The 144,179-nt window shown below is 37.6% G+C and overlaps 3 protein-coding genes across 8 annotated transcripts; 2 read left to right on the top strand and 1 right to left on the bottom strand.

Moving 5' to 3' along the window:
* Nucleotides 1-57,845: 57,845 nt before the first annotated feature.
* NMBR (neuromedin B receptor) lies at nt 57,846-72,584 on the bottom strand. Of its 2 annotated transcripts, none has more exons than XM_057407154.1 (3): nt 71,966-72,584; nt 61,127-61,475; nt 57,846-58,732 (listed from the first exon to the last, which is right to left on the bottom strand). In XM_057407154.1, the coding sequence occupies exons 1-3, from the start codon at nt 72,379-72,381 to the stop codon at nt 58,331-58,333; spliced, it is 1,167 nt and encodes a 388-aa protein (XP_057263137.1). In that variant the 5' UTR covers nt 72,382-72,584; the 3' UTR covers nt 57,846-58,330. The 2 variants fall into 2 exon arrangements, with proteins under 2 accessions (XP_057263137.1, XP_057263147.1); XM_057407164.1 differs by lacking the exon at nt 71,966-72,584 and adding an exon at nt 66,499-66,616.
* A 2,672-nt stretch (nt 72,585-75,256) lies between these two features.
* GJE1 (gap junction protein epsilon 1) lies at nt 75,257-81,645 on the top strand. Its single transcript, XM_057405249.1, is given in 7 exon segments — nt 75,257-75,378; nt 79,375-79,501; nt 80,354-80,481; nt 80,483-80,534; nt 80,913-80,978; nt 80,980-81,099; nt 81,102-81,645. Coding segments are annotated over 7 exon segments (981 nt in total). The 3' UTR covers nt 81,468-81,645.
* A 4,118-nt stretch (nt 81,646-85,763) lies between these two features.
* Nucleotides 85,764-122,263, top strand: VTA1 (vesicle trafficking 1). Of its 5 annotated transcripts, XM_057407196.1 has the most exons (9): nt 85,764-85,990; nt 98,962-99,056; nt 102,198-102,325; nt 102,878-102,953; nt 105,353-105,464; nt 112,284-112,457; nt 114,549-114,629; nt 121,308-121,387; nt 121,670-121,805. In XM_057407196.1, the coding sequence occupies exons 1-8, from the start codon at nt 85,882-85,884 to the stop codon at nt 121,340-121,342; spliced, it is 810 nt and encodes a 269-aa protein (XP_057263179.1). In that variant the 5' UTR covers nt 85,764-85,881; the 3' UTR covers nt 121,343-121,387; nt 121,670-121,805. The 5 variants fall into 5 exon arrangements, with proteins under 5 accessions (XP_057263179.1, XP_057263158.1, XP_057263161.1 ...); XM_057407175.1 differs by lacking the exon at nt 121,308-121,387 and having other exon boundaries at nt 85,765-85,990; nt 121,670-122,263; XM_057407178.1 differs by lacking the exons at nt 85,764-85,990; nt 121,308-121,387 and adding an exon at nt 86,154-86,203 and having other exon boundaries at nt 121,670-122,263.
* Nucleotides 122,264-144,179: the final 21,916 nt, after the last annotated feature.

Genomic DNA, 144,179 nt, shown 5'->3' with positions numbered 1-144,179 from the left:
TTCCCCCCTTCTCCTGTCACTACATGCCCTTGTTAAAAGTCCCTCTTCAGCTTTCTTCTAGGCTTCCTTCTTTGGAAAGCTGCTATAAAGTGTACCTGGAGACTTCTGTCTTTCTTGGTTGGTTAATGTGTGCTGGCTTGAACATCCCTGAAAAGTCTGCTAAATCTTGCAATCGCACTACTGATGGCTTCCCATGTTGCATGTTGTATTACATAGTATGCTTCTTTAATCTTTGGAATTGAGTTTTGTCTGCAAGTTAGAAAACTCTAGTAGAGAATATCTATCAAACTGAAAATAGTAATCAATTTTTTCTTTAACATTTCCTTTAGCTACAAAAATTCAAGTTCATTCAGTTATGTAATACACACTTGTGGTCTCAAAGTCTTTAAATATTTTGTCCTAGATCTTCAGTACTTTATAAAAAGTGTTCCAGGCCAGGTTGGACGAGGCCTTGGGTGATATGATTTAGTGCAAGGTGTCCCTGCCCACGGCAGGGGGGTTGGAACTAGATGATCTTAAGGTCCTTTCCAACCCTAACGATTCTATGATTCTATGATTCTATAAGTATTGCTTATTAGATGTTTAATGTGATGCTTTCATTATTCTTATAAGAAATAGAATCATTTAAGTTGGAAAAGACCTTTAAGATCTTCAAGGTAAATTGTTAACCAAGCACTGCCAAGTCCACCACAAAACCGTGTCCCTAAGCACCACATCTTTAAGTCTTTTAAATAGCTCTAGGGATGGTCACTCAATCACTTCTCTGGGCAGCCTGTCATCACACTGTAGCCCATTGTCCTTCTTCCCTCTCTTCTCCACTTTGGTATTTGAATTCCATCTCTCAATGCCTTTTAGTTAAAGTCATCCTCACAAGATTGCTAAGTCTGCTGGAGAAGATGCTAAGTTAAATAGTTGTCCATGTAACTGAATTTTGAATATTACATACTCTTCTCATATTTTCACATAAACTATATTGTAAGTTATCTCTTGACTTTAATTTTGTTTAGTAAATTAAGTCCTTATAAATGGACTCCTCATAATGTTATCCTAAGGCTGCAAACAGATTTCCTTTTCATCCATGGTATTTTTTATGTGTTAAAACCTAGCACTGCGACCAACTTCAGCTGTTTGCCTAAGTTTGGTGTCCCAGATTCTCTGTCATAGCCCTGCAACTACGTAGGATGGACCCAAAACACTGTTGAGTTAGAGCTCTTCATTCAAATCAATGGGGAATGAACAAACAGAAAACAAAATAATTAGATTTTCTGGATTTAGAACCAAAAGGTAAAAAGGTAATCTCAATAAATCATTTCATTTCCTAATTACATTCTAGAATGGATTTTCATTAAACATGCAGTTTATTTGATCACTCATGCTCATTTAACAAACAGTTTTTTGAGTTTCCTAGTGCTAGCCTTTGCAAGTCATTTCGGAAATGTAATGAGTCACAGTATTTGTTTACTCCTCTTTTTTAGGGAGAAGAAAATACCTGCAGGACCTCTAATGGTTGAGAAATGCCAGCAATTTCACTTCCCTTCACTTCTAAAGCAATATAATCAAACGTCTGCTTACTTTGCAATTATGGTAGCAATCTCTGTGTGCGGTGTATTATTTCTTTAATTCCATAGTAATTTAGTGAATGTTTTATTTAAGAACAGACTAATTACATGCCTTTTCAATAACTAACTAAACTTTGGTTTTAATGTGTCACTTCATAACCCAGAAAACAGGAACAAGAAACTCAATTTTAATTGCTATACTTCTTTTAAACTTCTACAAAGGTGGAATTCTACAGAAGTATGGATTACATTTCTTACTGTTGTAATCAACCATTTCTAATATGATACGCCAACTTACAGATTCAAAAGTAAAATTGTTGGGAAAAATGTTCAAACCATCTCAGAAACCAGACAAAGCTGGCTGTCTTCTAACCAGCAGGTTTTATTGATTGCTGTTTTGCGAATTACTCAACTAACACTTAGTAATAAGTCACTGGACTTGCACAAGCTGAATAATTAGTGTAAATCTTTCAGAACACACTGCAGGTAGGTATGTTTGTATGCAATACTGGGGAGGGAGTCAACAAAACTCTTCAGTCAGCAATTAATTTTGGATCTTTCTATGACACTCTCTGCGTGTCCTACAGAAGTATTGTGGACCATGTGCTGACAATGGACATTCTTCTCTGATTTTTCCATGTCTATGTTTACTTTCAGCATGCTTGACCTCCTAAGTCACAAGGACTGGTATCTTTTTCTTTTTACTTGATCTCTGTTTTTTTTGACATGAACAGTCTCTGGTGAAATCCTTTGGGTCTACATTTCTCATGGAGGTGTGAGAAGAAAAAGAATAGCAGGAAATGAACAGAGGTGAGACCCTTCACATAACTTCAACAATTAATGGAATTAATAAAGCAACACATGCTGGATCTAGGCCTGGGGGATAGCTATGTCAGTTCCAGAGAAGAAGAAAAACAGATTTCAAAGCTTCGTATATAAAACAGATTTCTTGATAATTTGTTTTAAACAAGATTCAGCATCAGTGGATCTAAAGTTACATTTTTTATATGCAGCTACCACTAGCCCTTGAAGCTTGTTGAAAAGGTTTCAGAAATCTACTAAAAGGTAACTCACTCAGAGTTAAAAGCCAGTCAGCTCAGTTTGAGTATTTGTTAAATTGGAGGTAGCTCTGAAAGTCTAAATCACTTTCTTTAATATAAGACATATATCTGAATGGATGCCTGCAATATCAATCTATAATGTTCATGCATTTAACTATGACACTATTTTAGCCATGAAGCTACCATCCCAAGGCACTTTAAGATCTGTTTCAGATTTGAAGCTGTAAATACAACATGATGTTTACTTCTGGTACAGGTACCATAGCACTGATGATAAGTTACCTGTACTGCTGAGTTGACCTCTTATGGTTTTTCACTGCCCTTCTTTTGTCAGCCTTCTCATTTTGCGTTATCCCAACAGTTATTACCACTGGAATAATATCCATCTTCTCAGTTATTCTCAGTTCAATCTCACTTTTTTCAGAAGCAGTACAAAATAACCTCAGCCTTAAGTCTCCCAGGGTAGTCCCCTACCCATCTGAAATAATTTTTGTTTTGCATTTTTCACTTCCACATTAATACTTTGAAGGTGAAAAACAGAAGGTGAAAAAGAAACAATGACAAAATTTGCACTGGCCTTATTCAAGGTTATAATTATCAGTAGCAATGTTTGGAGGGAAGGTGGTGGGAGGGCAGACCACTTTACAGAGGTGGCTTCTGTGAGAAGCTGCTAGAAGCTTCCCCTGTGTCCAAGGGAGCCAATGCCAGCTGGCTCCAAGACAGACCCACTGCTGGCCAAGGCTGAGCCCATCAGTGACAGTGGTCGCACTTCTGGGATAACACGTTTAAGAAGGAGGGGAAGGATGGACTGCACAACTGCAGCTGGAGGGAGGAGTGAGAATATGTGAGAGCAACAGCTCTGCAGACACCAAAGTCAGTGCAGAAGGAATGGAGAAGGTGCTGAAGGCACCACAGCCTAAAATCATTAATAGCATAATATATTTATATAAGACCTTTCTTCTTCAAATGGCAATATTTTAACTGTCTTTAGGAATATTCATGCAAATTTGTCTAATAAGCAAGGTAGGGTGTCAGAGCCCTGAATATGAGAACGGAAATCATTCTGAATGTACTAAATAACGATCCACTCACTTCCCTCCTTCCTGGGAAGGGAGGGAATACTACACTGAAATCCCTGACACATAGATTTTATCTAGAGTTAAACCTATAACAACTTTCAAAACTTTATTCAGATCACAAATACCCAAAGTAGCAGCTAACTAGAGACTTCAAGACTTTGCCCTAGAAGGGAGGATTGAGAATGGATGCATTATACAAATAACTATGTTATGTTCAGATATACATAGTTAATACTATTTATTGGAGTGCAATCTCCAATACAGAATTCTGGATGAGAAAAGGCTCAAGGTCAGCAGTCCCTGAAACTGAAACCTCTCTGAACAAATTGTTTACACTGCTATGCCTGTGAATACTTACCTGCAGAGTTCTTTGAAGAGTTTTCCCATCCTACAGCTTACTTAAGTGCAGCGATGTAAACATTTGCAAGTGATTGATTTTATCCGAAGACAAAGCTCAGCCAGCTTACAGAAGTCTTGCTGGACCTGGGCTCAGAAAAGGCAGAGGTGATTCTTAGCTACCAGTGTGATATAAATCGAGAGGAATAGCAGACAAGTTCTTGAATATTTAATTTCTTACCCTTTTGATTCTGAAAACAACATTTTAATACATATTCCCTCTTTCAATTAGATTACTTTTACTGCCTACTTGTACTTTGTTTTCTTTCTAAAGAAAGCCTAAGATCACCCATCTTATTCCCTACCTTCTCCAACCTCTAGTTATCCTTTCTTAATCAGAAAGTTGCAAATATAAGGTAAAAATCTGTCAGCCATATCAAAGACTAAAGGTCACACATTTCCCTAACAGCTTTGTTATCTCAAAACATATGCTACAGAAAAACATTTGTGCTGCTTTAATCTATATTACCGTAATTCCACTCTTAAAAGAAATTGTGAAGATATCTGTCATGTTTCATTTTTCAGCTTTTGACATGCACTTAATTAGTGTAGAAGTATTTATGTTAAAAAATATATATTTGTCTGTCATTTTAATTGATGTGAATGGGGACACGGTATTTTAGAATAAACCTGTGCTTTCTTCTATGCAGTGATAAGATGCCTCATTACAGTCAGCTTTTCACTGTTCCTCTGTGAATCCTATGCAGTCTTATTATACTAAACTTGGATCCAGGAAGCCAAGGTGAGGAGGAACCCCATGTGCTAGGCTCATTCTACTTGCGTAGCACAGTACAATCCTTTCACTAAATATCTCAAAGGATTAAGAGAAAGCGCTGATAAAAATGAAAGAAGAAAAAAAGCATTGGTAGGTAAAGCAATATTTGAACATTCAGAGTATGGTATAGGACTGTGAGATTGAGGTTTGTCCTGCTGTTCAGACTGGGCTGGTTCAGATCACAGTGATGAATTTCACTTGAGGAGAAGGTCTGTATAGAAAAAAAAAAATGTTTATCTGTTTGTTTATTTTAATTCCACTTATTGTATGCATTAACTGGAAGAGAAGTTTAAAGGAGAAACTGTAGCTATCCTTCACACAAAGCACTGGATGGCCTGCTCTTATTGGACCTGTGTTGAGCAGGATAGGCTAGATGGCCTCTCATGGTCCCTTCCAGCCCTTCACACCACCCTGTGAATCTGTGAAAGTGTCATATTATCTGATCAGAAACTGAAAGTGTTTCTTGTAAATGTAACCTTGCCTATATTCACCTAAGTTGTATTATAATGTTCCTGATACGGAGCTGTCCTGAGGCCACGAGCATTATGAACAAATTATCAATTAAGCAGAATTAACCTGGGAATCTGGACTTATGCACCACTAATATTGTGAACCCTGCTTCTCACATGAAGAATTTACCTTAGGGATGACTATCTAAAAGGGGACAACCAGAAATACTTTGCGCTTTGCCTCTAGTCAGGTTAGATACGGATGTAGTCATGCACACTGACTGCTAGTTACACCAAGTTTAGCTCTTCTTGAACAAGAATGCTCTGTAGCTGAACAATAGCCAACAATGTCAATAAAGGTTCAGGAATGACCAAATTCAACACGCCAAAATTTGCTGTAAAGCTCATTCCTCACATCACAGTTAGACATCATCTCAGAGCAAAGCCTCAGAGACTAGCTTATATGGAACACCGTCACCCTCTTTCATGCTCGTTTTTAATGTCTTTAACTGTATTAAATCTGTCTTCTGAAGACAGAAGGCTCTGACCATAATTTATGCATAGTCACAATCAATAATGACGCTGTAAATTGTATGCATGCAATCTCTTTATTAAGAAGAGATGCTGCTAATGCTGCTATTTTCAAGCGATTACTTGTCTGAAAGTTAATAAAAGGCTATTGCCACTAACAGAAAGTTTAAGACAAAACAAGGACTAGAAATATCCACTGAGGCTATGATGTTGCACATAATATCCTCACAATGAACTGACAGATTTTAAGGTATTGCCAGAATTCCAGTGGGCATTTTTTATATTCTCTGAAAACCACTTTAAAATGTCACACAAGATTTTAGTCCCAGAGAGATGAAGTTATGCTGTGACCTCTAACACCCTTTCATGTTGTCTTTTTCTCCTAAGTTTTTCTCACTAAACAGCTGTAAGAACAAGAGCTCATGAGTGAGGTTCTCTGCTGGCAAGAAAAAATACTGAACCAAAAATGCAACAGCATCCTTAAGTGTTGTGTGCCAGGCCCTGTAGTCACCATTTTGACCACTGGGGACTATGAACAACACCTGAGTAATGTCTAAACCTGGAACCTGCACAGAACATAGGTAGTTTGCTGACTTCCCTTCCACATCCAAGCTGCATCATGGTAGTATGGTCCAAATATACTTTATTTCTCCTTGAACACTAATAGAGCTAAACGTAAACTCTCAAGGCTCCCCACGAGCCTGGTAAATGTAACATGGATTGCATTTTAAAATTACTAAAACTGTGAGTAGAAAAAAAAGCGCTTTAGGTGATTGGGTTTTAATTTCTGGCCAGATAATTGTATAAACAAATAGCACTGAACTATCATTAACACTCATGAACAGTATCTCAGATTTCCAACATCCTTTAGCCAGTCATTCACTACTATGCAATACCTTGTGTGCTAAGCCACCTAATCATATAAAAACATTAAAAAATGACAGTGAGTCACAATGTGCAATCAGATCATTGACTTCCTAAATTAGGTTTATATATATAAAGGCAAAATTATATTTGTAATACATTAATATAGTCATGTATAAATTTATATATTTATATAACATTTGTATTTTATATGAAGTTCTTATTCTTTAAATGATACATTCTAATTGCATCCTAGCAGTGGACATTTGGAAGAAAGAATCTTTTTTAGGGCTTTTTAGTCATTCCTGATTTCTGCTACAAGAACCAAGTTTATAGAGCTAAATGTGTCCCAGAACTGGGGAAGAGTCTGCTTATTACTCTGTAACAGACAATAATAGGGAGTAATAGAGTAGATCAAGCACTCTGCAAGCACAGAGCAGTTTCTGTGTAAAACAGACTACAGTCTAAATAGACTGAATAGTTCAATATTATGTGGTTATTCCTAGAAAGCCACAATACTGGAAGAAACTAGCTTTTGATTATCTACTGTAACAGATTAACTGCTGTTGATTTACATCATTCCCAAATAGATGTTATTTCTTCTTTTCTTTCAGTTAACATTTTCCGTTTTTGTTTTTTTTTTTTAATTTAATCTAGTAGACAATATCTGTGAAGCATTTACTCTTTAAGCTACCGTAGTCAGGAACTCTATTTTTACCTCTTCTTTGAAATGCTTTTGGATTTAGTTACAATGATGTCATGACCAAGTCTAGTAATGGCCTTAGCTTTAAAAAAGATAGCAGAGAGATGATAAACTTAAAGCTGAGTGAAATCATACTGCCAGGGGCCTGGACTGTAAACAAATCTTTTAATCTAAACTAGTTGACTGCTTTACAGCCATAATTAATGGCACAAGGGGTGAGGAAAGGGAACAGTACACAAATAATGTCTATCTTTACAACATAATGGATAAACTAAAGGAAATTTAACAATATGCTGCATGGTATGTAGAGAAACAACGAAGCATGCTTAGTTTAAATACGTATTTTGGAAGAAAAAGCTCTATGGAGCACTGAAGTTTTGGGGTTGTTACAGTTTATGGGGAGCTGGTGATTAAAGAGCCCTGTCTTAGACGTCTTGAATGATGTTAGTGGTCTTACTCTATGAGAGTAGACTTCAAAACAATAAATTGTTTAAGTAAGTTCCACTCCCAGATGCTTCATTCATTCATAACTGGACAGATTGAGTGCAGAGGGTGATAATAATCAATAGTTCCATCACTGGAAGGCATGATATGTTAAACAGAGGCACAATTCCCCACAGATCCCTCTCATACTTATGGGCAAATCACAGTGTATGGTTTTTCAAATATTTTCCGTTAATACTAGCATAGATTTGTTTTCTACACTTGTCTCATTTTTATGCAGCAAGAAGCTCTTGTAATAGCAGCATCATAAACTTTTTCCTGAGATCTGAACAATTGCTCAGGATACTTTGTGCAAAACTCCATCTGCCAAGGTTGCCTCCGCACTGCTCTCTCAAAATGAGAAGTTATGTACCAGAACACAATTGCTAGATGTAGCTACAAGAATGAAATATACTTCTAGTATTTTCCAAGAAAAATGTATAGGTCAGGAGTAACTGAATGTGCCTGTTAGGCATCATGAGACTGTTAGCAATTATATGTAACACTGTAGGTATCAAACAGATGCAGCATTTAGTAAATAGCATAATGAGACAATCCATTTAAGTAGAGTATACATCATCTTAAAATAAATATGCTCCACTTTCAATGAAAGAGCTGCACAGAATTTTAATTAGGCAGCTACTGCCACAGTGGGATTCATGTGGTAAGGAGCCAGTTGACAGTCTCTGGGAAGAGGCAGGGGTGTTATTAAGTAATTTTTTTACCATGATCACTGTTTTTTACTGCATCTATTGGGAGCCAAGTGAAATTTTTTACTAATACAGAAAAGAAGTCAATGAATTTATGAGTCAAAAAGATTGTGAAATTATTACTGAGAACTGTGGGGTCTGGAAAGTACATTATGCAAACTGCTTTAACTGGGGGTCTTCATACTGGGATTACTGCAGTTCTTTGGGATTTTGCATCTCTTTTTCTCTCTTCTGTTTCAAGTAGCAGAAAACACTTCATTTTTTTCAAGTTCCTTCCTTCCTTTTCAGTAGAATCCTAACATCAGGTCGGTTGGTCTGAGGATGGCTTGAACCTGAGAGGGGTCAGCTCTAAGCCTGTTCTTCCAAGCAGTCCCTGATGCCCATTTTCCCTCCATGTAACTGATTGATAGGATTTTTAATTCACTATCTCTCTGCACCCTTTTCAGCTGGGAATAGGAGAAGTTGGTAAATTAATCTTCGCTTTACTATACAGAGTTCCTGTTTCGGGGTTGTATTTTCTTTTTCTCTTAAGGTCTTCATACGACTTATACTGCTGTATATTGTTTGTATACATAAAATCTACAACTGCGCCTATTGCTTTATTTCAAGCCATAGAAAAATGATAACTTTCAAGTGCAGCTAACATTACTGGATTATAAAAATCACTGAGTCTTCTGGTCTCTACAAGAACTGGTTTGGAATTATAGAATCATAGAGTTGTTTAGGTTGGAAAAGACCTTTAAAATCATAAAGTCCAACAGTAAACCCAGCACTGTAAAGTCCACCAGTAAACCATGTCCCTATGTGACACAGCTACACATCTTTTAAATACCTCTAGGGATGGTGCCTCAACCATTTCCCTGGCCAGCCTGTTCCAATGCTTGACAGCCCTTTCAGTTAAGAAATTTTTATTAATATCCAATCTAAACCTCCCCTGGAGAAACTTTAATTGAAAAACGTTTCTGCTATTAATGTTCTCTGAAATTACTTTTGTGAAGATAAAAAAAAAATAAGCAGCATAAAAGCTTTAAAAGACAGTCTTTTACTTAATCAGTAATGGATTGGAAATACATTTTTTATTGTTACTATTAATAAAGAAAGATTAATTAAATTCATGGAACTGTTGTGAAAAAAGATTTTCACTTTAATTCGTGTGAAATGTTCTTGAGAACAATTGGGATAGGTAAGATTGTTCATGATTACTACACTAGTTTCAGGACCACAATATACTATCAAGTATTTTATCTCCTAAGAATAAATGTACTATAAAGTTCAATTAAAAGACCAGAAATATAAGTAATCGACAGTCAACAAAGAAAATGTAGTAGAGAGTTTCAAATACTTTATCTACTTTTGGTATTTCTTGGCTCCAGCAATAGAAGCATGTGACTACGTCAAGATATTTAGTATTTTTATATCAAAGTATTCACTGATGTGGAGATGTCACTGTGCTAGGCATCCAGCATGTGTCTGAGCATGCTTATATGCACATCTGCCTTCAATAAGTAACATCTGTTTGAAATCTGGCCCCAAACTCTAGTTGAGTCTGAGAAGCCCAATTCCCATTGAATTTCAATAGGATCTCAGTGCCAAATTCTTTAACTTCTTTTTCTTCTTTCCACAGCTTTACAGTGATGATAATTTTTAGTGCTTGCACTCTTGTTTCTAATCTGGTATTAAGGGGTGTTTTTTTTTCAGGGTACTTCAGTTAATAATCAGTATTCTTCTACTACATGCAACATGGAAACAAAGCTCTTTATTTTTAGGTAGTAACTGTTGCAGTGTTATGACTTGAATTCTAGCAGTTCGCAGGTGAAAAATGCTGATGAATTAACATTAGCTGGGAGTAAGTTAGATCAATGGTATCTTCACATAGGATAAAACATCAGATAGATATTATTGCTGATCGTATAGTATTATGAAATATACTTCAGGACAAACAAATTACTATTATTACCAGTTAAGCTAAGCAAGATGCAGTTCAACATACTTGAAATCACAGCAATTTTCTGTGTTTTGGAGCACCAACAATCCAATGTCCTTTTATTATGTTCTATGAGTGAAACTGAGAAATAATTCATCCTCCCAAAAAAAGAATAATACAAGGGATATGCTAACATATTTTTACAGATACTCTTAATCAAAATCTACACTCCCCTAGTGCTTCAGAAAGTTAATGAGAAGTAGAATACAATATGCAACATCCATTCACAAACTTCCTCAAAATAAGCAACAGGAATACATTGGCTCACTTTCAGGTATTCAGATTCTTACAAATAAGAAAACAGGATTTACTTTACACTGAACTTCTTCAGAACTCCTGTACTGGTATGTTCTTTAACATCAAAAACTTTGAAGATTGTTTCTCTCCAGCTTTTTAGTCTCAGCATCTCTGTTCATTTTGAGATGATATAGAAGTGCTGTAAGTATAAAGTAGCAGAAGTTCATTAGCCATGTAACATAAGCAATGCAATATAAACTGACATTCAAGTTATTTTTAGATAATACATGTTTCCATTCCTTTACAGATACCAAAAAATCAAAATAAAATTTTAAGTATTTTTACATTATTAGTGTTCTCATCCACATAATTCTAAATGTGACAACAGGCTTTCAAGGAGACTGAAACACCTCAGTTTAGTCAAAGCTCAACAAAGCCATTTGTGTTAACTTCCTTTTCCCATTTTTTGTCATTTACTCATTGCATTTTATTTCAGATTAGACTTTAATGTTTTTGGCAATGTAGCTTACAAAGCTCAGGAAACGGAAAGTGCTGGAAATAAAGCAGCTATGGCTGTGGAACAAGTTTCCTAAATAGATTAGAACATAGAATGATGTGCTGGAAGTGCTGGATGTGCATTATTTCTATGGATAAACCCCACTGTTTCATTACTTTTTAAAACTTTTGGTCAACTTTTCCAAAAGTAATATATCTAAAAAGAGGAAACAAAATGTAATATCCTTTTGTAATAACAGTGGACTCAGTGCTGCAAAAACTTAAATTCTCTGTGGTTTAACTCCTTTGACCCAATTAATTCAAACCAAGATGCCTTAAGCACCGTGGTTTCCTCCCTGCCAAGGACACTTTCCTCATTTGTTACATTTCTATGTAAATAAATGTTAAAAGAAATAAAATCATGCCCTTTATCTGAGTCAAGAGTAACACATAATGCAGAAACAGCATCTTGCTAGCTACTGAGATACAGCTGCACAAATAAACACTGCTTTTGCACAGGCTGCTCTGGGTCCATTCTCGACCCAATGGCAGACATAGGATGACCATGCAGAGTAGTTACCACAGGAAGATTTGCTCAAAAGAGACATCAGTTTGGCACCAGAACTGGTTTCTGTGCAAGTTTTTAGATCCAGCTTATAAATAAGATCCAAAAAGTATCCATGAATGCATCTTTTATCTCCCACCTGAAAGAGAAATGTATAAAATTTCCAGGGAATGAAGTTTACCATGTCTGGATACATGCTGTGAAGGAAGGACATAGAACAGGAATAACACACCTGATTCTTCTTTTCTTGCAATATGTGAGCCAGATGAAAATCAGGCTTGTTCTGTTTTGAGGAAGGAACTCTATAAAAATTAATATTCCTAATGTTTCTGGATAAAAGTGTTCACATCCATGTAGAATTAAAATTATATTTATTATTAATTATATTTTTATTACAGATTTGGAAAATAAGGTAACAATTAAAACCAGACTGATACAACAATAGACAAACATTTCAAATCTGAAGATTCCTTTTCTGTAGAGCACCACAAAAAAAAAAAAAAAAAAAGCAGCTGTTTCAGACCAGTGCCATGAATATATAGGCAAGAACTTAATTTTTAGACACCAAGAGTACACTGCAGATTTATTGCTTGAAAGGAGAAAAAAAGCCAGGATACCTGAATTGGGAAAGAATAGCCAAAACATAATTAAATATAAATATGTGAAGTGTTTAATAAATATTTCTGATTTATACTTGGAAAGAAGTTATTATATTACATATAAATGTTGAAGCACTTTTCATTATATTAATAATTAAGGAAGGCTTTAATTGCCTATGTGGATAGTAGAGAAATCATGCAAGCCAAGGAACTGCAGACAGTTTACATAGAGCAGCAAAAGTGTTGGCTGAGGAGACAGCTAGTTTGCTGATACGTATTTTCAGTAAAGTCTGCAATATTGTGCAACTTCCAGACCAAAACTACCAGCTTATTCAGTGGTTTTGATCCAGGCCAAGCCATGAATTGCTTCTGGCTGGGCCAGTGCTTTTCTCAGGAAAAGAAGGATTCCAGGCTGCCAAGCACCCATCAGGCTCCTGAGCATCTGACCAGCTCCCAGGCAGCCAGCACTCCCCAACCAACCACGTGCCAAACTGTGACAGCAACACCGTGTGCTGCTGCAGCCCAAAGGGGGCTTGGTCTGGGGGGGGTGTAAGGGTGTGACAATGGCTACTACGGGATGCTCTACTGAGAAAACCCAGATCCAGATCTTGCATCAGCTGAAGCTAGAACAGCCAATTCTTTGTTAGATCCATTCATGCATTGGTTAGTTAGTCTGTAGACCTATTGGTCTAAACATTTAGCCTGTAAAAGTATGAAGAGATTAAATTATCTCATAAAGAATTACAGAGAAAGCATATAACAAATATCAGTCACTCAGATCATGGAACAAAGATCTTGTCAAACACAATATCCTTGGATGGGATTTCACTTACAGTGGATAAAGACCTAATAGAGGCACAATATAGGCTCAATCAAGACATACATCTGAATGCTGAGCAACAGTCTGATAAAAAATTAGTAGACACAGTATCCAGGAAGCATAAATTAAATGGATTAAAATTTATACGATTAAGTGTTGACAAAAATGTCATTTTAAAGGTGGAATCACCATAAAATAAATGTATTTCTAGCATTTACAGAGCCTGGTTATAGACTGAAAGCTCTAAGTACCTCAGTGATGATAAGCACATGAAGGCAATCCAATAATATTTGCAGATGACATAAAGCTGACAAAGTGGTAAATACTGATTAGGAGAGAGCAGTCAAAGAGACTGCTTTGAATTGCTTGGCAAATGAAACTTGCTTAAGCACATTTCAGTATAGCAAATACAAAGTAATAGATCAATAATAGGATCAGTATTTTGCGTCTTAGAAATCAGCATACTGTTCGCAAGTAGCATTACTTCTGCAAAATCAGAACTTTAATGACATGACAGTAGAGTAATACATCTACTTCTGGTTTCTGTAAGTTTCAAAGGGTGGTAGAAATAAGAAAATGCTGAGAGCAGCACAGGAAAACTAATGAAGGACTGGAGAAAGTACTTAGATCTTTAAAACTTAAAAGGATGATGAAGGTATTTGTTTGCTAGGTGTGTTACCTTACAGGGAGAAACTACCAGACACAAAACAGCTCTTTAATCTAGTGAAGAAAGGCATAATAAAATCAATGACTGAAAAAATAAATTCAAACTATAAAATTAAGCGCCATTTCATTTGTCGCTGATTAAACCATGAAAATCAGTTACCAAGTGTCCTGGGTTCAGCAGTAGCAGTCATGTTTTTTCCTTTGTGTTAACTGGTGCAGTGCTGTGTTTTGACTTCTAGTTTGAGAACAGTGTTGGTGAAGCCGATGTTTTCGGTTGTTGCTAAGTGATGTTTACCCTGACCAAGGACTCTGTGAGGCTCATGCTCTGCCAGGGAGGAGGGGAGGCTGTGAGGAAGCAGAGACGGGGCGCCTGACCCGGGCTAGCCGGGGAGGTATTCCATACCACAGCACGTCATGCCCGGGGTGGGGGGTAACTGGGAGTTACCCGGAAGGACAGGGGCTTCCGGGTGGAACTCGCTTTCTTGGCCGGTGGTATTGTATTCTCTTCTCTTGTTATTTTCCCTTATCATTGTTTTAGCTGATAGTAGCGGTGGTGATTTGTTGCTGGACTGTTCTTGTCTCAACCCGTAGGAGTTGCACTCTCTCAATCCTCCTCCCCGTTCCTCCGGGAGCGGGGAAGGGGAGAGCCCCGGTGCAGGGGGGGAGGGAGACGGACACGGACCTTGATTGTTGTCAGCTCGGCACCACTCACTGGGAGTGAGTGAACAAGTTACCTGACTGGGTTTAAACCACGACAGTTCTTTTTGGCGCCCAACGTGGGGCACGAGGGGTTGAGATAAGAACAGATCTGACTGGATTGATAGTCACTCGTCACAATGCTGATTTATTGGCTCTCAAGGTTTTTCCTCTTGATCTCACAGTTTCAGTATATCATATCTTATGTCCATCCGGTATTGGCTGTATTAGTGTTTTTCAAGTGTGGGGCTTGGGCTAAGGTTTTTATCCCATTGTACTTTATGGTAATGACTTGTAATACAATAGAATCATTGATCATGAAACTGATCTGGCTTATGTTCCCAGTGTGGTCACCACCTTTATACTTTGGGAGGTATATGATGGAGGTGCTTAGCAATTACACGTCTTTTTTCTCCTTCTCAGGTGCTCAACCTGTGAAGGAGACATCCTTTTACCCTCCTAGTCGTCCCCCCAGACCATTTACATTTGAGAGTTTTGAATTTTTTGAATGGCCTTTTAATGCTGTTGAGACTTGTTTGCTGATGGTGATGGGAATCACCATGCTAACACGCATACAGAGTGTGTTTTGCCCACTACTGATTTCAAGAGTTAAGCAGATTCAGGTTTGGGTCTTGTCTGGGGTCAAACGACGATGTAGGAGGACCGAGAGATTTTCCCAGAGGCTGGACAGCCATGAGTGGCAGGGTGTGTGGGATAGTATGGGCAAGTATCTAGGTCAGTGGGCCCCTCCAGTATTTTGGAATTTCACTACCAAACAACTGCAAAATCCAGAAGAATTAGTAAAACACTTAAATGAGGTGTGTGGTCATTCTGGCCATACCAGAGATGGACAAATCACGGCAACGTGCTGGGGCTTGGCCTATGCTTACAGGGCCTTGTTCAACACTATCCAGCACCTTCAAAAGGAAAAGAATGTCGGCGGATTTGAGGGCAAAGTGACAGTCGCTACTCAAACTTTGGCTGCAATGAACTGCGCAGCTACCCCAGTGGCAAGTACAGCAGCTGCTCAAACTTCAACTGCAACAGACAGCGCGGTTACCCCAGCTCCAAGCACGGTAGCTACACCACCCCCAGCAACAAGTACAGTCGCTACTCAAACCACAGTGATAATCACTGCAGCCAAACCAGAGGACCAATTCGTACCAATATCAGTTGCCCCTGTACGCAAGAGAACAAGCAAAAAGGAGGCCAAAATGGTGAAGCGAGATGAAGAACCAATGAATTCACCACCCGGTAGAGTGCAGGCCACAGTTTGCTTTTACTTGGAGGGGTGTCCAGTTCACTTGGAACCGACTGCCCCAGGGGTCAAAACACAGCACTGCACCAGTTAACACAAAGGAAAAAACATGACTGCTACTGCTGAACCCAGGACACCAAGGGTAATACTGCCATTTCTGTCTCTTGTTGTCCTTAGACAAGACAGCACATCCTTTTAAGAAGAAAAGTTATATCTGAATGGAGTGGGATGAACTCAGCATGGGGGTAACTTCCTGAATGAGTCAGATGCATTCAAAAAAAAAAATGCATTTAAGACAATCTGTTGTCCCTTCCACAAAAGAATTAAGAACATGTTAGATCTTAATTAAGGTCATTCTGCACACTGGCTCTTTTTGCCTTTCAGTATGGAATTTTACCCTTCCTTTGCAGTAAATCTCAGCTCAGCTGCTATCCAGTGCACAAGGCATATAGTGCAGCCTTCTCTTCGGTATTGTTTAGTTTAGTTTTTAGTGCCTGGTCTGGTGCTGAAGCTTCCATCCATGACTCCATTTAGTTTACTATTGAAAGTAGAACTGGTCATTGAAAATGCCTGCACTGAAACATTTGTCCCTGTCAGGACAACCTGTTTATGTTACTGTGTGTTGAAAGCTGTTGAGCACCTGATGCAACCTACAAATGTATTTGTGCTTTTCTTACCAGTGGTCTTTTTTAGCCTGACCATTATTAAGCTGTCAACCCGTAGTTAAAAGCTCCAGCACTCATTTTTATCAGTTCTAGTGTTTTGAAGAGGTCTGCGAGTTCTCTCCTTCAAAAGTGTGCAAGCCCATCTTGATGTGGAACTGTTGCCTCCTAGAGCCCGAGAATGAATGAAGTACTAGGGACCATTCACACACTTGGCCACAGCACTGCAGTGTTGGTTTGTTAGTTGTTGTTTTTTAGCTTAAATAGACTTTTTGCCTTCTTGCACATAGGTGCAGTGAAATGATTTCTCATGGCAATCAAAAGATCTGCAAATAGAAAATAGCCTTTCAAGTCCATCAGGTAGCACCAAAAATGTGGTGTTTATTTTATCTTTCTAAATGTTCCCAGATGAGATGTACGGTTATACAGACTCCCCTCCATCCCATCATAAAATATTTCCACATGGTTTTAGCAGCTTTGAAATATGCACTCCACAATCATAGGAATATACATACTCTGGCACAACTGACTGTCGTGGTTCAAGCCCACCCGACAACCCAGAACCATGCAGCTGTGTGCTTACTCCCCCCCTTCTTCTTCACCTTCTCCAGGAGGGATTGCAAGGAGAATCAAAAGAAGGTAACCCCCATGGACTGCGATACAAACAGTCCAGTAACTAAGGTATAACACAAATCACTACTGCTACCACCAATAACAATAATGATAAGGGAAATAACAAGGGAAGAGAATACAATCGCTCTCCACCCGCTGACCAATATCCAGCCTGACCCGAGCAGCGATCTAGCCCATCCGGGTTACTGCCCCCAGTTTAATTACTGGGCATGACGTGCTGTGGTATCGAATACCTCTTTGGCTAGTTTGGGTCAGGTGTCCTGTCTCTGCTTCCTCCCGGCTTCCCCTCCTCCCTGGCAGAGCATGAGACTCACAAAGTCCTTGGTCAGAGTAAACATGACTTAGCAGCAAGTAAAACCATCGTTGTTATTAGTGTTGTTCCCAAGCTGAAAGTCAAAAGCACAGCACTGCGCTAGCTGCTAAGAAAGACAAAAATGACTGCTACTGCTGAGCCCAGGGGCACGGACCCAGAGCAATTAGGAAAGCAGCACAGAAGACATGGAAGCACGAGCACAAATCTAGAAAACCATAGAGCTGCGTTGCTGCGGAGCTGTGCCTTAAAAACCTGCAATGCTGAAGTGGAGGAGCTCAGAGCTCACTAGTTTCAGCACTGTGAAAAATCGCAGTAAGATTTGCATTATTGTGCCTTTTAAAATTTTAAAGTCTCCTGCTTGACATCAGCAAATATTCTGGCTGTGCTTGCATTAGTCAAAACCAAATCAGATGTCGCTTTCTGTACTAGGACAAAGGATTATATTCTCAGGTATGAGGCAGACACTTATCAGAGGTAGTTAACAATTTTTAAGCAGAAATGGAACTGAAACTTCTTATTTAGATAGTGGTCAAATGTTGCAGAATGACTCTAAGAGCAGGACCATAGAGTTCTGGAGGACTGTGCAAGCAAGGCAGGGGGTGGCCCCCACAGGTGGCCGGAGACCGGACCTGGGAGGAGAATGTGGAGGAAGCTGTGGGGGGCTAACCAATACTGTTGTGCCAAGAAGGAGTGGCTGAATACCACTCCTATATATGTGTGAACTGCGTCACAAATAAACTAGAAGTTGCTTATCACCCATGTTGGGTTGGCCTGTCTGCTTCTCCTCGCCGCTTACAGTCAAACAGAAAACTTGTTGGGAATGGGATGATGTACTATGTATTTATTTGAAGTTGCTATTTGAAGTAAATTGTTATATGAAAGTGAAGTTGTCTTAAAATCTATTTAAAATGAACCCAGCCAGCTAGCTACAGAACAATCCTATTCATTTAAAACTACAAAAGTTAACTGTTTCATTAAATTGTCTGGGTCACTTATGTGCATCACTTGCAATAAAATAAAAATAAATGCACTATCAGCAATTGTATCTGTGTTAATGAAAAGATTAGAGGAAGATTGTGAATCATGATGACACATGTGCAATGAAATCATTCTAGCTGCCTAAAATCTAGCCAAGTCCATTTTATGGAAGGCAGTCAAAATGAAAATAAAGAGTTCCGTAATATTCACTTAGGATTATTATTCATTCATGTAGAATTATTAAATACAGTCATTCTTTCAGAGATTTAAATAATCAATTAGAAAAACAGCAAAAACTTTGGCTCTGCTTAAAATAGCACAGACATGGGCAACCAATCTGATTCTTTCCACACACCAAATAAATGGGGATGCTGGTGTGCAGATATCTGCCTTGGTAATAACTAAACTATCTGTGGTCTGGAATCAGTTTAAATATATTTGTGTAGTATCTGCTATCCTGTTATCATGAATCTGCAAATACATAGCCTCTAGGCTGAAATATCTAAGTCTGCATAGTGCTGAAGCATGGTACACAAGAAGGGAAGAGATACAAATATACTGCCTTAGATGTTTTCTACCCAATACATCTATCTTCCTGGTACAATTTACTCTCAGGGATTCCAGATGGACACAAGAAGAAAATTTTTCACAATTAGAACAATCAGCCATTGGAATAATCTCCTCAGGGAAGTGGTGGATTCCCCAACACTGGGCATTTGTAAGATTCAGCTGGGCAGGGTGCTGGAACATCTAGTCTAGGTCATGCGTTACCAAGAAATATTGAGGTCTCTTCCAAAGTGGCATTCTGTGATTATATGATTCTGTGATTCTATGATGTTCACCATGATGCATTTCATGCCACACCATGTTCATAATTACTGTTCTTCTCACTTCCAGGAAGACCTTTTCGCTTTTCCAGATTCTTGAGGTGTCTGCAGCTCTGAAAGTTACATATCTCAGCGCCTGTTCCATCCTTTGGTGTGGGACTGCTTTATGACATAGGGGTACACCATGTACTTCTGTCCTAAAAATATGTTGTAAGGGAGGAAGCAAGAGAGAGGCAGGAAGCATAAAGATATTTAAATTGAAGTAGCGAACCAGGAATCAAGAATCCTGATTCTTAAACAGATATATGGGCCCAAATTTTCTAATTCTATCGTATGTATTTAGAGACCGAACAGCTCAGTTTCTAAAGATGTTGGTCAACTTTAGCTCTCTCTGAAATCACATTCCAAAGACAGTTTTCAAACCATCTTTTCCTAGAATTAGCACAGAAATTTAATCTTACCTAACAATATCTCACAAAACTTTAAGATGATCTATGCAATCTTAATTTATCCCTTGCGTGTATTAGGGCACAGTCTGTAATTTTATCATCACACTTAATTTCTTTGTTTCTTCAGGACTCTCAGCTACTAAAGAATTCAGTAGCATTATAAGGTCTGAAAAAGAATTATAAAGTCAGAAAATGCATTGAGTATGATCTTTGCCATCTACAGCAATTATTATGAAAATTGTATTCAGTCAGTCAGAACAGGGACCCATATTATACGCACATTACTGTCATTCAGAATTAGGAATGACAACATACAATTTGGCTTCTTTCTGGAGGCAAAGCCAGACAAAGCATACACACATATAAGGTGGATCTTAGCAAAGTTCATGGATCTGCTGTCCATTGTACAAGGATTCATTTTTCTAAAAGGCAGTTTTACCTGTGAAGTCACAATGTATATTGTTGCAAGTTATGGAACTAACTTAGGCATACTGCATTGCCAAAAACCCCTCAAAAGATGGTCAGAAAGGGATACTTTCTGTCATTATAAAAGTGACAGAATACGGATAATTTTGCAGCCATAAATAGTCATCTAGTAAAAGAGATCTCCTCAGTTAATTCCATTGTGGAAAAAAAAATACACTGATAATTTAATCTACATACCGAAAGGCAAAGAATAATGAGTTTTATAGTGATCTTCCAGCTGCTTTTAAATCCTGAGGTGAGAAGGAGCAAGCAGTATATTCCTATATCTGGATAACAGGCACAACATATACTATTAAGAGGCGTCTGAAACTGAAAGGGTTCACCCAGAGAAAGAACTCAGGGGGGAAATTTAGCAATGTAATGATAAAGAAATTGGGTAAAAATAAGAAAAACAGAGGCCTTTTTTTACCTTTTCATAAATACAGATTGTCTCCCATATCCTCCCCTTTCACTAGCAGTGGAAGTGTGCCTTTAACTTTGGAAAGGTATGAAGAGAAGTCCGGGTCACCTTAGCATAGCACTGGAATAGTCTGGCTCCTCAGGCTATTCTCTGACAGTGCTACAGTATGCCCTTTCTTTCACACAGAAAATAACTTGTCTTTCTCTGTGAAGCAGCTGTATGTTATGACAGTGTGATTCATACACTGTGGGAATGTCTCATGTCATGGATTTCTTAAAACCAGTTTGGGACAGTTAGAAAAAACACCCTGAAAACAGGAGGCCTTTACTCCTGAAAAAGCAGAAATAGCAGATTTTACTTCTCACACTTCAAAAATATTGCTGCATACTTCTTGTGCAACATAACATTACAAGAAAGGAGCAGACCTGAAGGGATTGTGAGATCAGTTGCCCAGATAGAAAACACTGCTGAGAAGTGAATTAATGTAAGGGGAGAAACCACAAAAGCCTTGCAAACAGACCACACTAAGTACATAGGCAGTAAATGGCAATAAATGGCAGTAATAAAACTCCTTACTGTGCTGGTCTGAATCTATGCAGGGATAGAAAGGCAGAGCAGTGCCTCTGTAGTCTCCCACTAGGACATTCACACTGGAGATGGCTGGAGGTGTACTTCTCCAGCTCCTTGGTATATCTCTGCAATGACTGGATCAGATCCCATGTCTGTGCCATTTACAACTGAACTACAAGGCATTCCCTCCATTCTCTCTATTGCTAGGTTTACAAATTAAGAAACAATGGGTGTTTAAACTGTTTTCAAGGGTACCATGGTTGTTTTGGTAGAGGATAAAACCTGTTGATTATAGAAAGAAATTGCCACTGATACTAAATCTCTATTTTTTGGTAAAGGAGTTCTACGGCTGTTTTGGTTTGGGTTTGGTTGTTTGTTTTGTTGTTTTTTTGGCTTGTTTGTTTGTTGTTGGGTTGTTGGGTTGGTTTTTTTTTGGTAGAAATCCTAACTAGCTGGCTTTTGGGAAAAAAAAGTGGGAGAAAGGAAACTTTTCTACAAATAGCACTGTACTGAAAGCTGCTAACAACTACAATCCACGAATCGCTTGGATCTATGAGGATTGGAGACTCAACCCAATAAAAACATCAGAACTGTGCTTTTGGCTCAGGGGATGGAGCTCTTAGGGCTCTAAACAGTAAGCATGATGAATGGTCAGGTCAGTGCGGTAATCTGCATGGTATGTCATGGATTTGTTGAGATGCAAAAATGGAAGGATAGATAGATTGAGAGGGGCAAGTGTACAAGACAGAGAGTCTGGAACAACAGCTGAAGGTCAAAACAATGCTAGAGGGAAAGAGGTTGTCTAGAGCTATCAGGGCAGGAGTGGACCTCCTTCCTCAAGCGTCCCGTTTTCATGACATGTCTGTAGGTAACAATTAAAATGTTCACACTGAGCTCATGAAGGCATGAGTGCCAGATAGCTGGTTTGTGGCAAACCGAGCTCACTTATATCTGCAGAAAAAAATCTCACTTATGTTTGTGCTTATCTGTAAATGTGTGAATGACTAGGGAGTCTAGACTTGAGACCAAGATCAAAATATGTGCTAAGTGATAAACCTGGAGTGTTCTGGGCACATAACTGAAAAATCTGGTGGCTTCTCTATTCCAAAATGAAGGTTGACTGCATTGGCAATTAGAATCCTTCTATTGTTGTTATACAATATAAACTCATTGGTTAATACATACAAATCATCTGTTGCCTTCAGTGATATACACATTTGTTATTTTGCAAGTACCACAATATCCAGTTACCATATTTTGCAGCAATATTTTGGATCACTTGTTTTATAAATGTCTTGTTTTATAAAATAAAATTAGAAGCATTGCAGCTGTATTTTATTGATCATTATCCCTTTTTTTAATCCTCATGGAACAAATCATGTAACTAATTCTATTATCTACTCTTTTATTACTCTCATAAAGTTTAGCACTTTTTCCAGTTTATTTTCCTGCTGTTTGTTACTCTTTCATGCTTTACAGCTTCTTGTATACTTGATTTTCCTCTTCTCAAGTATCAACGTAAGTTACCACATTCTTGCTTTAGTAGAACTCCCTTATAATAATTTCAGTTCTAAAGGCTCTTGTTCCAGCACTCACACAGTGCCTGGGGTAGTTCCTACCATGAACATACTCCAGTTATAAACACTAAAAACTCCTTCATATTCCTTCATATTCCATAACCATCTAATCAGTCATTCTTTAGCATTTTCGTCGTCTATCTTTAGGAACAAGAGAACATCACTGAAGTTCACCAGAACCTCTCCCTACGAACAGTCAGCCTACATCTAGTCAAATAAGAACCTTGAAACATTTCTTGTAAGAATGACAGGAAAAAAATGTGTGGTAAGGTAAAAAAGAAAATGCTAGCTAGCCCACTGCCCCCACACACATAAGTCAGTGGATCAGGCAGAGACCAGAACTCAAGGATGGACTGTACGAAATGAAAGAAAAAGATTTTGAAAAATACATGCAAGAGGAAGAATGGAAAGAGCAGTTCTGAAGGTTAATACCAACATCAGGAACAGGCAGATTTATGTGGAGAACCATAGAACCAGAGGAAGTCCAGGAAGGAAGTATTTCTGCCAGTGGCAAGAACACCCATTTTTTAAAAGAAATGAAGAATTCACTTTTCATAATAAATTTCAAGACAAATGCTCTTCCAAAGCTCCTATTTAATTAGAACAAGGCTGACTGTGCCCAGACAGAGATTCAGATTATCTTAAGCGATATTAATTAACCATTCAAGAAAGTCCTGAGAGAAGTAAGAATCAGTATTTTCATGCCTGACTGACAATGCTGACTGGAAGTCACTTGCCAAATGACTCTATGCGGAGAACATCCGTACCATCATTCCCTAAGCAAATGATGAGAGACTAGGAGAGATTACAGCTGCAGATATCCAAATGATAGATTTTTCAGGCTCCCTTGATATACCTTCTGTGTGATCTTTACCCTAAATAATGCTGACAAAAATGAATCAGATTTCTACTGGTTTTGAATTTGCACTGTGAGGAATACAAGCTCATTTTCTCTCATTTGCATCAGTCTTCCAAACATAACATAACATTCTCCCTCTTCCTCAGATAGCAGTATCCAGAAATCAAATTACATCCATTTTTTACTGATTAAATTTTTAAGCTTGGCACCCTAATATGACCATTACGCATGCTATTCTATTGGCTCTTAACTCTGCCAAAAGTAACAAGTATCAACATGAACTGTTAATTAGGCTCAGATGTGCAGCTTTAGATTTCCATTTTGAAGCTATTAGGAACATGCTAATTGTAACACAGCAGGTAAATAATAATCTGAAACTTATTTCATAGCAATTGCAAGGTAGACAAGATAAATGTGTGTTGCAAAGAGATTTAGAAAGCATAATGTGTTTAATGACTACTTATACATACTACAAATCTTGACTGTTCCTAACAAACACTTATTACTATTAGTACAAGTTGTACAATAGAAAAGTGAATATTGATAAGAAGACAGGGAGATCTGTAATCTTACTACATCTTCCAGCTCCACATATACAGGACAGGGTAAGAAATTTTCATTCTTAGTACAAGAAGATGGAAGTACTCACTCCTGATACTCTCGTTTCTCTGGTGCCAGTGTGACAAGAGCTCACAGGGGACCCATTAGAAAAAAAGCAATTGCACAAATAGGTTTGATGAGTCTGAAGACAGTTCTGGAAATGCTTTAGGAAATACCAAGACAACTCAGCTTTGTTCTTTTTAAGACTTTAATTAGTTGCAAACTGAAACCTCCTGACTTGTTTTTTTCACTTTGTCATCTTACTTCCATCCAAGCCCCCCCTTTACTTTTTCCTCAAGAGATTGTCTTAAGGGAAAGAGACATAGCTGGGATGGTATGGGTAACTGCAATAATTTAAACCTTTTATTACGCACCAGCCTTGACCTTTCTTTACAAGATAAGTTATTATCGCTACAGATGAGGACCTTTGTCCTCATCTCATGCCTGAGCAACATGTCCTGCTGGAAAAGAAAAAAAGCCAAACCTGTAATATGCAGACATTCCCTCAGCCCCATTATAAAGAGAGAATGGTAAAGGAAATATTAAAATCAATCTACCAAACATGCACCTTCCTTCTTTCACCTCCCTACCTGTCTCGCGTCTGTCCCCACCCCAAGATTAAGAAATGTTTCAAAGAGGCATTACGTGAAGTAAACATCTGCTTTTCCTGTGTCCTGGGATCTTTGGCTAGTTTGGGTCAGGTGTCCTGCCTCTGCTTCCTCCTGGCTTCCCCTCCTCCCTGGCAGAGCATGAAACTCACAACGTCCTTGGTCAGACTAAATATCTGAGCGGTAACTAAAACCATCAGTGTTATCAGCGCTGTTCCCAGGCCAAAAGTCAAAACCACAGCACTGCACCAGCTACTAAGAAGGAGAAAAATGACTGCTACTGCTGAACCCAGGACATCCTGAAGGATTATTTTTTGGCTATCTTGGACCCTATGCACTATGTTCTGATGATAGTTGACAATACAATACTTATTATTTCCTGTAGCTACCCATTTTTCATCATTCCCAGTAAATTTTATGATGTCTTTGGTGGATATAAATGTCACTGGCCAGACCATCCAGGCATGATAAGAAACAATCTCAGCACTGGACATCTTTAAATATATAGTTGGCTGGCTGCATGCTGACAGGACCACAAGAGAAACATTCGGAAAGATGTGACAAGCTCTTTGTGGGGGTGGACCTCAATATGTAACCTTATCAGGATCCACATCTCCGATATTATCCATGCCTCAAAGTCACATATCACTCAATGCAGTAAGAAGACTTTCAGAAACTGCTTTTCATTTCTGATTTCTGACCCTTGAAAGTAGAGTTAGAACGGCTTTGGGGTTGAGTTTTTTTGTTTGTTTGTTTGGGGGGGGGGGTCCCTGAAAATTTTAGAGTGTAATGTTTGCAAATGTTACACATTTACTCTTTCTCTACTCCTCTACATGAGGTCAGTGTTAACACACTTTCTCTAAATATCTATATTGAAATGTCCTTTCAAATTTCTCTGAAACTACAACTGATTATCAGTTTTCTTTGGGATGTGGATCTTCCAGAGGCAGCTCCTTTGAGTCAGTATCCCTTATATGCCTCCTACCTTGCAACCCCAGCAAAGCAAACTTTCCATCTGTACTCAAAATTTTTTCTCTGCTAATAGATACAAAGTGAAACATTCACCATATCAGTCATATTTAGTAAAGGTAATTTCTTTCTTCTGCTTAAGAAGTTTTCTCCATAAAGAATTCTAGTTCACATAACTAACAGATATACAGAACAATATACATACAGTTACATACGATTGTCATTATTGTCAAATACTGTTGACATGTTTGAACTGAAACCATATACTCCAACCTCCACCTTGACGGCTTGACACATTTTCCCATGTGTAGGCATTTAAAATGCAAGCAGAAGCCTGGCATAAAGCCTGCCCATGTCTGCTTGGTGTCACTCAGCACTCTGCATATTGGTACCTTCCATCAGGATTCCTGATTTAATTTATTCCCCATCCCATCACATTTTTGAATATCCACTCCAGGGCATCTTTGAAAGAGTAACTGGGAATGGTAAGTGGAAATACATTAAACTATCCCTCCCCCTTCCATTCTTTTGAAACAATACCAGTAGTGAGATGCAATTGTGGGTCAATGTTGCAGCTTTCCCCAGAGGATATTGTCCTCAGTCTAATCCTTTCGTTAGAAAATGCATTTGAAGATTACTTCCTGGGTTTTAAATCTGTTACTTCACTAGTAAAATTATTATGCTATTAAAAAAAAAAAAAAACCCCAACAAAAAAACTGGTTTAAGAAAAAATTGAAAAGACCCTCTTAAAATTCTTAGCAATCAAATTCTGAGAAAAATACCCTGAAACAAGTGATATGGGAGTTGTATGAATGTAATACAGCAGAGATAATGGAAGAAAGAATATTGTAAAAAGAGTCAGCTTTTTCCCTCTCTCCCCTGTAAATGGTAGAGCAACTAAAAGGAAGCAACAGAGCCTGAAAATCACAGACCAAGTATATGAAAAATGGAAACAGAGGAAATTAATAATTTCCTGCAGAACCAGAGCAATGTTTTCAAGATACACAATAGGTTTACAAATGAAAACCACAAAGGGACAAAAAATTTCTAGACAACATTCCCTTCTTGAAGTACCAAACAGTACAAATTCTCTCTATGGTCTGAAAGAAACCATTTTAAGAAAAAACTTTGCGGCTGAGGTAAATTTAGCAAATATATATTCTTGTTCTTTTTTTATACAGCTAAGTGGCTCTGAAATGTATAGAAATATTTAGCCTAAAAGATACATCATAGTAGCAGCTTCTCATGTAGATACTAAGAATAAACAACTAACATGCTTTTTGCATAAAATTATGAGTACTTCTTTATGATAGTTTTGTTATTTGCATTAAGTAGCAAGTTAAGGATACACTATATTAAATTATCTGGGACATTATTAACCATGAATAAAACATGCTTGTGGTAATTTAGAGTAAAGCAATATTTTTGGGGGGTGAAAGTCAAAATTTCATGTAGAGAAAAACACACTCTGAGGAGCATGGGCCAGCATAGACTGCTAGAGCTGTATTCACATTAGTAACACATCGAGTGATAGTTTTGAAGGAAGCACTCCCTTTTCCCATTAACAGTCACTCAGTAAAGCAGATTTGATTTAGGGTAGCGGTGTGATATCGTGCAAGACAGCTATATGTGGCCCTTTAATCTCCTGCAGCCTGCAAGCAGCTCCCACTCCAGGGCAAAGTCACACAATTAGTAATGAGATTTTCATGTCTAACCGTTGCCAAGCAATACAAAATCTCAACACTGGAAGCAGTTGAGCCAAGCACAGGCTAATGAGTCTGATTATCAGTGACTGCTTTAATGCCCAAAGGGACCTCCAAGAATGCTCTGCAGAACCCATGAAAAACATGTCCTACAATTTGCAGCTTTGATTTTACAGTCATGACAAATGGACGACACAGTATAATGGACAGAGACTAAGGTCAGTGGGACAGAGGTTCAAGGCAGACAATTTGTTCAGGTTTCAGATTTTAATTGCCTAGCAGCACTGGAAAACTGACAAAAGATCTTCCAAGACTGATAATCAAGAACTAAGCACTCAGCATCAGCTAAAATCAGTATTTTTCCTTTTTGCTAGGACTGTCAGAGAAAGGACTGCAGCTAGTGCATAAGAGGATAGGACAAGTAGGGTTGCTTTTTCTATTTCATTGTACTTCGGTACTTCTGAATGTTAAATTATTTTGATGGACACTAAAAATTTTAAAAAGTGTTGCAAATTAATTTCCTGGTCAGAGCAAAATGAAAGTTAATCCATATAGATTGTAGAACCTCTTACTCTTCCTGCTTGACAAGCAAGACATGACGACTCTCTTCTGCTCCATTTCCCCTACTATTTTGGCATGAAGTAAGGATCTGATGTGATTGCAATGTGTATGCAAGAAAAGAAGTGGAGGGGTTGAAGTTTTTCTCCTTAACTGCAAACCATAGACTGACTTAATACTGAATTTTTCTGAAGATTTTCTTTAAAAAAAAAAAAAAATTGAAAACATTCCTGGTTAAAAGGAACCAAGGACATAGAAATAAAGAACATATAGATGATAATTTTCTGCTTGGCTGGCATGTAAGCGATAACTTCTATCCCTTATACTGTAATTACACTGAGCCCTCATCTTCAAAGTACATGTTGCCCCTAAATTCACCCTGTCTGGAATACTTTATCCTAATGTGGATGTAATACTACAAGAAGTTTATAATAGGACCAAATAATCTTTCCTAAAGAACATTGTGGATTTTAAGCTAGACCACCAATCAGTCCAGGCAGCTGCCTGGTTATCTTCATAAAGATAATGCATTAGTGCTTTCCTGTAGAATACTTGAGCCACTAGAGGTTTTTACTTATGCAAGCGCAAAAAGTTTCTAGGTTTTTGCAATTTTTTTATAACTACTAACTCTGAGGACATTTGAACATTATCAGTTGTGAAAACCATTGAAAGTCAATGAGATACTTTGGGGGTTCATTAAGTTAATAATTCTATTTGGCATAATACTAACATGGAAACAAATCCTTTGCACAAACAGAGCAATGTGTAGGGATTACACATTACCAAACTGTTAGGTTTACTAATTAAATTCCCCGTTTGGCTTCTTTGCTACAAGTTTAATTTTATAAACTTATAATGCATGTCATTCCATGAGTCATACATAGAGCAGTTAGTTAAACTGATAGACTACACATAAATTTCATTTCCTGAAGGAGAACCTTACTGGGATTTTCCACTATGTTTGGGGGTTTGGCTTTGTTTGTTGAAAAATCTCTGAAACAGTGGTAGTTAATCAAATTCAAAGCCAGAACTCTTGGGGTTTGATTCAAAGGTCACTAAAATAAGTAGAAAGTTTTCATGGCTGTCATGGTTTAAGACCAAGTAACAATATGAAGGTTTGGAACTAGATGATTTTTAAGGTCCCTTCCAACACAGATTGTTCTATGGTTCTGATAACTCACCAAATATACGCAATGGTTTTAATTCCCCAGCTTTCTTGTTCAATGAGAGAGTCAGTGCCACCCGGAAGAGAAGTCAAAGAGGAGTTAGCGTCATGGACCACACCTGCCGCAAGCTGCTGAAAGGGACCAGAGCTAGGTTTTGATCCAAATTTGTTCAGGTTTAGGGTCATAAAGTGCGTAAATAGAAATATGAGTGTTACAAATCTTCTGATCTCTCTGGTGTTTTCAATAAAATATTTTTCTAGGATTGAGAACTCGAATTACAATGCTCAACCCCATTCCTGCCTTTTGTTTTAAATGCATAACTTTTAGGCTTTTCATTCTTAAATCTGAAAAAGTACATTTTGGAAACAAAGTAGTTTTCAGTCCTGTGCAGGTATGATGTATATTACACAACTGATTTTTTTAGGAACTTTTTTTTTCTCCCTCTTTTATTACTAAGTAGGTTTATAAAGACTGCAAAAAACAGTATCTTGGTGAGTGTGTCTGAACTCAATACTCCAACATTTTTATTAAGGTTCATGTATTTTTTAATAGACACAGACTCCCTAAATATTACATTCTATCTACAAATGCTTCATTATGATCTTTTGATCATGCAAACTCACTTTAGCTATGTAGTTAAGCTGTGCTCATGATGCCTGGAATTGCTGAAGAGCTGTGGTCAATCCAAGAATTTCCTTTTAATCACTTGTGTCCTGTAAAATTTTAGCTGAATATCAGACATGAAGTTTCAGATGTGCACTTGAACATGCTATGCACGACAGCTCATAAAAAACTATAACCGTAACTTATTAAATATTGTTCTGTATGAAGAAAACTCAACCTTTTATGTCATCTGAGCACACAGGTAAAATTTGAAGATATATACAGCTGCCTTACAAAATTTCGTAAATGTATATTCTGTCCGGACTTACATCTACTTCTTTACATTGACTATACGGTTACTGTAAGCAGAAAAGTGATACCATTTTTCAACCAATGTTATTCATATAAGAAAGGTAAGTATAATTTGCATGACTTCCAAGTTTGTGATGTAAAAGAGATTCTCATGATCAGTATGGAACAAATAAAAGTATTTTGTTCTATAAATTTGAAAAATTATTCTGATAAAACTGTTTTATTTGGTTAGTTTGTATAATATCTTATCTATGTAATAAAATGGAATATAAAAATTAAATTATCAATCTATATCTTCACATTCATCTTGCAGAAAATTCCTAACTACTGAATTGTAACTTGTGATCATTAATTTATACACAGGTGCTTTATGTTTAAAAAGCAAAACTGAACCAGTTACTATGTGGATCACATAGATTGTCTGAAAGCACATAATTCAAATCTCAGACACAATTTGTACAGTAGCATTAACACTCAATAAAAGTCCTGTATTACTTTCCTGAGAGTAGTCCTTTGTCTACACAGTTGTTTAAATCACATCTTTTCCTTATCTGCAATGCTACAGTCGGAAAATAAAAGTGAGAGATGTCAGAACAGAAAGGTTTGATAACTTGTTGAAGTAATTTTAATTGGGAAAAGAGCTTAATAAAGCTTAATAAAGTTGTACTTCGTGTTCTGAGTGTTCTCCTAATATCTCTTGAGTAGGAAAAAATCAAAACTATCTTTTCTTATTGTGTAACTTTAATAAGATGAAGATTCTTCAAGGAAAAGTAGAGTTCATATTGTTTCTCTTACAAAAAGTAAATATGCATCAGTCTGATAGAATCCTGATAAAAACAGGGTGCCACAATGGTGGCTCATGTTTAAGGTCTATAATATAGTCACTATTAAAAACTTCCAAGGATGAATGACTCTTTGCATACACGAAATGAAAAATTCTTTTAATTTTTTTTTTTTTTCAGTCATTTTCACTATACTTTTTGGTTAAGCACTACTGCTGCTATGAATCCACAAAAAAAAAAAAAAAGTAATTCCCTAGAATTAAGAAGTTGTAGGACACTTCATCTCACACTAAGAGCAAAGACGTGAGTCATTACAAGGGACAAGTACTACAGGACAGGGGCAAGAGGCTCAAGAAACATCATATACATACAGACATATATATATATATATGTCCTGCATTTATAACATTTGCCGTCTTGGTTTTCATTTTGGTTTGAGCATCTATGAAATGTTGATCAAAGACTTTGTAAAAGACTTGCCTCTGTATAGAATCCCTGTTTTGGGGGAATTTTATAATTTTGGGAGAGACCTTTATATTTTCATAACATGGATAAACATTCTCTTTGACAAATGAGGAACATTTGGCACAGTTTTAAAGAATAATTTTAATTTTAAAAAATAATTTTAATTAACATTATCACTGGTGATAATCTTTACTTGGCACATAAGCAAGGACTAAACTGATGTGCACTTTGAAAATGCCAAGACCAGAATAAGAGGCAGACTATCGGCATCAAAAGATTTCAAATTAAAATCACAGCCATTTTAACTGTTTCCAAGAGGCTAAAATTATGATAGCTGAATCCAGAATAATGAGCTTCTGCTTTGGCCTTCATGCTTTGGCTTCAGATCCTTTGATTTTGTAAAATTCACATAAAGCAAGGGAAAAAATAAAAAAGATTTTTTAAGATATTTCAATAATTCAAAAGCTTTCTGTGTGTTCAGATAGATGAATATATGCTTCAACCCCAAGTCTCTACGCCAAATTTCTACCAGTAGCATCTTGTTGCCATAGAGAGAACGCAAGATATGAAAAGATGGTGAACCAGGTGACAGAGTGAACTATATACATCTGTTTATCTCTGGAGACTGGATTGCCTGCATCAGCTGGGAACAAATGAAGCTGAATATAGTTATCCAATGTTAGTGCCTGCCAAAACCCAACACAATTTCGTTAATTCTTTCCTCCTGATACAATTATCTGTTTAGCTCAAGAGTTACCATATTCATTATAATTCTGAACATCTCCTCAATCTATATTAATTATATGGATAATATTATTTAAAACACAGAGCTCACAGTCACATCGCCAGCCAGAGAAGCACATTAGCCTCAGGCTAATCGTTCAAGCAAATTGTTGTGCTTCTGTATGCATCATTTAGATTCTAATTCTGTTCACAACATAAATAATGACCAACTTGGCCTAAACTATCCAAGTTCCTGTGCATGCTTAAAAGAGGGAAGTTTCTCCTGAGTGGATAAAGGTTTTACTTATCTTCGGTATCTGCAATTGCATTGCAACTCCCATTCCCACAGCAGTGCCTGTGTCTTTATCATGAGATGGAAGCATGACAAGAATGAAACAGGAAACCAGTATGCACACAGATTTAATGGGATCTTGCTTTATGAACCATTTGTAAATTTAAGCAGTAACGCATTCTGCTGCATAAAACAGGATAAATTGGAAGTGACTAGCCAGTTGCAATGCAAAAAGTGCAAAGCTATTTATATCAGCCATAATTTATAAAACAACAAGCAGAGAAAAATGTGGATACAATTAGCTGGTTTGTTTGACAATAAAAGCCACTAAGTTCGTGAATTTTAGCCTTGCAGGGAGGATTAATCTAGATGTGTTTTGCAGAGCAGACTGATAGAATGTTTTCCTTTTCACAGAAAAAAAAAAACAAACCAGCTGGTATATCTGGATACTCTAGCAAAACATAAAGCAAACAGACATAAGTAGACATATTCTGTGGTATTTTTTATTTATTTTTTCTTTTTAAGTGAATTTGATTTGGTAATGATTCCTTCCATTCCAGATGTTGAAATAAGAACCTCTGCTTAGTAAAAATTTCACATTGTTTAAGACATTGTGACTAAACCGGCTTGGCTTATCAAATGGGTCAGGAGTACAGTGAAAGTATTCTGTCTGCTTTAAAATCAGTCAGGCTGAATGGAGAGAAGTGTGGGACTCTGGAATAGTCAAATTAACATTAGCAGATTTGCTGAACTCAGATCAATGCAGATTTAATTTAGGATACATGTTCAGTGCAAAGATGTGTTACGAACACGATGTTTAGTCTTTTCTACCAATGGGGTTTTAATTTTATAAACTATTCTTGCCTCATCAGCAGGCACAAGGAGAAACAAAAAAAGTTTATGTCTTCTTAAACTACTCTCCCAAAACATGAAAAGTAATCTGCACAAATGAGCTTCTCTTCTTGAAAAATCTATGCTTTCCTATGGGGTATGACAGAGTCTGGTATTGTCTCTGCTTACATTTCACCTCCCCTTTGTTAACCAATCCTTCAGAACAGCAGAAGAGTCATTCTGAAACATTCTTGAAAACCCATTCAGGTCTCTTTGAAGTCCATAGCAGTCCTTCTGCTGACTTCAAACAGCTTGGAATTGGCTCTGTCATGCATAAACAGGGAGGAAAAATTAGGCCAGCAAGGAAAATTAGCTTACAAAATAGTATTGGTATTGATCTAAAAAGGAAAAACATATATATTACACTGCATTTGAGAAAGACAAGGTGTTCTTGTGTAAAAGCTGCATCATAAACAATACATTTAATGTGGGCATTTATGAGGGAAATTTCAGTGTAATTATCAAGATTGTAGGTGGTATATTACTGAAAATAATGCTTCAGTACAGCACTCTACTGAGGTAAAATTTTCCAGAAGGCTTTCATGCCAACTGACCACTAAGACTGTTGCGACCATAATTCAATCCACCAAAGCTAATCCTGGAAGCTGTGCTTACCAAAGACTTAGCCTTAAAAGCTAACGTGCCCTGCCTAGAAACAGCACTTCCTGACCATGGAAGGATCTGTCCTGCTACATTTGCAAGGCATTTCTGCAGCACCGCGTGAACATGCACCCAATGTTATTAGGGGCTCTCTGTCTTGGTCTCCATTTGCGCTGCGAGAATGCTCTCATGCATGCTGAGCATTAGCATTCCATGGTATCTGCTGCTTCCAAAGATGTTAAATTAATCAGGAGGCTTCATCACCACTACGCAAACATGCCGGCTATCCCTGGCTGCTCCAATCTGCTGAGACTTACCCGTTACAAAATGACTGCCATTCTCCTTGTACAAAACCTTCAGTAACTAAAAGAATTTGGTAATCTTCTACACGAAGTAACATTTTTTTGTCTAGGATTGTTTTCTAATCCTAGGCTGTTGTTTTGAAAATAATAATCTTACAGTATTGCACTTTTGCTTGTAAAACGCACCTCAAATGTTAGAAACAGAGTTACCAAGGCTAAAAGCATTGTCTGAGGGTATAAAGGCTAACTCTGCGTTGCAAGTATTTTGATTAGCAAGCCACAGTCACAGAATTCCAGTGTTATAAGCAAGGTCCTGGTGTCAGCTACAGTGTTTTTCTGACTGTCCATCTGTTTAGTTTTTAGTTCTAAAAATTACGTTTTACTACATTTTGAAGCAGAATTTAGGAACAGTGGAGTTTATTACCACTCTCCAGATAGTTTCAGATACTGCAGTAGTTTTTGAATGGATATGTGAAACAACCTTACCCAATCTCCTCCATGCTTTATGAATTTATCAGTTGAGCAGTAAAGTGCTATTGGCAGTTCAGATATAAAAGCTTTTTTCTAAGTATTATCTCCCTAGATCTTCCTTATCCTTCTAAGAGAAATCCTTCTCTATGCAAGCTCACTGTTAGAAAACCACACTGAGAGTTTCAGAGAACGAAAGGAAAGGAGATAGAAAAATATTGTAGGAGAGATACAGAAATAGATTTCCACTTCTTTATCAATTGAATCCACCCTGATTTTTCCTGTTATTATTCCCAATAATGCTGTGACTCACCAAGCAAAATAATGTCTGGCCTTCAGGATTAAAACAGCATTTGACGCTGGTGTCATGACAGGCTGTCTACAGAAGATCAAAAGATTGTTGGTCAGTGTGACATAAGCAATAACAGCCAGCACAGTAGACGATCTTTCTAATCCATTGAACCTCCAGGAACTGGCAACATTATCACCAAGCATCCTACGCACCGCACAAAGCATTGCGTTTCACAAGGCAACATTCTAGTTACTAGAATTTGGTATATCAGCAGAAATGCAATCCAGAGATTTCAAATGTACTTATCTGTGACCTTTATCCCTAAACTTGTAGGAACTCTGAATCCAAACATAAAACCTGAAGAATCATCACATCTTTGCTTACAAACTCTGAATATTGGTGATTTTGCTGTTTAATTTTGTCCCAGCCCTCTCAGTCAATTACAGCTTTCAAATGTATATGCTTACTATGCTTACCTTTGTTATGCTGAGCAAAACCCCATGAAAATAATTTGCATTTTGCTGAGAGAAATCTGTCATTTCCTTCTGCTCACCAGGAGATTATTCTTTGTGACATTTCAGTATCTTGCTGAGAAAATTGCCTTAAAATAGCAGAGAATTATGGCCTTATATGAAGTGATAATAACAGAAAATACATGCAGTTATTCTTAAAACAAACACCATTCTTTATCAAAATGCTGTGTTGAAATGCAACAGTGGTTATTTCATCAAGTTAACAACAACAAGAAAAATAAAACAAAACTCAGGACACTGTACTTACTAGTTTATAATGAAGGCTCATTAAAAATAACAACTGAAACTTAATTTTCCCTCTTTTTTTTTTTTCTTTACAGACAAAACCAAGAAGACCTGAAGTATTGGACTGTATGCAATGAAATACAGAAATTTTATGACTGATTTTATTTCAGAGTCCACTATTAGAAAAAGATCAGACAAACATCAAAACCTTCAAATAGTTTAGGTTGTCACCCCAAAATTGAGGAAAAAAAAACAAAACTAGACTATTGTTTCAATACTGATTTTGTAAGTCAACATTTTGTGTTACTGTCTGATGTACTTAATACTGAAGTAATCTAACTAAAGTGCTTATTTCATAGTCAGGGAATAACACTTGCAAAATGCCTAGAATTCCTGAATTGATTGCATTTACAGGAAAAAAAAAATAAAAATAGAACTGATCCTGTAATTTCAGAAAGCAATTTAAAATACAGCACTATTGAAAATACAGGGATATGACTTTGTTACAGAGAAATGCATCAGCCTATAATGAAAAGGTTGCACACCAAGTGTTTAAATGATGCTCACTTCCAGGATTCAGGTGAGGATGCAAAGTTATCCATATACGCTGAGGACTGTCCTGGGTTCAGCAGTAGCAGTCATTTTTCTCCTTCTTGGCAGCTGGTGTAGTGCAGTGTTTTGACTTTCAGCCTGGGAACAGAGCTGATAGTGACGTTTTGGTTTGGCCAAGGATTTTGTGAGCCTCATGCTCTGCTAGGGAGGAGGGGAAGCCAGGAGGAAGCAGAGACAGGACACCTGACCCAAACTGACCAAAGACGTATTCCATACCACAGCACGTCATGCCCAGGATGTAACTGGGAGTTAGCCGGAAGGGCTGGGAGACTGCAGGGTTGGAGGAGGTATCGGTCGGAGCTTGGTCGGGCTGGGGGACAAGTTATCGGTCGGCTGGTGGTGAGGTGTTTTATTCTCTTCCCTTGTTATTTCCTTTATCATTATTATCATTGGTGGTAGCAGTAGTGATTTGTGTTATACCTTAGTTACTAAACTGTTCTTATCTCAACCTGTTGGAGTTGCATTCTTTTCGATTCTCCTCTCCGTCCCTCTGGGAGTAGGGGGAGGGAAAGAAGGGGGGGGGGGGGGGGGGAGTGAGTGAACGAGTTGCCTGAGTGGGTTTAAACCACGACAGTTCTTTTTGGTGCCCAACGTGGGGCACGAAGGGTTGAGATAACGACAGATCTGACCGGATTCATAGTCACTCGTCACAATGCAGATTTATTGGCTCTCAGAGTTGTTCCTCTTGATCTCACAGTTTCAGAATGTAGTACTGTCCTGGGTTCAGCAGTAGCAGTCATGTTTTTTCCTTTGTGTTAACTGGTGCAGTGCTGTGTTTTGACTTCTAGTTTGAGAACAGTGTTGGTGAAGTCGATGTTGTCGGTTGTTGCTAAGTGATGTTTACCCTGACCAAGGACTCTGTGAGGCTCATGCTTTGCCAGGGAGGAGGGGAGGCTGTGAGGAAGCGGAGACTGGGCGCCTGACCCGGGCTAGCCGGGGAGGTATTCCGTACCACAGCACGTCGTGCCCGGGGTGGGGGGTAACTGGGAGTTACCCGGAAGGACAGGAGCTTCCGGGTGGAACTTGTTTTCTTGGCCGGTGGTATCGTATTCTCTTCCCTTGTTATTTTCCCTTATCATTGTTTTAGCTGATAGTAGCGGTGGTGATTTGTTGCTGGACTGTTCTTGTCTCAACCCGTAGGAGTTGCACTCTCTCGATCCTCCTCCCCGTTCCTCCGGAAGCGGGGAAGGGGAGAGCCCCGGTGCAGGGAGGGGGGGGAGACGGACACGGACCTTGATTGTTGTCAGCTCGGCACCACTCACTGGGAGTGAGTGAACAAGTTACCTGACTGGGTTTAAACCACGACAAGTACATTACTTAGAGCCGGTATTTGCTGTGTTAGTGTTTATCAAGTGTGGGGCCTGGGCTAAGGTTCTTGTCTCACTGTGTTTCGTGGCAATGACTTGTAATACGGGCGGGCTCCAGCAGCAGGGCGGGACGGACGTGGCCGTGGACTTGTACCTGGCCGTCCGGCTGCTCTTCACCGTCCTGGCCCTCGCCCTCGCCTCCGTCTTCGTGAGGCCGCGGGGAGCCGAGGGGGAGCGGCCCCGGGAGCCGGCGGCTGCTGAAGCGGCCCGGGAGAGCGGCCCCGGGGACCAAGCGGCGGCGGGAGAGGGGCCGGAGGCCGGTAGGGTGGAGGAGGTCGGGGCGGTCGAGGAGGCTGCCGGTGGAGGAGGTCGGGGCAGTCGAGGAGAGGAAGGAGGCGGCTGCCAAGCAGAGGGAGAAGGCGGCGGAGAAGCTGAGCCCCGCGGAGGAGCCGAGCCCCGCGGCCGAGCCGAGCCCCGCAGCCGAGCTCAGCTCTGCGACGGCCGAGAGCATCCCCCGGAAGCCGCCCGCCGAGCCCCAGGAGGACGCAGGAGACCACGCAGCATTTCCCAGCAAGGCAGAGGAGGAAGAGCTGGACTCAGGAAAAGAGAAGCTGGCGGTGGGAGAGCCGGCAAGCACAGCAGCTGCACCAGCCCCAGTGACAAGTACAGCAGCATCGTTTGAGAGTGCTGAAGGCTCTGAATGGCCTTTGGGTATCCTTGGGACCTGCCTGCTGACTGTGACGGGGATCAGTATGTTGGCACACACACAGACTGTGTTTTACCCGCAACCATTTTGTCTGATCTCAAAAGTTAAGCCGAGTCAGGTTTGGGTCTTGCCTGGAGTTAGACGACGATATAGGAGGACCAGGAGATTTTCCCCAAAGCTGGACAGTCATGAGTGGCAGGGTGTGTGGGACAGTATGGGCAAGCATCTAGTCCACTGAGCCCCTCCAGTGCTTTGGAAGTATCGGAGATGGAAGGCAGCTGTATGGAGTCCCCAGCAACAAGCTGCAGAAACTGCTTAAGGGGACAGTGAATTATTTTGAGCCTGGTGGGCCCTAGCACTTCAGGCCATCAGAGCAGAGATGCAACATGGAGATGGACTCATGATGGAGGGGTGGACTTAGCAATGGACACTATTGCCCAGGTTATTCATGAGTGTGAACACTGCACACAGTCTCTCCTGCTCTGGAAGACTGTTACAAGAGGTGGAGCCTGACATCATGGACCAGATGGATTTAGCAGCTTTATAGGGACTGGTCCATGCACTAAGAGTGATGGTATATTGAAAATGTGGGATCTGACCATGACGTGAATGGTATGGAATAAGGGGTGGATAATGTCCTGGGTTCAGCAGTAGCAGTCATTTTTCTCCTTCTTGGTAGCTGGTGCAGTGCAGTGTTTTGACTTTCAGCTCGGGAACAGAGCTGATAACAATGATGTTTTGATTTGGCCAAGGACTTTGTGAGCCTCATGCTCTGCCAGGGAGGAGGGGAAGCCAGGAGGAAGCAGAGACAGGACACCTGACCCAAGCTAGCCAAAGAGGTATTCCATACTACAGCACGTCATGCCCAGGATGTAACTGGGAGTTAGCTGGAAGGGATGGTATTCTGCAGGGTTGGAAGAGGTATGGGTCAGTGCTTGGTCGGGCTGGGGGACAAGTTATCGGTCGGCTGGTGCTGAGGTGATGTATTCTCTTCCCTTGTTATTTCCTTTATCATTATTATCATTGGTGGTAGCAGTAGTGATTTGTGTTATACCTTAGTTACTAAACTGTACTTATCTAAACCCGTGGGAGTTGCATTCTTTTCGATTCTCCTCTCCGTGCCTCAGGGAGTAGGGGGATGGAAAGAAGGGGGGGAGTGAGTGAACGAGTTACCTGACTGGGTTTAAACCACGACAGGACATATCATTTTTTCCTCCTCTCAGCAGACACAGAGATGACCAAATTTGGAACTGAGGCCCATGGGACACTCTGGGTTTTCTGTTTATATGGTGTCATAGTTTAACCCCAGGCAGCAGCTAAACCTGGCACAGCCACATGCTCACACCTCCCCAGTGGGATAGGGGAGAGAATTAGAAGAGTAAAAGTGAGAAAATTCATGGGTTGAGATAAAGACAGTTTAATAGGTAAAGCAAAAGCTGTGTGCAGAAGCAAAGCAGAACAAGGAATTCCCCACTTCCCTTCAGCAGGCAGGTGTTCAGCCATCCCCAGGACAGCAGGCCTCTATCATGTGTAACGGTTACTTGGAAAAACAAATGCCATCACTCCAAATGTTTTCCTTCTTCTTCCCCTAGCTGAGCATGATACCAGATGATATGGAATAGTCATTTGGTCGGTTGGGGTCAACTGTCTTGGCTGTGTCCCCTCCCAGCTTCTCGCACACTCCCAGAAAAGGCTTTGACTTTGTTTAAGCACTGCTTAGCAGTAACAGAAACATCTCTGTGTTATCAACACTGCTTCCAGCACAAATCTAAAACATAGTCCCATACAGGCTACTGTGAATAAAGTTAACTCTATCCCAGCCAAAACCAGTACATACAGCCACACAGACTGGAGTGCTGTTGCTAGCATAATTTAAGGCAATATAATATACAGACACAAAACTATGGCAAATGTCAGTGTGACATGCTAATAATTCCAGTAATGGTAGAGCTGCAAATGGGACTAAACCTCTGTCTTTGAGCTGGACCATGGTTGAGCCTCACAGTGTTATGGCTTCATTCCAGTTAATCAATGGATGTACCATTATTTACTTGTAGTAATGATCCTGTGGTTCTTTTTTTCACTTCTTTTACAGCATATGGGAACCTAGTGATAAATAACTGTGGCTATGTGTACATATTGAATAAAAGGACAGCTTCTCCTTTTTATGCCATCTAAGACAGGAGGCAGCTATAGATGTGTAGATACTCAAACATGGAAGTATAAGAATTGACTGACACTCTAAGGAGTTGCATTCACTTTTTAATGTTTAATCATATTTTGACTGTGCAAATCAATACACCTGCACTCTAGCAAATACTAGGCTTAGTTTGCAATAAGTTACTTTCAGAGGAAGAATTGTATTTGTCAAAAATACTGCAGGGAAAAAAACCTGTTAGTATGTTTGTTGCATACGCAGCTTCACTCCTGTGTTAGCCAAGAATACTGGCCCCATAAATGAGGCACATTTATGCAGCTACAGATTTCAAGACATACCTTTTGCATTCTCACTTTAATCCCTCAAATGCACTAGCACATACTGCAGTTGCATCTAAAAGCGTGAGGCTTAACAGCAGGAGGAGGAAAACATGAAATAATCAATTTATTTTGCTTTTCAAAGCAGAAAGGAAGAGATTAAATTCCCCGCCTTAATGAAACATGGTCTTTGAGATTACAGGAGCACACTTCCAGGATATCCCTCTTCCCAGCTCCTTCCTGTCCTGGGACTTGTGAAGCAAGGACCAGGTAGTCACAAGGTAAAATGTTAGCACTGTTACTGGTGCTAACGTGCCATAATGCTAGCATGCAGAGCTGCAGTTTTTGTCAGATGGGGAAAGAAAAGTTGCAGAAGAGAGTAGGCAGAATGCCACACAGATCTCCAAAAAAGGAAAGCTGTATTATGAAATGGTACTTTTTAACAACAGGGAAAAAAGAAACAAATCTGAACATAACTTGGGACATAGTGCATTCTAAAATGTTAAGAATGTTTAAAACCATTCATTATACTATCTGCCTTGTAGTTAGTGAAGCTGCTTTTTATTCCAGGTGTAACCATCAGAATATATTCAAATTCAAAATGAGAAAAACCAATAACTAAATCAGCCATGTAAGGCATTTAAATTAATTTTCGATGCAAGACTTAGGCTCATAAACCTGCAAGGCCTACAATATTAGAAAGCATTGTTAGAGTGTTTGTACCTAAGATCAATCCTCTGCTCAGACAGCAAATCAGAGAGCACATGCTCATGAGCTGAACTTTACAGAAGCATAAAGATCAAATACCCACTTTAGTTTCATGTAAAAGGCATTCTTCTTCAAAAGCTCAGTCAGGTGCCTGATCACAGCCAGCAATTATTCAAGTAGATAAGTCAAGATTTTGTCTTTAGTGGAGACAGTAATAGAACAGCATTAATTAATGTAATTAAGTGTAATCCAGCATTCAGATTTGCAGTCAGAGTTGGCATTAGGTATTATTCATGGTATTATTTTGTAAGAAACTCCACTTGATCAGTTCCTCAAATCCCACAGAAACATATTCTCTAAAAAATATTAGAATGGATTTTGCTGCTGGAGGTACTGATTCCTAGCGAGATAAAAAACATAGTTGTTTTCATTATAGAGACAATTCAAATAATTAATCTATTTGAGTAAGGAAAGTTATGGGTAGTTCTATTTTCTTTGGTGTCCCTGCCATATTCTAGTATAAGTGTCTCAGGAAGTCATAGGATGTAAGAGCAGAGAAGAAAGATCCAAATTATTTGTTCTGTCTTCATAGACCATGGTCATTTGAGCAAAGCTTGCTTTTTAAAAGATAACAAAACATGAGAACAAGAGAAGATAGATAACCCATTAATCTTTAAAAACATGGCAAATCATTTTCACTCTTTTCAATGGTAAGCAGGCAGGAATATTTCTAATTTGTTTTAATATAATTTAAGTACAAACACAGAGACCTTCCTCTGCCACCTCATCTAAGGGGCATGAGATGTGTGCTATCATGGAAGCAACTGAAAACTGTGTAGCCCGGGTTATGAGCATCATGGGATGCAGCGTTTCTCTGTGCAGTTAGTTTGGATTCTCACAGATGGTGTTTAAGTTTAGTGTGAGAAGACAAATGCATATTAAATCCATGATGTCTTCCCTTTTCCTGTCCAAGAGATGGGAAATAATGATTAATTCAGATAACTTCCTGTGCCTCAATATTCCTTTCTCCTGAACATGTAGCTCCTTAGAATCATATATCATGATCTTGTATTCATTGTGCAAATAGCCAGCAGCAGATCTGTACAAGGGGATATAAGGTTTTACAGGATGTATCTGCAACCACAGTGAAAGAAGACATGGGGAATGGAAAGACATGTAACAGGACATCCCTTTGTCAGAGCAGTAAGGTGTTTCCAGGTTAAAAATTTTTTTAGTTTGCAAAGGTATATCTCCTCTGAGAGACCTGCATGAAGCAGCAGCACAGGGTGACACTTCCCATGGCATCTAAAATGTTAAATGGCTTAGACTGTGTTTAGCAGTACTTCAGCTACTCGTAAGAGTGACTTCTCAGAAATCAATATGAAAACCACTTTGGGATCTTCCCGTATGAAAATCAAACTATATCATGACAAGATTATTTTTTTTTTTTATTTCCTCTGAACAGCCTTCTTTTTCTCAATTAAATTCAACAAGATAGAAGATGAGTCTAAGGCAAGACTTTAATGAATATAACTCAGAAGGCTAATAGTAATTTCCTAAGGGATGACAAAGGGATCAGAGGGTGGGTTTTGTGACACTTTTCTGACAATGCTTTATTGGAGAAAAAAAGGAATGAGAGACAATTCTGAAAAAGGTCATGGAAATCAGCACTTTAGAACAGGAACCAGCTATTCTAGTTACTTCAGAGGAGAAAACAAGTTACTGCCCTCTTAATATACAGAAGAAATAGAATAAACATCAGAAGGAAAGTTCAGTAATGCCAGTGTATTGAACATCAGGTAAAGGGTATTCATTGACAAGGCAGATTATGGAATTACAATGACTGGAATTATCCTTTTATTTCAAGCTAGACTTCATCTCTCTTTATCAGAGACCAAATATCAATGGTTAAACTTGATGTTACAGAGAACTGACTGAGCAGGCCTTTAAAGTTCTTTTCAATTCATGTTATTTCAGGCTTCTCCTGTACATCTCTCCTTTCACCCCAAGAGATCAACAGTATTAATTCAGCCTGGGAAAAACTCTGCATTTGAGATTTCTTGACAACACAAATAATTCCAGAAGTTAGGAAAGTTCATTAAATGTATTTAAGGAAACCATTTTTTGTTGTGATTTAAACTTAAGCCTGAATTCCCATAAAATGATTTATGTCCATCACTTGTGAAGGAGTTCTGATGAATAGATAAAACAGATATTTTTAAAACAGATTTTATTTTCCTTTCAGTATTTTATTCTCTATCGATAATTTTCCTGCTTTTCTTACCTCTTTTTCTTTTTTCTTCTCACTCATGGCTACAATAATTGTAGTAATAGAAATTCACACTTTCAAAAGACACATGGTGGCCATGTGAATAAGGTGATTCAGAAAGTGATTGCAGCACCCACTTTTGAGCATTTATTGAATAAAAGCATACCTTCTAGAAGACTGTGCTGCTAGTAATGCATATAAATGACTAGACATAATGTTGCACTAGTATGTGGAAGATAAAACAAAGAAAGGGATTAGATTAGTATTTACAGTGTGATTAGGATTGGCTTTCTTCCCAGTCAAATGCCTTTAATATTATTAAGGACTAATATTGCACTGAAAAGACAATACATTCTGTTAACTCATCGAAGTGGATCTACATATTCAAATCTAAATTAAATATATTCCATTTATAATCATCCCCTCTTTTCTCTAATTGCATATCCATTAATTTGGCTCTTTCTTACCACATTACTGAAAATGAGTTTCCCCATCTTTCTGTTATCATTTGCAAGCAATTCACTGAGGAAAAACTGCCCAAATTCTCCTGTTTGAGTTCCTGCTTCCTTGGGCCCTGAAAAAGGTTATTTTTACAGTGCGGCAGCTGAAATAGAGCAACTAATCCTAATGAAGGAAAAGCAGTCTTACAGCTCTCAAATGAGTTAGCAGATTGCAGTAGAGAATGATAAGAAACAAAGCACATACCCTGAGCTGATATCCTGGTAAGAACTATTCACATTACACCTATGTTGTTCAGTGCTTTTCAGTGGCCATCATCAACAACTGGACGTTTTGCCTTAGGCCCCAAATAAGTGTCCACCACAGTGGACAAATAAATAAATAAATAAAATAGCTAGTGTGAAAAAAAGCAAGAAAATATATTTTAGTGGAAGATAAAGTCCATCTCCCATGAAGGCAGAAAGATTTCTTTGCAAAATCATTAATAGACTTCTCGGATTAAAATTTCAAAACTGAAATAACAAAGTCTGAGATATCAGCACCAAAGCACTGGCAACTGAAGTAACTTCTTGGATCATTTTTTATCCACATTATTTTTTTGAGATTGAGAGAAGTCAATATCCCCCATGCTAGAATCAACACTCTTAATTACCTTAAGTTAATTAAGGTATCATGGGATTTGAGCACTATCTGCAGGTTTCCTCCCATCCTACTGTTTCCTTAAAGGACAAGATCTTTTCTTCAGCAACTCAGTTGTTTCCCTCTGGTCTCTTTATTTCTCTTTGACTTTTATGTTTCTGCTTTCTAACATAAAAGTTCCCCTCACTCTTTCCAGGGGTTACTTTCTAACTGCAGGCTGCTTGCCTTATCCATCCAGGCATACAGAAGATTCTATTCCATGGCATTACTCAGTTGCTTTTGGGAGAGGAAGCCTCCAGAGAGTGTTGCAGGAACCAGGCAACACCACCTAAAAATAAGCAATCTTCCTCCTCACTTCACAGCTAGACCTTTTCATGAAAAACAATATAGAGTAAATTGAAAACAAATCAAGCTGTTAACAGCAGCTGCCAGAAAAATCCCACAGGTGCTGCAGTTTTGTCACTGGGCCATCATCTGGCCTGAAGTTATGAGAGCTTTTGGCATGGCCAAAAGACATGTGACAGCAGCCTACTGACACACACACTGAGTAGCTTCAGCTTCCCCTGACCGAGCTCCCTGCGTCCCAGTTCCCTGCTGCCTCTTCACCCCATTGTACCTTATCTCCAAGCTAACTGATCTTGAGTCACTGCTTGGTCTCATCTTCCTACCACAGCCTTTCCTCTGTGTCCTCTCACATCCCTGGTACTGAATGACAGCTTCTTGGCATCTTCCTACTCTCCACAGCTAGTCTAGCACCTGCTCTACTTTAGGTAATGCTGTCGACCAAATTAATCACTTTATCCCTCTCTTTCCCCTCCAGTTTGTTCTCATTATTGACTCAAATGAAACACCATCAGAATAACAAAAAAGTTGACTTGAAGCAAATAGCTAGAGGATATATCATTTGAGAGAAATACATATTTGGATACCTATTTGGTCAGTTCCATGTATATGAATCCTTTGGAAATTGTGTACCAAACCAGATGGCATTTTCTTCAGAGCCAGAATACCTGCAAGAACTATTACAAACTAACATCTCTACTTAAAAGTATTATGTAGTAAATTTCTGAAGAAAAAAAAGGTATGAGGTTGCATATTAGGAAATAGTACTCTGGGGAAACGAACTGTCAAGTGTCTGAGGGGCCAGCCATTAGTGGATTAAGTAACTTCAAATTCCATTCAGCTGTGTCAACAAAGAGTTTAATCCACTCTTGCTTACTACCAAAATGTGAAATTCACACCCTTGGAGACAAAAGCCTTAATTAGGAAAGCTACCTCAGTATGTACTAATCAACTCTCTTCTTGGCAGTCATTACAGATATGCCAACAGCCGAGTGAACATGAGGTCTGGGAACCAAACAACTGCTGGCAGTTTTTGGAAATGCAGGGTCCACCTGGGACAAATTATTTATTGTTATGTCCTAGGTTATGAATATTGTCATTAAGGAGAGGCATATTATTAGACTAAGGCTAATATATGCAAATTTGTCATCAGGCTTCTGATTTTTCCCCTTCATTTTCACACAGTAACCACCTTTGTGCATATTGTTCCTCACCCTTTTTAACAACTGGATTAAACCATTTCAGAGAGAGAGAGAATGAGGATTCAGGCAACACAATTTTGTCAGTTTTATCAAAAATAGTTTCAAACGAGAACAAAGAGGCACTGTTCAGACCAACGTTTTTGTTCTAAGCGAGACTGTATTTATTATGCTGAGATAGGGAAAAGGAAAAAGAGGCAAATATTTATACAAGAAAATAAAAGTAATGTCTATATAAATTAATGATACATTTGTCTGCTCAATACAGGAGACAGTAAGTCTGAGTTTATTAAATGTTCTTTAAGAAATAAACCATAAGACCAGGAAAATTCAGGCTCTCAAACCTGTGTAGTTGTCCTGAATAGTAAATCACTGATAGTCACAGGGTATACAAAAAGCAAGCAGTTTATGTAACAGCATTTACAGAGAAGACTGAGTTATAAACTAGATGTTTTGAGTAGGATGTAGTAAAAATATTTGTCTAACATTGCACCCAGACTTGGGAAATAGATAACAATACACTTTCATTAATATTGGTTTCATTATGCTAATGCCTCAAACACCAATAAAGAGCGGACACCTTCAAAGGTACTGCATATACACCTATTTACAGGATAAATAGATATGCCAGTGAAAGAAGAGGAAACGAAACAGAGGACCACTTATCTTAAAACAGATCACAGCCAGGAAAAGACTACACTAGTCTGGCCGTGTTTAACGTCTTTTTCAGGCACATGGACAGTGAGACTGAGTGCGCCCTCAGCAAGTTTGCTAATGACATCAAACTGCGTGGTGTGGTCTGCACACTGGAGGGAAGGGACCTTGACACACTTGAGAGGTGGGCCAATGCAAACCTTGTGAAGTTCAATAAGGCCAAATGCAAGGTCCTGTATGTTGGTCAGAGCAATGCAAGCACAAATACAGGCTGGGTGGAGAATGGGTTAAGAACAGCCATGAGGAGCAGCACTGAGAGGTGCTGGTCGATGAGAAGCTTAATATGAGCCAGCTGTGAGCACACACAGTCTAGAAAATCAAATGTCTCCTGAGCTGCGTTGAAAGAAACCTGACCAGATGACTATGTACAGAAGCTAGGGTATGCTAATTTGTAACTGTCCGGCAGAAAACCTACAGGAGTATTTACTGAGTATTATCAGCTATGTGAGTTCTGGTTCTCTGCTATGTATTTACAGCTTCTAAGGGTTTTATATCTTTGTAAACTTATTTGCCTTTTAGCAAAGAAAGCGCAAAACAGATTCACTGCAAAATCATCATTCTCCCACTGTTTACGTCATCAATAATATATTTTGCTCATTTGTCACACTTTATTTGCCATATGTTTGAAAGCATAGGAGAATTTAAGTCATAGACTTGATATTTTCTCTTATTCTTTATGAGCATTGTGCACAGACATTATTCCAACAGGATCAATGCAAGACCATTTACAAAAAAGGAAATATTTTAAGCTATTTGATATGACTCAAGAGTGTATTCAAGGACTATCTGCTGTGTACATTTTTGCTTCAGTGAGAAGAAAAACTGCTTTTATTAAAAAATTCCCTTGGTTGTGCTCTTGTGCAAGTTCTGGGAACACACTGAAGGTTTCTGATGTGCCATGGCTTCACATGAGCAGTGTCTAAGACTTTGTCAGAAAATATCTTTATTTTCACCTGACAGTCTGATGGAATAACCATTTTTACTTTCTGCCTTTCAGTCAAATTACTATGTCGTGATTGTTCATATCATGAACCTTTCATTTGAAATAAGATTCATATGTATTTTAGTCAACTATAAAGGGGACTCTCTAGTAAAAATTCTCTGTACACAGAGCAGATTCTTTAATACCTAACCCTCTGCACTTATTAATTCACGTGGGGACTGTCAAACATTTCCCTAGGCTTAAAACTAATTACAGAGAGTTTGAATTGAACAGTTTGGGGTATTTTGCTTCTCAAAACCAAAAAAAAAATCCTACCATTAAGTATAAAATCTGATTTTTTTGACTGCTTTTTGTTTAAGTTCAAAGAGGACAGTTATTTTTCTTAATAGATTTAAATTACTTTTTTCACATAAAATGTGACATTTTCAAGAAAAGATTGTTCATTTATTTTGTATCATTTCATTTTTCGGAAATAGCTTCCATTTTTCCAGACAATCCTAGTGAAAATTATCACTCAGGACACCTAAGTTTGGTTTTCAGTTGTTCTTTTTATTTTTTTTGTGGGAATTATAGAGGCTAAATGAGATGAATAAATGGATTTTTAACAGGTTTATTGCAATGAACACTTGCCAACATGTTCTCGGCTTGAAAAATAAAGCTCCTAAGATTTAGGATTGGCAACCTTTCTCCAAAAGAAAAATTTAATTAGAACCCAATTATACTAAAATTGATGTAACTGCTGAGGTAGTGCAATGAATACATTGAATCCCATATGGTGTGATTTATAATGGTCCCATACGGTGTGATTTATAATCCACAAGCAGTTTGAAGAACTACCTTGTTGTCATCTCTATATTCATATGCATTTCCTATTAATATCAATAAGAATTGTGTGACTTCTTTGCATATACTTGAGAAAAAACTTAAAGTCATATAAGAATCTCTATTTTACTATGTACTTACTATGGCTTTACAAAGCCAAGAGTAAACATGCATAAATTCACATTAGATTTCATTACTTTAAAGTTTCTATTGGAAAGGTAAAGAAGAAATTAAGTGAATCTTATAGACACGTAAGTATCACCTTAATTCTTTAGTACAGAAAACACTTCCTAGAAAACAGTTTCCTATTTTGTACCCTATTACAACAATGTGAGCCCAAAATAATGTTTCTGAACTCATTATTTCTAGTTATTCCAGAAGTCTAGCAAACATCTCCAAGCTATATGTTCAACCATAGCATGAAAGATTTTTTGTTTAAACAAACACCCAGAGATACTCTGCCAGACTGTTTTCTTACCCTTTTTCTTTTTCCTGAGGGAATTCCTGACACTTTTAGAGGGTTTGTGTCTGAGATTACTAGTTAATTATATGACCAGAACTTAGAGCAGAAAGCATCTTCATGCTCTCTCTATGTAAGGGACAACATAAGGTACAAGACAATGGAGAATCAGCGGGATAAAAAGCAGTGAAGAAACGGTCTGAAGAAATAGCCCTTCTTGACTCAAGCTCTAAATAATTTCTAGTCAAATTTCAAGTCAGAAATAGCTGCAATTGGATATGTTTTAATGCCAAACAGGAAATGTTAATGATTAAATGGTAATTAGTTATTTACATGATTAGCATTTTCTACAAGATAAATTTGATGTGGACTTAAGCTATCTTGTTAAGCTTAAGCTACCTTCTCCAGAGATCATTTTGTATTTTAAAAAAATGGTTTCTGTTAAATTGCAACCTGCATTTTAAAAAACAATTTTCTGTATGATCAGCATGATGATCAACTTTTGCGGGCTAGCTAAATGACAGTAAGATATTAAGTTAATGCATGAAACAAGTGTTTTGTTAAGAAGTAGAATACTTTTTTGTAATGGAAAGCTTCTTCTACTTACTTTCATTTTCTTACATACAAGAGGCTTAAAGATTCTTTTATTGTATCTATTTTCTTCAATTACACAGTCTAATTGCAGATCTGACAATGCCATGGGAATTGCCAGCAGTTCTGCTTGTTGGCAGCTAAAAGTCACTAAATGCTGATACTCTACATCACCGTGTAACTTCTCAGATCACACTTGCATCCATAACCCAAGCGCTGTCAAAGAAAGCTAACAGGGGTTCCTACAGAGGATGTGGGACTCTACGACCTCCCACACAAATGATCATTACTCTGCAGTATTCAGTGCTTGATTACACACTGTTGAAAGGTAGAAAACTCTATAGCAATGTGCCTTTTTTTTTTTTTTTTTACGCAATTCAGGCTGCTGCTGTCATTATACAATCATCATAAAAATATTTATGTCTTTGAAAAGGAGTTAGTTAACTTCTGAGCAGGTACTTGGCCATTTGGGAATCTTGCAGGGTGTGATCATCGGCATGCTGGCTCTCCCATACATAGTGTGTGAAAGGACCCTTTCCTCTCATCTCCTCTGCACTGTCTCTGTTCTCTATTGCATTTGTGGGCAAAAAAAGATGAAAAATGAATTTGCATCTGCTCAGTTTTTAATAATACTATTTGGAAATATGTCTTTATTGGAGAGGGACTTTTAATAAGGGCATGTAGTGATAGGATAAGGGGGGATGAATTTAAACTGAAAGAGAATAGATTTAGATTAGACATAAAAAAGAAGTTCTTTACTGTGAAGGTGGTGAAGCACTGGCATTGGTTGCCCAGGGTAGTTGTGGATGCCCTACCCCTGGAATTGTTCAAGGCCAGGCTGGACAGGGCTTTCAGCAACTTGGTCTAGTGGAAGGTGTCCCTGCCCATGGCAGGAGGGTTGGAACTAGATGATATTTAAGGTCCCTTCCAACTTAAACCATTCTATGATTAGTTGCTTTTCTGGTCAGCACTGCTAAATCGTGTCCAGGTATAAGATGATTTGAAACTTTAATGTTTAATTGAAATTTGTTCTTGGGCCTGTTATCATCAGCCAGTATGCTGGAAAATGCAGACTGACTTCTTGTGATACAAGCTGTCACAGTGACCCAGCCACTTTGTCTCAATAAAAGCTAAACCCACTAAAATACATTTGCTTAAACATCTTAAACATCACACTTAATCATACTTAAACATCACACAGAACATTCAAGAAAATCATAGTAAAAGGTCATTGTTTACCTAATAAAGAAAATATCTCCAAATTAGGAAATGCTGGATTTACAGTGACCCTTGCTATCTTTAGCTCCTTCCCCATGCATAAAAAGAAGTTCCTTGGGAGTGGAACAGTTCGTGGTTCTAGAAGTAACAACCACCTCCACCTCGATGATGTCTCACTCAAAAGACAAGTGAGAGACACCAGTGATTTTAGATTTTCCTTCTTTATCAGTGCTCAGGCCCAGCAGCTGAGCCAGGCTATTAGAACAACGACAGATAAAATGTTAAACTGAGGCACAGGAGCCCATATAGCTCCTGTATACGTACACAAAGGTGGTTTAGAACAATGTCCTTCCATCACTGAGTGGAGTACTGCTACCGTCCCTGGGTTTTCTTTGCTGAATCTGTAGGAAAGTGGTAATGATGAAACATGACAAACACATCTGTCTTTGCCTAGAGAAAAAAATGGAAGCAAATAATGTCTAGACATTGAAGAAGCATTTAACTGAGGCTAGTGCACAGTAAAGGCTATGACATTTGCCATTACTGCATTCTCTCCTATGGATATTTCCCCTGCTGTTCACAGCTCCACTCTCCACAGCTACAGTATCAGATCAGAGAAGCTGCTGTAGACTCACAAGCCCACCCAAAGACATGCTGTGCTTTTCTGAAATGTGTTCACTGTTACTGAAATTAGGTAACTCTGCTCTTGGATTGGGGGTAATGGGGCTTGGCAGCATTTACTTTCAGACATTTACTTTCAGACACTGGGATGCTCGAAGGTAAGGGCACTTTGTCATTTTAGAACTGGCAGTGCTTTTAGATAATATTGATTTTATTTCATTGTCTTGAGATCATCTACCCTTAGCTCTAAGTATAACTGCAGACTCTCACACCTCTTAAAATGCAGGCTGGAATGTACTCCCCAGCTCAGCCTCAGCAAATGGCTGTGCACAGCTCTGCAGAGTGCTGCAGAGGCCAAGACATAGTATGTGCCGCTGGAAATAGGGGTGCTCCGAAAACCAGTCACAGCACTCAAGCAATGGCTAGCTATCCAGGCCAGGTGTTGCAAAGAGTTTCAGCAACAAGAGACAAATCTTGAGGCATGCTTATAGGTTTCATGTAGGCCTGGGATTTGCAGTGAGAAGAGTGAGTCAGCATGCACAAAGAGAAAACACAAGGGGCTCTCAGGCACCCACCTTTTATACCTAAAATATATGGTATTTCCGTTAGTAGTTCAGATGGACCACATTCAACAACATCAAGCACAACTAGCTTTCCAAAGCTGTGGTGGAGCTAGTTTCCCATTATGCATGTAGGGAGGGGACAAGCAGGCATAGGATACAGCTGAAACATCTCCCATTCATGTTTTTCCTGTCCTGACTTTCCTTTTCCCGTCCTTTACTGTGAGAAGTCCTTTACTGTGGCTGCTACATGCCTTGGGCATGAAATGAGAAGAGGCTGAGATGAATGAAAAGAGAAGGGTTTTATGTGTCAAGCAGGTAAGTACTACATGGTGCAAATGCTGGAGGGGCTGTCTGCTATAGACATTATAGTGCAAGGTCTTGAAAATCACAAATATCAGCAAAGATATGCTACAGCATGGGGCAGCAGTAATATAGACTGGTTCATGGAGCAGCTCAGAACTACAGTGTTTAAAGCAGCTAAGCTACAGTGCCATGCCTCTTGGGAGAGATACAGCACTAATACCTTCTTGTGTCTACTCAACAGAAGTGTCTTTTCTGAATCAAACTTGCACTACAAGGTGCATTGAGCTAGTAATGACAGAGAGCTTCTGATACACAAATTATCTCCCTTGTTTAAAAAATGAACAAAATCCCCCTCCTGACAGATCAAAACCAGCTCACCAGATTAGTTCCATATTGCACCTTTTCTGTTCCAAGTCAATGGTATAGAAATTTACCAAGTGTATCATCTTGTAATACAAAATCCAAAATTCTTGAATTTACCTCATACACCAAAAAACCTCACATATAGCCCCAAGAGAAAAAGGAAAGAAAAAAAAAATTGGCTCCACTATATTGCCATCTTCCTGCTGGCTTAAAAGTCATTAACAGATATTCATTGAAATCAAACAGAATTCTTTTGTATTCTTGCTAGTCACCAAGACAGCAGTACAACAGGGAGACAGAAACAAGTCAGAAACAATTAGAAATGAAGGCACCTTGTCAAAACTGAATTAGACAATTGCCTAAATCAAAACAGAAATCAAAAGCAGTTCTGGCTAAGCAATATACTTTTGGCACTGACCTGCCAACTTAGCGGCTGCAAGATGTGCTGTTATGTAAAGCATGAGTCAAATTCTTCAGACAGACTTCCCTTTTCACTCCACTGGATCAGGACCAATCCCAGAAGCGTCTGAATGTACTTGTGAATTGTACTTAGTTCTACTTTTGTTGTATATTTCTTGAAATATAAAACTTTCTAAGTATTTGGGAATATACAGCTCTTGAGCTGTACGTTTCCAAATGTCTGTCTCTCATCCACATCACAAGAGATCTCTAACCTATTAAAATTTTTGTGGTTTCAGACTGTGTTTGCCAAAATGCAGTCATACTGGCACTCTTTGAGGCAGCAAAGACCATTTGAAGACATGGTTTTTTGGTCTATCCTTGGTTTTATTCTTCCTCCTCCTGTGTCCACTTTTGGCACAGTAGATGGGGCCTCTCTCTAGGCAGGAGAATAAAGAAGACTCATCATGGGACCAGAAAGATGGAAGAAGCTAGTAGCATCCATGTAAAGCCCTGTTCATTACTAGCAGTATAAATATACGGATGGATTTTCAAAGGCTTCCAGTGATTCTGTGACACTGAGTTGTGGTGTTAGTGAAAGGCTGACTATTGTCAGAATATCATTTTAGAAACAAGTGAAGAAAGAAAAGGTACTGGAAATCAACACTGCGAATCTTCAACTTAGTATCAGTCCATTTAAATTATGAGAAAGCATTTTTCTTTTCTACTCCCAAACTGACTCTTCTTTGCTTCTATTTCCATGAATCTGTTTTGACTAAGTCAAAAAAAATCTATGGGACAGGTGTGTTGTGAAAAGTAAAGACGTTGTTATCTATTGTAACCAAAGTGGCTTTGTGGAAGACATCACTTCACAATATAATACTAAATGAAGTACCCTTCTTTTGAGAATTCAACCATACTTTTAGAATTCAGAATTGCAATGTTTCTATTACAGGCAGGGTGAGGTGACAAGATGCTATCAGACTTATTTTGTACTAGCTCTAGTCTAGGAGAAAAAAGTCTCACATAGAGGAAACAGGGAAACTCTGTTCTCTCATTTTTTAAAGACTTCTCAATCATTGTGAAAATATTTTTTAAAGAAACCAACTCAAAACTCAGGAGAGGAGGACAGAAAAGATCTGGTGCTTCTGAAATAATGTTTTCTTACCAAAAAATAATAAAATGGTATTTTAACAACTTTATTCTGGCATAAACCTCAATGTAGTACCTGAAAAGCTGACATGATCTCATTTACAGATTTCCTTTGTTGCTTTGACTACTGCTAGAAGAAAATACTGCATTCTACAATATTTTTTTTTAATTGTTAGCAAGAAGTGTTGTCTGGAAATAGCATCATATATACCATTGCACTTATACACAGTGTGCACAAAAGCACAGTAAAATGTGCTTATTGGGTTAGCAATATATCTAGTAATGCTCCAGGTTAACTAGGTCCAGACAGATTAACTAATTCCCTCACACCACACTACAAGAATTTGAGAAAGCGTATACAATACTTACTCAAAACAGGCTTTGAGTACAAGGCCTGGGAAACAATGGACAAAAATTGTGCTGATTTCCTAATAATAAGGAGTTCTAGTCTATCTGGGAATACCTTTCCCACACAACAAAAACAACAGGCTGTATCCTGCAGTTCTGCCAGAAGGCAGACTCATGCTGTCCATATCGCATAGCAACTTAAGGCCCTGAGTGAAGAGTCTGAATCAAACACAAGCATCAAATCTACTATACATTAGATTATTATTTTTCCAGTAGGGTACCTGTATCATCTGGTAATTTCTACATCAGACAAATGCCTTCAGGAAATAAAATGCACAATGGATTTAGAAGTCCTATGAAATGTTATGTTGTGTAGAGAAATTGGAAAACAAAATGAGAAGCAGTGAACCAGGAAAAAAAAAGCAGAAATAAAAGGGAAATTTGATCACAGTCAATGATCACCATCAAGAGTTCAGAAAGAAGGATAAGCTTTTGTGTTTTGTGGGTGTAAAATATCCATGAGTAAAAATGATTCAAGACTCATCAGAAGGGAGGAATCCAAAACTCTGGCTGGCATCCAGGAAGAATTAGTGGCATAAAATTAAAGAGGAGTTCTGAGAACATGTGGGCTCATATGGAACTGAGGCATGGAGAAAGAGAAAAGGTGAAATGGAGAAAAAAGGAGGACGAAGCAGTGTTAGGCAGTAATAGATAACAATTTCCTAAACTGTTACAGATAGATTTACAAGTTCGTGCCAATCTGCTGCTTTGCATAAAGTTTTCCAAGGAGCCACTGAAGCCGTAGGGCCGCTGCAGTCATCTAGGGCATGTGGTTTGGAGCTGGTCTACACTGGTTTTCACAAGTTTTCTCATTTGAATGCTGCACACAACTTTAACTACATTACATAATGTAGGTCTCACCAACCGGACCATGCTAGTTGACATGCAGAACTTCAATCTGCTACTTTCCCTGTTGAGTGGTAACAGGGATTTTCTTAGGTAACTAGTTAAAATAATTTCCAGATTATATCAATATACCTTTTTGTAGCCTTAAAAACTGGGGTAGGGGTATAAATAACCTTGATGGTAGGGGAATTGCAAAAGAAATGTTGAACTTAGCTGGTTCAAAGGTTACAAATAGAACTAAGTAACAGCAAGTGCATTAATAAGGACAAATACACTAATACTGTAACCTGCTGCAGTATTAGCACATCAGCTTTTGAAATTACAGGACTTTTTTCAAAATCCAATCTATATTTCTATTGTACTTTCTACTATTCACCTTGGAGAAGTCACTGCAGAAGTACAGGCTACAGTGTTGTGACAGAGACAGATCTGTGCTGAAGCTCTTCCACCCAATTTGAAAGAAAAAGCTATTTAAAATGACATTTGGCTCATGAACTGGCCATAAAAGAACCCTGCTTCTACAAGGTGTCATTGTCTGCCATTACTTCCCCTTCTTCTAAGAAAGATATTGTGAGCTTCTCCTCTCTGGAGCTCACACCCAAAACAGATCCTTGCCCCACCTAACTCCTCACCTGGCTTGGGGAATAGATATTAGTCTGACAGCATGCAGCTGTATATGGGGGGATTTGCTCTGTCCCCATTAGTTATTTCAGCAAAAACTGGTGCAGCCCTGAGACAGATTAGAAACTTTAATACGGGTAGCCTTACATGAGTTTTTGCAGCAACAAGCTTCAGTCATTTTGTCTATTTAACTCTCTGTGTGGACACAAAAACTGATTAAAAAAAAAAAAAAGAAAAGATGAGATGTTTTACATTTGAACTGCTTGCTTTCTTGTGGTCTGAAGGGCAGCTCTGGAAGCCTTGCATAGGGTACCTCCAGCAGAGGAGTGTGAATGAAAAGACAGAACCATAATCCCTCACAGTAAATTAATTCTGGACAGGATAGTCATTGGCAACTAGAGCCTCACCCACCATTCCCTGATGTTTTAATCCCAGCTCTGCACTGACCATGTACCCTAGAAATGACTTCCTGGGAATACTGACAAAGACCTATGCATGGGCCATGCCACTGGGATGACCCACAAAAAACATTTGAAAATCTGTTTAGGCAACCTAACTAGGATTTTCAGAAGTGCATTGAGTATTTATGCACAAAGACCTTCAAGGAAAAGAAAAAGTGTCTTTTAAAACTGAGATTTTCAACAGTACTTACGCTTTGTTTAGGCTCGTAAACTGTGTGCAAGAAGAATAGACCTAGACAGCAAACAGCTGGTACTTAGCAAACAATGCTAGCTCCCCATGTTTCATCGCTTGGGAGTTATTTCAGACTAGAATTTGTCTGATCGCATGGGCTGGATGATCGTTAATAATCAGAGCATGTTAGGTTTGTTCCTGCAGGACATCCTTCAGTTTGGTTTTGTCTGGCACATAATCTGCATTCTGTGCTCTAAGACTGCTCTGAGCTGCAGCAAGCCTTGCCACAGACCCTCTCTGAAAAAGCCACTCTGAATCTTACCTCTTTAAATGTTCAGCCATCCCTTTACGCTTACTCCTTCTTAGCTGTGTAATGATATCAGCAAGATCAGTTAGTAGTAGCAAATATAAAGCATGTAGACACTCTGAACCAATTATGTCACAGAGTTACGCATCAGAGAAATGAATTTTCAGACACTGAGTTCTAGAAAACCTGCATATTGAACACAACATTTTTATTTTGAGATGTTAATTATGAAAAGCAGTTAATTTTAGTAGATAAACTTCTGACCTCAACAGCAAACAGAACCCCTTAAACGTAAATTCTCATCATGTATGTCTGCCAAAGTGAAAAAAAACAGGGAGATTCAGATAAGGTAAAAATGTGGAACATGATACTTGACTTTTTTTTTTTTTTCCTGAAACTAGAATCTATGCATTGCAATGGCTCTTTAATTGGGTCCAAAATGCCTACCAGTCTTAATGAACAATGCTTGTACACACCACACAGCTAGAATCATGCAAAACCTAAGTAACACATAAGTCTGGATCAATATTCAGTTAAAAATACATATTTTTTAGATCAAAAAAATCTACACTTTTTAAAGAAATGTTAGATCAGCTACACTAATACTCACACCATCGATGTATTTTTTATATGTTAAATATACATCAGCATCTCCTTTAAAGTACAATATGCAGCCAGTCAGTTTTGTTTTCTCAATAAAACAAACTCTTCACTTCTATCTAAAAGTAACACTAGAAGTGAATAACCTCCAATTCACCAGATTTAGCAGATCCTTTGTTGTGACATCTCAGTCTAAGCATAAGAGCCAAAAATGAGATGCAAACTGCAAAGAAAAAGTGCAAATCTTCCACAGCCAAAAATCACACCTATTAAATCATAATGCCATTTCTTGTTTCAAGTTGTGCCCATTCAGTTGTGTCATGCTAGTCACTGTGTTCCTGATATTGCTTTTCAGGGAAGTCATTTGAATAGCAGAAGAGTTGTGCAAGTAGCTGGCGGATCTCTCTTGCTGAGCTTTCCTCCTGCAGCAAAGCTGGTTGTTGAAATGTCTTCTAAAACTCTCACTGAGAAAATACAGTGCAAATGGGTTGACACAAGAGTTGCAGAAGCTTAGTACTCGGGCCACTAAGGTAACAACCATATGTCCTGTCGATGGATCAATTTCATTGTAATTAAAAGATCGGTACATGTATAGAACATGGTTAGGAAACCAGCAGAGAGCAAAGAAGCCAACAAAAACTAGAACAATTTTTGCCAGACGTTTCCGAGTTTCCATCTGAAAAGATGAAGAGAACCTAAATGAACAACAACAAATAGAACTACTCCACATAACAGAATTAAAACATGTAGCATTTTTCTTTACATTAGCTTTAACAAGTATTCCAAGTAAGGCCAGTAAAAATGCTTCCTTCAGAGGCTGAATTACTTTTTTTCTCATTTACTTACTTTTCTCACTCTCAGTTTACTTTCAGTGAAAAATCCTGGCTGTTTGCAGTAACAGAAGTTTGCTCTTCCTATATGATATACACAGCACGTATGATTTATGACCCAAGTAAACACTGGCTTTTAGCCTGAAAGCACACAGCAAAGGATGTCATGAAACATAACCTCTTCAGATGAGATCTCAGTGCTTGGCTTGAAACTCAGCTTTACTTAGACAGTTATTTAGAAACCATTGCCTTTGAAAACTAGGGACATTATGACTGAAATGTGGAGACATTGCTCAGATGTTAGCTATACAATGGTACTTACATCCCTTTATTTAGTCTGAAATTCCTCACCTTTCACACCTCTCCTAGACAAACCACAAAAACTGCATTGCACAGTCTGAAGCATCTTAATTCCAGGGTAAGGTGAAAGATTCAGTTAATCTTCAATAGTGACACAAAAAAAATGTACCTTAAACTGTACCTAAGCTATAATGGATAACAATGTAGACATCGAGAATGGCTGAAAAGCTGACAGGAAATGAGCCTACACAGTGGTTCCAAACTGAGAGAGGGTGAGAAACTGGACAGGTAGAAGGCATCAGAGGGAGACGGAAACTTTCTGTATATTCCTCCCAAAAGATTACTTATGTATGTCAGGTACCAAAGTTTTGCAAAGGCAGGCAAGGTTTATGGCTTTCCCAATTTCTGAGGAAAAAAAAAAAAACCCAAACCTAAAAAAAAACTACAACCACAAAATGAAGTTAATTTATTCTAACAGGGTTTCAAAATCTGTGAAATAAATATGTAAGTAGTTTTCTTGGCTCTACCTAAAACAAAACAATTGGGGAATTCACAAAAGATGGGAAAACTCTAACATTCAAATTTGATAGGATTTGCACTCAGACAGATTGCAAAGGCAGACTAAAAGATGCAGAGGTATTGTGTGAATATTATGCTTTTGTGGTATGGCCTAAAGAAAATTGAGTTGATAACAATAGTCTAAATTTATTTCTTCTTGCTGGGAAATATGCAAGTACACCAGAACTTTCTATCGTTCTGAGCCTCATAGATTAACAAAAAGAAAAAACCTAAGTAGAATGAAAAACTATGTTCTTGCTTTGAAAATACATGTGGGTTCAGAAATGTGATATGAATTATATATTGTTTTCATCCTGAGGGTTCAGCCAAAAGGTTCTCTATATTTCACAGGAAAATAAAATAATACATGAAGTGCTAATATATATGCCTTTTTGACGAGAAACAGATTTAGAGTAGAAATGAAATGTCAAGCAAAAAGGACATGAGGGAATGTGGTCTTTGGTTTTAAAAGAATATGTACATGCTATATATGCAAGGAGATTTCAGTAAGTATAAAAGTATTTTCTAAAATATTGGCAGAGAAAACCCTTCCAAAATGTTTTAATGGGCATAAGCATCTTTCTCTACCAATACTAAAGCTTTTTTAAAGGCGCTTTCACTGCAAAAGCTGTTGTTTGTATATGTATAAATGCTCCTTCCAATGAACAGCCTATCTTATTGCCTCCTGTGCCTTACAAGGAAGCTGGCTTTGTCCAGCATTTTAAAATGCTTTGTCTCAAAGGTATACAGAACCTATACTGAAAGTTTTACAGCATCTAGAATAGAAAGGGTATTAGAAAAGTGCAAGTTTAGGATTGTATCCAATAAAGATAGAAAGCCCAGAAAGAATCAGTTCATGCCCTGTGTTCATATTTCCAGCACTCCTTGGTCTGAGATGAGCCTTAGATCTCCTAAAAAAAGTTTAACCTATGTCAGTTTTTTCATTTTCAAGCAAGAAGGGATAATTCTCCAAAAGTTCATGCAGGATTTCTTCCCAAAATGGCTGCCTGCAGAGACAGGTGAAGCCACTAGGATTAACTACAAAAACATTGTTTCTCAGTAACAACATAAGTAATGGTTACAATAACAACACATATAAGCACATATAGCAATCCCATTGCTTGTTAGGAATACACATTGATGGCAGTGAATTTATACTTTCCCTTTTTTACATTTATTTACATACTGGGCTTAATACTGAGCAATTGCAAAAAAGGAGATTTTTCAGGTAATCCTTGGCTTAGTTCATGCACATGGAAACTGAACTGATCCTCTATGAAATCCAACAATTTGGATGTTATAGACCCTTTCATTGTACTTTCATTTGTAAGTGTATACAGCACACACGTCTTTCATTTGGATGTAGAAAGCAAATTGCTTACCTGCCTTTTGCAATGCTCACTGTATTCTCCAGGGATGTTGTGAGCACTTTTTATTAAACTCTTTGCAATATGACAGTAGTAGATACTAATAACAGCAAGAGGGATAAGGAAATACACAAGGAAAATCAGCACAGAATGGATCTTCGGGTGCACGTCGTTCGTCATGGGGTATGGTATGCATGCTGTGAAAGTGACATTATCCGTGTCATTGATGTGGGCCAGTTCAGAGAACACTGCTTCAGGAACTGCTAGAAGCATGGAAATTACCCAGATGGCAATGGCTTTAAGACAGGTCCATAGCACTGCACTGGAGGTCTGGATGTCCATGGGATTTACAATTGCTTTGTACCTGAAATTCATCAAAATGCAAATCCAAATTAAAAGGTATCTTTTTAAATTCAACACGTGATACATAAGGCCACTGCATACCTGTGATTAAAATAATGCCATATTTTGTTCTTATTTGAAATGTCAAGCGCTCTGTATCCTTTATTAAATTTGCATTCTCTAACTCTCTAGCTTCAACTATATATGTACACATCAGAGGGAGCAAATGGAGCCCTGTATACCACCTGTAGCTGTCGGTGTCCATTCTGTGCCAGCCTCGTGAAAGTACCGAAGTGGCCATGACTCAATTCTTTCTTTCTCCATTTCCCCCCCTACCTCCATACTTCACACTCATACCAGCACATGAAAACTAGAGTTTGCTTCCTCCTTCAGGTGCTACAACCAAGGACTCCCCGTGCCTACCAGAATGGCTTTCCCACTTGCAAAATGCACCAGTCCCTCTGGGAGCACAGGGCAACAATCAGCATTCACCACCCCCTGCCAGATCAGCAACAACTGCTGCTGTGGTGGTTCTTGCTTTACCACCCCAGCGCCTTTCTGCATACAGATAGACTGTCCGGACTGTAACATCTGGAATATACGCATCTTCATAAAGTCAGGCAGGAATGACTCCCAACAGCCTATGCAGAATTATTAAACTCTTAAATAAGGCAAACATTTCCCCATCAGTAGCTGGAAGCTACTGCTTTACACCACATTTTGGGAAACTATCTCATATGATTACATATAAACCTTTGCAGAACTGATAATTTCATAACCATTAAAATGAAAACAGGAAAAATTGCAGAGAATGGAAACATCACACTCCAGCAAACTAAAACAAACGAATAGAAATAGACTCTGGTCAGGAATTCTTCCATTAAAAAAAAAAAAAAAAAGAAAGAAATTGTTGCATAAAGTGATACAAAGTGATTTTAGTTTTGATTTGATTTGAGATGGCTGTTTTTTTTTTCCTGAAATTGAAAATGTTTTGGATAATGGGAAAATCATTTTTCTTTAATATCTAAAGAAAAGTTTAACAGGAAGAAGAGACTCAGTACAGTTTTATACTCTAGGTATGCAACTTTATTTTCAAGGTCTTTCTAGTCAGTGCATATGTACTTTCAAAGAGTGATTCACATTTTAGCTGTATTAAATCATGCTCTTAGGTGTTTATTTTTCTTATACAGTGAGCTTAGAGTGAGAAGAACTGTAGCGTAGATGTCTTTGGTGATAAGACTCCTTATCCATGCATGTAAATACATATAAATGCATACACAAATATAAATATGTGTATGAACAGATGTCTAAATACCAAGGTTTAGGTTATGGCTAAATATAACTTAGTTTCTGTAGAGAATGCTGAGAAATGGATTTGTGATCCCAAATACTCCTCATGGCTGATTTGCATGTCCTGACAGTTACTTCATAGTCCCTCAACACCTTGAGCAGATGCCATGAAAATGTCTGGAACAGAGCACTGTCTTGTTACCCTAGGACACTTTTTCTTCAGAGAACATTTGAGTCAAAATGTGCCTTGGAGCCCTCTTTCTCAGGACTGTGATGAATTGTCTTACCACTAAATAATTAATAATTATGTCCATATCCTCTCTGAATTCAGCGAGAGGATTTTTACTGTGTCTTCACCCATATCATGAAGTGAAAAAACTCAGTAAATTGTCTCTGTTAATTTACATTTACCATTTCTTCTAAGACACAATGAGAAACTCCCTGGACACCAAGGTGTAAGGAAATCCTTTATGCTGCCATAGGAAGGATAGAAGTTTCTGCAAAAAGCATGAATGCTCCCCAGCACAATCTGTGACCTTATTATTCAATAATTTGCTTCCTATTGCTATCTGCCTTGATTTCATTACATAAGGACAGACCTTCTATTTCATTTCATTCAACTGAGGTGACGTCAAGTCCTTACATCTGCTCATTTCTTCAAAACTTTACATTATTGGGGAGAGCAGGTTTGGGGACTTCAGGGGTGGAGGACATTGGATAAAATAATGTTTTGTACTACAGACTTTTTTCCTGTTTTCCCATTTCAGTGCTTCAAACCATTTTGACAACAGCCCTATACCCCAAGACAATGACCATGTCACAATTAATTGTTTTAGCAGTACTTGGTCTCATTAATATCTAACTGGGAGACATTTTCAGAAGCCTTTACATTAGCAGAAGATGTGGGATATATTTGTGCATTGGCAAATACTGCTGTTTCAGCAAATAGCATGCTTTCTCCTGAGCTGCAACTGACTCCAAGTTAAAAGGCATTGGAGCAGAGTGTCCTTTTTCATAAACAGCTGGGTTCAGCTCAAAAAAACTTCTTTAATCCTATAAAAATTCTACTTTCTTCTTCTACTTCATATGACTACAAAGTGGCACTCTTCTTCCTAGGGCTCAGCCCTCCACAGCGCTCAGTGTCAACAGAAAGGAAAAGGTACTAAGCGCTTTACAAGTCTGTCATCTTGTTTACATCTCTGAAAAGATGCAGGTAGAAAGAGACAGGTTACAGATAAAATCAAATGTAAAATGAGTGAAATTAGGAGTGTTCCCAAAATGACCACCCAGCCTTTTCCTTTGTATAAAACCAGTGTAAGGCTAAAACATACCACCAATCATTCAAATTACAAGCTGCTTATTTTCTATCAATAAAGCAACCCTATAAATTAGAATAAGGGTGCAAATTATTTAGTCAAATTAGCAAGAAAAATCCATCTTTTTGTTCAGTGATGAGAAAAGGAAATTAAAGCTTGCCAAGAAGTTCAGGAATTAATTATAAATAAGCATTTGGTTTTAATTAAAAGCCTTCATGTAAATTCTGTCTTCCTACATCCTCTATCATTATCACTTCTGACAAAGGCACTCCAACTCAGGAAATACTTTTATAAGTTTCTTTTCTCTGAAAATGTGGTTTCTGCCAACAAACATAAGCATAAACTTGTCTATTTTGCAGATTATTTTTGTCTGTATAGCATGTTTTAATTATAAAGCTATCTTCTCCCTTATCCACAACCCCAAAAATACCTGATGAAAAAAAAGAATATCCTCCTCCTCCAGAATTATGTTGCCACCTTCTAAACTCCAGTATAGTTTACCTACATAGAATTACGTCTCTGCTGCCTCCACAATGCTATTTCCCTCCCACACATTTGACTTCAAAAGACATTGCTCCATGACTGATCCTAAACTGTCCCTCCATTGCAGTGCTATCTCTTTTTCTAGAGTACTCTGTTGTGATGACCTTCAGAAACAAATTAAAAAGAAAACCCAAACCAAGTAGACAATACTTAGGCAGACACCGGACTATGAATACAGCCTACCATTCTAATCAGAATTGCCTCAATATCTCCTTGCTCTTTTGTTCCTGCATCTTCTGCTGTCTCTACTTTAAAATCCTTCATGTCAAAGACCTTCTTCTTGCTCTAGTTCATATAACACCTACCACAAACAAGACCTTAATTTGTCACCTTTTTTTTTTGTCACCACAATGCAAATAAATAAATAAATAAACACAGTAATGAAGTGTCATAAATTAATCAGAGATCTAATCCAAGAAGGGAAGATCCATACTACTTCAAATTAATTTGCATTTTAATCCTGCAACGGGGGGGGGGGGGGGGGGTGGTATCCTTTTGTCTTATTATAAAGCTTCTGTTGCAAATGACATTGCTGTGCCATAGTGATGCATTTCCTGAAAACTAGACTCATTTATCATCCCTATTTATATGTTAGCATTTTATCGTGCCATTGCATGATGATTCTAAACACAAAAAGACAGCATTTAGCTTCACTATATAAAAGAATATAAATAAATCTGAATAGGAAACATGACTGTACGGTCAGTATTTGTTAAAAATACTAATATCGTGTCCAGTTATAGCCTACTCCTCTGGAGTAGAATGAAATTTTGGATGGGACCAATCGCTTTTCCTGGAATTGTCTGGGCACTTGTGTTGACTCTACTCCAGCTGAACCATGAAGAGGAGAACAATACATCTAGCTGAAAACAACATGGAATCATTTCATTGTGGGACCTTTTTTACTTTTTTCAGAACACACAGTCTGAGATTCACATTTATTCTATTTTTTCTTATAAATTCTTACTCTTTAAAGTAGATTTCTTATTTATTTTACAGCTAGTCCAAACATTTTTGTTCTGTGCTTACCTCTTCAGGACAGAAAATTACATTCTCCAAAAATAAGCATCTCAGAGGTCTGATAGCTGAATATAATTAACAGATTTGAAATTAAGACTAACAGACCATGTCTAAACACAATTTAAATTAATGTCAATTGCATATGTTCTGTATTTCTCAAGGGGAAAATCCTAAGATTTTTCTAAGTGGAAAAAGTTTTCCACTTTGTAGAAACACGCTCTGTTGAGCCAAAAACTATCAATAATGCTTCAACAAAAAAGTCTGATTTAGTCTTTTGCATGATGATTTCCCCACCCCAAAAAGAATCAAAACAAGTTTCCCAGGGTAGGTTGGGTTACCTGTCCTGTCCACCCAGTGTTTCAGAAGAGAATTTTCTCTTTTCTTTTAATTTTTATTTCTCTTGCTACTTCTGTCTGTAGCCATTCACTTCACACTAGCTGACTACATTCCTTACAAGGTCATGCAGATCTTGCAACAGTAGCTCACTGCCTGCAGTCTGGCTTTTTAGTTCTACTTCTCTAAAGCCATTGCATATAATTACACTAGTTAAAAGTACCATCAGTAATTAATGTTTAATTCTTCTCCTGAGAGAAGTAATAGTAAATTGTTTCACTGGCTTTTATTCAGAGAAGTTCATATAAGACAGTACTCCCAGTAGATTTATATTTAAGTTTGATAATTCAATATCTGCTTGTCTGCATATCCACCATGTGCTTACTGCACGTCTCCCAGGAATGATATCCATACATACTTGACTGGAGAAGACCTCATAAAACCATCACTGCTGGAGCATAAGGTCAATAAAAAAATCATTTACAGAAACTAAAGAGTCTGCAAGCAGAAATTCTGATTGTAAAATATGTTCAGTGCATTTACCTTTACAAAATTGTTGCTGTTACAAAACAGCTCTTTCCATTTCCTTGATGAATTGAGTAATAGTCCATGCCATGGCAGATAGCATAACTATTTAGGAGAACATTAAATGATATTTAGAAATGTTACAAGCAAGGAAGAATGAAATAAGCAAACTTCTATTAATGCATCTGGAAAAGGCTTAGATTTCACTATTTGAGAATCTAGACACCTAATCTCTAATTTCAAAATTCAGAAAAGCTGCAACTTCATTTATTTCCTCCAGTATCATAATCTAGAAGGCTCCAGTCTGGCATTTTTAAACTTGTTTCCAGTTCAATTTCATTTTCAACTTTTCTGTTCTTTAGTTTGAAATCGCCAAAGATGGGAAAAAAAAAGTAACATTAAAAAATCACAGAGGAAAAGGTTAATATAGTAATCCTTAAAATACAAACAATCAAACAAATTTGTAGCCAAAGCCAAACATGACATTATATTAAAAAAAAAAAATACTGTGAAACATAGTTGGAAAAAAAATGAAAAAATATTTGGGATTGTCATATGAAGGACAAAACAGAATCATAAAAGATAGAATGACTACATATCAGAATAATCCATTTCTCTGATATTCATACACATACCACAATTTTTTATGTACATATGCTTTTACAAAGCTGGAAATACACAATTAAATCTATATGCAGCAGATGCAATTGCACTAAGGTATTTATGGATTGTTTATATCTTGGTTATTTTCTCTGACACCTGACAAGCTGTGTGAAGTTAATTCCAAACCACACTTCTCTTCAATGAGCACACCAAAGTAGGTTTCTTCTGCTACCAGTTGTAGTCAGAAGTCAGCACATAGATATTAAACCTGCACAAAATGTTTTTGAGACTTTTTTCACTTTTCAACAGATTGCAACCTTCCAAATTTAAAGCAAATAAAACAAAGTATTAGATCGTTTAGCTACACACTTCTATATAACACATTTTAAGCATCTTAGGCACTGTCTTTAGTTATTTGAGTATTAATTTAAATTTTCCAACTCCTTTGTTGCTAAGATATAGGAAAGGAGTCATGGCACTTATGAATACCTCTGTTATCTGGGTATTCAAGTATTTGTCTCATCAAAGGTGACTCTCTCACACTTTTTTAGAAAGACTAGAAAGAAGATGCTATTTGAATTGCAGTAGGACAAGTTCAGCTTAACTGTCTGCATTAGCATGTAGCAGGACTGTATTTGAGGTAAGACATTTAAACCCTTCATTAGAAAGAAAATTCAATGTAGAAAAATTAGCAGAATTAAATTATATTTCTTTTTACAGATCACAGAAAAAAATAGGCATAAATGACAGCCAAGGAGCAAGACTACATAAGACAAAACTAAAGCTGTTTTAAAAGGCTGCCATTTATTCCTTCAAAATGTATTCACCCCAGGTCTTCTGGCATTTTTTGGGAACAAACACTTTTCATCATCATACACACGCAGTGATGCCCAGAGGTGCACACTGTAGCACTCACTCTTAATCCACTGCCCTCTGCGCTTTTCCAGCCACCTCTCCACCCCAAGGTTTACGCATCATCCAGACCTCTGGCTCCGAAAAGCTTTTGGATTCACCTTTCTGTACTTGCGCTCCACTTCTTTACCCTAGGTTCCTCCCCAGGCATTGAATGGCAAGATCTCACCTTGACGGCAAAGAGCCACGTGGGCCTAGTTTGCACTCTGAGCTAACTGCATAACGTAAAGTGGAAAAGCACTCCCTGGAGCAACAAACAAGTTCATGGGATGGCTCAAGGCAGGTTCACCCCTGATGTGTCATTTTTGCAGGGAGACACTGGCACACCTTTTCTTCATGCGTGCCATGCTGCAGCCCCTGTGGCAACATTTCTCTCACCTATTTTTACCCTTTCTTATTCAAGACCACACCAAGTCCTGAGACTTACCCATCAACATCCATAAGCCCTGGCCAAAACTGCAGTCCATGGCCCTTGGAGATGCAAGCTTGACAGGTGACCCATTTTTAATTCCTTGTCCCACCACACCTCTAGGAAGCACACCCTGGCCATCATACACCAGCTCTGCAGGCACTTTCAGGATGTGCTGAGTGCTATTGGAGATGTTCTGCACTAGTTCCTACTTCCCTATTATTTTCTTGTTTTGTGCATTTTTGTCCCTCAGCCCCCTTCCTTCTCTCATTTGTCATCCACTGTAATTATTAGGTTTTGTCTTTCTGTACCTTACCCTCTGTTTTATTCTTCAATTTTTTTTTTAAACCAGAGACATATTAAGGCTTCTAGAATGTTCTGGTTTCTCTGCAATAAATAAAAATCAATAGAAGCAGTGGCCATGAGGGACAGGGTTGCTGCCCCTGCACATCTGTGGCGCAATGAGACAGGACATCTGATCCTGCAGTACTGCTCCTGTGCTGCCTTCTATGCCCCAGGGGAGATGTGTACAGCACACTGTACCACCAGTGCCACCACTGCATCATCTCTGCTGCCATCATTCCCACCACTGCTGCTGCTATCCCAGTCCCCTCTGCCCCAGAATGTGTGGAGCTGCAGCAGGGCACCACTGCCCACACCTGGCAGCCAGACCCACAGGAGGGGAAGGGTGGGAAGGGCTGTTTGATGGCACCAGCTGCTATTCCTGGGATAAGGATGAGCAACCTTGGGCAGATCTGCTGTCTGTTGCCAATTTCAATCTGCAAGTATGCTCTAGGGAAGTCTGCGAAGTACTGTTACAAATTACATATCAAGTTTGTGCACACAAAAAAAAGCCCCAACAAACCAAACCCCAAATAGGTCAGTAATATATAATGAAGCTTCCAGATAGAAGTGGCACATTTGTCACACTGAAATCACTATTGATGCCGAGAGGGACTTCTGTAACAAAAAGCCATATGAAATAAGGCAACTTTAGAAAAGACATGCATGCAATGAATACTACTTTTTCTTCCTTACAGCTTCAGTTTGTAGTTAACTATTGTTCAGTTTATTGCTTCTGTAGTCACTGCTGTTAAATGTATCACATACATGTAATTTGCCATGCAGAATTCCCACATAAAGAATAAGAGGAAAACAAGACAACTTCCCTTATCCTAATTCACACAGGTAAAGAATTCTAAATAAATCTTTTCCTTAATGTAATCAATGTCTGGAGTTCTATACAGTCCTGTGGTAATAGGGAGCAAAAAACAGGAAAAGCTGTAATGATTATACATTAATATGCACTTTGAGCATTATCATAGAAAGAAGGGGTCACTGGGAAGACACTGTGTACCAGACCAAATATATACAATGGAGCCTTTTTAATAGTATCACTGCTTCCAAACTGCAAACATCCTATGCTAGATTTACTTACCTGGAGAAAACACTGCCCCCCAGACAGACCTCACTTACACCAGCACCTCTTAGGTGCAGAATACCACCACCAGTCCCAATCTACCAGTTTTCACTTGACAAAACTAGTCAAGATGACACGTTTGGACCTGACTACAAATCAGTGTGGCAAAAAAACCCTCCACACCAGTGCCGCCCCTTTAGTTCAACACAAGTGTTGTACAAAAAAGTAGACCTAAGTCCAACCCAAACTTCATTGAGAGTTCAGCCAGCTTCACTCAGAGGTGACTTGAACCTCCAGAAGTCTAGACATTAGTCTCTGAAGTCAGTGGTTCTGACTAAAAAGAAAATTTGTTTTATTCTCAGTAACTGAAAAAGTAACTGCAGAGATTAAAGAAACAAAGTTGTTAAATTCTTAGTATAACAATTTCTGATATTTTTTTATACTGTGAACTCCAAAATCCTGAAGGAATGTGTTCATTATGAGCTTATATAGTCACAGTACACAATCTGTAGCTGTTTTCTAGGATGTGTAATTCTAAAAGCATTCAGTTTAAACAGATTTAGCATTATTACTTCTTGGATCTTTACTGATATTAAAAGAAGTATATAAAATCATATGGAAAAAGCAAACAATGAATGCTCCAAAGCTATATACAATATAAATGCATGAATCTTTAAACATTAAACCACCAGCATTCTCTCACATTATATTTCAGTAGAGAGACAATGTCCTCTTCAAATAAGATACCACAATCATATTTTTAAACAGTGCAAGAGAGCAGAAAGAAAACAGCAAGGTTTGCTCTGCTCTCCAAGGACAGGTATTGACATACTTTTAAACTGAGGCAATCAAAGAGTCACGGGTATTCACTTTAAGGTACGTTTTGCAAGCCCTTTTTCAAAAATATAATCCTCTTTCAGAAGTTACCAGGTCCTTATACGCAAGTCTTTTAGGTCCTGACTCAAATACCACTGAGACTGATGGCTGTTGAACACTACCCTCAGATGGAAGCAAACAATTTTACTGAATTAGCTTAAAAAAGATTAATAAAAAAAGTAATTCTCTATTTATAAAACAATTAGAAATTTTAAAGAAAAGTTACTGTGTGAAGATCCATTAATAAATTCAGTCCTTTACATCATGCACCAATGTAATCCATTTTTTGGCTTAAAATCCAACAAAAAAAAAAAAGGGTTAATTGCTGTGGAGAAGGACTCAAACATTTTCATTTATGGCTAAAAAAAAATAACATGCTCGGATAAAGGAAGAAAGACAATTTCATTTAATTTAAGGCTGCCAATTACACTGCAAGATTTTGTCTTTTAGAGCCTGAAGCACAGTCCAACAGCCACCCACTTGCTATAAATCCCTTAAGCACACATTTATAAAAACTGGGAGGAAAAACTTGGGGTCCAACTCTGTTTCTTCCTATTCTGACAAGCAGTGGAAATGGAAGTGTTACTTTCTAATTTGTTTTCAGTGGTTTTCTGCTTTTTTTTTTTTCCCTTTTCTTTTCTAGAAGTTCAGAAGACACCAATAAGAACAGCTTGATCAAAAGTTTAAGACTGACAATTACAATACAACAATTTGGTGTTTCTGAATTCCCAGAGGCTGAACTAGTTCTGGCAATGACTTCTGGTAACCTGTTCTTCTACTAGGGCACAAACATGCACTCACACACACACACACACTTGTCAGAAAAAGAAAAAAAATAGATTAAAAATACCTCTGTGCTTAACTTGGTTTAAGCTGCTTACTGCCTGTTGACATACCACTGTTGCTTGGCCTGGGTCATATTTAGCATCTAAAACCTTCCTCTAATGAATAAGATTTCAATGCATGGTCTATTACAAGGCTGTCCTAGAGATGCAGAAGACAGGACTAGCCCAGCTCTTGCCGCTTGCACCCTGAAAGATGGAGGCCCACCTGCATCATCCGTTTTCAGAAACCCTTAAAGTTAAGTTAGTACCAGACCTGCCATCAGTCAGTGACGGAAGGAGAAGCACGGGCACCTCACAAGTTGGAATGAGGGAACTGCAAACCAGGGATACTTTACCAGAGGGGTTCTTTACCTCTCATGCCAGCTGCAGCTAGCTTTAGCCCAAGCTGCAGAGAGCCAAGCGGCAGTACAGCTTTCCTACCTGTCAGCACTGAGCGCGGTGAGGGTGAAGACAGAGACACCAACAGAGGTGAGCTGGATGGCAGGGATGAGCTTGCAGCCCACCTCCCCAAAGAGCCACTCCTCGGAAAAATACCGAGAGGCATCCACAGGCACACAGGTCACTAGCAGCAGCAGATCACCAGCAGCAAGGCTGGAGATAAAAATGTTGGGCACACTCCTCATGGCGCTGTTGGAGATGAAGATCTTCATGAGGGTGATGTTGCCCAGCAAGCCCATGGTGATGATGAGCAGGTAAAGTGAAGGGATCACACAGCGGACAATAAACATGGCTGTGCCCCTGCCTTGGGACTGCAGGGCTGTGTCTGGCACCATCTGCGTGCTCCCATTGCCCCCGAGGGGCATCGCTGGGAGCTCAGGCAGCAGCTCTGTCTCCATTCTCCAAGCTTCAGGCAGACTGAGAGGTCTCCAGTGCAAAGTGCTGTGGGAGCCACGGGAAACCTTCACCTCTCTGCAAGTCAGTCAACTTTCTCCCCCTTCCCTCCTGCCTTTCTTCCTCCCCCTCTTCCTCTGCCGAGTTTTCTCCCCTCACAAATGCATAGGAAGGCAGCACTGTCCGCCGGCGAAGTGCGAGGGTTAAAATTCCCGCACCGCTCCCCTTCAGCTCTTTGGAGGATCCCTCTCCCGGGTGAGCAGGAGGGAGCGATCCTGCGCCTCGGAGGCAGTCACCGCCATGCGGACAGGAGCCTGCGCGGACAGGGGCGGACAGGAGCGGACAGGAGAGCAGACGACCCAGGCGGAAAGAGGGCGGGCCCGGCGCTGTCCAGCGGCGCCGGTGCTGCTCGCCCCGCGGCTGCTGGCTGCGGAGTCGGAGCAGGGGGCGAGGCGCAGACCCAGCCTGCTGTTTACTCCGCAGCTCGGATTTATACCTGGCGCTGGGAGGAGCCGCCCCGCCTCTCCTCCGGCAACCGCTTGTGCCCTCGCCCCCAGCGCCGAGGCGGATCTTGCGCGGGGGCGACACGCGGAGGCGGGACGCGGATCTCGGCGCCGCTGCCGGCACCCCGCAGGGTCCCAGCCCTGAGCGCGGTGGGGTCGGGAGGGAGCTCTCCCCTCGCCGCTGCCCTCCGCACGCAGTCCCCCGAGAGGCGCTGTTTGGCACGCGGGAGAGCTGTCCGCCACGTGGGATCGCCTCCGGGATACCTGTCTTCCAGCATCTGACCCAGGTGAAACCACCGCGGTTTGAAGTGAAGAGTGACAGGGAGTGAGATGAAGAGATTTTACTCCTCTCATCCAGCTGTGGGCTCTGAATAGATCCTACTCAAAGACATTGGCTGCCTTTAAATTTTGACGGATTGATTTGGTAAGCTGCATTTCACATGAGTCTTGACTACAGAAATGGGGACAGCTGATGTGGTTTATCTACAACTTATTTCGCAAACAGTGTAATACAGTGGAAAATAAACAGTCTGCCTCTATGAAATGCAGCATTTGTCCCTAGTGTTTCTTGCTTTTCACTGAGGTAGTATCTCTTACTTTCTAGCGTCTGCACATGTATAGGCTTTCCAACAGCTCCCTCCGTTTCCAGCAGAAGCCATGAATGTAGGAAGCACTGCAATTATTCTGAAAGAGAAGCAGACCTACCAGATTGAAGTTCTTTTCCTCCCTCTTCTTCAGAGGGAAGATATATGAGCTTGCAGTGAATTTGCTTGTTCTTATTATTAAAACAGCTCTCTTGAGGCCCTACAGACTTATGACAAATGTATGGAGAAAGCAAATGAATGCCAAGGTCTTGCTGAAGTGGGAGAAAGAACCTGACCACTGAAATGCCAGAAATAAAGCATATCACATGTGCAGTGAGAAGTAGCCTGCCCATGACATGCTGTCCAGTGTAGGAATTAAATTTAAGACATCAGCAATTTATCTTAAATAACCTTTTACTATCAAACAGGAAATATTTATAGCTTCTTAAAAGTTACACCTCTCTGTATCTATTGATCGATCTTTGTGACTTTTCTTACTTCTCTGAATATATAAGTGTGTTAAAGTTGTGTAATATTGATTCATATAATGCTGGTGAGTTTATCAGAAACCCCAGCCAGTGCTAGTCCTCAGAAACAATGAGGCTAGAGATTTGCCACAAGGTGGCTGATGGGAATTGCCACAGAGCTCCTCTGGAAGTGGTTCTTGTTACTGATCAAGTTTCCACAGTGTTAAATCCAACTACACTCCCTCCGAGGCAGCCTTACTGCTGTCTTGGATATTTATCTAAACTGATGGGACTCTCTACTTTGCTGAGTACCTTTCCAAGACCATCAATATTCATCTTTCTGCAAACAGTCCAAGCCAGTCTTTTTGGTTCCCATTGTTTGGATCCAACACTGTGGCTCCAGGGTATGGTCCTTTCACGAATTTATTTGAAAATGGGTTTATATGTGAACAATCGATATGATTTCCATTGGGAGAATAAAGTCAAAATGCCTTTAATATTGATTTATCTGGGACAAAAGGAAGCTGAGTCTTTTTGCATGAATATCAACAAAAGAACACTTTAAAAGCTTCCACTGACATAAACTTCTTGCAGTTTGCATGGAGATAGGTAAGACCCCTGGCTTTTTGTTGCACATCACCACTCTCCTACTGCTGCCCTGCAGGAGAATTTCTTCTATACTAGTCAGTTTCACTTGTCCTTTAGTCCACAAGATGGAATTCCTAAGGTTGAGGAATTAGGAACATATTCAGTGGGAGTTTATGTTTCTGATTTTTACCAGCACTTGATTTTATCTACTTTCTATTTTCAAAACTCTGATCAGCAAGGAAATAAGCTTTGGAGACTGTGAGTGTCTCCAACTCAAAGGAAACAGAAAGTTAGATTATGCTTCTAATGCCATTCAACAGATGTCTGTGTAAAGACAAGGGAACATACTTAAACAGCATGAATATAATTTCCTGCAGAGGCAAAAAGGAGAGGGAAAGATCCATAGAACCCGAGATAAACCAGCTGGAATTCAGATTCCCATGTACAAACTGTTCATCATTCTCTTTTCAAACAAAAGAATCCACCCATTTCTTTGGATGTTATTTCAGATTACAGTCTAGACACAACCTCACCTGCAGATGTGACATAGTACTTGGCACATGAGCAATGACGAATGTCACGGGTAACTGTGGGCAGTGGGAAAGAAACTGTGCACAGGCTGAAATCGGCCCACACAGACAGAGCATATCTGGGAGTGCAACACCACAGTCCAGGCACTGCAACAACAGGGAAACGTGGGAAGCAAACCTGCTTTATCAGTAATTCCCAGACGCAGGGATGCAAAAATCAGTACGTGCAGAAGTGAGGAACTCTATGCATCTCACAAACGCCCTCTACCGAGAACTGCTTCTGAAAAGGGAAAAAGGCTTCTTCCGTGTGTGTTCAGCTCAAGGTGCTTGGTAACTCCAGGGCTACTTCCAGATTTGCACATCACAACAAACTTGGTGTAGTCCCATGAAAATCCAACCATATCTGCCACAAATACTACCTGTAATAAGTAGCCTTTAACTATATATGAGTGCTTGCAAACTAAATGAGAACTGTGCTCAAATGCAGCCTTGGTAGTGGTCATCTTTAAAGGCCTGTTCATCAGTCATGAATTAAAAAGAAATAAAGCAACAGACAAGGAGGAAATAGTATTTGAGCATCAGGAACCAAACCTTAGAGAAATTTTTGTAGTATCATGCATTAAACCAGCAGATACAGCTGGAAAAAGTGGATATACATTGCAGCAGAAAGCGACGTTTCCCAGACAAATGTACAATAATCTAAAGTAAGTCACGTCTTCCTTCTTGTTACTTGAATCCAAACTTCCTTAATTTTGTAGAGAGTTGTTTTGTTGGTTTTTGTTTGTTTGTTTGTTTGTTTTTTTGTGGCAGAGACTTCCATTACCTTTCAGCTTCTTGTGTCAGGGGCTCAATTAAAAGGACAAAGTACAGAAACATATCACTGCCCCATCATCAGGTTTCAGAACAGGTAACAAGGTTTGCTGCTGCTAGTATGTGGGTGGCTGAAAGTGGGTCCAAGAAGCAGCTGAGAAAAGTAGGCAGAGTTGGAGAAAGGAGGGGATGGAGATAAGGGCTCTCTACCTGGGTATAAACCACTCCATATTGTGGAGCCTACAAGGAGGAAAGTGTTCAGCTTCTAATGACATATCTCTAAGGCCAGACCTTAAGCTCCCAGGTTAGATACCTCAACATCAAAACTCTGACTCTTTTCTAGTAAAATAACACTGAAAGTTAATTATGGCTGCACCTGGATGAGCTCTAAGAAGCAGCTAACAATAAAAAATATGTCAGATGTTTGCCTTGCAGCCCTTTCCACCTCAAGACTCAAGGGAACAGAAGAGGTAGCTACACTCTGTGGTCAGATCTGAGCTCTGTCTGACAGCAGTACTCTGTCTTTGGAGCGCTGGGCTGCAAGCAGTAGTTTATGATTTCCCGGGCCTGGAAAATCTGCAACAAACACCTGTATGGAAATTCCTCTTTGTTAAGTCTGAGTGACTGGACATGGTGACTGTACAAAAGAATGCTAGAGTGACTAATCATGCCTATTTCATAATTTTTCAAAACATGCTTTTTAGATTAAACAGATTTTGCATTAATAAAGAAATAAAAAGTCAGGAAGAAGCTTTATGTATGATACACATCTCCCCAGACTGAGTGCCATGGATGAGCACATATCCTTGTGCAACAAGCCCAGGTTCTCAACTTCCAGGCTTTGCATCCTGCTCACTACTCTTCATGCTAAACCTAAGCCAGAAGGCAGGCAGAAGGACCTGAGGAATTTATCTGCCTCCTAAGGCTCCTACCTTAGCTGAAGGTGAGACAACCCGCACTTCAGGTCCAAATTGCACTGGAGACTCCTGTGTGGTGGCCTCCAATGGGCCTAAGTTTCAACATGGGGAATTCTGCAAGCCAAAATGGAAATTCAGGTGCTTCCAGGCAAATCTGGAAAGCCTGCAGAAGAGTCTGCTCTCTGCAAAGTCTCTTTTGGCAGACAAAAACTTATCTTGCTGATACCAGTTTATTTTTCCTGCCATTTCATTTTGTGCCATTTTCATGGTGCCATTTTTTCATGACCCAAGAATAACTGGTGCCATTATATTTAACCACATTAAGAAAGCAATGAACTGGGTGCGTAACATTAGACATTCAGTTCATCCCTCTAAGCACAAGTGCATCCTTATGCATGCATTTAGTTTAAATTTGTTTAGCTCTGATTATACAGTAGGGCTTCAACTCACTAAAAGTTTAATGAGCACACTGCTGACTTGCAATCTTGAGCTGAAAGCCAGGCTTAGGACTCACTTCAAAATAAGTGTGATATCAACAGTTCCTCTCACTTGTCCATGTCAGACAACTATCAGACAGCTGCTTCTGCAGATTCAAAGCAAATAATGATTTTCTGTCAAGAAATTCCCAAGAACAGCCTGAGTTGCCTCAACAGGCTGCATTCAAAAGGACTGCACAATGCCAGCTTACTCTGTTCCCATCTCAAGTTATCCTCTTAATGTGGTGTCATGAAGCACATTATCGAACACATATGACAAAAGAAAACCAGTGCTATTTGTTCCATCTAGTGCGAAGATAATGGGCTTCCTGTGCTTCAGCTCACATGACCTATATTGAGCCACTTCAAAGAAACCAACAGTTTTATTGTGGGCCCATTCATCACATTCAGTGGGATTTGAGTGCAGACGTCCATGGGGTTCGTACTGGGTTTATCTGACAACGTCACCAGAATTCATTTCTTATTTCAATGCAGCTGTATTCCTCATGAATTCCCAGAACTAAAGCAGAGCATTGCCCGCTAACTCTTATTTTAGCATTTTTACCACAGGACAGAAATTTAAGTTTCCATAATGTTACTGAGGTCATACAGTGAATTATTTGATTGTCTTAGATTAGATAATCCTGTCAGCTAAGTAATTACATTATCCCCACCTAACAATAAAAACATATAAAGTAGCATTTGTATAGTGCAGCTTTTTTCTCTAGAATATGTTCATAAATGCTGTTTCTATCTATAGTAAAATCAAACTTCCTGATCAAATTTGCTGTTTCTTGTAGGTACATGCTCATCAATTAATGTGAAAATAATCTATACTATACCAAGCATAATAAATAGCACTAAAATACCTATCTCAGTTTAGAAACTAGGAGTTATTCAGTTTTCACCATATTGCCTTTTTAAACACTTCTGCTTAAAGAGATCACAGGAAATACAAATGCAAGTATTATTTGAAGTACATTCAATGGTAGGTTTTCAATAGCAATTCACATTTTAGAAGAATTAAATTATTAAAATATTACTGCTACTAAACATCTGTCAAGCATACTGAGATAATTTAGTAATTTCATAGTATTGTAGGAGCATTAAAAATTGCTTTTGGATGATACCTAAGCTCCATATGTATTATGACAAGAATGAAAACAATTCACTGTGATCACAATTACTGCATTTTTGTGAAGGTTAGTCACACATCCTGAGAATGACAGCATTTTATTGCAGAACACATATGACTGAGATATTGTTGCTTTTAGTTCATTCAATACATACAAACCTCAGCACTTTCTCTAAGCAGAGGAGAAAATGCATCAAGAAAAGTTTAGAAACCCAGTCTCAGTGTTACTAACACAGCACCTTTCACAGTACTCCAGGAAATAAACAGACATTAATTAACTACCTGAAAAGTGAGCTGTACTAAATAACAGACATTGAAGCACTTTTCGCATTCTTTATTATCTATCTGCTTCAGCAGATGCAGGATCCCCTTAGATGTAAAGTTCCCTTACAAAGGGTGTTCTGATGCGTAACAACAGTTATTCTAACCGTGCCAGCAATACAATCACTGCGGTACCTTTTAGAGCCACAGCAGCTAAATCAACACATAAAATGAACCCCAATTCCCATCTCTTCTCTACTTCTTCCCATGTTTGACTGCTACTGCTAAACCCAGGACACCATGCCTATGAGCATACATCACAGAGGGGGCAATACTTCTTGTTACACCAGCTTGAAGCCACACTGCAGTTACAAGGAAGAGTGTCTCGTGAGTTCCAGCCGTTAGGTTCCAACCAACATGTTGAAGCACAACTTTCCTGTGGGTGTTTACCAGCCGGATCATCAGGCACATGCATGAGCTTGCGTATGTAGCTGCTCTTTCAACTGTGCATATGGAGTATTCTGGCAAGTTATTAATAGCAATCATTGCCATTAAGTTATTTGTAGCAATACCAGAGTGGTTAATATTATTTTATTCTATTGCTGCTATTTCTTTGAATTCAGAATCTTGGACTAACAGCTTCCAAGTTTGGTTGCATACTTACTCTTTATGTGACTTAGTTAAAATAAGTTATTAAACTGTAGATGGTGTAAATTGAACCTGTCAGCAGCCCAGGAAGCTGGCGCTATGCCCTGGTTGGTGGAGTCCCAGCTCTCCAGGACCGGGACCAGGACCGGGAAAGAGACAGCAGGGAACCAGGCTGGGGTGATGGGCTGTACAGTGGGTACCCCAAAGTGGGGTGAAAGGCTGGTGTAAGGCAGCAGATCAGGGGCAAAAAAGAACCCAGCAATGGCATGGCAGTGGTGGCCAGCACTGATGGAGATGCTGGCTAGGGATTACCCTTGTGGATGGGGCCCTCAGTGGCTTGGTTTGGTGGTGGTCTTGGCAGTTCTGGGGTAATGGTTGGACTTGATGATCTTAAAGGTCTTTTCCAATCTGGTTGATTCTATGATTCTATACAAGCATCCAGCACTGGCAGGCTGCACTTCTGTTGTGTCCGCTCCCTGCCTGAGGGCCAGGTGACATGACCCCAAGCACAGGCTGGAGGGGGTTGTGAGTAGGCTGATGCCTTCCTGCAGTGTCTCTGAGTGGGATACAAGGCCCACTGAAAGAAAGAAAAAGCACCCTTCCTGGGTGCTAGAAATGCTTCTTCAGGGAAGTCAAAAGTTAATTTGCAAGAATAAATATCATTAGCTTTGATAATGGCACTGCCATTGTCTGACAATAAATAAATCAATAAACGAATACAACAGCAAAGTAAATGAATACAACAGCAAAACAAATGGACTTTTGGTCAGGGCATCCAGCTGTGTCTGGTGCATTCTGCAACAGCAGAATACAGAGGCAGTGAAACAAATCAACTGTAGGTGCCAGTCAAATAAATATTTATCAAAAATTAGTAGCAATGATAGTGTTCTAAGCCATTATTTTGTTAGAAAACTACTGCAGCCTTCAGAGGTAAACTCTCTCCTATGAAAACAAGTAGAATAAAATAAATGTTTTGGATAATGAAAAAGAGCAAGTAGGCCTCCAACAATAACACTGTTCAGTTTTCTTTTCATGTTGAATAACCTTGTGATTTTCAGCTCAGGCCATCAATGGTAATTGGCCAATTCCACACTCTTTTCTTTGGTTCAGTTTATATGTTACTCCTTGGCATTTGGGGCTTTGCTGTTCATGGAAATGAGGCCTTGCATTTCAGCTATGACCCAGACAAGACAGGTTAATCTTTTCTGTTACTAGCTCAGGCCTACAACTCTTGAGACAATCCTTTTTTTTAAAAAAAAAAATTATTCTAGACATCCAATGTTAAGAAAATAAACCACAAAAATTAAACATAATTGTTCCATTAAGGAAGTAGTAACTGACTGGGTTAATTAATTATCACTTAGCTTTTTCATTTACATTTTTGTTCTAATAACCTTTCATCTGTGACTAAATAGGGATCTGTGCTGTCTACCCTTCATAGCAACAACCCTCATGTTTCAGAAAACAACTGAAATTTTCAAATTAAAACATAGAACTGATTTTTACATTTATTGTCATCCATTTATACTTATGACATATATTAAAAACAGAGTTGCAAAATGTTCTAATATGTGCACATTTTAGCTGTCCTGATGCAGTTGCAAATGATCTGACAACTACTTTTCTGCCATATTTTAGGTATTCAGGGCATAAGAACTGGTGATTGTACTGGTACCTGGAGTACCCTTTTCACCTTCATGCTGCATGTAAGAGCATCAAACAGGAAGATATCTACCAAAAGTCATTCTACGCTGATTTTTGTATCTTCTCTGCTTTCTCAAGGATTATCCTTGAAGCTGTCTGTGGCTTTGGCTTCAAATTCAGCTCTCTGGTTTCAAAGAGAACGCAATCTACCTGCATGATGTGGGAGCACTTGAAAAAAAGTTCAACATTACTCAGTATGTGGGACCAAAGCACTTTGCAAAGACCATTTTTCTTATTGCAATGTACACATTTACTGTGATTACAGTGGTTTTTGTTGGCAAAATTTTTGAGATCTCATGTAAAAGGCTAGGTTTGTCAAGAACTGTCTGTCACTCCCAGTCATTTACTAACTTGTTCACCTGCAGTTTTATAACAAAAAACATCTCCTGTCTTCTATGCAGTGTTGCAGAAGAGAACCACAGTCATTATTACTGCTTGAGTAGTTATCTGACACTTATCCTCATCTAAAAACTTCCACATTGTGTAAATAAACTTTGTTTCCATGTCAAACCAAAGTCAAAAAGACGAGAGTAACATGTTTTCATGACCTGCCACATTTAATAGTTTGACCCCAGAGGAGTATCTGTGTGTGAACAGGAGGTTATTTATAAACGTATTTCTAGTCACAGTTTTCCCAAACACGTGCAATTGGAGTGAATCATGTTATTGACCCTCCAAGTAAAACTATTCCCAATTTCTCACATGTTCTTATGGCTTGAGAACTAAGCAGTAATTGTGGATAAACCTGGTACGAGAAAGCATCCAAACATTTTCCCAAGCAGTGCCACGGCTGCAACCTGCACCTCAGACCCCAAGGCAGAGACTCCTGCTCAGGCTGTGGTGACAACATATTCATCCAGACCAGTTTACTCTGTGGCAGTCTAGCTAGTGTCACCTCCTAGATGTGAATCTCCTATTAAAAATGAAAGACTAGCATGGTATTCTTTGTGCTGACTGGAATGCCTTACCTGCCTTATGTTTTAGCTTCTGATGCAGAAGACTTCTGTCAGTTTTGTATGATCACATTCTGAAGGAGTAAAAGGGCTTTATGACTTAGTTTTGCATAAGAGGCTTGGAAGCATCAAATGAAAATCTTAGAGAAAAGCCTTTTTTGGGTACAGTCAAGCCTCAACATCAGTAAGTTTTGCTTGTGTGTGACTGCAGAATTGGGCCAACAGAATTTTTTGCTCTGTGTATCACATCTAACTTCCTATTGCTCTGACTAAAGCTGGTAGAATAGCAGTTAAAAATAAGCCTGCATACTAGAATTATTCCATGCAATAAGTGTATCTGGATAGGTTAGGTCTTGAACCTTATATATGTATCAGATGTTTTTGTGTGCAACAGTTTCTTCTTAAGGACTAGCAGACATATTAAACTTGGAAGTGATTTCATTCCCTGTGCTGATGTGAGGTAATGGCAAAAAAAAAAAAAAGTATTTCAGAAGTGGAAAGAAAGGAGGAGGTAGTTTCCTGTATAAAATATGCACAAATAGCAATCATAACTAGCTATTTTCCATCTCCAAAGACCTTCAATTTCTGGAAAAAAAAATAAATTGGTGGTTTCTTCCTCTTGCTTTTTCATAATTTTCTATGGTGGTGTGGCTTAAATGTTTTATATGGCTACTAAACTGAACAACTTCTGTTCTTAATCTCAGTTGAAACAGGAGACTCAGGCTCATCACTATTTAGCAGTGATCCAGGAACCAGCAAAGTAAAAAGGAATTGTCCAAAAGGAATTGGACACAGTGTGACATCTGTAACACTGAAGGGAAGAACATCTTTGCTTCTTGAATTAAGCTTAATTTATGTGAAAAAAAACATTCAGTATGAAAGCAGAAGAAGTTGACAGCCTGGTGACAGTGTTCTTTCAGGAACATTTGTGAAATTCTGGAAAAAAATTGCTACAAAATCTGTCAGCACTATTGTTAGTTAAACAGCCCCAAACAAGGCTGGGTTACAATAGCCGTGTAATCCTCACAGCAATAGCCATGTAATCCTCATAAACCCACAGAAGTAGTCCTTGTTACACAATTGCATGATTTAGGTGTCTTGGATTTTATTGATTGTGGGCCATCTGATTCAAAGTGCATCACAACTAGATGTGTGATTTTTTTAATATGCTGATCGAGAACAAAATGATAAATTTCAATACATTCATTATACTAAAGCATTAATGTTATTTTTCCCCTATGGAAATAAATTAGATGTTGTTTCAAATGCATGTCAAGTCAACACTGTTAGATTTGTGCAATACTAAACTAGTTATGATACTTGCAAGCACTCCAAATGGAGTAAGAATCACTGTAGGAACTTCTTGTTTACATAACATGCTGTGTTCTTTGGTCAATACATGTTTAATTCTTTGTTCTGTACACCGGTATCCATCTGGAATTATTCTTTGCAATTTAAACTTGTAAACTCACCTAAACCACATTTTTATTTATAAATAAAATACAAAATATATACAACTGCTAGAAAGAAGAATTTCTTTCCATGTGCTAGGTACAGTCATGACCAACTGTATTCAAATCACACTTCATCAGATGTTTGTAAAATAATAACTTCATTACAACCTTCTCAGTATTTTCCCTGGTGCTTAATATTTCCATTGCTTGTTGTACTTGTTCTGTAGATTCCAAAATACTTTGGAAAGGTCAGAGGAGTTCAGAACCCTTAGCACCTCAGGGGACTTCCCTGTCAGCATCAAGAGCCTTGCAGAGCCATGACTGGCACGGGACTACCTGGGGAGGCTCTAGGAGCTGGATGACCCACCACAATTCCCTCTCTGTCGGTGGTCAAAATCTGGAATATATTAAAACATGAGGTACATTTTTCTTCCAAGTGAGGTACAATGGAGATTTTTTTCTTGAATATCCTGTGAAATTAAAACTCAAATTCCTCAGTTTCAGTTTTCCATTTAAAACTGGAATGTGCATTATTGCCTTTTATGTGCAAATGCTTTTCTGTGACTGATTCTGTCAGTAGTTTCAGGAACACGTTAATGGAAATTTATGTCCACATAAAGAAACCATTTCCCCATGGCTGTCAAAACTTCCCTTTCCTGTATTTGCCATTTGTTTTCCTAGCACTCACTGAAATCTCAAGAGCCTCTAAACTTTTCTTTCCCCCAGTCTTCCAAACTTCCACCACTTTTATCCTCATTTACTATCAGCTTCCTTCCACTCTTACTCCCTCTGAGATTTATAACACGTCTGCATGTGTTCCTCAGTATTGCACTGATTTTAGCTCAAATGCTTAGCAAATCTTTGGGATGATCCTGAAGGCTTCTTTTTACTATCATGAAAGGAATTATACAGTACACCTGGGGAGTCTTTGATTTCATTCTATTTCTTTACACAGTGAACACAAAGTCCTGTCTCCCACAACACAGTAGGAAGTCCTTTTGTTACTTACATCAGGGTCACATTATAAGTGCTTCTCTGACTTCTTCATTGTTTTCCACCATATTCTAGCCACCTCATTTTCACAGACAGCACTCAAAGGAATTCCCAGCTCATGCATTTGTAATCAGTTTTGTCTCTAGCCGGATATCATGCCCATTTCAGCTCCCACTTAAAGAAGAGGTAATTGTTCCCTCCACCATCTTCAATGATACAAGCTAAATACACCCAGTCAGTGACGCAATTGCCTTCGCATCAAATGTATAGTTACTCTGGGACAGCCAACTTCTCCTATATCACCACAACCTCCCAGTGCTATAACCACTCCTTGCTCTATTCCCTTCTTGGCTTCCTTTCTTCTGTTCAGCCGTCATTTCCCTCCCCAATTCTCTTTTCAGCACTCTCCCATGATATTACTGAGACAATATAGGCATCTCTTCTACACAGCGCCTCCCTCCAACATGTATATTTCTTTATGCCCTGGAGCATTAATGTTCCCTTGCAGACAGCCATTTTGAGACCAGAAGTTTGGCAACAAGGCCATTTGAAACACATTTAAAAAAACATTTAACTATGTTGTCAGATTGAGAAAATGGCAGGCACTAAAATAATTTATATTACAATTTTTGAGATTTGAAACCATTTTTCCATTTCTTCTGCTATTCTTATCTGCTCTTAGCAAAAAAAAAAAAACAATCAAACAAAAAAACCTGGGAAATCCTTGGAGGTTCCTCCAAGAAAAAGTTATCTGGGAAATGGTGATCCTGTGAGATACACTTTCCAGGGTTGGTGGCCTTTCTGACAGCTGCTGGGACGCAACACAGTCCAGCGAAGTGCTGTTAGCCAAGCCATGGTAGCATAAGGCTTCTCCAGCAAGCAGCTGCCAGATGACGGCCAGAAGCCCAGGAAAAGAGCTGCGGCTCAGCACCGAGGCCTTCCTGGACCAGTGGGGTAGTCCAAGGGGAAGGTTTTTCAGCGTGAAATGGGATCTTACTTGCAGGTCTACCTCCGTGGATAAGGCCTGCACAGATGTTTGGGCTGACATGGTAAAAGGAAGGAAGAAAAAAGGGCTGGGGAGGGCATCACGCTCGGCCCTGGAGAGCTGAGCCGGGCTGTTATTCCCCCGGCTGTGAAGCCGAGGCCTCCGCGAGCTCTCCAGGCCCCTAGACGCGGCGGCAGCGGGCCACGTTTCCAACCCTGAAGAGCCGCTCTTGAGGCAGTACATCCGCCCGCACTGACACACGCCTGCCCGCCCGGCACTGCCTAGCGGCGGTGATCCGCCGCCTGCGCACTTCCAACCAACAGGGGGCGCTCTTGCCGGCCGCACCGTCACAGGCGGCAGCCCTCCCGCCCCGCGCACGCGCCCCGTCGTCCCGTGCCGGAAACGGAAGCGGTCGGCGCCAGCCCCGGTAGCGGGAGCCGCTGACTGCTGTCTGTCTCTCCGTTGTTGCCGCTGCGCGTCGCCCGCCCATCCGTGTGATGGCGGCCACGGCGCTTCCCCCGCTGCCGCCGCAGTTCAAGAGCATCCAGCACCATTTGCGAACCGCGCAGGAGCTGGACAAGCGCGAGCCGGTGGTGGCGTATTACTGTGAGTGAGGCGGCCGCAGCGCCGCCCCTCCGCCCCTCCGCCCCCCCCGCCCCCGAGCTGAACTGGGCCCGGCCCGGCCCCCAGCATCCCGGCCTGTGCCGAGGTTGGGTGCAGTCCACCGCTACCCGCACCCCTCTGCCCCACGTCCTTCTCCGTCGTTTCCTCTGTCTCGCTGGGTTACGCAGAGAGCCCGTGGGATGTACGCAGAAGAGGGTAGGGGGGAGAAGCCCCACCTCTCTGGGCGGTGCGGGGCGATCACCGTCTGCCGCTTCAGCCGCGAGCCCTAGCTCGCTTTTCATGTATTCTGCTCTATTTTTATAGTTAAGCCTCTTGGCAGTCTTTGAGGTTATGCCAGAAGCCTGAGTACATAGTTGTACGCGCAAGTTCTCTGTCTCTGTTAGGACAGTCTTAAGAACATTCTTTTCAGAGAGTAGGTGGTGCTTTTTTGTTGTTGTTTGTTTCATGGAAAGGAACACAGCAGAATCTTACAGTAACGCTTCAAAATCAGTATGTAGATGTTTCAGGCTAACATGGCTTCTAAGCTAACGGTCGTTAGTGTGGTTTTGTAAGCCTTTGTAAAAGGCTTTCCCCAGCAGATTAAGAAATGCAAGTGTTTTCTTAGTAGTCTTAAATTTCTGTAACAGTTAATCACAACACTTGGAAAAAATCGTAAGACTAGGAGCTCACCAGAAATGTTTGTTATTTTCTCTGTATTGAGATCTAAGGAGGTCATTTGGTGGGCTTACTTGGCAGTAGATTGTCTTCAAAAAGAGTTGGATAAAGAATAGAGGTAGAAGTGCTAGTTCAATCTGTAAGGTGGTCTTAACTTTAGAAGCATGAATTCATGGAATTCAGGCTTCAGAAAACTCTGAAAAAAAAAACCTGTCAGCTCAGTGTCAGAAGGATAATTTTAATTTTGATGCGTTAGGCAGGAATACTGTCCTAATGTGGAGAAGTGCCACCATAGAAGCGAGACAGACACACACTAGAACACTGGATGTTCTCAATAGTACTCGCTCTTTTTTTACAGAAGAAACATGGGACAAATCATGCTTTGTGTGGCAGGAAGCACCAGCTAATCAAGTTGCCCTAGGGGTTTTTCATTTTATTTTTTTTGGGTGTTTTTAATCAGATGTAACACCCTGCCTGGGTATACAAGAAAACTACTAGTATTTAGTGTAGGCAACAAAATAGAAGTCTATTTTAATTTTAAAACAAATGTTTTTGTGGCTGATATCTATTTTTCTTAATGTCTTTTCCATTCTGAAACTTAATGTTAGTCTTATTATACAGAAAAATAAACTGTGTTGAATAATTACTATTTTGTGTAAAGTTCTGTGCATAGTCTCTCCTAAGGAGCCTGAAAATTTGCATATCTTTTTAGTTTGAGTAGTTCGCATTTGATTCATTACTGAGTTTAGTGAAGACTATATTCTAGAGACCTTTCTCAATACATCATAGATAAAGGAAAAAGCAGTGACACCTCTTTTTCAAGGCAGGTCTTGCTTGAATCCTTTGTTCTTTTAAATACACAAAGGAGAAGAATACTTTTCAGACTGTTTTGAAAGCAACACAGATTTCATGTGGCGATAAAACATTTCTCATCAGATGCTTTGCTGAAAAAAGGTGAATATCTCTTTGCTGAACCTTTGAAACATGTTTCAGAGGAGCTCTATAAATTTGCTCTGTGTGGAAAAAGTAACATGTGGAAAAAGTTTTCTTGTGTGGAAAAAGTAGTGTGAAGAAAGCCTCATGTGTACTGGAACACACCAAGTGTGATGTTCTGTGCTGGGGCTGCTCCACCAGCCTCCATGTCTTGGGACCGGCAGGGGTGGTGTGACACAGAAGCCAGCTGAGGGGACCCTGCGGTGAAAGGTCATGTGACAGGACAGTGCATGTTCCATCACAAGGCTGTTTGCACAGAGAAGAGGAAGGTGTTTATAGCAATGGAATATTGCCAGAAGTGGTCCATTCCTAAAGAAAAGCAGCTTTGGTCATAATATTAATGTTTCCATGGCACAGTAGTTTCAGTATGGGTATATGTTTGCTAAGTTTTGATTGTAGTTCATTGTTCATTGTAGTTCAAATTCATCTGTATATTTCTAATAATAAGAGCTGTGATGCAAACTAATTTGAGTATCAGCAACAAGTGAACTCTGGTAAGATGTGTTTGCAGTGTAAAACACTACGTTCTATAGCTTAATGACACAATTCTTAGGAGGAGCTACTTGATGCTATATTAAAATATATTAATATTTTTGTCTCTCCTCAGCATCCATTTGTGCTAGAAGCGTGCTCTCAAGGATGGGAATTTGAATAGCAGTTACACATTTTATTTGCGTACACAATATTAAATCTTTTTTTTTCTTTTTTTTTTGTGTACTTCGTTTGAAGCATTTAATTAGTATAAACGAGCACTGCCACCTATAGAAGATACTATAGTCCTTCTCTGGTCTCTCATTTCCAACCCTCATGTGCTTCAGAAGCAAGCATCAATCTAACTGTATGATGAAAACCAACAGTAAGCTATTTTTCAACCAGGTCAATTCATTACCACATACATAGCTGTGCCCCACACACAAAAAGACAAGGAGCAAGACGCAGTGGCCTGGGGCAAAGACAGGACTCCTGCTTTTTTGATATTGCTGGCATATGTTGATTTAAAGAAACTGTAATTTGGTGAACATTAATTTCTGTTTTATACAGTATGGATAGCTACAGCATGGATGGTTTGTATTTTTTCAACTGCCACATAATTTTCCAGGTGAAAGATAAAGAAGAACAGTGGCGCTCTTGTGCACCATAACACATCACAGACACTTGTAGTTGTGGTGCTTGCTAGAAATACTGCAAAAAATAAAAAATGGTTTTATTACAGGTAGCTCTGTGTATTCCTTACAAAGCCTTTAGGCTGAACTCCATTTTTAGCTTTCAAATTCAAAGTGGCATATGTTCAGTAGCTTAATATTTTGTTTGCTCTAACTGCTGTTAGTAGATGGACATAATTAATTGAAGCAATAAAATATATATTTACTTCCTAACAGTAAGTACCATAAATTTACTTGGTTGTAAAATTTGTTCTACTTAGAATATAAGCTGTAGAGAACTGAAGAAACCAAGTTTATTTTTTTTAAGTTGTACAAGACTTGATCTCACAAAATAATTCTCTTTTTAAAGAGATTAAATACTTTATTAAGTGTTCAGCACTCTGGTAACCTACCACCTTCTTTTGAAATACATACCTCCCCATATGCTTCTTTTTCTCACATTTCATGTTATTTTGTTAGTCATTGTCAGTATGTAACCATTTCAGGTTCAGTACAGATCAGGTCATTCAATAGATATAAGGGAATACCAATAAAGGCTGCTATGTTGATGGCCTAGCAAAATGAAAATAAGCAATTCATGGTCAATAAAGTAACTTTATTATGTTTAAAAGTTTACATGAGTCTGACTGTTTTGAGATGCTATTCAGCAAACACAAGGAGGCAGGCTTTGATAAAAAAAAAATGTATGGCCTGTGTAATAACTAAAGAAATTATATCTCTAGCTCTGCTCTAAGGCAGTTTGACTCAGAAGTTATTTTTTCAAAAAATTGCAGGGTTTGAGAGGTAGTTCTGTCTTCCAGAAATTTCTGGTTTAGCGTTTAAAGCAAGATTTTTCTTAATAGCTGTTGCTTCAGTCTTTCAGTAGTGTTGTTAAACTCTTTTCAAAGATGATTAGTAGTTTATCTATACTTAGTGGCCATTGATGTTCTAATTCAGAAGTATTGCAAGAATGCCAGAGTTGCCAAAAAAGCATTCGTATTCAGTCATACCTAACATCCTAACATACAACAATGTTTGGATATTCAGTGAATGCATCATGAAAAACTGTGATTCCAGTAAGGAATCTTCTGAAAAGCGCTGCTGTGATGGTTTTTGCTTTATAGTCAGCTAAACATCAGAAAACATTCATATGAGAACAGTAGGCTTGATCTGTTTAGAAAAAGTGTGGAAAATGTACAATGTACATTACAATGTATATTACAATGTAAAATGTACAATTCTCAATATATAGAAAATGACCAGAGAAATCCTTCTGAAGAATCTTACTGTGGTGTGGACATTCCTGGTTTTGTGGGATTAAGCAGAAAATAAAAGTGAAAGAATTTTTTTTTTTTCCCCCACAACTAGTTGACATCCTCATGAATCAGAAGCCATTCAGCTTTTGGAAAAACCCATCTGTTAAATGTGACTGACTGTTTACTTTCAACTTTAGTCAGACATCTATGAAATAAGCTGCTCACTTGCATGCCAATTATAAGACTTTTTTATTTTTTTAATTTATTAGGGAAAAAAGAGATGAAAAATAAAATTCGTGGCCTAACTTGGAACTCTGGAGGGAAAACCATTACTGTGTAGTTTTACAACTGCAATACTGTTAATTTTGTATTGATCCTTCCTCAAAGGAGAGGACTAATAACAGACAGATATTTTTATTGAGCTTTTAATTCATTGAACTTTTGGTTGTATCTTGTTACATTTTTGGGTGAGTAATTTAGAAGTTGTATGCAATTCAGAAGTATTGATGGAAATAGCAGTAACTGGTGTTTGCTGTATTTTACTTAAGAGATTTTGCACATACTTACTTCATTTAACTGGGACATTGTAGAATTGAAATGCATGAAATAATGTTCTTATTTCTTATCTAATAAGATCAGATTCCTGAGCTCTCCAGTTTATTTTTTTTCTGTACTACTTTTATATCCATTTCTAGAAATGTTTTCCATCTTCTAATATTGCTGGTGGTAGAAGACTGTTCCGTGAGCTTCTAATACTACAAATGATTTAAAGCCTATTATTAGAGATTACATACTGAAGAATAGATTTAATCTATTCTTTATTCAGGATAAGTTAATTGGTTAAATATTTAAGAAGTAGACGTCCATTTCATAGTGTACTGTAAGACCTGTTTAGGTTGTGGTATGAGTATAAACTAAAAATATTTCTCAATTTCTTTTTTTCCCCCTTTGCCTTTTATTTTATTTTTTTTTTCTGTCTTCAGTCTTAGCTTGTCTGCTCTGATTTGTGTCAAAGGTTTATAAGTGGGAAAACTGGTTTGCTTGCAGAGCCAGTAAAACAGTGAGAGATGATTGGAATAACAGTGATAAATATATAAACCGCACAGTCCTCAAAGCAAATCGTGAGTAGAAGCAAAAATTAAAAATTATGTTAACTATTGTTTAGTACTTTTGGCACTTGCTTTGATTACATAGGTAATATGTAAAAAAAAATCTGACAGAGGGAGGAATGAGAACATAAAATAGAACAAGTGTGCTCCGAGACTGAAACTTAATTTCTGACATATGTATATTTGTATAAATATAATTTCTGAGGTATGTATGAAACTCCTAAAGTTTAATTGTACGCAGTTAATACAATTATATGCATTTTTCTACCATAGAATTCACTTTTTTTTGGGTGGATCTTTATTCAGCTTGAATTTCTGAAGTAGAATTCAGAATTGTCCTTTTCCTGCCTCAGGTTTGCTGTTGTTTCTAAAGAAGGAATGCATCAATATCAGCATTCTAATTTGCCGAATCACAAAATTGTGGAGGTTGAAGGGAACTTGGTACATCACCTAATCCCATCCCCTACTCTAAGCATGATCACTAGCGCAGGTTGGTTAGGACTGTGTCCAGGCAGTTTTTTAATATCCCCAAAAGACAGAGACTCCAGCTTCTCCAGCCTTTTCCAGTGTGTGATTATCCTCACAGTAGATTTTAATTATGTTTAAATGCAGTTTCCTGTATTTAATTTTGTGCCTATTTCCTCTTGTCCAGTCACTGGGCAACACCAAGAAGGGTCTGGCTTTGGTTTTGCACCCCTTTGATACCCTCCCCACATCAGGTGTTTATTCACATTGATAAGACACTCTGAGCCTTTTCAAGACTAAGCAGTCCCAGTTCTCTGCCTGCCCTGGTATGACAGATGTTGCTAGCCCTTCATCAGCTTTGCGGCCCTTCCAGTGTCGCTCATACTGGATGCCCAGAACTGGAGCCAGTACTTCACATGTGTCACGCCAGTGCTGAGTAGAAGGGAAAGATCACTTCCCTCAACGTGCTGGCAGTGATTCTCCTAATACAGCCGTGGATGCTGTTAGCAGTTAAGGTCAGGAGTGCACTTGGGAAACTGATCTCATGGTTATGCCCATCTAGAGTGCTTTGGTTCAACTCTCAGAGGACTTTAAGAGTATGAAATAGGTTTCTTCCAGCTTAAACTGGAGAGTGTTCCACAGGCGTACTTCAGATTTGTGCTCTAATCACTGCAAGCTGGTTTATCCGCAGGACTTGACCATAACTAATCTAGAGTAGCTTCCTTCTCCCCTTTTGCCTTCTTGAGATCTCAATTATTATAGAATCATACAGCTAAGGTGGTTTTTTTTCTGGTTCAGTTAGAAATATTTCATTTTCTTTATTAGACTATAGAGATAAGCCTTGAAAACTTTATTTTAAATAAACTTAAACTAAATAAATAAGTTTAAATATTGTGCAAAAGCATGGAAACCTGTGAATTCCACATACAGATCTTTTAATCAAATTTCACAAGGCCAGAATGCACAGTGAAGAATGGCTGCATAGAATATGGCATCATTTCCTAGAATTCATATAGATACTATTAGATTACTTGTTTTGCCATCTAACCTTAATAATTGCCAGTCTTCTTTGTAACTGCAAATTCTGTTTCACCTATTTGTTTACAAGTTGCTGTTCTTCAAATAAGAGCAAATGCTAATGTAATGTACTATAACTTCCAGTCATTTTTAAGTAAGTGACATTTTACTTGAGACAGTTTTGACTTGACAAGTTTGCTAGCATGTAAGGTAACCCTGAAATATATTGCTATCAATCCATTTTCCTCTGTAGGATTTAGAATAATATAAAATAGAGTTGAAGAGAGAGTCATGATACTACCTTTTTTTTTTTGTTGTTGTTGTTATGAGTTTCTTAATTTTTTGTGTCGTCTTCTTCCCTCCCCCCCCAATTTTGCCTCAGACTTTTTTTTTTTTCCTACAGTTTTTCTGTAAGCTAATGCTACTTGAAAATAAATATTTAAAAATAATTTGTTTTCTCTGGAATGTTTCAGATTTTTACTTGATTCTGCCAGCCTAATACCTTGCCTTTTGCCAGCTTCCATCATCATATTATGAAGAGGATGTATAAGGCCCTTCAGAGTTGGTTTGACAATGCTGTTAAATCTATTTTTTAAGGTCTTTGAATTCAGACTATTTGGATTTAGCCATGTAGAAATAACATATATTTATGATCTGCATGCAGAAATTACATTAATTTCTGATACATTAATGTTAACAAAAACAAGAATATTTCATTTTATATGAAAATGATTGCAGTAGTTGAGTGCAATCCAATTTAATGTTTTCTTGTCCCTTGCTTCCCGTATTTGTACTGTCTTCCTATGCCAAGCAGTTAACAAACATTTTTCTGTCAGTGGTTTGACAAAGGGAAGAGGAAGGTGTAGAATATGAATGAGTAATAAATTATGGCCTGAAAAAGCTTTCATCCCTTAATCAGAATCAAAATATGGCTGAGGCTTGTGGCAATGGTTTTTGTTACTGTTTAGTGTAATCTATTACTATCAATGCCAAAAATCTTCCATTTCCTAATTTTTTTCTGTATACTAGAGAACTAAATATGTGTGGGGAAAAAGAACTGTAATCTTTTGATCCTGTTAGATGAGGAAAAGTTAAAATGGATAGTAGGGCAGAATTTAGAAGATAGAATCAGGCTATTGTGCAAGCTTGCTGGCTGGAACTTCTGTTCTCCAGTATTTTTACTTGGCAGAGAGTTAGTTTAAAATGGGAGTGAGGGGAGTTTCAGTTGTTATCCAAACATAAATCTGGAATAACTTACTGTGTATTAGGAATGAATGCCTGGCACATACTAAAGACAAAATTCTCACTCTGAAATTGTGCTGTGTATTAGAAAAGGAAAAATAACATGGTACTACGTGACAAAGCAGAGAAGTTTCTGTAAAGCTCACTGTATAATTCCATCCAGCACACCCACACTTAGTATTTGCTGAAGAGTGATTAAGGGTAAAAAATCAAGGCGTAAATTTTGTAGTTATCTTGACAAAACATTTTTCTGAGAATGACTACTTGCCAAGCCTTTATGAATTTGAATATAAATGTCCTGCCTCCAAACTGAGCACAAACCCTCTTGTAGTTAATAATTGGCAAAACAGTTCTGCCTTTGTGTATAAAAGATTACAAGTGACTTTAGATCTACTTAATAATTAATATTTTGACATTAACTCTTGCAGCCTCCTTTACCTCCTTAGTGCTTTACTTTATGCATATACTGCTGTTGTCAGCTACAAAAATGTTTTGCTACTTGACTTGGATAAAGGGGGGAATATGCAATTTGTGTCTGTTAGGAAGCCAAGTGCATAGAACAAGCTGAAAAAGAAATAATAATTACTTACATTTGTTTTTTTCCAGGTATTCCAGATCTTCATCACAAATAGTGAAAACAGATGAGAATTACAGGTCACTTATTTCCAAGATTGTCTGCATTCTTTTAGTACTTCATTTAGGCTTTAAAAACTTGTTAATGTTTGCAGCTGCAGTCTATAGTTTTATTTGTCTCTTTATATCAGAATTTTCAGCAGCTTGGCTTTTCACAGAGGAAATGTTTTATTAGAAGTTACCAGGCAAATAGGTCCTGTAGGTCTAGTTGTTTGCAGTGTATTACTGTGGTCATTATAGACATGCACTTTAAACATTTTTCAGTGTATAGAGAGAATTTCAGAAGAGAAAACTCTGAAATAATTTTCATGTAAAATGGCGTCTCAAGCACAATATTTACAAAAGGTGAAATAACACAATTGTAATACAGAATGCTAAGAGGATTTCTTTCTGTGGTGTCCATACCATTCAGGAGATTAACTCCTAGTTATTAGAAATTGAGTTAATGTGAGTTAATAGAAACTCACATTAAAGCAGTTTTTGTGGCTTAACAAGCACAATAATAATACATTCCACTGCTTTTGCAATATTACAGAAACCAGAACAGCTGTATTTGAAGGAATGAAAATAATTACTCTGTTTTCTTTCAGATATGGGGGAGGGGGAAAATTGGACTCATATTCAGCTTTCTCAGCAAAATTGTTGGTTGTAGGTGGCAAACTTTTAGCCTCTTGCTTATGTGTTCTTTGCTGCTGAGATTGCCTGTGAACGTAAACATGGAGAACAGTTCTTTGACCATTAGTTGCCGGTTTAAAATTTCACTGGTGCTAATAATGCAGGAAAACTATGTTTTGCTCAATGCTACTGAAAATTCAGGAATGAAGTGAGTATTTGCATCTACTGTAGGTTAGACAGGAAAAGGATATAATAGATTTTCTTCATTGGATCAAAGCATATCTTACAGTAAGGATACATGACAGTAGTATTTGTGGGATAAACTACACACAAAGACCGAAGATATGTAAGAGACTTCTGGCACCTTAATTAGCAAAGTTAGTAGTACGAAAACCAACACAAGCGAACATGGTTTTACAGATAGCTTTCATGTAGAATGCTTAGGACATTTCAGAATCAAAGAGAAGGATGACAAAATACGCAGTCATGGAAAGACTTGTGTTTGGAATGAAGATTCTTTGCCTTAGGAATAAGATGTAATGATAATACACAAATATGCAAAGAGTAGAACTAGTTAGTAGACACTTTTTCCTTTTGTCTGTAATAAGGCAAGGGATTACTTACTGCTTTTAGACTCACATATTTCTCTTCAGATAATTTCAAAAGCAAAATTTCAAAACATTAAAAAAATACTATTTTTATTTCAGTAGTGTCTGTAGAGTCAAATACCAAATTATTTCTGCCTCATCCTATACTATTTTTGCCAAATAAATGCCTAGTTATTTCAGATCAACCATTTCACTTGCTGTCTACTTGATAAGTTTAATGATTGTTGATAGAGGGTTTCAACCCCCAAGCCCCTTTTTTGTCTACAGCAGCACTGAGTAAATAAGTTTACTTAAACATACATAAAACCTTGTTTATCACTGGTGAGTTTCAAACTCTGGGAAGTATACTTTACTTCACTATTGTCAGTTCATCAATTGAAACTGACATTGCAAGAGATTTTGACTGGTAGGATATGGTTTGCATTTTATGACTGTGGGTTTCCATGTATTTCATTATAATCAGTTTATTTTATCAATGGTATTTGAGACAGATGCTCTTTCATTACTGAAAGCTACTAGGTGTTGATGCTTTGTCAGTGGTAATTTTCACAAATATTGTATTCTTTCTTAATCACCACCTATTTGAGAATGAAAGAAGAGCTTATGCCTTACCTTTGGAGTGTTTGAAGGGGTCATAGACTCATAGAAGCAACCAGGTTGGAAAAGACCTTTAAGATCATCAAGTCCAACCTTTACCCCAGGACTGCTAAGTCCACCACTAAACCTGAGTTTCTCAGTCTCTGAAATCCTCAGAAGGGAAAGGACTGGCATTGTGGGGCTGCCTACAAAGCATAGAGATGTAACAGTTCTGTAAATACACCCCTTTGGATATTATTGTGGAAAAAACTTATTTTGCTTTCACTATTTAAATGAATATATTTGAAATGAATGTAAAAAAAAAAAAACAAAACACCAAAATAACCCCAGAACCAGAATAACACAAGAATAAGTTATAAATAAGCAGATTTTTTAATGATTAAACATTTGAAAGATTCCTGTTTATATGGAAACAGGGTTCTCTTTATTTAAATTAATTGTGGAAGAGATATGAAGATGCATACTTCAGCAAGTAAGGTAAATCTATATCCAGTAACGACCAAGGGTATTCTGAATTTGTCATTCTAACTCATAACAGTCTAAAATTGATTTACTTTCCTCTAAAAAATATGTGATATTTGCATCTGTCTAACAAACTGATTTAGATGGCCCATAGGCCTAGCATCCATTATGTTAATTCATAAATTTTACTTTATTAAATCATACCATGAAATGTGTTCAGGGATGTTACAGTCAAGTATGTACTTAAAAATCAGCTTAAGATTATAAGCATTGACACCTCATCATATGATGATGATATTTTAATTGACAGTAGACTTAAATTATAGTGCCTTAGACACAAATCTTTATCTTTCTGTGTTTGGACTTCTTTGAAATGTATTTTAAACTTCGCATGTGCTGGTTTCATAATTTTTAATATTAACGTGTCAGCATCCTGAAGATAAATAAGGTGTGGGTTTAAGAGTACCTACCAGTAGTTAGCTTAATATTAGTGCTGTCACTTCATGAAACCTACATAGCATGGAATCTACATAGCATTTTCTTGATAAAATTATTGTCTTTCACCTGTCATGGTCACTTATAGTTGGCCCTATCTTTTATCATTCCTGAAGTTTCACTCAGAGTTGACTTTTACTTGGTTGTTCTTTACTGAAAACTTGAATATAAAGGTGCTAGGTTGTTTAGTAAATTGTAAACGTGGAAGTAGAGAAGTGTTGAAGGGCACAAGTACATTTTTTATTATTTTAGGGAGTATTTAAATGATTGGGCAACCCAACAGTTTTAACATTCAAAAATTTGTCAGCTTTGCACTCTCAAATAAGGAATGTACACTTTTGTCTGTTTTGAATAATCAGTGTATATGGGACATGAAATACTAATTTTAAAATCCAGAGAAATGAGTTATCACACTCACCAGCAGAACCTGGGTTAAGTTTTGTATCAAGCGATCTAATTTTATTAGACAAACTGATAATAGATGGAAAGGGCAGCTTGTGGGCATATAATGCTGCCTTCTGCAGCAGACATCAGCATAAGAGCAGTTTGAAAGCAACTGTGTTATATATTCTTGTTTACTGAGATAATTTGAAGGGAAAAGACTATCTCTAGTGTATGAATTGAGGCTTGTAAGGAAAGAAATGCTAAAGCTGCAAAGCAAGTAAGAATCACTTGCAGACCTCTGCATCCTCCAGGGAGAAGGACACTGTGATATGCCATGATAACCACCCCATGATAATATTTGGTAGAGTTGCATCTTACAGTTCTTAAGCTCTGCATTTGGAAGTGTTTTGTAGGACTCCCTCAAGGGTCAGAAGTGACAGTTAGTAAAATGACTTTCTTGTGAAAAATGTCCTGTATTTGGTTACTGAATGCTTTTGTTCCGTTTTCCTTTCTCTGTATGTTAATCCTAGTATATAATTATTTGATTTTATCCACTGTTTTCTGAAGCATATAAAATTCTGCCATGAGCCTATCTAAAATTCATAGATTTTTGGTAGTAAAAAGGTAACTTTAATTAGAAGTTACTAATCATTGTTAATCATTAATTTTCAGGATCATGTAAAAAAATGGCGACTTTATTTGCTAGGAAAGTTTAGTAAAATCTGTCTTGTCTGATTTAAAGATCCGGTTTGTGTCTTGTGTCTTTTGATGCTATATATACATATAAATGAAATAATAGATGCTTAACTCCATTTAATAAATGGAGTTACTGCTGACTGGTTCTTGCTACATGGAGTTCCATTTTTGAGATATATTCATACACTCTACGCATGTATGTAAGTAATAAAAAAATTACTCATGTATAATTAGGGATAAAAATTGACTTGAAGTTCCCATTTGAGAGTTGCAAACAAGGGTGGTGATTATTTACAAAAGCACTTAATATTGCATAATAGTGATACAAGCATCAATTTGAAATCAGGAGTACTCATCAAGAAAAATAAAGCATGAATCTTAGAAAAATATCTCTCAGTATCTCTGCAAGACTGAATATATCTAGATTTCACTGTCATTGCTCACTAGTAGTGCAATAGTACTTGTGTTAAAACACAAGATGATTTTGTCTTTCAGATTTGTTGTGGGAAGCATTGCTTTGTTTGCCTGTGGGTTTTGCCTTAGATAATCACTTCTGGATTTTTGTGTATTTTCTCTCCTTTAAAGGTCGTTTGTATGCAATGCAAACAGGGATGAAGATTGATAGTAAAACCCCAGAATGCCGTAAATTTTTATCCAAACTTATGGACCAGTTGGAAGCTGTAAGTACAATTTATTGCTTTCCTCTAAAATGGTTCACAGTGTTACTTTCATTTTTATGTAAGCTTCTGCAAATACCATCTTTTCTCTTTCATCAGTCATTTATGCAGCTATTCTCTATGCAGGCATTCTGTGTATAATAAATTGGCAGAAGGATTGAAAGGAGATAAAACTATACGCATGTTTATATGTACATATGCATGCACAAACATAACAGATTTTTATATAGCAGACATTTGCCATGATACTTTATTCATACATATTCTCCTGGGAAATAATAATTCATTACAAAATAAATACCAGTATTCTAGAAGACTTCAGGCTAGCCTAGTCTTTGGGTGCTATTAAAATTTTTTGACCTGAACTGTTGTACACAAGGACTGGGGTTTGAGTTTTAGGTTTTGTTTGGGTTTTTTGTTTGTTGTTGGTTTTGGGTTTTTTTTTAACATTTTCTAAAAGATAAAGATACTTTTGAAGTTACATAAAGTTCTCTTGTTAGAGATTGGGGACCTTATACTATGCTTTTTTGTAAGCACAGTCTTATCTGTGTGGGTAAGAGATAGCGATGTCATGCTCTTTTGAGTGGACTTGATAGTATTAAAAGCAAACAACCTGAAACAGAACAGAGTTAAAGAAAGGTAAAGGCATTGTACAGATGGTCAGTGGAAGTTCCAGGAGCTGTTTATGTTCACATACTGTAGTTTTCAGTAGCCTTGAAGGTTTAAGTGCTCATTTGCAAGCAGAAAGTAATGTTGAAAAATGAAGCAGCAGTTCTTTTTGTATTCAGTATTAAGATTCCATCCAAAATCTAGTTAGAGCATGCCTGAAGAGTTTGTGTGAAACTGGTGCAATAGCCTTCAATTCTTCGTGAAAACACCCCAAAATGTGAACCATTTGTCTTTTTTTCGTACCTTGTACTTCTTGCTATGTTTTAACTATGATTTGAAAATCAGAGTGACCCATTTGTCTTTTTTCATACCTTGTACCTCTTGCTATGTTTTAACTATGATTTGAAAATCGGAGTAGTGGAAAATCCAGTGTACAGTGACTCCGCATTGTGTTATTTCATCAATTTTTGACATCTTTAATGAATCTGATTTTCATGTTCAAAGGGGAAGAGAGGTGAGATTAAAACTCCAGAAGATTTTGCTCTTCATTTCCTTAGGATTGTTAAAATCTATTTGATCCATTGTGGTACTTCAGCAACTGGTCTGTCTGCAATGTTCTCTTTGCTTCAATTTTTGAAAGACTAGAAAAGCAGCAAAACCATATGGTTTCACCTTTCAGTTGCTGGTAAAATTGGCTGTGTGACAACTGATGCTTAGGTACTGAAGTTCCTTCTATGTACCCAAGTGGTTGAAGGATGGAGAGAGCACTTCTAAGCAGATATAATACAGAATTTTGGGAGCTAGGAAGCTTGGGTATACTGACAGGTTGGACACCTGCAGGAAAAGCAGCCATTTTCAGTCTGCCCTTAACCAGCAGGGGCACAAAGGTGTGCTGTAGTTCTGCCCAAAATGTGTCTCACAGCTTTCTGTGTGTTGCTGCAGTTGATTTAGATGTTAAGAGAGAAGTTTACAAACAATACTAAACATCATTGTTGCCAAGAATAAAACAGTGCAGATATATCTGGAAGATAACCAGATGTGTTCTTAGCAAGAAGCTTAATAATATTCCAAATAGATGAGAGTGATTTTGTGTCCCAAATGTATGTTTCTGTCAGAAATACTTGTATGTATAATTGTGTTGTTTTGCTTTTCCAGTAGATAACTATTTCACTTAAATGTTTGTGGTAAAACTAAAGCAAATGTGCTTGATTTTTAGGTTCAAATTATCAACCATCATTTAAAAACTCAGCATTGCTGTACTGATGCATAGATTGTGTGAAGGGTAATTTCAAAAGTAAACAACTTTGTTAACATCAATATTTTTAGAAGTATATGTAACACTCATTTGAGCATTTGAAATCATGTCCATTGAACATCAGATCAAGAACAGTATGAGGTTATTTTCTAAGTGTAAGGTGTATATATAGGCTGGTGAAATGTATATATACACGCACAAAAATAATCTTCTTACTCAATTTAATGTAGTGCTTCATTTCAGTTATATATCTTGCAACTTACAAATTGTGGTACACTCACAAGAAAAACAATTACACTTTGTAAAACAAATATATTTTGAAAAATACGTGGAGCATGAGTTTGACAAAACTCTTCAAATTTGAAGTTGTATTTGGAAAGTTTCTATTTCACTACTGAAATCAAATAACTTTTCTGGCAACATTCTGTGTTTTAAAAAGTTGGCAGCAATCTGAAAAATATGGAAATGCAGCTTGCATGATTAAATATTCTTCACATGCACAGTGAGAAAGAACTGCCATTCAGGGATTGTGTTTAAATATCTCAGCAAAATAAAGGCTGCAGGTTAGTATCATGCAGTGTTCCTGTTTTTGTTCTGTAAGGATAACCTGAGATTTCCTTATACAGAAACAGTAGGCCTATTCAGAAGCTGTAAATCCACCTGTTGTGTTACAGGGTTATTTGCTTTACTGATTTTTATTGGGAAACCTGAGTATCCTTGTAACGTCTTTGAAAAGAGGTCTTTGCACTACAGTGCACTGCTTACACTGAAAATTCTGGTAAATCTGTAGGTCACTAGTCTGCTCAAGGTAGGGCTTAGACTTAGAAAAATGTAATGAACTGCAGTGAAATGCCTTACAAGAGGGAAGACAGATGGTCGCTCTGACCTACAGTATGTTTATAAAGCATGCCTTACTGTATCAGTTGAACTGTGTGGAATCCTGATACAGGCTTCAGAGTGCTTGTTTTTTGTGTTTTTTTTAATAATAAAGGCAAAAATATCTGTAGCTATTCCTTCACAGTATTGTAGTTGTGTTTATTTTAAAGGTTTGAGTTTTGGTTTGAAGTATTTTGTGTTGTTTTGGTTTTTTTGGTGGGTTTTTTTTTGGTGTTTGGAATTTTTTTAAGTATTCAGAGCTAAAATAAATAATTGAAGTGTATGCTTTTTCTTTTTTAAACTGTACTTCGCTTTGTTTAAATCAGCAGCTTCTTGTACTTGAATTCTGTTGCAGAATTGCTAGGATCTAATAACGTAACTGTCTTTTTTTCAATGTTCTTAAGATGAAAAAGCAATTTGGTGATAATGAAGCAATTACTCAGGACATTGTTGGTTCTGCTCATGTGGAGAATTATGCCTTGAAAATGTTTTTGTATGCAGACAATGAAGACAGAGCTGGGCAATTTCATAAGTAGGTGAAAATCTTTGGTTTTGTTGTCTGAATTAAGATACCGGTCAGGAAATTTGAATATCCACACTCTTTAATTTCACTCGAAACAAGAATTGGGCTTTAATGCATTAATTTATATCTTTCAGAAAACTAAATTTGTTACTACTGGTATGTCTCTAACTTCATACATTAACTAGCATCCTCATTCTTGTCTTCTGTAAGTGGTTGCTCACCTACTGGCAAGCCTTTAAAAACCCCAGGCTAACTGGGAGCTTAACATCAAGCATGTTACAGAATCATAGAATGTTTCTTCTGTCCTCTGATATTAGAATAGTTTTGATGATACATTATGTGGTTTGATTTACAGCAGTTACTACAGCAGCCAGGAGACTAGTCAATGCATTGCTAAATTTAAACATTGTGAAGTAAGTTCTGTAACATCAGAATAAAAAAAGAGTAAAATTAGTGATGTCTGGTTTGAAATAAGCCAGTTTGGTCTAAAATACAGCTTCTAAAAATGTGATCCTGAGAGACTGACATTACCAAGTTAGTGAAATGTTTTAATTTTTCCAGAAACATGATAAAGTCCTTTTATACTGCAAGTCTCCTGATAGATGTTCTAACAGTATTTGGGGAGCTCTCTGAAGAGGTAAGTGGTGGGGATGTCAATGTATTATCTGATTGCCTTTCCTAACAGGTGCAAATTACTTGGTTCGTTCCTTACAGTTGTTTTTATAATTTGTGAATATAAACTTCAAAGAATATAACTTCTAATTATATTGTCAGATATGTGTTAGTCATTGTAATTGTGCTAAGTATTTTGAAGAAATTACATATGAAATATTAGACACCATTATCTGTTGGAAGATGCTTCATGACTTAGGTGCCAGTTAGAAATTCAAATTGTGATGATTACGGTGGGATGCATATATTACATTGAGCAAGTAAAAATTATTATAGGGAAAAAGATGAAAGGTTCCTGGCTTTTTCGACCTTTTTTCTCCCTCAAGCAAGAACTTTAGTGCTAATAACTGAGGTAGAATCATGTACAGTTTTAGTTAGAATAGATATTTTGCCATTGAAACAAACACTGCTTTTAAAAGGTGATATGTTAAGTTTGAAGAATGTAGATTTATTTCATAAAATAATGTCTTGCTATCTGGCCATTAACACATGAATGTTTTAGTTGAAAAAAAAATCTACTAAAGTAACTAACCCAGTGCTCTTCATGGTAGGTAGTCTTTCACTCAAACAAATATTCCAGAATTGGAACACTTTTATTAAGTTCACCAGAATAATCTCTTGGCCTATTTTAAACCAAAATTTTCTGTTAGATGTGTAGTTAACTGCTCTCTGTTATTCATGCCCAATAGAAGAATTAATCTCCAATAGAGAGGAGCACATACTTTTAATAAAGTACTCCTTGTTTTGAAAATTGAAAATGCTAAATTAACTGAGAAGCTCAATTTGAAAATATCATAATATAGTCAGTAACTTACAGCAAATTAAAAAAAAATAGAGAAAGCTACTGCTTCTTGTTAAAAGAAGGTTGAAATACCTGGAAAAATAAATGAGATACAGCAATGACAGTAAACAATCTAAGACAAAATCGGCAAGTGCTGATCGTGTAAGTGCTGATTATGTCTTACAGTGTCTGAATCCACGCAGGTAATCTACAGATATTTTTCTTCTTACGTGCTTGGGTGTTATGTGGAAATTTCAGTTCACCAGTACCTTACAGGTGATGAAGTTGATGTGAAACTTGCTACCAACCTGCGCTGTTCACTTGGCCAAATTACTCATCCTTCCACGTGTCTCATCTGTGTTTATATTCAGCCTTGTTCCTTGAAATGTATTAGCTTGTAACTGGCAGAGCTGGTTATGTCTGTTACAACTTTTGACAAAGTATTTTATTTGCATAATCAGTTTAAGATTTCTTGTAACAGTTGAGAACTCTTCCTGGATACTATTCTAACAGTACCAGGAGATAAAAAGTGAACAATCATTTGATGTTTTGACATATTAAGGTTGTACCCGAGAACAGTAAAGTATATTTAAAAAAAAAATGGAAAATCTCAAAATAGTTGAGACTCTTGGCATTTATTTCAATCACTCATGTTTTGTGAAAAGAAGAATTTATGAAAACCCAGGTGAAAAATGCTTTTCCTTCATAATTTTTCCCATAAACTGAAAATAGTGAAAAATCATGTTGATTTTCTTCAAGTACTGAAGTTACTACCACTTTTTTTCCAATTTTAAAGTGTCAGTATGAAACAAATGCAGTGCTATTTCAGAAGATGAGTTGGCAAAAAATTGTATTGACCAACAGTATATAATCAATTTTTATAGGTATGAATATTTTTTCTAATAACTGAACTATTAAATGTGACATTAACAGTTTATTAAAGCTGTTATTATCATACCCCTTGCTCTGTGTAGTAGTTTATGTATTGCTAAAGTCCTTCATCTGATTTTTAGCCATGTTTTGAAGATACTAAATCAAAATATTGCATGTCCTATAATACCACACACACCACATTAATCTGCAACTGCAGCAGCTTTTCTGTATTCATGCTTTTAAATACATTTTTAAAATCTAAGATAATGTAATTAGACTGTATTACTGGTCAGCAGGAGTAGCATTTTAAGTTTCAAATATTTAAATCTAAAGGTAATAATCATGTAAGTTTATGGAGATAGGAAGTTTTCCTTATTATTTTATATCAGTAATTGCAACACAGTGCTCCACCTTTCACACTAGATGGTCCTGGTGTAATTTATTTCCTTTTTCTGACGTGCTGCACTCATTAAATATCTCCGCATTTTAGTTGCATGCTGAGAGAGCTGTTCTTTTTATATTTTTTCTTTTTAATTCACCAATTAATTTCGCACATGTTTATTTTTAAAGGGGTGTCAAGTGATAGCAGAGAAAGCAGTTTAGTTTTATAATCTCTTCTCAGGGTGGAAAGCCTACTTGTATTTCTGTTATGAATGCATTAATTTTCAGAAGTGAGTGATTAAAATGGCTGGCCTTTTTTCTTTCCCCAGAACGCCCAGCACAGGAAGTATGCTAGGTGGAAGGCAGCATACATTCATAACTGCTTGAAGAACGGAGAGACTCCTCAGCCTGGGCCTATTGGAATGGAAGGGGAGAGCTTTGGTATGTGTTTCACTTTTATTTTTAAAAGAGTGGATAGCTGGGCCAAGACTTGAAGCGCTGGTATGGACAGTTCTTTAGGGAGCACTCTACAGGAAGCATTCTGCTTTTTCTTTATGCTCCTCTTGCTGTTATTTTTATTGGACATTACTGTTTGATTTACTTTTTTTTTTTTTTGTACCTCTGTAGTGGAGATTATTATTTTGAATATAGCTACTCTAAGAAGGCATTGCCACCTTTGGGCCAGAACCATACATTTCTTTAATGCTACCCACAGTCCTTCTTTTAAATGTTCTTGCATAGTTACAATGCCTTTACCAGTTTATCCTTTCTCAGAAGTTAAATAGGAGTTGAAAATTGATCGATTGTAGATGAATTCAATTCAAAGCAAACACCTCATAGTGAGACAACCCCTTCCTCACTATATAAAATGTGGTTTTCAGTAGGTTTATGGCCTACTCTGTTTAGATTGGATGTCTTACCACTTTCTCACTCATCCCCCTTTTCCTCATGTTTTTAGTTATTGCTTGTCTGGCTACCTGACTTTCCTATGCAGGATTCCTTGAAGTTACATCCTTAACTGTTAAATAAAACATGGTAATTTCCAAGGACAGCCACTTGCCAATAACAATTATTTTTAAGCCTTCCAAATTGTGACTTTTACTGTCTTCTATTTAGTGTGCTCAGACCTGTCTAAATTTTGCTGCTACTATAAAAGTCTTAGCTCTTCAGTAAAAAACTTTAGGGGCATCCAAACCTTTCACATTTAGTGCTTTTAAAAAAAAAGACACCACCACTGTGAGCAGACGCAAGCTACCCTCTCCATGAATTAACAGAACACATACTAAGTAGACTCTCTCCTACAAGAGCACATAGATCACATCCTAACCTATTTTGAGAAAGACAGCTCTGTTCTCTTCTTTGATTATGTGTCGTTTTACTAAAAATAATCAATCCAGATCTACCATATTATTTCTAATCCTTACAAATTTTACTCTCCTTCCAAAGTATAGAATCACAGACTTCATATATGTCAAATTTTTGTATAGTCAAATGAAATCACATACAAAACTTTTTCTGTTAAACTGCTGACTAAAACAGGTAACAATATGATTTTTTTTTTGTATAAACTGATCATGCTTTTCAGTTATTGATAAAAACAAAATGTAAGCAAAAAATACTAATTTCTGAAATATATCAAAATCATAATGGTATGTAATTGTTAAATTAACTTTCAGAATATTTTCACCCATTTACTTTTCTGTTGTATGAAGTTTTTCTGTTCTTAATGCTTTATGTTTCATTTATTTTGCATTTCACAGTTCCTTTTCATTGTAATCAGTTTCATAAATAAGGTGTCTCTTCATTTTCCTCCCCAGTCAGTGCAGAAGCTTAAAATAAAAATTTACATGTGAATCTTTTACGGAAATAAGATGTCTTTGGAATGGATGCTTTCCTTACTCGAATTGAAACTGACCAATTCAGCACAAAGACAATAACCTTTACATGTAATTCTTCACATACCTAATGAAACAACTAAGAACATTAAATGATTTGAAATTTTCCTCTGAGCTAGTATGGCTTGAATGGCTTGAATTGTCAAGCCATCACTTAAGTATCCCTTAAGTTGATGCTTGCTTATATCTTTACTCAGGCTTGAATTTAATAATACTTTTTTTTTTAATAATAATACAGTTTCTTCAAATAAAAAGAATCTGCAGTGCAGAAGAGAGAAATCTAACTTGTAGAGTTTGGCTTGTATCTAACAGAGACACCTTGTAGAGTTTTATGAAGTGAAGCATTGGCAAACTAGTTTCTTCTTCAACATACAATCTCTTTCAAGGCAATTTTCTTAACTGCTGGTGCACCTGTAGCAAGAGAGATTTACAGTGCAACTCCACTTGCAAACATTGTCACATCTTTATAAATCTAATTAACACTAGTCTAATGATTTAACGGAAAAGACAACATGCAGGAAAAAATCTATTGTTATAGTGAATGTAATGAATAACCCAATTAAATATTTCTAGCTTTAAGTGAGTCCTCTTTAGTGGTCTCTGTCATAGTGTGGTTATTTACAAAGCTCACCTGATCATGTGAAAGTAAGCTTTCTTCATTTTCTTTAAGTGGAGGTAAAGGTAACTGACTTGTTCAAGGCTGCAAAAGAAACTGTTATAGGAGGAAAAGTGGATTTCAGACTTCACTCAAATCCTTACTATTCATTGCAGGTCATTACAAGCAGTAGCATGAATTGGTGAAGACCTTGTTTTCATTACCAAGTTGTGCCTTCATGCAGTTTGAAAGGGACACAAATGCTGAGTGATCCAAAATTTAATCATCCTTGTTGATAGGGAGCCTGCAATATCTGTAATTTGGCAATATCTTTTTTTTTTTTTTAATTGTATTTCATGTAGTAAGAAACAACACTTCTGTTTTCCAAAGAATTAAATGAGTGGTTTCCACACTTATTTTTGGAAATTAACTCTTTAGGGTAGGTTTCCATAATGCTTTACACAACCAAGACAAAAATTTTATGCAAATTATTTCTAATAGAAGAATCAGTAAAAAAATGTGTCAGTTCTGTCTTTGTGCATCATGAGAAGAAAAGCAGCATTGTTCAAATATATGACTGGACCTTCCCCATTCCTTTCTGCTTGCTCATTTTCTTCCTCCCCTTCCAAGTGGAAAAAGTCTGTTTAAACAGTGTGAAATTTGGTCACTGTAGCTTGACAAATTACCGTTTTTTTCCAAAGTGTTATTTTCTTTGTGATTCTTGAAAACCATACTGTAACTCTTGGAGATGTTTTTACAGTAACATAGGCATGCTTTATGCAGCTCTGCTGTTGAATTTATGGAAGCTTTTGTCAGGATGGAAACCTTAAAATTACATGCTTGATTTATTAATGCAGTTGGAATACAAGTTCTAGAGTACACATAAAGTTCACTTAGCATTAGCCCTGGGTCATTCAACAAGACTTTTTACTAATGGAAAAGAAAAAAGACAATTTCAAATATTAATAAGTTCCTAAATGGTTACGGTATAGCCGCAGTAAAATATGTTAAATGTCACCACTTACGTTGCAATATATAATACATATTTTAAATTTATATTACAGAATTCTAGGAAACCTCTTTTGTCCCAACTAGTAGAAAGAACAGTGTATGAAAGATTGGTGGATTTTTTTAGTCCATTACTCCATGTTGTGGAAAAAGATACACATATATATATATTTTATTTTTTTTTTTATAAAGCAGTGTTTCAATAAAACCTTAAGTTGTAAATCTTTTAGGAACATCTCAAGCTAAAGTGAAGCAGTTCAGAAGAATGCGAAAGAATATTTTTAAATTAAAATTAGTTGATTACTTTTATAAGTCTCTGGACTCCTTAAAAATAGGTGTCCAGAGAACTGGAGGGCTCTGGTTTTAAATTTAGTGCTCTGCCCTGCTGAATTTAAGGCATAATCAGTGCTTCCTTAAACTAGACAAGAAAATGCCATTAAGCTTTGAGAATCCTCTTATTTATATGAAAGTATATTTGGGCAGTTGGTTATGGGGACAGGGGTGTTGGCTTTATTCCATGAAGTCTTGCCTTCAATAAATAAATTAAAAAAATTTGAAACCCAAAGAAACAGATAGTCTGGGTATACTGCAGCTCTGAGGAAAAATCTGAAGAGTGCATGGATTCATTATGCTGGAATGCAAGCACAAAGGCTGATGAGGTTCCAAGACAAGAAACTCAGCTGGAGCTGAAACTGAATGTGAAACAATTATGTCACTGTTTCACAGCCTGGTATTCAGCATCCTTAGGAAAATTGCAAGGAACTGTAAATTCTAGGTTATTGCTGCTTTATGAGAAATTAGTTCTCCTAATTTTTCTGGTGTTCGTTCCCATTCCCTGTAAAAAAAAAATCTGTTTTTCAAGAACGTAATGGATGTTCTAACCACAGAACTTAAAACCGGTCTGTTGACATGCGTTCTTTTCTAGCAGTCTGAAATACTTCTATTTAGCACGACTGTTAAAAAACTCTTCACAAATACTGCAAGCACGTATCTCAAAATTATTCTGATACTTTAATCTTTGATAAAGAATATTTTAAATATTTACTTTGCAGAAAGAATACTTACAATGCTTTGATGACATTTGAGCACTTTAAACACCCAAGAAAAGTTAATTTAAACAAAGCTACTTTTAAGTTTAATACGACCTAACATTTACCAATTGCATAATGAGCAAATCAAACAGTTGAGCTTGGTCTTTTGATGCATATGTCTGATTAAAAAGTATATCACCCTTCTGTGAATTTGCCTCTTACAAGCACTGTTATTAAGGGTGGTCAGCACTTACAACGCTTTTTTTTTGGTTGGGTTTTTTTTTTTTTTATGACATTGCCAGGCTTTAACCATTTGAGTTCATATCTTCCATGGCCAGTGTTGCGTACAGCATTGCGCTTATGCAGGAGTGACTTGAGACCATGAACTCTATGCAGTGAGAACATTTGGAGCTGAAACTGGAAATGTCTTGAAAGACGAGATTGGGAGGTAGTGAAAGACAGAAGTATGGGGGAAGAGTTTTCAGATACAGGATATGAAGTCCTGGTGCAGAGAGAGGGAAATCAGAATGGGACTGAAGAGCCAGATAAGGGCAACAGGAAGCTGCAGGAGGCAATATAAATAAGTAAATGCATTAATGGTTTCAGTCTGGGCATGAATTTATAGGTAATTTCTCTTAGTTGAGGTCATTAGTACAATGAAAGCATGGTTTCTCCCACTCCTTCATTCTCAAAAACAGTTTAATAATTGTTACAACAGCTTTTTCCACATAGTAGCTTCAGGCAGATGCCCAACATGGAAAATCCAATTTTTTTGCCTACGGTTTGACCAAGATATAAGTAATTGATAACAGTGTTACAAGTAAGCTTGGGCAGCTTTCAGACAGCACAAATGTGGTCTGGATTTTTGTTAAACTAAATTTGATTTTCTGAAAATTTTTTTTTTTTGTTAGCACCAAACCCACTTAAAAATACAGCCTTTAACCAGTGCTTATTACTATCATTATGCTGTTATTTAGAAGGACATGTATCCTGTGTTTGCTTTTGAATCTCACTCTTTTCTTGCCAGTTTTAACACATTCGGTTTTACTTCCATGCATGTTAGCCACATGATATTGCAGTATGACTCACTAGCAAAAAATACAGCAAAGGAAAAAACCTGGCACTTTAAACTATCCTTTGCCTTCCAGAAATCTGCCATATGTTTGTTTGCATATGTCAGAGGTAGCTTCATATAAAACTACAGCCTGAATTATTGGTTGCAGCAAGTCAGAGTAGTATTCACAACAGTAACATACAAAACCAACTATGTTTTGTGTTTTTATATTAAATTTTGCTAGCAGTGCTTGACATGCCTGGCGGAATTTCACTTCTAGGTTTCTTTGCTTTTTAATACTTTTAAATAAAGATTCTTGGTATTAAACTGTGGATTTGAGGGATTTGTGTATTAGTATGTAGATATTCTGAATTAAAGTAAATTAATACAGCTTTGCAATATAAAATAAAAATATAATCTTTAACTGTGCATTTTCTAAAGTCCAGTAAATATGTCCTAATGACAATACTGTTGATTTTACTCTGCATTATAGCCTTTAATTGTAGTAAATAATACTACGAATTAGTAGTATTTTGTAAAGCTAGTACCTTAACTACTTCTGGGAGGAATAGGACCTTACAAAGAAAAAAATTAATATCAATTTAAAAAAAAATCAATACATTTGTATTAGTAATATTGTTGATAGTAAGCTGTTTTGTTATTAAGTAGTAGAGGTGTTTGCATAGCACATCATCTTGTATAGTTGAAGATCAGTGTGGATTTCATAAACAACATCTTTTGTCAGATCTAGACAGAATACAAGTTTTGTGCTCCTATATTCATTTTGCTCCCTTTCAAGAACTGGATGTTAACAACGCCATTCCTGAAACTGTTTGTTTCACCTGATATTATTGGCATAGATGGGTACTTACATAGTCAAAGAAAAGTAACTTTTAAAAACAGAGATAAATTCAAATTAAGGAGCAGAAATCAGCCGTATTCTAAATTAACGTGATTGTTAGCATACTAAAATTGGACAATTAGTCTTCAAAACTGCATTGAATTATCTAGAGCAGAACCTTAAGAATGTAACTAGATAGAAAAATAACACCTATGTTCTTTGCACACTCTATGGGATATTGTGAACCTCATTATTTTTATAGTGCATTATGTACTCTAACTGTTCAGCTACAGTTATGACTTGGCTAAGCTGCATTTAGTTTTCTTGTTCAGTATTACTTTCCCAAAGTTCCTTTTTTTGTTATTTCTTTGTGGTTTGTTTAATTGATATGGACTAGAAGGATTGGCACTGTCTTTCTTTTTACAAAGAGTTTGTAAGGCAAATACAGTTTTCCATATTCTGGTTCATGTATATATTAAAGTATAGGTTACTGCATATTTGTAGTATCTTGTTCAACTACTGTGGATGCAGTACATGGAAGTATAAGGGATTGTCCTAAAGAGACAGATTGCTTACTCAGACCAGTAATGAGATGATCCTTCAATTTAAACAGAAGAGAGCTTTGAAAGTATGTGAGTTCCTAGATCTCTATCCTATGGTATGTTGCTTTTTTACTTTCTCAAATCAACTGTAGGTGGTTTGGGTTGATAAATGTTTTATATAACATTGCGGTAGCAATTTTTCTACTAAAAAAAATTTGAAAGGAGGCTTTAAAAAGAAGCCTAAATTTACAAGTGTTTGTATATAGTAATTCCTGTTTTGTGTCATCTTGGCAGATGTTGAAAAGGAAGAAGCAGAGTCATCTTCTCTCCATAGTGGAACAACTCAACCAACATCGTCATCTACATATGAAGGCAACAACAAAGCAACTAGTAATTACACTGGCGTACATATACCACCAGGTGCCCATGCACCAGCCAACACTCCAGCTGAAGTACCTCATAACACAGGTATGTCTAAATCACACCCAAAAATCCATGCCGTTATTGAGAGCCAAATTCTAGCCCTCTTTTCATTACATATTAAGTAAAATAATACAGTTGTTCTATAGCAGAGGCAACTTTATAAATTAACATTGTGAAAATGCCATTGGGAATATTTTTTATGTTTTTCTGTTTTTTAAAATATTTAATTCGTATTTTGGAGCACTTTGCCAGAAGAGGTGTATGAACTGAACGAATGAGTGTTCTTGCAGACAGAATGGTTTTTTCTTCTATAGAATAATGCATTGCAACATCTATACTGTAAAGCAGTATTTGAGTCTTTCACTTGATAGATGAAATTTCATGTTTCATATTTAGCTTTCCCTGTGCAGATAAACTGCTGTTCTTTGTGGGAATGTATCCAACATAATGTTGAAACTGTTACAGCAATGCTCTAATGGTACATGCCTGATGCACCATTCATGCTTTTTTCTATTTGGTTAATGCTCTTTTTCCCATGCAACTGTTTCAGTGTGATTGACTTCAAAAAATATAATTAATGGAAATTTTATCCCTGTTGTTAAACATACTGGCTCCTATGTCCTTCCTATTCTGTGTCATTTTTTGGACCAAAACAAAGTCCTTAAAAATCCAAGGTTCCTCACAAGTTGCTGTTTAAAAAAAAAACAAAAACAAAAAAACAGGAAAAAGTTGTATTAAATTGTTTGTGAATATAATTTTTTCACCTCATGTTACCTTTTTTATAATGATGTTTCATAAGACTAAAAACATTAAAAGCTCTTGATTTCAGTCTTGATGATCATTTAATTTTTCAGATACATTTTTATATTATAGAAAATATGAGATGTTTTTGTAACACAGCCCTTTCTTTTCTTTTACTTTCTCATTTTAAAAATGCTTCCCCCTTCAAAAAGTTCAGCATGCTCACTCTTTTCAGCTTTATCAAAGGGAAATCCTTCAGATAGCTGGGGTTGTTTGGGTCTGGGATTGGGAGAGTGTTGTTTTTTACAGTCAGCCTAGGTAAATGTTTAGCTCTTCGTTTTTACCACATCTGAAAATTATGGAATAGATACCGTGTTGGAATATATGAATTCTTTACATTGCATAGTTTTAACTCTATCAGTCATTCCATGAAATAACAGATAGTGTGGCTAAACCATCTTCCTACAAAGCATATATTGTAGAAAGAAATTATATTAGTCTTGTTTGTTCTGAACATACTGCAAAAATGTACGTTTGGATCAGCGCAAATGAGAGTATCTGAAATGTGGATGCAAATACAGGAATGCTTCCCAACATAAAGTGCTGTTTCTTATTCTAGCATCACCATTTCTCTTTTACGTATGGCTGGCTTTTTGACTCTTACCAATTGTTTTTGAAGGAATTAGGAAGGAGACAGTTTTAAGTGTGAGATGGCAGGCATGATACTTTAAAATAATGGAGGATCTGATATTAAAAGGCAGAATTTAAAGTTCAAATATAAAAGCTTACTCCTACTCTTATCTAGCAGGTCTTCCTTACTACTCTAGGATAACAAGTATCTTTTGGACTAGGCTTTTCCTGTTTTTTTAATTAAAATTCTGTGAGAAACTGTACTGATAGAATCAGTGACAGCTTATAAATACTTCTGTATTAATTTATAAAACAGTCTGAAATGAGGTTTTAAAATTATGTTTTAGAAGAGTATGTAGTGACAGGAAAGGAGAAATGATTTTAAGCTGAAAAGGGTAGAATTAGGGTAGAAAAATCTTTCTTGGGAGGTTGGTGAGGCACTGTCACAGTTTGCCCAGAGAAGTTGTGGCTGCCCCATCCCTGGAAGAGTTCAAGGCCAGGTTGGATGGAGCTCTAAGCAGCTTTAAGAGTGGAAGGTATCCGTGCCCATGGCAGGGAGTTGGAACTAGATGATCTTTAAGGTCCCTTCTAACCCAAACCATTGTGTGATTCTATGAATTTTCAGGATTGGGAAGCTATCAGTTGCTTAATTTAAAAACCATTGAGTAATTAGCTTTACGTTTTCTGTTTTCATATTATGCCTGCTTACTTTTAAAGTCTATAAATAAAAATAAACCAAGACCAATTTTTTATATTGATTTGCAGGAGTGACAAGTAACACCATTCAGCCTTCTCCTCAGAATATTCCACTAGGCGATCCTTCCCTTTACAGTGCTCAGTCTGCAGGTAAGGTGGTGACACTTGTATTGTCTGTACAAGCAGTGTGCTGTGTCCTGTGTGTCTCCCATGTGCTAAAGGAAAAAGTTTGAGAAATAATGTCATCGTTACCTGAGCGCTACTAGTTCAGCAATTTTAAAGAGAATCAACCTCATCTAAATACCATGTTACTCAGAGTTTAATAGTTTATGAAAGCTTTGCTGCAGTGTATGATTAGTGTTGCCTGTCTGACTTTATCAGACCAATGAGCTAGCACTGTATTAGGCTTTATTTATATTGTTGCTTGTTAGGGGAGGTTCTCATATACTTAACAAAGCCTATATTCCTGATGGCATTGCTAAATTATATTTTTGGTAATTAATACATGTTCCCTTTACTTAAAATTTCTTCTTCAGGGTCAGTAAGTTATTTTTTCAGTGCATTAAATAATCACACCATTGCAGTGAGGTTTTTTATTGCAGCATAATTAATCAATATAATCAATACGTGCACGTGTTGATTATAAGTAATACCTGTATTAAATTAAATAATTAAGAAGGTGCTACTAATGATGCCATTTTGACATACCATTTAATCAAGCCTTTGATCTTCTAAAATGACAACTGTCTTTGATGTTAAAATCACTAATAAGCTATATTACGTGTATATTATGTCTGCTTATATATATCATGCTTTGAAGTACACACATAAATGCTAACCTTAGAGAAACCATGGCCTGTAAAAGACTGGTGACTGAAAATAAAGTTGAAATCATCCTGGATACTGATCTGTTCACATTCTACCCTATAGTTTTTCCTCACTGAGGAAAGCTGATAATATATGTGTAGAGGTTTTAAGTTCCAGAACTAAATACAGTCAAATATTGACTGTTATGACTACTGAGTTTAGATCCTTATGTTCTTGTATGTCATAGTTGTTTGTTATGTCATTCAGTTTGTTATGTTGATGAAGAGTCTGTGAAAAATACAAGCTTTTTGATACACTGGAATATTATAACAGGAATTCAGTATTTAGCTTGTTTTCAGAGTGCCATCATAAGAATGCTTAAGGATGTGTCTGTTTTAATATATTAAGAAGCCGTTTTTGTAGAACATGTCTTAAAAATAAAAGCCATAAAATTACCTTTAATAGAGACACATTAATCATTAGTATTCTCTTGAAGAACTAAAGCACATCCTACTGTTTGTCTGGCATATTACTGTAATGTCTCATGTGACAATTAGCTCATTGTATTGAAAACAGTACCTCAGACCTGTAGCTGAACCATTTAAATTTGGTGATAGTTTTTTTAGTTTTGAGGGAAGTTGTGAGGGTTTTGGTAGCTCCTCAATGAAAACAGCTGAAGGCTTTACTTAAGCTTTAACATAGTAACTGCTAGTTGGAAAGCAAGTTTTATGTTGTTTGTCAACAAAGCTTTCATATTTAACCATCTTGTCATGATCTGATAGACAGTAATTTTAATAGGGTTTTGGGTAACTACTCTGAAAATTGTAGTTGTCAGTGTTCCTTGTTTTCAGTGTCTAATTCTAGTTGTCAAAAATTATAATTTTGATTTAAACTTTAATTCTTCTTTAAGTGTTAGAAGTTCATCATTCAGTAGCTGGATAGTATCAGTGTATTGCTCCTTCTGTCCACTTACCTGCTTTAATAAGTACATAAATATAAATAAAAAGGAATTGAGTGAATTAAGATACCCTGTGTTTGTGAATTTGTAGTAACTACCGTCATGAAAATAAGAGGTTAAGACCATTGCTAAGCACAGTGATGAACCTCTAAATTTGATCTGAGAATTTGCATGACTGCCTTCTTCTGCACATCTGTTGCATCACTACAAGTTTGGATCTTGTAACAGCTTAAAGTGCCCCATCTGTGGCAGTGCTCAAGGCCAGACTGGATGGGGCTTTGAGCAGCCTGGTCTAGTGAAAGGTGTCCCTGTCTATGGCAGGAGGTTTGGAGCTAGATGATCTTTAAGGTCCCTTCTGACCCAAACCATTCTGCAATTCTGTGATTCTTACAAGGAAGTTTTGCAAAAGTGCACCTGAAGAGGTGATACAACTCATACAGATCCTCAGTTTTGAAAGCTTAGAAAATATACTGTCAGTTATGGAGGAGTTTGAGAAGACATAAGGGATATGTCAGCAGAGATACACTAACAGTTTTCTTTGGATGCATAGAATTAAGAAGCTTGAGATCAATGGAAAGTGTTTGTCCTTGCCTGTCACTGTCCTGTCATCACCCAAAGCATCCACCTTTCAGCTGTACATGTAAGAGTAACAGCAGTTGTCATACTTCTTGTGCTGCCGAGGAGTCCTTTAAATGCCAACAGTATTCTGTTGATAGTAACTGTTCCCTGACCTGTAAGTAGATTTGGAAAGGCCTGTATCTCACAGCAGATGTATTAAACTGTGGGATGAGAAGCCCTTCCCAGTTCCTGAGTTGCAATAGATATGTTCAGGCTAGATCCTGGCTGCTGCATATTGAGGGTAAACTTTGGTATGCACCATTCCCATGGAACTGAAGTTTCCTTTGGGTAGGAAGAAGGGATGTTTTTTCTCTCCGATAGCTACAATAGCTAAAGCTAGCACAGTGCAAAGTAGAATTGCTCCACAGTTTGGACAGTATGTGTCTATACTAATAAATTACACATGACTGTAAAAACACTTGAGAACAGCTGGCACAAAGCCACTCACATGCATACTATTAAACTTTTAAACCTTCTAAACAAGGTAGTTTGTTAAGGCTGCCAGTATTGAATGGTCTCTAGCCTGCTCTGACCACAAGTCATGCCCAGGAATTGTTTGGGAAAGTGCTAGTTTGCACGGGCCAAAACCATACTGGTAGCTGTTCCAGCAGTTTGAAGGTGTAGGCAGTCAACTTTGAGTGCTGAGACACGTTCCCTGGCACTGTTGAATGTACTAGCGTAGGCATAGCCAAAAAGGATATTCTGCATATTCCTGCAAGGCTGTTTCTGGTAGTACTATCAAATATATATTTTTAAAATAAATTACATATTTTATTTCCATCCCATAACATAGGAAAAGCAATTTGATTAATGATATTATGGGAGAGAAGCTCTTGGTGGAGAAGAGTGGAATATTTTATCCAAAGAAAATTAAGCTAAAGTAACAGTATTCCTTTGATTTTAGTCAGCATGAGTCCTTCAATAATTGTCCTGTCCTGTGGAACAGGTTTTGAACTTTAACATTGACTTTTGAAAGTGTCAAAGCTTATGCACTGGTTAACATCTCTGTCAACAGAAGGTAGAGCTACACAGTGACTTTGTACAATGTGTGTGTGCACTTCTGTGGTGTAGTTTGCTTTAAAAAATTATTACCTCTGGATTTTACTAACACTAAATGCATTCATGGTTGTGCTACACATAGTTTTTATAAAATCGTCTTACATTACTGTATGCTCCCTTCCACAGATGGCATAGCATAGAGAAACAAACCGTTTGTCCATTCTAGGTATATATATAATAATGCTTGATTTTTCTACACATGGAGAAATAATAATTTGACATTTTATGTGTTTTCATGATCTTAAGAAAAAAGTCTTTGAGGATTTCTATTTCAAATATCTTAAGTGCTGTAATGGGAACAAAGAGCATCTTGTTTCAAAAGTAATTTCCGTTACCTTTGCCATCACTGTCTTTATGCACCTGGTTGCATTATTAAAATTTTGCTAAATCTACTCCTTTGTATTTGGGCAACTTCATAAAAAGGAAAAACATCTTGTAGATAGAAAAGGATATGAGGGTGAAGCAGATACTTCATGTAAAATACACACTATTTGCATTCCAAACCTACTTTTTTTCCCCCTGCATGATTTTCACCATCTCTAGTGAAATTGCCTTTTTTTCACTTTCTTTTCCTCTTAAAGAATGATGCTTGTTGTTTATAGATTATATATGTCTGTCACATTTCAGTAATAAATATAACTACAGTGCTAGTAATTTCTGATTAACACAAAAGCAGATTTGTTTCAGGGTAAATACAGTGTACTTTTTCCACCTGTGTTGGGCTTTTTTAGAGTTCAGAATCACAGGATGGTTGAGTTTGGAAAGGAGCTCTAGAGGTCACCTGGTCCAATCCTTCTGCTCAACCAGGGGTCCTGTAAAATGGGTTGCTCAGGGCCATGTCCTTTGTGTCTCCCCCTGCGCCTGTGCTCTCCCCATGGTTTAATTTTCAGCATGGAAGGAGGTATGTCACTGTTAATAACAAAAGCTGTCTTCTGAATCTCTCCAAGTGTGGAGACTCCACAACCCCTCTGTGCCAAAGCTCGGTTACGGTAAAAAAGTTCATTCCTGGTGTTCAGACAGGACCCTGCTGTGTTTCAGTTTGTTCCTACCACCTCTGGTCTTGTCACTGGGCACCACTGAAAAGAGCATGGCTCTGTCCTTTATGCACCCTCCCTTCAGGTATTTCTTTACATTGGAGAGATCTCCCTAAGCCTTTTCTTCAGGCTGAACAGTCCCAGCTCTCTCAGCCTCTCATGAGAGGTGCTCCAGTCCCTTAATCATCTTTGTGGCCTTCATGGGACTCTATCCAGGATGTCAGTCTCTCTTGTACTGAGGAACCCAGAATTGGACACAGTTTTCCAGGTTTGGTGTCACCAGCGCTGATCACCTCCCTCCACCTACTGGCAACACTTTTCTTAATGCCCTTTACGCCTCTTTGCTGCAAGGGCAGATGATTGGCTCATGGACAAATCAGCGTCTACCAGGACCCCCCCCCCCCCAGGTCCTTTTCTGCAAAGCTGCTTTGCTTTTCTCCAAAGCTGCTTAACCCTTAGAATATAGAATATGTAAATTGAAGCCAGTTGCTAATTTAATGTGGTTATAACTTTGATGTAAGTATAGGCAATATAATTAAGTTTCACATTATTTTGAAAAGAACACAGAGCTATTTCTATTCTGCTTGTCCATTGTGAGGCGCTGACTTCAGTAGGAGCTGAGGCCACTGCAGAGCACATCAAAAGATCAACACCCTTATTGTGTAAATTTTGGTTTATAAATTTAAAATTGTTAACTTGTAAACTTTTTTCCCCTCGAGTTATGTCATAATAGCATCTGAAGTGGATTTCCTAATAAATAAGGCTTTATGCCAGGAAAACATTAATAGAGCTCACACTGCAAAAATAAGATTAGACTGGTGAATTTAGGCTTCCTTCCAATAAATTAGTTGAATACTGAGCTGATGCCTTGGCCAGTTTTTAAAGAATGATTTTGTAGTTTCTTTTGGCATCGTAGCATAAAGCCACTTTGAGGGGAACTTGGTCGTTTTAATTTCTTAAAGATGTTCAGTAACGTGGTTGCAGATTGACCCCAGCTGCTTTTAGTCTGTGACTTTATTTATGTCAAAAATAACCTAAGTGTGTGCTTGTGTTTATGCACTCCTTCACATCTATTTGCTCATATGTATATGTATTTTAAGAGATTTAATGTGGCTTCACTTATTCAGCAGTAAATTAATATACATTGCAATGCTAATGAGACCACAAAGTTGTCATGTGCCTCAATACTCAACAGTAATTTTGTGCTCATGTTTATTTATTGAAGGGGATTAAGTAGAATTGTAGAGTATCTTTTAAAAATTGATACTGTTAATCTTAAGAGCACTAACCCTTCTGCTATTTACCAAGGTAGGGTTGTTTTGAAAACCAGCAAACTAGTGTAGGTTTTCTGTTTTGTTTGTTCAAAAGCTTTTCTTAAATAATAAGATTGGAAAAAGGAAAAGCAAATATAATAGACTTTTCTGATAAGAACTGAGTTTTTTTAGTAAACATTCTCACAGTATTGCCGACAACAGTTTTATTTTGGAAGAAAGGGATCCAGCTAACTGAAATTGTGACATAAAAACCATGGATATTCATGACCTTGCTTAAAATTAGGAAGCTGTACTTAGCTAAATGTTTGTTCAGCCAATTTTCATATAAATCTGTGGTGCTTTTTAAATGCATTTTCTCTTAATCTGTGAAATCTGTTCATTGCTTATAAATGCTATGTGGGAAAAGTATTAAATAAGTACATATTTCTCTAGTATTGCATTAATTATTTATCTATGTCCATAAAACCCAGTCTTTTATAAGATAAGTTGTTCCCAAAGAACATAAGTAAAGGTTTTATAATCTATCCGTAGGTTATTGGAGTGCCATGGGATTAGCCTTGAAACTCTCAGTGAATTTGTGGGTGGAAGGAGGGACAGTAACATAACTGTGCTTTACTTTATGCACACATCAGTGATGCTGTTCGCATATTAAGTCTTCTGCCAGTTAAGGCATAAGTCCCCACTGTGTTTTCTAGAAGCCTGAGTGCATGTGTCTGAGCAGCACAGAATTCTCAATGTTTTAACGTAGGTCAAGAAAATATTCTGAGTAATAAATAACAGTTAATTGTTTTGTACTATGAGAGTTTTTTTGCTAGTGTTCTCTGGTATTACAAAAATGTGCACATTTAATGAGATCAATTTTGTTTTCGTTCATCTTACGTAATGAAATTGAAAACATAAATATTACTTGATAAACAGAAATATAAAATGTACAAAACCAGAAACAGTGAGAAATGTTTCGGCAGTTCGAATAGTTACTCCATTTCAGAAGGAACAGTTTCTAACTGTATTATTCCTGAAGAAGAGAGCAAAGTAATTATACTGTAAGCACAAAACCCACTGTCCTTGTTTCTTGCAGGTACAAGATTGATTACAGCTAACTTGTTGTTATAAAGCTCTCCTTTGCTGTCTTAGATGAAGAGCAGATCTTTCTCAAAGGTATTGACTTACTTTTGAAAGACACTGAGTTATATAAATACCAGTGTGTAGAAAGATCCTCTTACATTTTTCAGAATGCCAGCAGCAAAGAAGTTAAGCATTACATGAATGGAAAGAAAAGTGAACAGAAGAAACATCGTAGCTTGGTCTTTGTAATATTACCACAAATATTACTGCTTTTCATAATATTACCGCACATATAAGTAAACCACAGAAATTACAGAAAGGAAGCCTCAATCAGATTTCCTTTATAGTAACTTTGTAATACTTATGTTTTTGCAGGGGAAGTCCATTTGACTCCAGAGGACTTTGCCAGAGCTCAAAAATATTGCAAATACGCTGGCAGTGCTTTGCAATATGAAGATGTGAGCACTGCTGTACAGAATCTACAGAAGGCCCTGAAGTTACTGATTACTGGCAAAGAATGAAGCCTTTATCCAACAGATTTATGGCTTTTGCCTAAAGAACTAACAGCTTATTACTGTACCTGTTAGGGGAGTGGAGTTATACAGAAGTTATCAGTCCCATCACCATGACAGTGAAATTACTGTTTCAGTGTCAGGTTAGCAATTAATGGTGCAGTAGGTAACTCTCTTTTCATTTTACAAACTGTGGAGCTAGAAATATATGAATGCAGTGGCTTGATAATAAGCAAAATGCTAAAGAAAGTACTGTGAACACTGCTCAAGAGTTAGAATTAATCTTGCAATATCTAGATTATTGGAATGGGAAAAAGCTGAAAATGTAAAAAAACTTGAGGATGAGAATGTTCTATTAAAATTCGTGCTCTGATTTTATTATTTCAAACAGTTATTTAATAATAGCTTTAAAATGGTAGGTTAGATTAGTGTTTTCCTCTGGAAATGAGAGCATGTGGGAAGGACTTTTTGCTATACATATGTTATTTGGGTATTATCTAAGACATAAGTCAAAGCTGAGGGAGACTTGAGAACATTTGTATTTAATTTTAAAACATGATGGTAAAAACATCTTTTGATACTTCAGAGAGAGTTATTATCATGGTGTTCCAAACCGAATCCCCACAACTGTTGGGACTGCTAAATGTATTCTTGTTATTGGTTCTTGCTCCTTTTGTGTGAATACTTAAAATTTTATACATGTATGGGTAATTAAGAAAAAGTACTAATATTTATCAGAGATGATCTTGAAACTGGAGGCAGAGATTCTAAACCACCTGAACTTTTAGGGAGATTTACTTTGTAGCTGTTCCATCTTTTAAGAAGCTAAAATAAAGGCATGTTCTTCAGCCATTAAAGCAGTGTAAGTTCATCTCTGGTATTAGTGTCATAGAGCTTCTTATTTCTGGCTAATATTCTTCCTGTCTGCTTTGTTCTGGAGACCTTTTGGACTTGGGATTTAATTAAAACATCTTGGAAACCAAATTTGGAGTCTTTCTGAGGTCTGCACTTGCAATTATAGAGCTCTTGATTGTTAAAAATCTATCTATGCTGTTTAAAAGAAAGAATAAGTAGTCTTTTAAATGGTGTGACATAATAATTGGGTACACCATAGTGCATGTCTGATTTATGTAATAATGACATATTATCTGATCTTTCTTTCAAAGCTGCTGGATCAAATCCATGTATTTGTAACTGCACTATTTTGCAGTGACTAAAGTCTGATAGTCAAATTAAAAAGATGAGGAAAAAATCAAACATAAGCATACATACTCTTAAGAGTGTAGAGGTTTTGACAGCAGGTTTGAAAAAAGTAGTATGAAATTTGTAAATGTATGCTTAAGCTTTTTCGTTGACTGAGCTTTAATAGAAAATGTCTGGTATTGTTTGTGTTGGTTTCTGACATGGGACAGCATGCTAATCTGGACAGGGATTTGGGTTGGATTTTAATTGTTTGGGGAAATTTAGAGCAGTCTGAAACTTTTTTGACAATAATACTGTACAGACGTGGGCAATAAGCCTGTGTTTTGTATGGTGCTTCATGCAAGATAGATCAGTCAGTTCAGTATCAAGCTGAATTACTGTAAATTATTCCATGTATAGTGGTGTTACACTGTGATTGGAAGAGCTGCTTTTCAGTTGAAATAAGCATACAGAACATTGATCCATGTAGAATTATATATATATATATATCATTGCTTTAAGAAAAAGTCAGAAGTTGCTTTCATTTGGGGATCATACCAGTATTTGCTAATAGCAGCTTCAGTCCCCACCACTTGAAGAGGAAAGTCAGTTTTTCTGTTTCTATTTATAAAAGAATTCTATTAATTAAAAGAACCTTGAAGCTTTTGTATTACATGGAAAAATAAGCAAGCTATGGTATAATACTGTATTATTTGAGGCTTTTCAATTAAAATTAATATTTTACTGGTGGTCAAATGATATGAAATGGAAGTACGTAACTAAGTTGCAAACAAATGTTTACATATTTCTTAAAGTGTCTAAAAGATAGTCTGTTGCCATCACTGTGTTGAACCTCTAGATTCCTCTGGGAAACGAGGGTATCATCAGCGAAAAAGCAGTAAGAATGAAAAAGCGTAAAGCAGTTTTTTGAGTCATCATTTACAAATGTATAACCTCGTCTTGCCTGGAAAAAACTAAAATAAGTGTAATAATAAGTGAAAATGCTAGCACAGAAGGTTAGAATTTGTCAGAAAAGCTATCAGGACATTTTTTCTACACATAAATTAATGTTTTGAAGATCTAGCATATAAAATTCTCATGAATTCTGGAATATTAAACATATAAAACATATTCTAATACTGATCTTCAGACCACAGTACCTGAATTAGCATACTGAGTTTAATTTTGCATTAAATTATTTTGCTCTGAGCATTTACTTTTTAATTAAGAATTTTTGTAACAGCCCATCAAACCATGCTTGAAGCCATATTTCTAAGCTGCTAACGTTTGATGCAACAGACTGAGTATTTATCATCCTGATAAAGCTGATGTCTTAAGTAAGTTATAGCAAAATGCTTCCATTCCAATAAATATAGCCTCTGGAACAGCTTTCAGTGTGGCAAGTAGCCCCAAAGTACAAACCAGTGTTGCGGAACAGTTAAAAAAGTGTACACATTTGAGAATGTCAGGAAAATATATGTAGATAGCCTGTAATTATTCCAAATTAGAGTTTGTGGTAGGCACAGGAATTTATGGCCCCATTGTTAAATATTGTGTGAGCTTTTAAGTGTTGACTGATTCATTTTACAGCCGCTCTGAGTGATGAAGTATCAAGCCATAGCTCCTCTTAAACCAATTCCCAACACGCACAAGTACAGTATTAAATAAGTGAGAGTGCAGTTTTTGTTGTGTGCTACAGTCAACAGCTCTCTTCTTCACTATGATTGCCACCTACATCCTTGTTGGTTTTTCTCCTTTGGATTGTGAGTTTTCAATCTTCTCAGTCTTGCTTAAGAAAGGAGAAAGAAGTGTTTTCTGTCAGATATTCTACATTCTGGTTTGCTACTTATGTGAGCTAAAATTTTAGTTAAGCTAAAATTCTGTTCAATGTTTGATACTTAAAAGGCTTTTGGTATTACTTAATATTTGGCAGTTCTTTGTATTTTCACCTCTCTGCAGGGAAAGTTCCATTTTGTACTTTAGAATTCCTGCAAAAGTCTTTGAAAAGTGTGTTGCAGAAGCTGGTCGTAGTTTATGAACTGGTGGAGATATTTTTCAAATGTGCACTAATTGGATTTACTAATACTAGAGGTGTCCTTTTCAAATTGTTGCAGTCATTTTATGGAACTTTTAATGATGTCCTTTGTAAATGAATTTTCAGAAGTATAGACTTTAAATATGATCATATTACAGAATGTGATTGTAATTTTAGTATTTGCAGCTACATGAGAAATGAACAACAGAGAAACTATCTGAAGGAAGTAGAAGTAGGGGGTGGTGTGTGGGGAGACACATGTCTGTGCATTTTTAATATAATGCATGTAAATTCAATGGTGGGCTGTAACAATGCCTTCCAAAAAACGTAAGTAGTGCCTTGTTTACAAGTATTGGTAAAATGTCAGATACAGATAAATAGCTACTGTTGACAAATGTTGTTCCTAATGCTAAATTTTTAAAGTACTAGTATAGTGCCAAAAGTTAGCTTTTATTTGTGCAGTATTGAAATGAATGATCTTTGATTTTCTCCTTTTTCTTGTCAACATTAAAATAGGAGCTAGTTACAAAAAGAATAAGAACACAGACTGAGAGGAAGTTAGTTGTACGAAAGATCAGAGATAGTTTCTGTTACTGTAAAGTCTTCATGATAATGTCATGATTGAGATTGGAAAGTGCCCTTGCTTATAATTACTGCTTTCTTTTAAAATGTCCTGTGTTGTGTGTGGTTTATAGAATTAGAGCCTGAGCCTGGATATCTGGATTAGGAGAACCAAAATGTTGATTCCAAGTTTGTAAACCACTTGTGCATCCTGATACTGACAGGAACTTCCTCACAGTCACCTCAGAGTACCTGTTTTTTGGTGCTGGAATTTTAACGAAGTTTGTTGGGAAAAGAAGCAGTTCTTTTTTCTTACTGCTTCACCAACTTTTAGTGTACAGCTGTAGCAACAAGAGAACGAGAGAAAACATGAATTTACCTTAGATATTTCACTGTCAGCAAGAAAAGACTATTATGTTGCCAGCAGAGCTCTTTTTGGCTTACGGGAGTATTGGAACAGTCAGATCTTAGAGATTCTTCTCTACGTAATATATGCCTACAGAATGTAATGCCCTCAATGATCTCAGAATAGGAACATGGTAAATAAGAACATTGAAAACAAACAAAGAGTGGAAACATGTGCCAGGAGAGAAATCACATTCTCCACAGAATGGTAAGGAGGTACGAAATGATTGCAGAAAAAGTAGAATGCCCACATGGAATGGGAGCAGGGCAGTGACTGGTTAACTCAGGTTAGAGTTGTTGGCCGATTTCTCCAGAACTTTGAAAGAGATGAGAAAGAAGCTTAACCTTAAGGCACAAGATTGCAGGAAGACAACAAAAAACCTCAAACACTTCTTTACTGCAAACTGGGGGAAATGTGAGTTACAGCGCAGAAGAAAGTTGGGAGAGTCTAGCTTTAAAGGAAAGAAAAAAAATAACAAGTAGATAGCATCTGAAAATGGAGAGGATTGGATCCTGTCATCCTTGGAACCTTTGTATTCATTAAAAATGTTACGGTTTTCGAAGACTTGGGAGACTGCATAGGTAATTGCATGATATTTGCAGAGAACTAGAGAGATTTCATGTTTGTCCTTAAAATGCTTTCTCCTGATTTTGTGCTTTGCTTGTTCTGATTTACCTCCCCTTTTTCATTGTCTGTATTTAATCTCTGCTGTTCCTATAGCTGGAGAGAAGGTTGTTGTTGTGGAATACAATGCTAAGTATGAGTGATAGCACACATACTTAGGCATTCTCGGGTAATTTGGGTAGATTAACAGGTCTGCGTTTTACCTGGTGTGTGTGCTATGGAGAAAAATGTAGTGATTGTACTTCCCTACTAGGTTCAGAGGCTCTTTGGCAGCAGTATGACTACAATATTTAAAGAAGAATTTGTGGGAATAAACTCGGAGCCCAGTTGGAAACCAACAAACATATCTAGAAGTTTGGAGACCTCCAGCTAAGCAGTTGGTGAAACTCATATTTTCCTTGCCTCAGTTAACCCATCTCTAAAATGAGCTTAGGTTTAACACACCTTAAATAGTCAGGATTTTTGTAATCAAGGCAAGGGTTGATTTTTGGTCCCAAATAAATAGTTTTTAGAGAGGTAGAGAAGGCATTAATATGTGATGAGAAGATGTATAATAAGAAGAATTAAAAAAAAAAATGATAGGAAAATTTAGCAGATAATGGTCAGGGATGAGAACATCTGCAATACAGAGACGCTGTAGATTTAAATCATGAAAAGCAGTTTGTACACAGTAGTATCTAATGCAGATCTTAAAATGTTGAGTTAGTGGTTTACAGCAGAGCAACAAATAAAGCAATTGGGGGGGGGGGGAGGAGAGGAAGAAAGCTGTCATCAACTTCAAACCTGTTAGTTTAACAACAAGATTAAGCAAAAGCTTACTTAAGATTTTGAACAAAAGACTTGAAGTTCAGAGACAGACATAATACCATATAGTATGTTTTCTCTAAGCCCTTTTGTTATGCCCCTCACCCTGGGTGGTTTGTGAGACTTCAGTTTTAGAAAGTGAATGCAGTGAATTTAATTTACCTAGAAAAAAGTAATGCTTGACATAAGGCTCTAAAATACTTTGGTGGAAATAGATTAACATGAGAATTTAATGATGGATTAAAGCTGGAGGAGAAGGAGATCGCAGTAAGTTCTAAATTATTTTTGGGATGGAAGTGGAGTGAGATCAGCCTACAAATAAATCGTGTTTCATGTATCAGAGATTTAGGTGACAGTCACCATCTAGGTCACATGTGATTTGTGCATCAGATGAAGGTATTGCAAATACTGCAGAGAACTGGGAAAAATTCCGTGACTTTGACTGAAGGACTAGAGTGAAACTTAAAAGCACAAAGTCATTCACTTGGGTTCTATCAGGAGAATGTTTTTTAATGAAAATTAGGATTCTGGAAGGTGAAATAATTCTCATCAGCCTCACCTAGTTCAGTGGGCTAATGTGAAATTAGGATGCATTGGGTGAGATTGTTTCAGTACAGAGGGTAAGTACACTGTCAGTACTGGGTTTGATTCTCATTGTTGATCAAAGATACGTACTTGTAAGAGATGCAAAGAAGGGCTACTGAGGTGATGAAAATCTTGCCTATTGAAAAAAGGTCTAGTTACAGATGGCTTTCTTGAAGCATTAGGGGAAAAAATGTTGTTTTAAGACCTCTTGATAAATTTTATGGATTGGATTGCAAGATTGAAGTGATTCTAGAGTTAAATTTTCAGTTTGTCAGTGAGCTTTTGGGAAGGTTTTTCTGGCTTCTGCCAGCTTTTGAGTAATGGTCGATATCCCAAAATACCTGGAAATGTTACTTGTAAATAAAGGTATGGCAGGACCTGAGACATTGTGATGACTAGATTTTTCCTAATGACGCAGCATTTTGTCTTTATTAGGTCTAATGTTTGTTATGATGCATAGTAAGTATTCTGTGAATAATAGTGAGTGCGGGGCAGAACCAAGATTTTTATGCACTGTATGAAATCAGTACCTAGCGTGTGTCTACTTGTGACTGTGGAGGAATATCTAAATATAGTTTGCATGTTTCTGAATACAGACACATTTTAAACTTGCAATATGAAAAGCTTATCAAAGTTCTAGATGTATAGCATACTACCAAGATATGGCACTGCTCAAAGTAGAAGCTGTTATCTCATGGTGTGATTGCAGCTTTGCAGGAACTAGCCATACTGAACCCCTTGTAAGATGTTGTAAAAAACAGCAAATATTTCTTTTGTGCTGAAGGTAGTAAAGCGTATCGGCGAAGTCTTGGGAAAAATACTTTATTCAGTGTAGACATTAAATCTGTATTTGTAAAACAGGCATGCAGGTACTCTGCATGCACTTAGGCTCAGCAGCCCTCTGATAATAGAAACTTTACACACATCTGGCCTTTATCCTACACTTAATTGCCTGAGTAACTTCATCCATGTGAATGGTCCTATTGAGGGAGTAAGAGTGCTCATGTACGTAAGTGCTTGCTGTGTTTGGGTAGAAAGCTTTCCTTGTTGTTCAGTAAAATACAGCTAGAACAATGGCAGTGGTTTAATGGATCCAAGTGTGGTATGCTGCTAGTTCTCCATTGTGGAGGGTCTAATCTCATAATACTTATACTGACAGATTTTTAGATGGAAGTCTTTTTTCCATTTATGTTTTCTGTTGGGAAATGCTGAAGTTTTTATTTGCACTTTATACAAAATAATAATGATAAATCTTACCTAATGTAATTGCACTAGACATGCAGAAAAGGACAGTACACCTTTGAAGGCTCTGTCAGTGTCTTTTATGGTGCAAATACATCTAAACACAGCTAAGAATTTTTTATTCTCAGCAACACATGCAGGAACATGATCAGGTGCCACAGTACAGGCTCTGCCATGTATACTGAAGGTGATCCTGAAAAAGGGCTTTTGTTCACTCTCCGCCACCTACCTAAATTAGAACATTCAGCTATCCTTCGAAGAGAGCATTGTGAGCCCTGCTGAGCTTTCTTCCTTTAACCACACAGCTTTAGATGACATATTTCTCCCACAGACTCCTTGGAGTACTTAGTGGTCGACCCTGTTGAAGCTCAAGTGAGATACAAACAGCATAAAATGTGAAGGTTTCTTCATACGGCCACTTCTCATAGTAACTGTGTAATGTTTGTTGGTACTGTTCACTCAGTTTTCTGTGAAGTAATCTGTGGATGTTTCTGCCCAAATATGTCTGGTTTACAGACCCATGTGTATCTGCTCAAATCACTAAGCTCTCTGAACCTAAGCATGTTGAAGTATGCTGAACACGCTGCTACTGCATTCTAGCACCTGCGGTTTCTTCAGTTTCTGAAGGTGGAAATGCCTGTCAAGATTACTGAAATCTAAGCCCTAGTTCCACAGTTCTTCTATCAGTTCTTCTAGTTCTTCTGTCACAGTTCATCATCACTTCTTTTTTGCCTTGGTTCACACAGCTCCAGTGTTAGATGAAAAATAAGATTACTGGCTACAAACATTTTCTGTCAATGCCTAATGCTCTATTAGTCTTCTATCTAGAAATTTCTTGATCTTCAGTCAACTTCCTTGTATTTTTTAGTCCGCAGCTATGCAAAATGTAAGGACTTGAGAGCTCCCAAGAGAAAACATCTGTTTAGGCCTCCCAACTTAAAAGCTCTTTCACATTCAAGCCTTTAGAAAAAGGAAATGGAAAACACAGGGTGGGAACCTTTTTTCCAGGCAATGTTTTTAGAGACTGAAGAGGCTTTCTCTTTGTAGGACACTCTAGAGAGGACGTGAGATTACCACCCATTTTTCTGAAATTCTTTGTCCATTAAGACTTTGATTTAAGGTAATTTCTTGAGGTTTTGGCAAGCAAGTGGCGGATATTGAATCAGTCTACATCTTACTAGGTTTATCCATCATCCCTCCAAAACAAAGATCTTGCTGACTGGCACTTACTAGGTGATTAAGTTCAAAATGCTTGACATTACACTGAAATGCCTAGGAACTCCGACAAAATACATCTTAGAGGGAGTTAGTTTTATTTAACTAACCTTTTTCATACAAATTGTTAAGATACCTTTTCATCGCTAAAATGACCATAGCAGATACTGTTGATGAAGTTACAATGTAACTTACAAAGTTAATGCACATGCAAAATACAAAATAATAGAAATTCGTATTTATCCTTCTTTCCAGATATGCTCTGGTCAATGCCCAGTAAAAAGACTTTATTTGGAAAGCACATCTCACACAAAAATTTCCACATGGAAGTTGATGGAAGATAGGAAAAAACAACCCAGACTCCAAAATAAAATGTTGAAGATGAACTGTCTACATCTTTACTGCATTGGGAGGTCTGGGGGACATGTATGCTAATTTCTTCATCCAGTACTGTAAATATCTATTTTTATTCTATGGGGACACCATAACAAGATTAATACATTCTTGTGAGTGTAAAAGAAATCAAAGTTTTTAATGGCAATTAGTATTAGTCTCTGGAAAAATATAATTGAATCCAGACGTTTTATCTATTTGCAGTCTCAAAATAAAATGTCAGTCTAGATGTGGAAGAGGAAACTTCCCCAGCAAAATTCACTCATCCTTCAAGTAATTTTTGTTAGTGGATTACTCTAGATTCATTTGATTGTCTGGAGTGTGAGAGATTTGTACAGACATCTTCTATCCAGAGATTTTACTAAGTAAAGTTCTCAACTAACTGCTGTTGTACTTAAAATTAGAGACAAAGTAAATGTTTGGGAAGCATTGATACTAATTTGTATTTTGCCTCGTAGACATTTAAACATACTCCAAACTTGGGAAGGGTAGCTTTAAAAGATTGCATAGCATATCTTTTTTTAGCTGATATTTCATTTAATGCTACACTTGACACCAAATGGAGCTTCGTAACTTGTGTTACTGCATTCACAAACAAGCCATAATGCTTCATGATCACACTAAACGCTGGCATCTGTTGTAAGCATTCAGCTTTGTTGAATGCAGATAGATTTCTTCAGTAGTTCCTTTCCCTGGCAACACAAATTTTGATCAGTGTCATCAAAATAGTCAGGGAGAGAAGAAGATTACCTGGTCAGATTCTACATGAAAATAGAGCGAATAAAATTTAGTGTGTGAACATTGGTTTCCATCTTAGTAATGTCTGATTCTGTAATATGTAATTTAGTGTCTGGATAGCAAGTTTTCTAGGAGGAGAAATCTAGAGTCATAGAGATCTTTCACTAAAAAGATGAAATTAGCACTTTCCTGGGGACAGAATCAGAACCTTCAATAAGTATGTCAAATTCTCTGCAGAGGAGATTATGCAATATGAATGTGTGCAAGAAAAAGTGCTCTTTTTATGCTGTTTGCCTCTTTCTGACCGCTTTCAATTACCGTTTCATGCGTTTAGCCAGCTTGCTGGTTCTTGGAGTTGCTGTGAGTCATGAACAAATCACATAAACAGTTTCAAAGAAACACGAGTTGCACCTCTGCAGTGTGGCAACAATAATGGCAGGTACCTCAGACCTGTCAGTAGCTTTTTTTTTCCTCAAAGTTATGTTGTAAAAATTACGTGACTTGCTGACAAGGTGAATGTTGCTGAAGTTTAGTGTGAGGTGTCCCTGCCCATGGCAGGGGGGTTGGAACTAGATGATCTTAAGGTCCTTTCCAACCAACCCTAACTGTTCTATGATTCTGCGAAGTGAATGGCTTGCTTTGTTTATGGGGATGAGATGGAGCATGCTTATACATATGCATGCTGTTTTACACATTGATGCAAGCATGATTCTCATGGATCCATATAATTGTTACAGGAACAGTAGGTTCTTGGAGAAGGGACAGATACTCTTTGGCGACATGTGATTGTAGAGTGTGTAAAGAAGTGAGGGAAACTTCCAGAGAAGGAAGGAAAGTAATAAATTGAGGATGCAAGAAAACTTACATCTAGGTTGCCCTAAGTGGAAACAAAGATAATTAAAGAAGAAAAATACTCCAAATAATCAGTTCAGATCTTTAGGGCTTAATTTGTTCTGAAGATTTTAGCTGCTAAACTGTGCTTCTGAAGTTTTTTAACACCAGTTCAAAGTTTATACAGCCTAAATATCACCAATGGCTATTGTGATTTTGTCCATTTGCTTTGTGTTATTCGGGTCTGGTATCTATGGTATAAAAAGATGTATACATTATGGAGATTTTTCTCTGTCACATTTATTCAGATATGTTGCTTTCTACCTGCACAGTCTTTGCCACTTCTGATATTTGCTTGGGAATGGAATTTGTAATTACTGTCTGGCTACCTACAGTCTGAGCACACCTGGAGAGTGCAGTTTTCTGTCTGTGCCATGACCTTGTTGGCATGCTATAGAATTGCCTTATGCTTTTTTTTCCCAGCATACAGGTTTCCGCAACTTGTTTTTGTTCTAGATCTGCTTTCATGTAAAAAGCAGCTTAGCTCTGGATGGCGGGGACTCACTTATTTCTGTGTCTTGCCAGCTCCTAGAGGTCAGCACACTAACCAAAGGGGATTTTTTTTCTTTTTCTCTCCTTACAGTATTTTACTTGTGCATCTTATACCAGATAAGCAATTTGTTAAAATGGAAGGAGAAAATTGCATCACTTTGTATGATTTTTTTTTTTATATAGTCTTACTCCAAATAGTGCTTTTTCAGTTGTTATTTCCATTATAATAGTGTATTATATCTTAACAGGATACATCTTTGTTTATTTTCTCTAATTACAGTATTGGATGTGAGACTTGACTTTTGCCAAGTAAAAATCTGCCAAAATAACAATCCAGTGAACCAAGACTAGTTTAGAGGAAAAAGGCACGAGTCAGTATTTTGCAGTGCACACTCCATTTTGATCAAGTTTTCTTTGTCCTTTGGAAGATTCTTGGATTACAAAACCTTAGGGTACAAACCCAGATGAACCAAGGAGGGAGAGTTCAAAGCAGGCCACCATGTCAAACAGAATCCCTTTCATGACTACCTGTCATTACCCTGCATAATTGCTGCCAGTTTTCTACATGGGGTTTCATCTATTCAACAGGTGTGCTGTTTTATTTTCCCTTTAGTTCTGACTAATTTCTTTCAAATAGGAGTGCCATTTTGAAAACAAAATAAGATTTGAGTATGTATTAATTTTGTGTCGGATGCTGCCCTGATGGGTATTCTAGAGCAGTACTTCTGACCACAGTACCATGCATTGTGAAATAAGCAGGATGCAAGCATGCCAATGTTTTACAAAGCACCATTCTTCTTTTTAAAATGGAAGTGTATTTACGTGTTGAAGTATATCCAGTGTTAATTAGACAACAAAGCAATAACCAGCTCTTTACAGACTGGTTAGACTTCCTACTGTTGCCTATTTGGAGTCAATAATTATTGTCTACTGCATCCTTGGCAAAACTAGGAACCATGCAAAGATGATCAGACAGAGCTTTGACTGGATATGAACTTCTAAAGGAAGAGCTATGCATTTTTATATTTATCTTTGATTACTTTATGAATAATCCTAACATGGGAGTAGCACCAAAGGGGAAAAAATAACAAAGAAAAATGTACCAAAACCAAACCTAGACTTTACTTTCAGTGATGGATTTATATTTCTTAACTCCATTTAGAATTTTAATTTTTATTTAGTTTTACTAGTAAATTCTTATGAGTCCCATTGAACTAGTGGCCCTTCATCTATTAAGCATGTTGTCTGTTTTCTATAGCACAAGCAATAGAAGCAATAAAAGTCTAGGAAAAGTTACTATTGAGGGAACCAAAATCATAAAAGGCTCAGCAGTCAAGTGCTTCTTATTTCAGCTGATACAATTTATTAATCATAAAACGTATTCATGATAACTATTTCTAATATATCTTAGAAATATATCTAATATGTACTAGAATATATATCGCTAGATATATATTCTAATATATTTTACTGTCTTCCCAAACTTGCCACTGGTATACAAGAAATTAAATGAATCCATCTCCAGAGAAGAGATACCACCACTGTGGCTGTTCCCTGGTCATCCATAAGGAATGTAGGTGTTGGAGAGGTTCTGACAGCCCCAACCGCTGTCTCTGCTTTTCTGCAAAGGCAGCCGGCAGGGTAAAAGCTATTTGTAAGTTTTTAAAAAACAATCCTGAAACACACAATGCGAATGTGCTGTTGCAGGCAGTGTTTCAGCACAAATTCTGGTTTTTAGAGCTATGTTTCCTTAGAATTCCTTGGAATTCCATGCTTGCTGGAGGAGCGCTGGTGCAGGTATGAGAGGGGCTATGGCTGGAGCAGAGACTGTCACATACTACTCAGACCGTTCTCTCTTGTGTTTAACCAGACTTATGGCTTTAATGGAGCAGTGACTGTGCCCATTTTAGTTGTCTGGTTGGAGCTGGTGGCATCCAGCACTGTGATAAATTACTCCAGTAAATGATCTAATCTGCCTTCTCCGTTTCAATTCCATCCTCCAGTGTTTTTCTGCTTTTTTTCCTGTAGTTCTGCTAAACTTCAAGAAACATTTATGTTCTAATATATATTTTGTGTAAATGCAGGACCTTTGATCCTGAGTGAGCTAATGCAATAATTTAGTATGGGGTTGAATGGAATTTATGGCACACTGTCACTAATCAAGAATTAAAGTTTTGGGTTTGACACTGTTCCTGTTTCCATCTCTTCGTATACTCAGGTGGACAGAGTTAATAATTTTGTGTATGACAATATGATATAGTATAGAATAAAACTTTAGCATCATCATATCCTGTTCTAAAATGCCCATAACCTTTACATTTCATTGATGTGTACTATTGAAGGCTTCTTTGTTTTCAAAATACCAGACAGATTCCAGTTCAGTTTAAATTACTTATCAGCCCAGGTGGAGAGTTGCTTCAAGCAGCAATTTCCCTGCTGTTCTCAGAACCAGGTAAAGAAGCTTCAGGTATGTGTGGTCTACAAGAAGTACAGTTGTAACTGTAGGAAGTTTGGGGAAAGTAATGTATTTTTAGACTCTAGTGTCTTCATAGTTACTAATCCAACATTGTCTATTCCAAAGGCAGCCTCTTAGTTTGATATTAATAATTCCTCATCTCGGTGATAGTTTTGAAGACATGGATAGATTTCTGTAGATAAATTATTTGCGTAGTTGAAAACCAAGTAGTATTCTCTGGCATCTGTCTTCAGTTATTTGACTAGAACTGATGATGATGATGTCTGACATCAAAAACTCGCATGATTGTGTGGAGAAGAAAAAAAATAAATCAACTAAGTACATGTGAATCTGATCCTTAAAGTATTTCTCTGTAGATGACTTGAAGTAGATGAATGGTTCTGTTTCTACACACACATTTTCCCTGCTTAATGTCTAATATAATAGCACTATCATTTATGAAAAATGATTAGCTGAGTACCTGTCATGTGAATTTAAATCCTGTTTCCTTGCTGCTTATCAGAAAGCTTGAGGCCATACGCCATTTCTGGTGTTTTGTTCCCAGAGGGGACAAAGGTGCTATAGCTGCAGCAAATGTAAACCTGGCAGACACTGGAGACGAGGGGGAAGGAAGTACGTTAAGTGCTTAAAGTTGGGTAGTGTAAATATCAATTTCCCACTCCCCACACTGTTGAAATCCTGAATATTTAGACCAACTGATAAAGACAAGAGGGAGCTCTTTATTTCCATGTGCAAAGCAAGGACACATTTTTAAAGACTGTTCAAGTGTGGAGCATTATTGCAGCAAAAGTAGCTGTATCTAAGTTGTCTTAAATACTGCAAACAGTAAAATCGTGGCAGCTTGAATTTCAGTGTTGTTGGTTAACCTTCCTCGACTAAGGTTAGGAGTGCTAGTATAGCAACCGAAGCCTGGGTTGGGCTGCTTTGCTGCCATCAGTGTTGTGGATGGTTGCAACAAGTGGTTTATGGTGCTTTCTGGACCTGGGTTTATTAAAATACTGGTATCAGTATTTTACTGTTGAAGTGGTCAGATTATGCTTAAATCATTAAATTGGACTGTTAGGTTCCCCTGAATGGTGAAGTAACAGTGTCTTCAATTACTCCTATTAAGCATTTTGGTGATGTCCTTTACTGGGAACAAGCTTACTTTAGGACTAGTATTTCTAATGCATTAAATCTGCATTTTACACTAGTGCAGAAACTTTAGTCTCTGATCATGCTCTAATTTTTACCCTCAGCTCAAAATGCCTTTGAAGATCTTTTTGCTGCTATACAATAACTGTTCAATTTTGAAGCTGATGTGCACTGAAACATCTTTGAAGCCGTACTAAATCCAGTTTTATTTGCTCATATGTTTTCAGTCTCTCAAAGGGAACATGAAAGCTGCTACTAACAGATCAGACATAGGGAAAGATTTGGCATCAGCTATACTTAAGTAGAATATCCCTGTAACAGAAATGGAAAAAGTGTTTCCTTTTTATATTTAGTTACTATTAAAGTTTTCACATTAATTGCCTACACGTCAGATAACGTACTTTTAAAAGAACTGTGTCTTGAGGAAAGAAGAGACTTTCATACTTCAATACCAGTGCAAAACTTGTGCTAAAGCAGTAATCATAATAAATGTAATTATTTTATAGATATACTGCAGCTAAATGCAGTTTTTAAGCACAATGCAGTCAAAATTTCACACAAATTCACTGAAGCCAAGTGAGCCATTGTAGCAAAATTGATGCAACATAGTCCCATGACAAACTGTAGTATGTTTTCCTCACTAACTTATGGTTTGCATCTCTATATGCAGGTAGAAAAGGTTATCCACCAAAGCTAACTTTATCCTAGGGAGATGAACTTTCCTAAAGTACATTTCTAATTTTCAGTTCCAGGTAATAGTATGTTTGCTGTCAAGCAGTTAAGATTCTGGAAACTTTGCTGAAGCTGTTTCCAGTCTGCAGCATGTACCCAAATACCTTTTAGGTGTAGAATGTAGTTGATTCTAGTGCAAAAGAATTTAAAGGTGTTTTTAAGGGAGAAAACATGACTTGTAATTTTAATTTCACTGTTGCCTTAAGAAGTAAGGAAGATAGTAGATAAAAAAAATTGAAGGAAGTGCCTACATTTCTGCTCGGTGTGGTAGTTCTCAGCTGTACTTACGTTAAGGCTGTTTAAAGACGTGCTTTACTTTCCAGTGGAGCCTGGTTTTCTTAGTTGCACAGTTTTGCAACTAAGCCTTTATTTGCTGTCCTTTGAACTAAAGTTGAATTTAACTGGCTTTTCTGGACTGCAGCCTGCTCTTTGTAACTAATATATTAGTATTATAATTATTAGTGCTAGAGAAGATAAATATGTCAGTTTTCAGGGGATATTAATAAAGGCAGTAAACATAAATGCTTTCATTAACGGCAGTACTCTGACATGAAAGATTTATAAACAATAACTGGAATTAGTAAACCAAGCATGAAAAATAAGTCCTTCCCTAAAACTGACTCTAGGCTGCTCCTTAAGTCTTTTCCTGTTGTGGGACTGCCTGTTTGTATCTGTTTAATAAAATCTTGGTGCTGAGGTCTGTAACAATTATAGCCTTGTTAATGACAGACAATAGCAAAGCTTTCTCTTTCATTATCCTCATTTTATGTCGTTTCCCAGACTGTAATAGTGTGTCTCTGTTGTCCTGGCTCCGTTTTCTATTGAATATGTGCTACATCACACCTGGTAATTCTGTAAGTGATTTGGGTATTTTAGATAGTATTTGTAATAGCTTTCAGTGACACCTTAGGGCTGGATCTGTATGATTTCTGTTTTGGCAGAACTATATAAGGAGTTACATCAATACAATGCATTTTGGGAGCAACAATATGCTTTTTTCCTACCATAGTTTAGTCTTCCCTGCAGATGGATGTAAATTACTTCTTATTATCGGGTCACTGCTAGGGTATGATTGCACCAGTTGTCTCAGTTGATGAAATGCAACAATCTCTCTGTGCAGAAAAGACCTATATCCTTATATATATATATATATATATATATATATATATATATATATATATATTTTTTATTTTTAGTGAGTGTTCTTTACCTCTGGAATTACCCTCTTTTGAAATGCTTTGAGTTTTGTCTGATTTATCTAGCAGATATAAAGACCTCTTTAGAGTCATTTGCTTCTAGTTTGTGTTTTGAGTATGCCAGTATAGGTAGAAGGTCTTGTTGGGGTGTTCAGTATGCTCACAGGAATAGGTGCACACAGATCCACCGCAAAAGTTCTGTCTGTCTTGAGATCCCATCTTAGAGTCCAACAGCCAAAATATTAAAGGCCTTACAGAACTTTCAGTAGAAGTGGCAGGATTACCACATGCAGTTAAAAACCCACAACTAATGTGTTACAAAGGCACTTTTTAGAGAGAAAGATTAAGGGATATGACTTCCAGCTGAAGGAGGTACTCAGATTCAGTATCAGAAGGAGAGGTATGCTTAAGATGTAAGCCCTGTCACAGCCCTTGCCTGATGACAGCACAGCAGCAGATGTTAGCCAGGGAGATGGATGAAATACCATGGAGGATGGGATAGGATCTTGCTTGGAAACTAATGAGCTGGTGCTGTGCTAAGGCTAAAACAATCGGGTATGATCATGAGAGGACAATTCAGAAAACCATTCAGATTCTTGGGAGCAGTATGGGGAGGGTGGGGGGAAGAAGTCAGAAGAGCCCAGTCTGGTCTGCGCATTACTTTTTTTAAGGAATAACTTTACTGAAGGCTGAGACTTTGTTCGCCGTAAGCAATAAGCATTAGGAGGGCAGACAAAAAGGGAGATTGTCCAGATGGAAAGAGCATTTGTACCTTGAGTTCTGACACTGTGTAGTAGGGAATGGAGACCAAAGGATGACTGCCAAAGCCACTGAGATGGATGCGTTATTAATTGTCTTCATAAACATATTGTTGGCTTATTATTACACTTTCCAAAAATGAAAGCTGGAGTCCTTCTCTTCTTCAAATTTTCTTTATTTGATGCCGGTATCACTTTCAGAGAAAGGAAATACAGCAGCTGTGTGTGGTCTGTTTCCATCCACTGCTTGCTGTGATTGAATTAATTGTGGTCTATTCTCTTTTTTAGTAATTCTGGAAAGAGTAGAAGTGGATGACAAACTAACAAATATTATTAATGTTCATCGCAGCCATTACAGAAAGGTTTCCTTTCACTCATTTGATGGCCATTTGAGGGAAGTGTAGTCACTTTATTTCTGTGCATACAGCATAAACCACCCTCAACTACTGAAAGGGTCATCTGAAGAAATACTGACAGTCTTTTGACTATCAACAAAACTGACATGCAAAATGGGAGATTATTTTATAATATCTTCTTGTGGAGTTAAAGGAACGCTGTGACTTCAAGAACAAACTGTTGGAGTTTACCTCAATCTCCCCTTGTAGATGGACAACATTGTGCTCTGCATTTTTCTCAGTATGGTTGTGCATTATGTAATAAGGGTGTACATGTAAAACTTGTGAATCATTGGTTTACAGCACTCTGATTAGATTAAATCTAAAATAAGTGCTTGCAAAAAACTACTTAAAGCTTATAACTGGGTATGCAAAGAGTTATATCAAGTTCTGTAGTAAAGACTTTATTCCTTTCACATCTCACCATATTTTATTTAAAATGCCATAGCAGTTAAAAAGGCTTCTTGTTATTTTGAGAAATAACCAATAAACATGATATTGCCTGCTGCATAATAGGAATCTGTTTATTTATATATAAATATATGTAAATATAAATGTAATTGGCTTTTCATGAAAATAAGTCTCAGTTTGCAGGGAAACTGAACATATTTATCAATGACAATCACACAGTTAACAAAATCAGCAGTGAGTTAGCCCCACCTGGAATTTCTATCTAATAGTGTTAGTTAAAGTCACAGTAGTACCCAAAGCTTTTTGAAAAACACTTAGACTTACTTTGAAATAAGGAGGAACATTCTTGCATGTGAGAAGTAGCTACAGCCTGACATGACACAGTAATAGTAAAGGGAGAGCTACAGTAACAGAGAAGAAATTATTTACAATAGCTTATAAATACCAGAAAGGGACTCCAAAACTGTTGCAGAGAAAACTGTGTCAATATGATTTTATTTGTTGCCAATTAACAAACTTGCAATAATTGATTTAGAAAAAGAAAACATAAACAATAGAACAAACACCTTTTCTCCCCTTTTCCTAGGCACAGCTTCAATCAAATATCAGTCATAGAATCATAGAATCATAGAATAGTTACGGATGGAAAGGACCTTAAGACCATCAAGTTCCAAACCCCCTGCCATGGGCAGGGACACCTCACACTAAACCATGTCACCCAAGGCTCTGTCCAGCCTGGCCTTGAACACCGCCAGGGATGGAGCATTCACAACCTCCCTGAGCAACCCATTCCAGTGCCTCACCACCCTCACAGTAAAGAATTTCTTCCTTATATCCAATCTAAACTTCCCCTGTTTAAGTTTGAACCCGTTACCCCTTGTTCTGTCACTACAGTCCCTAATGAAGAGTCCATCCCAAGCATCCCTATAGGCCCCCTTCAGATACTGGAAGGCTGCTATGAGGTCTCCACGCAGCCTTCTCCTCTCCAGGCTGAACAGCCCCAACTTCCTCAGCCTGTCTTCATACAGGAGGTGCTCCAGTCCCCTGATCATCCTCGTGGCCCTCCTCTGGACTTGTTCCAACAGTTCCATGTCCTTTTTATGTTGAGGACACCAGAACTGCACACAATACTCCAGGTGAGGTCTCACAAGAGCAGAGTAGAGGGGCAGGATCACCTCCTGTGACCTGCTGGTCATGCTCCTTTTGATGCAGCCCAGGATACGGTTGGCTTTCTGGGCTGCAAGCGCACACTGCAGCCAGCTCATGTTCATTATCAGTTATAAAATGAATTACAAAATCGACACTGCTTCCACAGACCAAATATCCATTAGCATTATGAGAAAATTTGTATTTTAATGGCACAAAACTTTTCTCTTGGTGTTAGCTTATTTGGTTTTCTTCTGTGTTTCTGTTGAGAATAGCCCCAGAGCTATTTTCAGTTTTACATACATGAATATTCCCATAATGGCTCAGACATCTTCCCCACTTCTACAGAGGTTAATTCAGTCTTCTCTAAGAACAGCCCACAGATTAGTTAAATTCTGCTTAGTTACCTTTCTTTCATCTTTCTGGTTCCAGCTTGTCTGTCTGTTAACAGGTCTAATTCCAGAGTCTGAAGATGCAGTGAGGCAGGCTGGGATTGAGGGAGTGTGAAGAAAAAGAGATGTAGGTAAAAAGCTGTGGTCTGAAAAAATAACAGCACAGGACCTTATTTGCTTTATGAGTACAACAGGGAGGAAAGCAGACTGGAAAGAGTATTCAAGGTTGGTATGCTCTCATATTGTTCTTAGGGAACAGTGCTGTTAGCTGGGGTGTGGTGGAGGCTGTAGGGCTGGGGTCTTCACAGCACAGTGAGGGTCAGGAGAGGAAGAGACTTTTGTGAAGGGGAGGGCAGTATGTGGGTTGGAGGGAAGACTATACTGTAGGTACCAAAAATTTTCTCAGGTGGCTATTTTCCAGTGTTAGCGTATCAACACCATGGGGAGCCAGTTCAGCATCCTTAAAAGTAGATGGCAATTTTGAAAGTTTAGTGCATCATGGCTGTGAGAGGAATGACTAAAAGACTGCATTTGCCATGGTTTAAGCAGCTTGAAATACGAGCAGAAATACATGGATAAACCTTCAGATAAGGGAACATCAATTTTTGGTTACAGTGTTACCCTCACTTGGATTCTGGATCTTAACTTTTGTCTTGGTGACTGTAGTCAGTGGGCCCTGCAAGACTTGTTTTTCTTGCATCAGTAATTTAAATGAATAATTCTAGCATAAGATAGGGCAAAAATAATAAATTAGAATATATTTTCATATGTAGAGACACAAGTGGGTTCTTAGCTCCCTTTATTAATGTAATATTTTACTTGAGCAATACACATATTAGCAAGCTAATTGGTTTTCCCTGTTATTTTCTGAAGAGGGCGTTCTTTTTCAGCATGCATCTACAAGTTCTCAGCTTCTTTCAGTCCCCATGCAGATAATAAATTAATTAGTTATTGGTCAACATCTATATATCTGTGTGTAAGTATATAGGATATATATGAATATATTTTGATGATGGCACACAACGTTTTCTCTAAAGAGGTAGTCTTTAGACTAACTGCTCACACTGTCCTGCTGTTTCTTTTGCAAAGCAAGTAAAAAACACATGGTGGGTTGCCAAGAAACTATTAACTCAAGGCAAAATAAAACCTCAGGCATTTTGAACTACTGTGCCTTTACAGGAAAAACCTATTCCATGCTAAAAGAGACCCAAATAAGAGGACCTACAATCTCAACAAGGCTTATTCTTATACCTGTTTCATCAGCTAACAAAAGTAGGATATAAAATATTGCATCCAACTTGCCTGAAACAACATTTGCATCATTAACTAAAATTACACTGAATTTGGCTCTATGATCTAGTTATCAAGGCGACTTTTTTAGGCATGCCATGGTGAGGCAACCCTAGCTATTTTCCTGCTAAATTTGGGCTTCAGGGTGTGGTGAATGAGTTACAGTCAAGGGATTTTTTTAATTGTGCTTCCCAACTGCTTTTATGCAATTCACACACACACACAAAAAAAAAGTTAGTGGGAAGCTTGGTTTAACTTTGTATTTTCTGAAGAAGAAAGCCTCAAGGGCCACATTTTTTTTTTTCAGAAGTTTAAACAATAATGTGTAAATTGCATGTATTTGCACTGCTGACACTGGGAAAGATAAATGTGCTTTCTTGCTCAGACTAGGACAAATGCTTTCCTCTGTGCTGGAAGTTCACAGTCTTTATGAACTGGTTTCCCTACACCGGCCTTTGTTCAAACCTGGTTTTCTGGTAAAACATCCATTTGTTATATCTTAAAAACACCAGTGTGCCACAATGAACTTCGTACAGTGCTCCCATTTGTTGCTTTTGTCTGCATGTCTGCTTGAGCAGAAAGTGCTTGAAGCCAGGAACAATGATTAATCCATTGATGTTCTAAGGTATACAATGTTTAAGCACTTGCAGTGCCTTTAATATATGTCCATCTTTTAATATATGTCCGTCTCATGAAAATAAATCAATGTATTTAATTCTAGTCTAGTATATAAATTATTTATTGTCAAGGCGTTTTCCTTTGTAATAATTTTTAAATCTAATGTAATTCAGAAGGCATTAGCAACTAATTTACAAATATGAAAGCCAATGGAATATTAAGAGAAATGCTACTTAATATATATGGGAATTTATGCTATGTCCCCACACAAAAATCAGCTTTTAGAAGGATGTCTTACTATAATCTCAGTAGAAAGAGATAAATAAAAGGGATATTCCTTGGCTCTTAATAGTCCCAAATTTGTTAAAAGGAAGGGGTAATGTATGTGTTGTATCAAAGAAGTTATCCGAGAATCAATCACCAGGCTATTTTCAAACAAGTATGAAATACATGCTAACAGGGAATGGAATTCTCTAGTGTACATTCTGACATTTAACTTGAAACCTTGAATTGCCCATGGGTTCCAACACCATTGACTGTTTTCCTAGATCATACCTTCCTGCATTTTGTTTGCTATCACTGTTAGTAAAGACATTTTAAAACACATTGGTTTCTCATGAATGGACTCACATTCTGTTGAAGATTTGACAGCAAAAG

The sequence above is a fragment of the Pezoporus wallicus genome, unplaced genomic scaffold (assembly GCF_028554395.1).
Source record: "Pezoporus wallicus isolate ANWC-B61680 ecotype Strahan unplaced genomic scaffold, APGP_CSIRO_Pwel_v1 contig_3817, whole genome shotgun sequence".
In the NCBI taxonomy this organism is placed as follows: Eukaryota; Metazoa; Chordata; class Aves; order Psittaciformes; family Psittacidae; genus Pezoporus; species Pezoporus wallicus.
Note: the sequence above shows the minus strand (reverse complement) of the source record. Positions and strands in the feature narration are given on the sequence as shown.

Bases quoted from the DNA above. Each gene is read 5' to 3' on its own strand.
- NMBR (XM_057407154.1), bottom strand. From the start codon at position 72,381: ATGGAGACAGAGCTGCTGCCTGAGCTCCCAGCGATGCCCCTCGGGGGC. The intron at 61,476-71,965 runs GTAGGAAAGCTG...GATGAATTTCAG, and splicing joins ACCGCGCTCAGTGCTGACAG to GTACAAAGCAATTGTAAATC. The intron at 58,733-61,126 runs GTAAGCAATTTG...TCATCTTTTCAG, and splicing joins GTGAGCATTGCAAAAGGCAG to ATGGAAACTCGGAAACGTCT.
- VTA1 (XM_057407175.1), top strand. From the start codon at position 85,882: ATGGCGGCCACGGCGCTTCCCCCGCTGCCGCCGCAGTTCAAGAGCATC. The intron at 99,057-102,197 runs GTAAGTACAATT...AATGTTCTTAAG, and splicing joins TTATGGACCAGTTGGAAGCT to ATGAAAAAGCAATTTGGTGA. The intron at 102,326-102,877 runs GTAGGTGAAAAT...TAATTTTTCCAG, and splicing joins AGAGCTGGGCAATTTCATAA to AAACATGATAAAGTCCTTTT.